This window comes from Pholcus phalangioides, unplaced genomic scaffold, assembly GCF_987345545.1.
Source record: "Pholcus phalangioides strain wild (caught in Gottingen) unplaced genomic scaffold, Ppha-v1.0 ptg000007l_1, whole genome shotgun sequence".
Classification (NCBI taxonomy): domain Eukaryota; kingdom Metazoa; phylum Arthropoda; class Arachnida; order Araneae; family Pholcidae; genus Pholcus; species Pholcus phalangioides.
In genome coordinates, this window is record NW_028301600.1 from 44574692 (window position 1) to 44718870 (window position 144179).

A 144179-nucleotide genomic window follows, 5' to 3' on the forward strand; every position below is an offset into this window, starting at 1 on the left:
AAAATTTGCCGCCCCATCGAACTTGCCGCCCTGGGCTGTAGCCCACTAAGCCTGCCCCCTGTAAATACGCCACGAGGTCTTCAACCTTTCAGACACGGCGGGCCAAATTGAAATTTTTCGCGAAGCCCGTGGGCCACCAACTCATGTAATTTAATGACATTTTAATAGAAGAAACCAATGGGGCCCCCGAGTTAAACAGGGAGAAAAATTAATTGAAGACTTATTTATTTTGAAATTATTTCTTTTATTAATTATCAAGAGTTTGATTAGTTCTGAAATATTTTTTTTCACGAATCTGAAAAAAGGTTTTGATTTATTATTGATTAAATTAAATGATTCTGAGATTAATTTTAATCTGAAATCACTTTAAATGATACTTTAATTATTTATTTCGGTAATTCTGAAATTATTTATTTCAAAAATTCAAAAATCATTTCATTCAGTAATTTTATTCAAGAATTATTACTTTCATTTATTGGTTAAACCTTGGCTTCAGAATGCACCAAAAAGAATTTCGACGCGGAAAAATTGATAACATTATCTGAACTTCTGATAAACAAAAGCGATTTTTCTCATGTTATGTTAGTTGTCCGTTCCGTTCTTTGCGAAAACGATAACAATACTCGATTGGTAAAGTTATCCATGATTCTAATAAGCGGCACCGACTCTATATTCAATTGCAACAGGCCTCACAATAAAATTCTGTCTATCTTACTTGAGAGCAGGCCCGTTGCCAGAAACTTCGTTCGGAGGGGGACGGGAACCACTTTCATTTCGGGGGGGGGGGGAACCAGTGATAGAACAATAGATTTGGCCACCCTTTTCCCTTTTATCGGTCATTTTCTCACATTTTGGGGGGGGGGGACGAAACTCCCCAGTGCCCCTCTTCCCCCGTCCTACGGCCTTGATTGAGAGAAAAGACTTTGTTGTGAGGGTACTAATCTCTATGCTTGTCCCATTAGACAAGGCTGAAAGTTTATATTTTCGTGATCTAAACGGCACATGTTCATCATAAAAAAAATTTAACTGAGATTTATGAAAAGTGCAATATTCAAAGTATGCAAATTAGCAGTATCTTCACCAATGTAAAGAAATTTAGTATTTCATAGTCATTCAGACAAAATAAAATCCAACTTACTTTTAAGGATGAAAAACTGATTTTCGTCTTTTTTCTCCCCCTAATATTAAGGAATGGTTTACTTTTTGTGTTTAATGACAGCAGCTTGATTGTTATCATTGAGATGTGAAAGAAAAAAAAATATTTGAAAAACAAAAAATACTGAAATTAGGCCTCGTCCCATAATTTCCCCCCATTTTCCTCATATTACTTTCAGCGATGAAAATAGGCCCCGGAACCTAGGGACTGAGGCAATTTGACCCCTCCCCCCCCTTTCTCCTATATTGCTTTCAGTGATTATCATAGGCACCGGAACCTAGGAGCTGAGGCACTTTGAGCCCCCAATAATTCTGAAAATACTGTACATTATAGTGCACCTTTACTCTCTTGCGTACGCGTTTGAGTTCCGTATATACTGGAGACCAGCAACTTCCAGCCCCCCCCCCCCCCCCCGCAATGTTTCCTTCATTTCGGCACTTCTGGCGATAATAATGGTTCACACAAGGGTATTTTTTGTGGGTTTTTTTCGATAACTTATCATGTAAAAGTTATACAGTTCATCAACATAAGCAATTTATGTTTAGTCCACATTGTGTGTGTTTGTACAGGGTCGTCTTAAGAGCATCATGGGCCCCCGGGCCAAGTGATTTTTCTGAGGCCCTACCTGTGAAATTTTCGAAAATTTCAACCGGTTCTAATTTCTCTGAGGCCTCCGGGCCGTGCTCGGGTGGGCCCATAGACTATAGATATAATTCTTACTATAGATATTATTCTTACTCTGTGGGTGGGCCCATGCGTTGAGACGGCACTGTGTGTGTGTGGAGATTTTATTACGATAAATAAAAAAATGATTTGGTTTCTGTGAAAATATCGGGAGAAAATGGAAAATATTTTTTATCAAATACAGGAATATTGCTTTTAATTTCTTGTATAATGGATGAGGGTTAATCATTCCGATAAAAAAGAAAATATGGGAAGAAAAATCTACTAAAAAAATAGTTTATTAAATGGTTGATAGATGGCAGCGCATAACGATATATTGCATATTGGAAGACTGAGAGGCCATCAGGGTTACTCATGGAGGAAAGAATCTCTAATGAGGATTAACTGAAAAATTTTCGAAAACTGAAAAAGGAGGACGTTTGAACGCGCACCCCTAGTGACGTCACTTATCTCAATTTTCACAATAGATGTCACCACTATTCTGACCCCCCAAAAATCCTGCAATGATTTTTCCCAACAGTAGTTTTTCAGAACCGTTAAGAAAAACAGAAACTAAAAATTCTGGGAATTTCGACGGTTATTGGTGAATGCGTGTGGGAAAAAATATACAAAAGCACTCATATCAATGAAGAAATATGTGTTTTCCCCAAGAAAAAAAAATTCCGGAAACCTTAAAAGGAGAACAAAAGGGTGAATTTTCTGAGACGTAGGAGGACGGATGGTAAACCCTATAGGGTTAACAGATTCGAAAACTGAGAAAGAAAGACAGACGCCTGCGCGCACCTTTAATAACTCCAATTTTCACTACAGATGGCACCACTATTCTGATCAATAAATCTACCACAACAATAATGTTTCTCAAATAACTAGGCTTACCAGACGTCCTCCTTTAGAAGAATATGTTACCCTTTTTGATGTCATTTCTCTAGCGTCCTCTTAAGTTTCAGAAAACTCTACCTTTTGTCCTCTATTTCAGTTTCCAGAATTATTTTTCTTTTTTCTTACTTTCATTCAAAGTGGAGTCTTTGAAACGTATACAGTGTCTATCTTTTCATTGAAATCAGTGTTTTGTAATTTTTTTTTCCTACACGCATTGACCACACAATAGCTGTCGAAATTCCCAAAATTTTTCTGTTTTCGCTTTTTTCACGGTTCCGTTTTAGTAAGGAACATTTGTTGTGGCGCCGGAAATTGGGGAATTGGGGAAAAATACGTTAAGGATGTCCGTGCAGGGGTTCTTCTTTCTAAGTTTTCGAACCCTACAACTAAACGCGTAAAACAAATTCTGGGAATTTCGACGGCTATTGGCCAATGTATTTTCAAAAAAGAAACGTAAAAACAAAAACACACATGTCGATGAAGAGATACATGTTTCAAACATGGGGGAAAAAAAGAAAAATAATTCCAGAAACACACATGAAAAGGAGGCATAGGAGGAGATTGACTTGGAAGTCTGCGGGAGGGGGGGGGGGCAAATTCATTATTGCTGGGGGGGGGGGGCACGATGACGATGATGTCAATTCATCTATACATATATACATTAGATCAGTCGACTCCATGTTTGACTCTGGGGGGGGGCAATGCACGCCCCCTCCCCCCCCGTATCTTGAAAGGAGGATAAAAAAAAGGACGATTACAGTATTTTGAAACGGAGGAAGACGCTTGAAATAACATCTAAAGGCTCAATTACATTGGGCGAGTTGACTAGCTACTCGCTTGCGGTTCTACTCTCGTTGCTACTAAAGTCGCCGTGTGATAACGTTGTCAAACAAACTCGCTAATATGAGTAAACTTGAAAGGTGGGCTACTTTTCTCACTACTCGACGGCGTTTTTGTTATCTCCCGGATGCAATATGGATGGGTGGCTACTTTTTTTTCCTCTCGCTTTGGCTCACAACAAAAGAGAATAATGACAATACATAAAAAGGAATTAAAAGAAAATGAGTTGGTCGCTCATCTAGAAAGCGATTTCACTAGTCCTGTGTAATTGAAATTCGCTGCGCTAGTTGAAACCGGTTTGCTCGCCAGCTAGTTTATCCGCCGGAAAGTAGCTAGTAAACTCGTCCAATGTAATTGATCCTTAAAAGGTGAGCGGATGGTAACCCTATCCTAAAGTTGGGCGTCTGGTAAACCTAATTCTATGGATCAGCTTGCCCCAGGATAAATATGACAATGGCAGTCCATAAAACAGCTTCCGAAGAAAAAACTGCAACATCCAATTTTAACAATACTATACTGTTTACTCACCAACTCTAATGCCGTATACTGAAGGGGAGGGGTGGTGTTACTTATTCCATTCAGAAACAAAGAAAACAGGAGAGATTCAATCACACCGAAAACTGATTCCTTGGCGCTATCTGTTGTGAAAATCGGGAAAAGTAACGTTGAAAGAGTGCTTGCGTAGTCGTCCTCCTTTCTCAGTGTTTCTGGTAACCCTAAATTATACAGACAAGCGGATAGACTTTAATAAATATGGTGACCATAAGTCCCATATTTCCCGGGACAGTTCCGGTTTTTTGTTTTTTTTCGCTGTCCTGACTTTTTTGCAAAACTGCTTCACTTTTTTATGTATTTTCGACGAAGCCAACTTGACTTTTTATTCTTCGTTTTGTTTTTCAAATCAACGATTGAAATTATCTTTCCAACTTAGAAATTACGTTACGATAATTACGACTAAAACAAGAATATTCATCTCCCACATTTGTCATGGTTTTTTTAATTCACTGCAATTTGAAGTGGAGCTTCATTTCCAGCGATTGGCGACTTTCCTGTGATTTTAGCATGAATTGGTGACTTTGCTTACTTTTGGCGATAATTGGCAATGTCCCGTATTTCCCCGTATTTCGACGAACAATTTTCCGTATTTTTCTCGAGCAAATATCGTCAGCCTATTAATAAGCTACTTTTTTTTCGTGTTTGTCGCGCGTGTGCACTACATGGATTATTACGACGTAAATTATATAGAACTGTTTGGGAGGATTTCCCCTTATAAACGGCAATGCGATTTCGCTTTTGTCATATAATTTATTTTTGTCATTCATCGCTCTTTTCCTATCGCGCAGGGGTGGGGACGAAGGGGTAATCATTTTTTTTCTTCAAAAATTGAGAGGAAAACTATTTTTTTCTCTCTCTCTGGCGGTTTTTGAAAAAAAAAATTCTCGCCGTATCGATATAATTTTTTTCTTGCATAGACATAAAAAACAGTGGCGTAGTCCTGGCTGAGCTGGGAGAGCGATTGCTCCCCCAATCAAAGTTTTACGAGTACCTACATTGGAGCCTATTCTCTTAAATGGCATTTTATCTACTAAAAAATTTAAAAAAGTAAATTATTATTTTTTCTGCCGCTATTGACTTGAAAGGATGAATACCCAAGTGAGAAAAATACAAAAAAAACTCCATTTACATGCTTTCTCTTGCAGTTTCAATATGACTGGGTTTGTGCTATTCATTTGATAGAAGACAGAGAAAAGTGTTGGGTCTTTTTTTGGGTCACTCTTTGGTCACTCACATGTTTCTGTACTCTTTTGGTTACTCCCATGCTCACACACTTTCTAAGTCACTCTCATGCTCACACACTTTCCAAGTCACTCTCATTCTCGCACAATCTCCAAGTCACTCTTTCGGCCATTCACATGCTCGCACACTGTTTTGATCACTCACATGCTTGTGCATTGTTTCAATCACTCACACGCTTGCACACTCTTTTGCTTACTCGCATGCTTGCAAACTCTCTAGGTCACTCACTCACCTAGTCTCTCGCTCTCTGTCTCTCTGTGCTGAGGCGAATCCGTGGTTACAAAATATAGCCGCCCTTCTCCGATTATGTAGTAATTCTTTTAGCCACTCATTCCTAAAATTTGCTGCTCCTTCGAACTCACCCTGGGCAGGGTCCACTTAGCCCCTGTATAAATTTTGAAAATAGCTATTAAGCTCTTCATCTGAAAGCATGGTCGGGGCAGCCCGCTCCCTTCCAAACGACAATTCTTCGCTTACATCTTTGTGAGGGTTTTTTGTCAACTGTTGATCGTTCAGAGTAGAGCTCCAAGAAACACCTTTCTTTGGCTCCTTAGTTCTGACAACCGAACGCTCATTCTGTTGTGAAATAGTCTCTTTACACGCGTTAAGTGATTAATTAGGTAACTAAATTTCAAGTTAACGATTGTTCAAAAAGGGTCCACGCTATAAGTGATTAAGTAGATGCTCATTGGATAATATTTATGGAGGCCTAGCATGTGCTGAGAGCCTGCTCAAAGAGGAAGGTGTTTTTTTTAAGCTCATAGAGCTCTCCTACCAATCATATACCTAATTCATAAGAAATTTGACACATTCACGGGAAAAATTGGTCAATGTGGGAAACTTCTTGGCGTTTGTAGGAAATTCTAAGGGCTCATTAAACTTAAAAATTATTTGAAATTTTATTTTTTAAATTTAATGCAGTGCTTTTCTTAGCGTTAAGTACTTGATTATGTATTTTTTACCAATAGATGACAGCAAATTCGTTTCGGATGAGGGAAATATTCCAAACCCGCGCTCAGTTTTAAATATATAATAAATCCTACAAAAACCAGCCTCCGATATTTTCGAATCTTAAATTTTTTTTCTACTCCTGGGAGCACGTCGACCAAATACTCCATAGCTTCCACTGTTTCCAACACCGATTTTAGCTTGTTTTTTAAGGTGGTTTTCATTTCTATAGTTCAACAAACATTCATGGCGAAGATATTCTTTCAATAAACTTGAAGGTTGTGTCCTCCCGTCACTTCGCCATCCTATATTTGCGCAGAATTCTAGCTATCGCTAAACGGAAGAAAACGATGGAGCAAAACAGGTTCACGTTAAAATCAAAATAAACCCCCGAAAGAGAGCAAAAAGAAACCCTCCAAGAGTGGCAGGACACGCCCACTGGCGCATGTGCATGGGTCTACTTAACGGGAAAAATAGAATCGCGTTTATTTACTAAATTACTTAACCCATTTGCATCATTCGAAAAAGTGGAAAATTGGCCCATATCACCAAAAATTTTTTTTTAAATATTTCAAAATTACTTACACTTTGATCACTATCGTCATTTTCAGAAGATATCGCAATAATAGGTCTACGTTTTGTAGGTCTAATTACTTCTTCACTACTATTTGAATCAAACTCCTCCATTTTTATCAATTTTTTATTATTGCTTTTACCCGGAAAAATACTTTAATCCATTTGCAATCATCACTTTCCACTAACTGCGTGCATAGGCGGAGATAGACTTGGAAGTCTGGGGGCATAGTCATTATTGCGGGGGGGGGGGGTACGATGATGATTATGTCAATTCATATATACATTAGATCAGTCGACTCCACCTTTGACGCCCTCCGTATTTCCGCCCATGACTGCGTGCATACGTACTATGGCTATGCGATCTAGTGTTTTGTTCTTATGCATGAAAAACTAGCTCGCATATATGCGCTTTGGTGATAATGGCCAGGAAATTTCCGCGCATATATGTGTTTATGATGCAAATGTTTTAATCACTTATCGCGTACCAACAAAATGGCGTGTAAACGGTCCTTATCGTCTCCATACATTTTAAAATACATGAAAACTTAAAATTTAGTTAACACTTAATCATTTAACGCGTGTAAACTGGTCTTAAGGTGCCTACTGAAAAAATTAAATACGATATGGAATCCTATTGTGGGAAGACCACCGAGCCTAGGAAGTAATGTCTAGAGAGATTTTAAAAAATACCAACCTAAAAAAGCTCCTAAAAATACCAACTTACCCATAGGCACCTCGGCTAGAATTACTAGCTTGCGTTAGGTCAGTGTCTAGAAAAAAGATGAAAAGCAACTCTGAGATTCTGAGCCCTAAAACAAACATAATGGAATTATAGAATCTGAACAAGTTGTTCCTTGAAGATGAGTAAAATGAAAAAAAAGAAAAGCTAAGCTATATAATAGGGCCAATAGCTCCTTAGACGAGGAGAATGGGGAGAGGAAATGACAGCAATCTATATTGTGTGATAATTAGAAAACAGCCTATGATAGATCGATACATTTCGTGTTTTTAAAAAAGTGACTCTCGGAATCGCCTTTTTTGCATATTGTATTTCATCTCAATCAACTGCTTGCCTCATACAGTTGAGCAGTGAGTCGGAGAAATTATTCCTGGAATAAGTCATGACCGATGCCTTTTTTAATCTTGTGACACCTACATCGGGGTGCTAAAAAAGGGCTCGAGCGGGTGAAAATTCTGTCTCGAGCTGCTATTGATCCCGTTGATTTATTAATGAAACCAAACATACTACTACTAAAAGAATGAAAAACAAACACAAGCTACTCTAGAAAGAGTAAGAGAATATACCTATTTAGGTGTAGTTATACAATACGATCTGAAATGGAATAGTTATTCTAATAATGTCTGTAATAAGATAAGAAAACAAATTGTAGCTTTATATACAGTAGATTAAGAAACATTATAAATCCGTAACTCCTTAAAGCAGTTTTCCATGCTTGGATCCAATTAAGAGTAAATTACGCTATTACAGTGTAAGGAAGTGCCTACCACGATAACATAAAGAACTTAATTAACACATATAATCGTGTAAAACGTAAGATAACGACATTCAATAATACAAATTTACTGAAACCAAAAATTTTAATACTTGACCTAAGGCAAATTTATGTGCATAAAATGATAATTTTCATGGCTAAAAACCATAATTTATTTCTTACAACTAACAAACAATAGAACTTCAAACAGATACAATTTCTTCTATTCGACTCCAAAAACAAATAAATACCTTGTTCATAAAAGTATTCATTTCCTATGTAACATTTGGGAAAAAAATTATATTCCTTCCATTTGTAACAAATTCGGAAAAGAATTATCTCAGACCTTATGATAAATAAACATCTCAAGAAAGAAATTTTAATATTTTCAAATGCTATAACGAATTTTGAAACGTTTATCGAGAATATAAATAGGTAATCAAGGCAAAATTTGAAATACCTTTAAAAGAAACTGAAATAAATCAAGAGAGATACAGAAATTTTTTATAAGCTCTAGGACGGACCAAGTGGGTCCCTAAGAGCTGCATAGTGTATGTATTGTTTTGTTGTCTTGTCTTTCATTTGTATTTCGTATTTCGCGGTACGATGTCTGCTCCCAACAGAGAGCTTTGAATCAGCTCCAGGGTAACCCTTACTACGCAAAGGCCAGTGATAGTAACTCGTGGGGAAAATTGGCCAAAATTTGTGCACGTGAGAAATTTCTCAGCATTTGTGGGAAATGTTGAGAGATTGAAATATACATCAAACAAAATAATTTTTTTTAAGAAATACATATAAATAAATGCAGTACAACAAAAGTACTGCATTTACGTACAAAAATACTTGACTACGTATTTTTCCCGACAGATGGCAGCACATTTTCGGAATACGACGGAAAAAATTTACTTGAAAATAAGTTGACCATATTTGCTCGAGGAAAATACGGGCATTGCCAATAATAGCTAAAAACGATGAAAAAAGTAAGCGAAGTCGTCAACTCACATGGTAAAATAACAGAAAAGTCGCAATCAGGGAAAATGAAGCGCCATTTCAAATCGCAGTGAATTAAAAAAAACATGACAAATGTGTAAGACGAATATTCTTGTTTGCAGTCGTAATTATTGTAATGTAATTACTGAGTTGGGAAGATAATTTTAATCTATGATTTTTGAAGAATGAAAGTCAAATTGACTTCGTTGAAAATACGAAAAAAACTGGGACATTTTGACAAAAAATGTCAGGACAACCAGAAAAACAGAATACCGGGACTGTCCCGGCAAATACGAGACGTATGGTCAATTTACTCGAAAAAGAAATTTTCGAGGAAAATTTAGCTCCACGAGATTAATTTCCCTTTCGGTGAAAATGGGGTTGCGCTTCGAAAAGTTTGCGCCCCATATATACATAAACAGAATGTGGGTGAGGGGCTGTAAAATTTGTTAGCCTACAAAACGGTGAAACCATATTTGCCTAGAGAACGAGGGACAAAGTGATTTAACAAACCAGTGAGCAAAAGCGTGACTTCGAGAGTGAGGTTCCAGGTCGGTGAGTGACCAAAAGAGTGCAAACATGGGATTGACCCAAAAAAAAGACTTGCAGAGCATGAAGGACCAGGTAAGTAACCAACCAAAAGAAAGACCCAGAGAACGAGAGACTAAAACAGTGACGTGGAGAGCTAGACAGTAGATATCAGGTTACTGGGTGACAAAAAGAGTGACCTAGTGAGTGAGGGACCAGGTCAGCGAGCGACAAAAAGAGTGACCTAGTGAGTGAGGGACCAGGTCAGCGAGCGACAAAAAGAGTGACCTAGTGAGTGAGGGACCAGGTCAGCGAGCGACAAAAAGAGTGACCTAGTGAATGAGGGACCAGGTCAGCGAGCGACAAAAAGAGTGACCTAGTGAGTGAGGGACCAGGTCAGCGAGCGACAAAAAGAGTGACCAAGTGAGTGAGTGACCAAGTGAGTGAGTGACCAATGACCAGGTCAGTGACTGACCAAAAGAGTCACCTGAAGTTCAAGGGACAAGGTCAGTGAGTGAGAAAAATAGTTGGCTAGAGAGCGAGGAACCGGACTAGTGAGTATGAACAAAAATGGAAAGAACAAAACCAGTTTAATTAATAAGAATTTCTATGTTTCTAAGTATTCGCTGAGCTATTCGAATTCTAAAACGGAGGAAAGTTGGGGCAACGCTTCTTTCCCTAGCCACCTCGTCCATTTCTCAGCCACCTCGTTGGGCATTTTACCTGTTGTGGCGTTGTATTTGTATTTGTATAATTTTCTCCGATTTTTGAATTCAGATATCTCAGCGAATATTGCACTTGAAAACGTGGAACTTTCTTTGTGTTGGCATCAGAAGAGACGGAGCTAATTTCTAATTTGGTTTTGGCAACACCTAATATAGCATAGCATATCTATAGCTGGTGTTGGTTTTTGGGCACAGGGTGTCCATATAAAAAGTTAATTTTTTTATTTCAATAACTATATAAAACCCCTTGGAACATAAATGACTTCGCACATTTACATTCCGCAAGAATGACTAAAGGCCCGTTTACACAAGGCAAGTGATTTAGTTGGTAACTAAATTTTAAGTTACCGATTGTTCAAAAAAATGTGGCCACACGATAAGTAGTAAGTAGATGCTCATTGGATAATTGGAGGCGAGCGCAGTTGGCGCATGCGCGCTACATTCGACTCGAATCAACGGAGGGAGAGAGACACACCTCGCGAGAGAATAATAGTAATGATTTTTTTATATATCTGGGGGGCATTCAAAGAGGTGTTTTTTTTTTCAAAGCTCATAGCTTCCGCAACAATGGATGAAGATGATCCGGTAGAACTAACGAATACTGTGATCAGAGCCATATTATATGTTTTTTCTTTTCTTTTTTTTTGAAAACTACATTTATTCACTTTCACTTATTATACAAGAGGGGAAAAAAAGAATACACAACATATATTATAGACTGACGTAAATATCGATTATGTGATATTTTAATCGAAGTTAAAGAGGAGATAAATTATTTATTATGTAAGCCGAAAAGATTATGGGAGAAGATTCTTGGCGTTTGTAGGAAATTCTAAGGGTTAAAGTTAAATAAAAAAAATTCATTAAAATATAAAAATTATTTGTTTTAATTTAATGCAGATGCATTTTAATACAGATGCTATCTTTGTTAAATATTTGATTATGTATTTTTACAATAGGTGGCAGCAAATTCCTTCTGGATGAGAGAAATATTCCCCGTCCAGTTTTTTTTAATATATAATAAATCTTCCACACCCGATATGTTTTTGAACCTTCAATTTTTTTTTTCAACTGGCAGTACGTCGACCGAATATTCCACAGCTTCTATTTCCAACATCGATTAATTTTTAGCTTTGTTTGTTAAGGTAGTTTTCATTTCTGTAGTTCAACAAACTTCCATGGCGAAGATATTTTTCAACAAATTTTAAGGTTGTGTCCTCTGACCACTTCATCATCCTATATTTCAGCGGAATTCTAGCGAAACGGTAGGAGAAGACGAAGCATGAACAGGTTCACGCTTGAGATCAAAATAAACCCCTCCGTGAGAGAGAAAAAAAGACCCCTCCAGAGAGAGCGGCAGGTCACGCCCACTGGCTCATGCGCATAACCGGAAAAAATAGAACAATTTTTATTTCACTTAACCACTAAATCACTGGCGCACTTGCCAACTAAAGCCGTGTAAACGGCCCTTATCGTCTGCATACATTGTATCGTACTTGGCAACTTAAAATTTAGTTATCAACTAAATCACTTGCCTCGTGTAAACGTGCCTTTGTATCTGTCTCCGTTATCTTGCTATTCCCATTTTGAAAACCGTCAAAGATTGTGGGACACTTCTGTATATTCAAGTATAATGCAAGCATTTAAAACACACGAGGGCACAAACCAATGGCAGGATCCGTCGAGAATTTTAATCGGTCCACGAAACAATTTTGAGAAAGTATTTCATTATTTCAAAATACACTTTAGGACGAGCGGTTAAAGATATGTATACATAAGCATACGAAGAATTTTCTCCAGGGGGGTTCATTTTTTTTCCTTCTGAGGGGGGGTTTACGTTTTTTCCTGCAAAATAACACTAAAATCTTGCGTACGCCAATGTATGTATAGAAATTATGTAATGCGTTACTGATTTTGTTGCTAGACTATGACCGAGCACGCAGAAACTATGCGCGATACATTCGAATTAGATTTATCAGTGTTTTTTATCTATATACCTAGACGTTATAGATCCCATATACTATATATGTAGACGTGCTATAGATATCGTAAAATACTTATACAAATACAAGGCGGCAACAGGCAAATGCCCAACGAGGTGGCTAAGAAAAAGATACCCATAACAAGTATGGATGTCATATATTACTAATAGTAAATAAAAGTTCATAAAAATTCTGGAATCCTGCATTTTCATCTAGAAAGAAATGATTCTGAATTTAAATCAATTACTGGAATTATTTATGGTGATGGAATTATTTTTTGTATTTACTCTGAATTTTCATGATTTTCATTTTCTGAATTTTCATGATTTTCATTTTCTGAATTTTCATGATTTTCATTTTCTCAATTTTCATGATTTTCATTTTCTGAATTTTCATGATTTTCATTTTCTCAATTTTTGATTCCCCTCTCAAACAGAATTCTCCCAATATAAAATGCGGTGCTGATGGAGCCCCGAAATGATCGAGACGCCTCTGACCCCGCTATTATTTTCGCACCGGGCCCTGAATGAATTAATCGAGTCTCCATAGAAACCTATGAGAAATTGCGTTTTGGGTAACGAGTTTGATTCGCAGAACGAATTACCTTCGTTAGTCGAGGTACAATGACTGTATATGACTTCCATTGTTTCATGGGCTTCCCCCCCCCCCCCCCCCAATATTATTCAGTTTTTTTATATTTATTTTTTTTCCCTCTGAATTTTTTTTTCACTCACCTTGTTTGGCAATTTGCCTGTTGGGGTTACTCATTTTGTATTTGTATATTGTATGTATGCATTGGTAAAATACTGCATGGAATATTTAGTTTTGATTGGGAGAAACAGATGGCAGCACTTGTAATTTGATTTGATATCGTTTTCGTCATAGCTAGAGATACGTAAAGTTCTTAAAATCGGAAATTTTGCATTTGTTCACAAAAAAAAAATTCGGATCAGGAATTTTCTTTTTGTTCACAAAAAAAATTGGACCAGAAATTTTCCTTTTGTTCACAAACAAAAGTTCTGATCAGAAATTTCAAAATTGTTCAGAAACGAAAAAAAAATTCAAAAACTTAAAATGCGCATTTTCAAATAAAAAATTTTGCATTCATTCAGCAGAGATCGTTTGTCTTTGCAAGGCATTCCTCTTCAGTCCTTCTAGACCAGTGTTTCCCAAAGTGGGCAATATCGCCCCCTGGTGGGCGATGGAATGTTCCAGGGGGGCGATAGAAGTTACGGATTTATCATAGGATCCTATGGGTTCGGTTGAGTTGGGGGGGGGGGGGATGAAAGAAAAAAAATTTCTGAAGAAGGGGACGATGGAACGAAAAGTTTGGGAAACTATGTTCTAGACGAACATTACGAAACTTGCACATAACGACGTTTGTATCACTAAATATAATCTCTTATACCGGTATTACCCTACAAAAGTTTGATAAAATCCCTTTTGTAAAACTTTAAAAATCCAGCCAATAAATCTCATAGGTTACATTCGAGCAAATGCAACCGATAATCTTACAGGGTGAATTTTTCAAGTTTTATAAAATAACTTTTAGAAAACTTTTATAGTGTAATCCCGGCCTAAACTCTTTCAGTCTGTCAATCAAGTTCCTCTTAGCGTAGGGTTAACAATTTAAAAAACTGAGAGAGGAGGACGCTTGTGCGTTCGCACTGTTGGTAACACCGCTTTTTCAAATTTCCACGATAGACAGCATCACTGTACTAACAAAAAACCACGCCACCAGAATATGCTTTCCCAAGTATAAAACAGAACCGCTAAAAAAGGCGATGTCGCTGTAGGAATTACCATCGAGTGTCGTTTGCACCCAATTTTCTTATTTCTGAATGGAAGAGGTAACACCCCCCCCCTCCCTCTCCACTTTAGTACACGGCAGTGGTTCTCAAACGGTGCTCCGCGGCCACTCGAGGGAAATAAAATGAATCAGTAAATCTTATAAATAAATGAAAAAAAACAAAAAAACGAGGAGCACGGGGGGCTCCGCCATAGAGATTATATACTAAAAAGGGCTCCGTCAGTCAAAAAATGTTGAGAAGTGCAAGGTACACGGCATTAGCTGTTGGTGAGCAAACATTGGTATTCTCAAAATCGATGTGGCAGTTTTCTTCTTCCAGAGCTGTTTTTCGGACTGTCTTTTTCATATTATCTTGGGCCGTGGTTAAAATAGCATCTGCACTGCTCGGAGGCAACTTGGGTTCTTGTACAGTATTCTGGGAATTCCGACAGCGAGTGGTCAAAGCGTGTAAAAATGGATGGGAGAAAAAAATAAGAGATATATGTGTTACAGGGTGATTAAAAAAAATTTCCCAAGAAAAAAAACAAAAATAATTCCGGAAACCTGAAAACAGGGGGAAAAAAAAGCGAATTTTCTAAAACGTAGGAGAAGGCTTGAAATGACATCAAAAATGAAGACGTCCGGTTACCCTATCTTAGGTCCCATGCTGATTTGTCTATTATCATCAGCTATACAAACTCCATCAGATATATTTATCAGTTTTTAGTATTTTTCTAATCCCTTGAAAAAAAACGTGACTTTTGTATGAAAACTAGTGAAAGTTCACATAATTCATAACATGCAAGTTTGATTTAGAGAAGTGAATCAAATTTTATATTGAGACTTTTGAAAGTTGATGATGTATAAATTCCGCAATGAAGAAAATTAGTCTGAAAAATCGGCGATAGAGGACGTTTTGGCATTGTCGGCTGGGCTATCTAAAGAACAACGACAGGCCTCTGGGTAAAGAAATGTTCTGAGGCTACTACCTATCTGAAAATGCCTGCCTACCAATGCACACGCTTGTGTCGAAAATCATGCGATGTAGTACCGAATTTCATTATCACGATGCCCCTACACCAGAGGTCTTCAACTTTTTACTAGACGCGAGCACTGCCTGTACTCATCATCAAAAGAAGAGCACCCTTACAGTTAGTTTGACATGCGAATGGGCATCAAATCAGAATGATTTCAATCCTTGAATGCAATGTGTGCAAGATGTTTAATTGGTATTGTTGATTAAGTGCTCGCAAACACGAAATCGGACACAAGCTTGGGGCACTCGGGGTGATTCAGGGAGCACCGTGGTGCTCGCGAACAACGGGTTGAAGAAGTTTGCCTTACACACTTGAGGCTCCCCGGCCGTGCTCAAGTGGAACTGGGTTTAGAGCGCTATGCCTGTCGGTCGGTTGTTTTATGACTCCAAAAAAAATTTCTTCTCGAAATGTATATTATTAAAATGGCTTCAATTTTGTTATAACGACCATGATTAGTCAATAAATTTCAGAAAAATCCGATTAATTTTTCCCCACAAAAATAAGAAAAAAATAAATTATCGTGATGGATCTTAATGAGAGAAAATAAGTAGACCATCAAAATACGAGATTTAATTATCAATTATCTTTTATTTCTTAAGCTATAACTTCTCATTAAACTACTTCGAGCGAAGAAATTAATAAGATAACAAAGATGAAATTGAAATTATTTAAAAAATATAGAGAGGATGGTGATGACATTTTAAGCAAAGCTTAATTTGTATGACTGGCTTTTTGTTTTCGTAATTAAAACGAAGCGTGAACTCTTGAACGTTTTCTTTTTAGACCAATAACTATAGAAGAGAGATGATCTGTAAATCTGAATTTTTTTAAGAGTTATTGATCGATGACATCTTGTAAATGGACTCATTGAAAGGAATGCGTTAAAATGCGGAAACGAGACATCAATTTGAAAAATTCTTTCTGTCACTGCAGAGTTAAAAAAAAATCCTTTAATGGGTTTTTAGAAATCAGATCGATCTCACTAATTTCGAAATTTTATAAAAATGTAATTCAGATTCTTTTAAATTCCGACATTGCCAAATAAATGTCAGATCGCGTCTTTGCTGAATTAATGTGGACAGAATTTTAGCGTTAATTAGTATACATTAAAATGTATACTAATTAACGCTAGGAGCTTGGACAATAAGAAACATTTTTTAGAAACTATGATAGCTGTGGAAGGCCTAGATCTTGTAGCCATTAAGAACGATCTTGAATCGTTCTTACACATTTCAGGATACGATATTTTTTTCAAAAATAGATCTGATATGAAAGGGGGGCGGAGTCTCGATTTACGTGAAATCATGTTTGAAGGCTAGATAGAGAGTGTAACGTACAGAGAAGTTATTTTGAAACTATATGGATTGAGCTTGTGAAAACAAAAAGTGCTGCAAGCTTATTATAGGAGTTTGTTATAACCCATCGAATCTGGATCCAAACTACATCTCCAAGCTTGATGAAGAAATTTCGTACATGTATAAACATAAGATGGTAATAATATATTAGGGGATTTTAACAATCGGGGCATCGATTGTGAGAAACTATCGGCTAGGGATCAGTATGAGAGAATTTTTTTTAAGTTGGTAAGTTGGTGCTCGATAATTTCTTGTATCAGCAGGTATCAGAAGCTACTAGAAGTACTGCTATTTTGGATTTGTTCTCAATATTTCCGAGAATTTAGTTGAACATGTTTCGGTAGGGGACGAGTTTTCTTCTATTAATCATCGTGTCATTGATTTTATCTGTAACTTTTCTTCGGGCAAGGTTGAGAGCAAAAGTATGGTTCCTTGTTTTCACAGAACCAACTTTGATCTTTTGAGGAAAAAGGACAGCGGTAATTTTCAAGGACCGGTTGGAATCAGTCGGGGTGGCAAGTCAATGGGAAGAATTTAGTTCGAAGCTGTCCTCTGTTTCGCACGATGTCATACCATTTCCTCAAAAAAAGCATGTTTGTACATCGCGTCCCCTATGGTTCACGGATAGCAAGCGTAACCTTTATCTTGAAAAAGAAAAGAGCATCCAGAAGCCCCGTTCACAGTGCAAATATTGCGGTAGCATTGGAAGTTCCAGCAACGACGACTTTTTCCTTCGTAAGGAAAGCAATGGAGAGCAGTCATTGGCGAAAATTCTTGAAGCGCTTTTTCTATTTCCCATGTGAACGGGGGGTAAAGAGTATAAAAGTGGATGAGGTGACCTGTCATTTTTTACTGATAAAAGAAGAGCGTAGAGGAAATCGATAAGGGATAGTACAAAAGAAGTTGAATCTAGGTTGGCACATAACATTGGCTCTGACCCAAAATCATTTTTAGATACGTCAATAATGGATGTGAGGGAACAGTTGGCCCCCCTCTCGATAGGAGGGACTAGGGTGGAGAACAATGTAGGCATGTGTAGTGCTTTCAATGACTTTTTCGTGTCGGTTTTTAATAGAGAAAAGATGTGCAATGTACTGGTGTTGCGTGGGGTAATAAAATCCTAAACGATGTTCAAGTGGAAGATGTGGAGGTCCCAAATCTTCTAAAAAATGCCCACCAGGGCATTTTTGCACAAATGCACACGATTTTCACAGCCATTGTTTGCTTAAATACAAGGTGTTTTACGAAGGGTATCTGAATGGAATAAACATTTTGCAGTTTATATATGCTAAAATTAGACTGAAATATAAATTTTACAAACAAAAAGAGAGAAATAGTTGATAATGTTTTCGCGGCCATCATTTGATGAAAATTGAACATCGGGTCTTCGAACCCGAACAAACAATTTTCATCAAAAAGAGAGAAATTCAGCAGCTTATTATAGTTTTATAAGTTTTCACATGTTTCAAAGATTTTATTATATATAATATATTTTTATATTTATAACATGAAGTATATTGAATGTTATATATTTATAATATGAAGTATATTGAATGCAAATATATTTCAAAATATTTGCACAGCTTTAAAAATTTAAACTTTAGAGATGAAAATAGGAAAACACATAATTTAGAGATTGAACTCTGAAATTAGAAAAAATCGGCTAAAAAAAAAGATTTTAGACAAATAAGAAAATACACTGAAATAAGAAACTAATTTTTCACAAAATTAGGAAAATAAATTTTTACATTTGAGAAATTGAATTAATTTTCAAATTAAAAAAAAATCAAATTTACCAGTTAGGAAAAAAAAAATTTCAAACAATTATAATGAAAGTATTTCTTATACTCGGTAAAAAAAAATTCACATGCCGTAAATATAAATACACTTCACATAAGAAAGAAATTAAATTCTCAAACTGTAAAAACTCAATTTTCATGTAATTAACAAAAAAATAAACAAAAATTCAAATACACGAACTTTTATCAAAATAAAAAAAGTATTTATCAAAAAAGAGCCAACAAAAAATTCACACGTCAACATAATGTACGATATCTGAACAATGCATCAGTAACATTTAAAATTCAAATATTCACGACAGTTGATATTTTCTTCCAGAAAACATATTGCTTGATATCACGTATTTAAAAGAAAAAAAAAAGTCAACAAAAAGATTCATAAATTTCTTCGAGAAACTATTTCTTCAATGAATAAGTAGTTTCTATTTTGAATAGCATTTAAATGATACACTCGTAATGTTTTTATTCACGACAGCAGCAATATTATAAAAGAAAACACTCCATCGAGAAATGAAACTGATATATATATATCGTGTAATGTTCCTTTCTCTCTCTCTTCCCATAAAGAAGAAAAAAAAAATCATCAGAAATACCCAGAAAAGAAAACATATACATTACAAATACCGAAAGTATTTTTTATACACGGTATAATGTCATCTAATCGCTTCCGCAATCGCATGGCATTTCTCTCCAAATGCAACATCCTGAAAGATAAAAGATCCCATTCCCTTTAAAAGCTTGTGGTATTTACCCGGTGGAATAGAGATGCAATGAAAGCACTAAACTTAAATGCGGTTAAAACGTTGTTTTCATGTATATATGCGCACGTTTTTGGCAAAACACATAAAAAAAAAAAACAAATAAAAAGAAAAGCAAGCAATAATCCATTCCTTTCAATATAATATCCATTTTTCTTTATTCATTGAATGAAATTGGAAAACGAATAAAGATACTGATTCATATTTTCAATGGAAAATTCAAGTAAGTTGTTTGCAACTCGTAATACAACATAGTTTAATTGAATTCTTTTTTTGATCTAATGATGATATTCAAAGATTAATTAAAAATAAACAAAAATGAGAGTTTTGTGAATAGCTTAAAAAAATTAAAGAAATGAAATTATAATTTAGAAAGCTTTTCAAAAATTAAAATTTTTGAATTTTGTTTTTTTTAAATGAATGATATTTATCTATGAAAAGAAAATTCGTAGAATTGAAATTTACTGAGACTGTATGCTCAATATGCTTTTAAAAAATGTTTACGGTATTTTTCGTTTAAAAAGGAATATGCCGTATTTACTCTCAATATAGGACGAAATATGATTTTAGGGATCAAAATAAGGAAAACTAGATTTATTAACCTTTTAATTGGCAAGTATTGAAATATCCAGAGGAGAAAAATTTCGAGGGGATATATATATTAAGCAAATGAGATACCCTGAATGTCATTTCATGACAAAAAAATTGTGTCAATATTTAAAAAAAACTATAATGTGAGGAATTTTAAGCAACACACTGTATTTTTTTAATTCGCATAAATAAGAATAATATGAAAATGTCATTTTTATTACTTGCTAACTTATTTTTCTATCATTGAAGAATACAGAGCAATATCTTTCCTCTACACATGACATTTCACTCATAAATGCAAAAGTCAAAGATCGTTCTTGCTTGGCTTCTCAAGAAATAGGAGATATATGTACCTTTGAGTGATTCTGCTGGTAATTATAGAAACTTCATGAACATCTCGCAACTAAAAATCGATTGTTTAGGTGTAAGCACCAATGCCGAAACGGGCTCAAAATGTAGAATGCGTTGCTTGAAAAACGTAAGAAAACCATGTTGCTTGAGAACAGCATTGCCAAATGAAGAGTAACTTTAACTCCTCTCTTATTTTGTTTATTTAGAGATAATAATAAAACAAATTTTTTTGGTCGAGACGAGGGGTATTATTATGTATGGGGTTTCTGAATAAATTTTCGTGGTGGGTGCTCAGAATGATATTACAAAATACTGTGCACGCTTAAGCACCCACTACGCCCCCGGCTCTGACGCCTTTCTTGGGATCCCTGTGTCTGGCCTCTTAATCAAATAAGGACCCCAAAAAATATTGAAATCTTTTACAAATTCTGAAAGTTATGTTTCTCATAAATTCTGTATTTTTATTGATTCTGGAACTAATTCTCTCATCAATTTTTGATTACTTTATAAATTAATTTTAAATTATTTTAGTCTCCAAGTCTGACTTCATTTTTTTCATTCACATTGAATATTCAATGTGGAATGAATTACCATTTTCAATGAATCCTGAATCATCATTTTCAATGATCTCTGAATTATCATTTTCAGTGATCTCTGAATTATCATTTTCAATGATTCCTGAATTATAATTTTCAATGATTCCTGAATCATTATTTTCAATGATTTCTGAATTATCATTTTCAATGATTTCTGAATTATCATTTTCAATGAATCCTGAAATATCATTTCAATCAGTCAAAATTATCATTAATTCCCATTTTTACTTGATTTTTTTGTCCTTTAGTAACATTTTATTGTTTAAATATTCGCTCACGCATATAGGACGACCTAGGTTTTTGAAGCAGTGAAAATTGAATACAAAACTTCGTCCTATACGCGAGTAAATATGATATTTTCAGCGATATAACCTCACACTACGGCGCATTGCATATACTTTTATACCGTCCAAAGTTTAGTCCCTTTTTTGAATTTTTCGGACTGACTCTTTAAGATGCATTTTCTGGCGTTGAAGTAGCTCTGGTCTAGTTTGAAAGCTGAGAGGCCCACGAAGAAAAGGAAGATTGAATAAAACGGCCTTATGGCCAAATAGAAGTTTCATGTTTGCCTTTAACGTTCAATAGGCATTCCTCTTCGATGATAACTGGTCGAAGTTTTAAAGTGGACGGAGACTTGAAAAATATCTTTTAAAGTCCATTTTGACAATAATACCTTGAATGTGAAACTACGTTCTCAGGAAAAAAAAAAATATATATATATATATAAATGTGCCGTATTTTTTTTCGCGCGTAATCCGGCATGCCGACAACATTGAAGGATATCAGTTTTTCGATTTGGTATGGTTTTGATATAGCCTACTGTATACTTTACGGCAAATGTGATAAAGTATGCATACTTATCATCGTTTTGGTAAGTTTGATAAATTTATCACATTTACCAGCAATTATGAATAATAACCAAATGCCATAACCAAATTTGGTAAATTTGATAAATACTTGAAATTTGTTGCGTTGCCTTTATCTGTGATTATGCATAATACCCCAACGTAATGGGCGAATTTTATAAATATGAAATAAATTCCAAATGAGAGTCTAGTATGCATGGTGAATATAGTCGGACCCCGATATAATGATAAATTTTACGATTGTACCCCGATATAATGATAAATTTTACGATTGTACCTCGATATAATGATAAATGTTACGATTGTACCCCGATATAATGGTAAATTTTACGATTGTACCACGATATAATGTAACCATATTTGTATGAATTATCACGTAGATTTATCATGTTTACCAATGACGCGACGCTTGGGTATTATGCATAATCGCCGGTAAAAATAATTAATTTAGGGAAATTTATCAAACTTGCCAAAATTATCGAAATACTTGAAATTTGTGTATATTACCTATTATGCATAATAACCAGATTTATCACATTTACTGTAACATACATGTATATTGCATGTTTTTGTGCAATATATATTACAAAAACTGTTATTATGGTTATGAAGATAATGATGTTGAGCGCAATAGCTTTCTGGCAGTCTTTTATGAAAGCCGTCCTGGGGTTAAAAAAAAACAATAGTAGCGAAAAAAATAAAGATTTGCTGACATTTATGTTTTTAAGGTATTTTTCCAGTATAAAAAACATCTTGAAAATTCCAAAAAAAACCGAATGTTCGAGTCTGAAAGAGTTAAGTCTTTAATAGACTTTGATATTACAAAGCTTTCGACAGCCGGCTGATGCGAATATAAATCAAGGAAGAAAGTTCAACTGTTCTCGAAGGGAATTGAACCCACGTTCTTTCACTTGCCGGGTGATCATCCTAGGCCACTAGACTACAAAAGCAACGAATCCTCTTCCCGTAGAGCTCGTGTGCGCTGTACGAGGCCCGTACACATACATGGATATCCAGACCTAACTCTGGCCTAAGCTCACATTGCTGACACTACCACCAGATGGCGACTTATCCGAATATGATGTCACTCTTCGACAAATGAGAGGATATGGGTTTGATTTCCCTCAATAACAGTTGAACTTTCTTCCTGAATTTATCTCCTCGCATCGGCCAGCTTCGAAAGCCACGTATTAATAGCGGAGAGGTATATCATCTTCGAACTTCGATGACAGCCAAAAACACACATTATGTAACTTTATGAAGTTGAACAAACGTCGAGACGATACTGAAAGATACAATTTGGCCCTTTAGCGAGTGCGTTGATAACTGTTAAAAGATTCGTTTATTGCTTTCTCTCAAATTATATGTAACAAGTCGCTACTTAAACATGAAGGGACATCTTATTATTTGTCGAGGCTTTTCTGTAATAGCGTAACCATCGGAATGAACTCAAGTGTCCTGTTTCAAGTATCAAAGTGATCGCGAACGGAATGCGTCTCTAATACTATTACAAGGAGTAGAAGTTGAGAATGCATTTTACGAAAACAACAGTAGGTTGAATTAGGACCTCTTCGTGACACATGTTAAACCTAGCGGTTGTTCCCCGAGGACCATCTTTGACCCTTTCGAGAGTTTCATTGAACTCCATAGGCTTACGCACATCGACAGACAATTTGATAGCCATCACATTTTTCTAAGGATTTCTAAGTAATGTTCAGTGTCATTTAGGTTTGGGGGGGGGGGTATGTGTACGGAAAACATCGGAAGAAAGAGTAGACGATAACCACTTTAGGCAGTACCTACCAAGGGCGTGGGGTACAAGTTGAGAGCCGAAAAGGAAAAAAAAAAAGCTATTTTGTTGTCGGGTCTTTTTAACAGATGACGTCGTCCATTATGATTCCCCTGCGGTGAGGACTCACGCGTCTGCCCGCTAAGGGAATAAAAATCATAGAGCAGAACAGATGCTGCCCTGGGGTTTTCAATGTTCGATGTGATACCATCGTTTTTGAAAGCAAAACTTAACTATCCACTCCAACTCCACTCAAAAGAGGATAATCTTCTCTCTTTTGGATGTTCCCTCTCCGACATAACAAATCCTTCTACCCATGCTCTATGATGTTCTCCCATTTCTGCCAAATAACCATTGTCCTCGGTAAATCAGTGAAAAAGGAGGGTAGAAAGCAGTGACGGTGGCTGTAAAGTGAATGTATGGAAGTGATGTTAAGGTACCAGTTAAGAGGAAAATTTGAAGCGATGATATGAAAGCGTTTTCCAGGAGAAGAGGGGATTATGAAGTCGACTCGGTAGTCACGTGCTAAAGCCGTTTGTTGAGCCCTGCTTCTGTTTAGTTTGAATGTTGTGTTTTCAAACCGCCCATTGACGTCAACCCCACACCTAATAATAGACGTGAAGTTTACTTCCCTCTCTTTCACTCACTCTATCTACTCTTTAACTTCCCCACCCAGCAAAGTGAGTATGTAGTCTACTACGATCAAATCTCATTGTTTCAGGTCTTTAAAGGATAAACTCAGACAATAGAAAAGACAGTGGAATTATATTGCATTCTTTCATATCCAAATACAGGAATCAACGGGTTAATAATATCTTTATCTCAGTAATTGATGAACAAATGGAAATTTCACTAACGCTAATTGATATGACTTGTAGCCTCAGACAATACTGCTAACTGATATATCTTTTAGATTTCATAGGACATATCGATCAAACGGGATCTAATCCGGCGTAATGTTGATTTTAAATGACCACTAAAATCCTTTGACTTAAGCTCCACATAATCCCTCTCCTTCAACACTTAATTATTGTCCAATAAATCACTCGGAAATAATTTGAAATTACCCAGTATATTATACGAGCATATTAAGTGTTCATAATATAAACTAGAAGCGCTGAATTCCATCGAGTTTAAAAAGATATTTTGCGTTGTTTTTTAATAACACTAAAAATTCTTTTGTGTGTATAATACACAGTATTTTTTTTTTTACTGAAAATGTACAAAATACTATTTTAATTTTTTTTTTGGCTATAGGTGGAGATTCATAGACAAATGTAAATTTTACAAATATAATGCTAATTGTTGTACACTCATATCCAAAAGTTAAGCATAATGCTCAAGCCACCACTCTGGACTGTATGTTCTGAGGAGTACGAAGGATAGAATTTTCGGTGGGGGCCCGCAAGATTTGGGAAGGAGAAGCACAAGAATCTCCTCTAAAGAAATTTTGAGTTACTAATCTTACTGAGTTACTTACAGATATTGATTAAGATGACATGCAAAGGTGTTTTCTTTTGATATTACTATTTTTTTACATTATTCAAAAATGTTTTTAATTTCGACGGTTTTGTTGGAGAGCACGTGCACCTCCCCCTCCCATATGCCCTCTTTGCGTACCCCTACGACCATGTCTCCACCAATTCTGACAGAAAATCACCAAATACAGTATATGTATGGTTTGTGTAGATCGTTAGTAGTTTCTAAAACTTTTTATTCATTGCTTCCTCACCCCCAGAAAAATTTTTTCTCTCATAGCCTCCCGACATTCTATTTATTATTTTCCCACCGAGGGTGATATTGTTCACTTTATTGAACACTGGTGAGTACTTTATTTGATGATTTTCCCAGTCAGAGTTGGTGTAGACGTGGTCATAGGGATACGCAAGGGGGCATGTAGGAATGGGTAGGGGCACGTACACTCCCACAAAACCATCAGAAATTGAAAACATTTTTGAATAATTTAAAATAAAATTTCAATATCAAAAGAAAACACCTTTGCATGTCATCTTAATAAATTTCTGAAAATTCAAAATGATTTTAAAAGATTAGAAACTCAAAATTCCTTTTGGGGAGATTCTCGTGCATCCCCTTCTCAAATCTTGTGTGCCTCCTCTGAAAATTCGATCCTGCTTACGCTTCAGAACGTATAGTCCAGTGTGGTGGTTTGTGCATCATGTTTAACAGGAGTGCATATTTTATATTTCATAGGACATATCAATCAAACGAGATCTAATCCGGCGTAATGTTTACTTTCAATAACCACTGAAATCCTTTGAATTTATCTCTACATAATCCTTATCCCTCAATGTCTAATTATTATCCAATAAATCGTTCGAAAAGAATTTAAAATCACCCCAGTATATTATACGGGTATATTAAGCTCCTAATATAAATTAGGAGCATTATTCTATCGAATTTGAAAGAATATTTTACGTTATTTAATGAATACTAAAAAAATTTTTGTGTATAAAATACACAATAATTTTTTTTTCAACCAAAAATTTCAAAAATAATTTTGTTTTAATTTTTCTTTTTGGCTCCAGGGAGAGAAACAACGGCTTATTTATTACAAAGTGTTATAAACAAATTACGAGGCTCAGATAATTATCGTTAAAATTGTTTCTCGGTGTATTTTGCATAAAAACAAGTAAAATGAAATGATCTGTGTAAATTAGCATACTAAAACGCAATTTCCTCGAGTGACTTACATACCGTTCTCCTCTTAAGGAAGCACCGTCAAAAACACCGTGTACTCTCATAAATTCCGCTCCCGTTTTTAATGTTTCCTAAATGGGCAGCACAGCGTGTCCTTTTTTATTATTATTAATATTATTATTATTATGAGTCTTTCATTCTATCTCTCTCAGTCTTCCATGTATACATACATCATTTGCATCTTTATTACAAGTAATGCAATGCAAACAAGAGAGGAAAATACAGAGCGTAGCCAGGCTGATAGTGGTGATGGTGTCACAACAGATGAGAGCCAAGATGAAAGTTATTGGAAGAGGAGTGAAAAGGAAATGGGAGCAAAAAAAAATATATATATATATATATTAAGTGCAGGTGAAGTTATGTGAGTTAGGACAAGGAGAAAGAGAGTTAAGAGAGAGAGAGAGAGAGAGAGCGAGAGGAGACGAAGTGATGAATGCGATGCGCCGAGGTAATTTTGAAATAATGAATTGATAACTCGCATCCTCGTCACTGCTTTTAAACGTTGTGTACACAGTTTAGTCTCCGTGTTCAGTTCCTGAAAAGATTAGAAGGCGGGCGTTTTGTGTTTACGACATTCATTTCGAAAATCTAATTCTTGTCGAGGGAACTAATTAGGCGGCCCTAATTGTGAGATAGGAAATCATTTCAATTTAGCAAAGCCTGATCAGCCCTGGAGGCAGGAAGCATCATTCCTCAAAACGAACACTCGTTAGCTATTTATTTATGGCCTCATTTGCATAGCCGGCGGAGTTTTCGCTACTCTTTCACTCTCTCTCTCTCTGTCTCTCTTTTACTCTCCTAAACCCTCTCTTTCTGTATCTAATGCTCTTGAACCAAGTACATCCACCTTCCCATCGTCCATCGTTCTGCTGATGAGCCTTGGTTGCTGTGTATGCAATCCTCCCTCGCTCTTCTTTTGCATCTCCTCGCTCTTCTATTCGGGCGAATGCTTTTTAATAGCGGTCGATCTTTCTTCGCAAAAATCATTTCCGAAGCTGCGAGTGTTGTTGATAGTAGAAATATGTTGTCGCGTGCAGCTATCACTTCATAAGCAAGACTTTGCTGCTACTGAGTATGGATGAATGAACGACGGTGGAGAGAGAGGTAGTTAAATAGATAGATAGACACAAGAAAGAAGGGTTCGGGAGTAGGAGGGTAATGCGCTTCAAAACCTTGTAATAATGTCATCAGACATTTCACGGGACGAAAGAGGATCAAATACTAACGGAAATCGGCAGGAGACACTATTAGAATTCACTAAACGAAAAATGACATCGTTGGCACAGGAGAACTCGATATTCTTTTTTTGACGTGAATAAGTCTTTTAAATCATCTCACGATACTGGGTTGCATTGGCAAAAAGTTGCGTAACGGAATAGTTTAAACGCTCATATCTCAGGAAGTATTCTGTTTTTGAGAGACATCTGCGGGTAGATCTCATTAACACAAATCTAATGATACCACTTTGCTTTCAATACGTCTTTCGGTCTAGACTATAGGACCACGGGCGGTTTTCGTAACTAAATTTTTTTACGCCATGTCTCGAAAGGCTCGAGACTCAAATAGAAGCCAATGGTGTCGTCTGTTAGACATTCTAAAGAAAAACCCGATGATACCAATGTATTATTAGTACCCATTATGGCAGTACCTACCACGCTCTGCTGTGGTGGTCGAGTGGTCATGGCGTCGGACTAGCATCGCGAGGACCCTGGTTCGAACTTCAACGTCGCCACAGTGATGGTCGGCTGAAATTGGTTTTCTGTGGTTCCCAATTTCGAGGAGCGAATGTGAGCCGATTTCCCCATTAAAATTTCTCGCCACAGAAAACAACAGGCCTACAATGGTATAAATATTCTTTACTCACTTCACTTCTGAAACATAGATGGCAGCACTTAAAATCAGACGCAACACTATGTACGCATTCAGACTGTTAGGTACAGATACACTCACACTTGTAGTAAATTGCTCAAGGCGATAGACCAACATTATGCTCGGTTTGAAAGAAAGTAGCTACCACGCGATTCAAGTCACAGAGTACGTATTCACGTCAAAACACGCTGCCGTGTGTATGACACAGCCTACTCCATTTTTTAACACCTTGCTTTCTTACTTTATTCTCATTAAAATTGTTTATCTCAGAATATCACGAACAGTGTACCAGTATTATATCGGTATACAGCAGTGTTTCCCAAAGTGGGCAATATCACCCCCGGTGGACGATGGAAAGGTCCAGAGGTGCGATAGAAACTACAGGTATAACATAGGATCCTATGTTATTCCTATTACATATCCTATGTTCGCAAATCATTATTCAATGACATATATGAATATTTTTAGTAAATGATTATTAATTGCGCATTATATATATATATATATATATATATGCGCAAGAATAAAATTTTATTTTTCATAATTTGACTGCTGTATATATAGTGCAATTTACATAAAAATTTCAGCTGAACGTCATGAAAATTTAGAAAGATATACGCGATATTGTGAGCTATAATTTTAAAACTCGCTGAAAGTAACTGAATAATAAGGGATTTTCCACAAATTGGTATACGATTATTTTCTGTTATTTCATTTTTGGTTTCAGTTTGTTTATATTGACATCATACACGCGTGCTATGCTAAATTACTTAGCATCAGATACGTGTCTTCACTCATTATCATAATGTTGTGGGCTTATTCTCGAAATAATCAAATAACAGAAAATAATCGTATACCAATTTGTGAAAAATCCCTTATTATTCAGTTACTTTCATCAAATTTTGAAATTACAGCTCACTATATCATGTATATCTTTCTGAATTTTCATGACATTCAGCTGGAACTTTAATATAAGTTGCACTATATATATGGTAATCAAATTATGAAAAATAAAATTTATATTTTTTGCTATTAATCATTCACTAAAAATACACATATCTCAGTGAATAATAATTTGCCACATTTCAAATTTCTATAGAGTATCTCTCATATGATATGCTTCCTGTTCTTTAAATTTCGTAAAAATTGGTTGGAAACGCGGCATGTTATAAACAAAAACCATTCGATGAAAATTAGATTTTTTATAGAAAACATATTTTCGTAAATATACTCATTTCGTTTACTATTCTCAACAAAATGCACAAAGATATTGGATAAAGTTAGTACAATATTTTTTAAAATTTGTTTGCAAGCCATTTTCAGCTTTTTTTGATACAGGGTTGATCAAAAACATTTTGTTTCTTGTTTAATTTTTTTGTTGGCCCACAAAAAATGCTCTAGTGACTAAATTTTCACTGGGAATTGTGAGCACAAGCATAGGGTTCACGTGACCGAAATTTCAGGACGGTTCACCTAGCTAGAAATTCAAGAAAATCAAAGCTTCCAAAAAAAACACACAAACTTTCGGAAATAAAGTGTAGTTCTCAGTAATCTTTCGTAAAATGATTATTTGTAATTTGTTTTTGTACTTTTCTTTTCGTACTGTTGCCACCTATTGCTGAGGCTATTTGCTTAAATCAATAAAGACCATTATTATTATTATTATAGTTCTCATTAATCACGCGCACTATGAAAGCAATAATTCAGCTTGAAAGCAACATTCAAAGACTCACATTCTTTATGCATACGAAACTTTTATTCATTTTTTTCTTCGTGTAAGTAATAGAACTAGTGCTCCATTTTTTTAAATGGAATATGATGAGAAATATAGCTGGTACTCTCGTATTATCTTTTTTGAAGACATCGTGTATACGAAACAGATAAAAATGATAATAAATTTTCTAGTAAGAGGTACTTCTGTGATTGCTGAAGCATTAAATCGAAATCTCAGAAGCGGTTTCTTTTTCCTCCTCGAAGTTTAGGAGTACTTTTATTCTTTTGATCATATCAAAGAAGTCAATTTTTAATGTACATATAAAAGAAAATCATTGGAATCCAATTCGAAATCTGTTTACGTAAAATACCCAATCTTAAGCAATTTTCTTGGGAAACCAGGGATAAAAGAAACAAACATACAAAAAAGTCCATCAAAGGCAAACTCTTCGTCGGTTATCTCTAGGGACTTGTTCGTATTCGAAAATTTTCAATTGTTCTCTTAAGGAGATTTCATTCTTCGAAAAATGCTTCAAACTGTATTTTGTATATATTTCTGTACTATGTATATAAAAAAAAATACATACATTTTTTTTCCTATTTCGTTGGAACTAGATTACGAAGAATCTCGTTTTCCCAGGCGAGGACAATAAAAATTTGGTGGTTTTTCCAAGAGATCTTCTCAAACTCTTTTTTTTTCTTTCTTTCTTTTCTGGTAAGTGGCGGTAAGTGCACTTGCGTTCAACGTCTTAAAAAAACCCAAACAATTTTTACCCAATTTTGTTCTTGCGAGCACTTAAAACCACAGAAAGAATTAAGAAGGGGGGGAAAAAAAAGAACCCCTTTAAACACAAAAATAATACTTTTAAATCTTCAATTTTTAAAGTTTCCCCCTTTAAGCTCCAATATGCTCGTTTGTATATTAGTACATTGTTTTCTTTTCCCCCAGCTTGCATTTCCATTGATATGTGATCGAAATTTATTCGAATGCTATTAAAAAAATTATGAGATTTGTGATGAGAGCCATTTTATTATATCTATGACTACGGTACACGTTTTTTTTTTTTACTCTGATTTTTCACAAGTGGTGTCATGGATGATGGTATTATTGCTCGATGGGACTATTCTGAAAATGCAATGAGCGAAAAAATAACGGGTATACGAAATACGGCAACATGATATTTAGTGAAACTTCGATACTCTGCTATCGTTGTATCGAGAGGTAGCAGTATCATCAGTCGAAATCAAATTTATGCTGTTGTTCCATTTGGGTTGGATTAGGTTTTGGTTTTATTGGCGCAAGGACCAATTAGGTCAAACTGCGAAAAAACAAATGACCAATTAAAATAAGATACAACTTGTTCCTGTCATGTCAAGAAATAAACAATTATTTTTTCTCAACGTAAACAATATGTAGATTGTAAAATACTATAATTTGTCATAAAAACCAATGGCTACAACTGTTTTGTGGCATCTCTTATGAATTGGAGTTATTAGTACCACCCACGCGATAAAATGCATTTATAAGCATTTATTCGCAACAAAAAAAAAATCATATTTCATTAGTTGAGTAATAAAATTCAGTTTAGTTGTTTAATACTTTAAACTTGTTTACCGCACAGCACCTTTGTGTACCACACAGAAAGTAGTTTTATGGCAACTTCGATAACACTCGGAAGGCAAAAAATGCCGCTGTTATTAAACACCCTTGGAAGACGGAAACTTATCAGGAATTTAAAAATATTTGTTGGGGATTTTTTAAGCGAAATATAAAAAATATTTTTGTAGTGGTTTTGAAATATTCTCAAAATTCTCAAAAAATATCATTACAGACGAGTTTATCGTAGTAAAGTATATCGTTACATTGAGAGGAGTTTAGCATTAAACTATAGAAAATCCCAAGCAAGAGTTGATCGTTATATCGAGTATCGTTGTAGCGAAGCTTTACTGTACTTGCAAAATATTGATATACAGAGTGTCCTGTAAGTCCTAATTCGGTCATTATCTTCCCAATATTTTATCGAAAAAGTATAGTACCAATTTAAAAAATGCTCAAAATGTGTTCAGAAATCATCCTGTGCATTTTCGAGAGTGAAAATACAGTGTATCACAGAATAAAAAAATCTAAATTTTATACGATTCCCCCTGTCCTCCAACTTCCAATTTCAAGTTATTGCCTTCTCTTTTGAGCACAAAAAAATCTCATGTATTGAACTACAATATTCCCTCACATATTTTAATTAAAAAATAAGAGAAAGAGTGGGAAAGAGCAACATAATGAGCCGTTAGTTTGTGCCATTCTTTCCCACTTTTTCTCCGATTTTTGAATTCAAATACCTGAGCAAGTATTGCAGTTAATAAACATGGGATTTTTTGTTAGGCTCAGAAGAGACGGGGCATCAACTTTCTAATTGGAATGAATTGTGACTGAAGCCAAACGTCGCAATGTTTGACAGTCGTAATTCCCTCCAACACATTTCAATGTTAAAATATTTCATTTATTTGACGCATAACCTTAATTAGTCGATGATTTCACTTCAACTCGAATCCCAAATGTCTACCCTTTACATACAGGAATTTTGATAGATTGTAAAAACACGTCGAGAGCTCTCAAATACTTTTTGTGATACATATTTTCACCAAAAAAAAAGCCATAAACTTCGGGATAATTGTTGACTGATCCAAAAAAAATGATTGAGCTGGTTATTGGTTATGTATTTTGCTGAGAATTCAACAGACACAACGAGTCCTTAAGAAACGGATTTCAATTGTTTGAAATGAGACTGTATCGCACACCTAGAAGAATAGTCACAACTCAAAACAATTCTAATTTTCAGGAGAAACAAATGCAAATACAACACCACAACAGGCAAAATGCCCAACGAGGTGGCTGAGAAAAAGATGCCCATAAAAATATGGATGTCATATATTTCCAAAAAATATATAGCAACCCAATTAAAAATGCAATTAACAAAAAAAACAAAAACAAATACTGTTCCACTGGCTAAGTTGTAATGTATTTTAAAGGAGCAGTGTGTGACATACCCCCCCTCCATCCACTATGAACTATTTTTGTAGTTGGATTTGTAGCACCTGTAGATAGCATTGTGACAGGCCATGCTTTTGTGATCTTAACGTGAAATTAACGATTTTTGAGTTGTGACTATTCTGCCAGGTATGAGATATGCTCATTCGGTTTTTTTTTGTTTGTTTTTTTTTCGATGTCTACGGCGTTATTCCTGGATGGTATGGAAGTGCATTGAAAGAATATAGGATGGTACAAATCTGCTAATAGGGAACATAATTACACACACACACGCACACTCGCACACACACCCTCGGTTCTTTCTTTTACAAAAGTTTTGAAGAACTTACTCAATGAAATATTTGCTTTTTTTGCTTAGGTATAAAAAAACAATTAACAAAACAAACGACGATAAGATATTTCAAGGAAGTTTAAAATTGCATTTTTGTTTTAAAATCTTGGAAAGAATAGCATGTAAGACTACTGAAGATTAAGCAACAGTGACATGTTATGTGAACTACGGTTTCTTGTTTAATGTTCAGGGTGTCCGGATAAAATGTCCCTAACTTCAAATAGCGATTAAAAGTCAGTAATGTTACGTAGGACGACGACGATATTAGAAAATTTTGTCCACCCAAATTTTTTCCTTCCACAAATTTTCTGAAAGCGTCATTACAAAATTTTTCAATTTATAAACTTTTTTCTTATCCTTTCCGATTTCTTGTAAAGTGCAGGAACTGATTAAAATAGGGACATTTGATCCAGATACCCTGTACCGTACATGTATTTATAGAGAGATTGATGGCTTTTTTCTCAGCCCAAGATATCAAGGAAACAGTTATTTTCCGGATATTATGTTGAGGTGAACTCGGAAAGAAAAGTCAGCATGCTTGCCCGGTATGCAAGAGGGCCTGGGTTCGGGTCCCGGTGGAGACGTGATGACTTTTCTTTCCAAGTTCACCTTAGCATAATATCCGAAAAACAACTGTTTCCTTGAATACATACCTTGTTTCATATTATTTAAAAGAAATTAAAATTTTTGGTTATTTCTTCTCATGTATGATTTTTATATAGGAAAATTTAAAATACAATCAAAACCATTGAATTATTGTAATATTTTCTAGGGAGGAAAGTCATTTTCAAGGATGTTTCAGTTGTGCGATTTTCCCCGTTTATACAAACGTCGTATAAACGAGGTTCCGTATATATATATACACGTGTCTACGAGATTTGGTCAAAAAGTATCCGACCATAATTTTTCGTGCACCAACTAATAAAGCTAGGGAAGCGTGGTCTGGTGCACGTATGTAAGCGATCCTGGTGCGCATGCTTGGATTTTTTTCCTGCCGGCAGACCGCCGATGAATGAAGAAGTGTAAGTGAGCGCCGTCGCATTTTCGTTTTTGACAAAATGGCAGGAAAAATCTGAACAACGCTACTGAATTAAATTCTGTGTGAACCTTGGTGATTCCTGAGTGGGAACAATCCGTAAGATTCAACAGACCTTCGGAGATGGAAAAATTGACACCACATCGATAAAGGGGTGGAACTACTGCTTCCAAGATTGGCCGAACACCGATGGAGAGTGAAGCAGGTTCTGGTAGGCCCTCAACATCCAGAAATGAGATCGTCATTGACCAAGTGGCCTCTGGTGATGCAGGAATCACGATCAGAGAATTTGCAGACTAGCGAACATTAGAATTGTATCCTTTAATTTCATTTTGACTGACGATTTGGTCTTCAGTAGATGCAATGTGACTCTCATGCTGACCGTCTTCTATGACCTTAGTGGCGTGGTTCATCACGTGTACGCACCGCACGGCACAACCATCACCAAGGATTACTACCAAGAGATTCTGCGTCGAAATTGGCAGCTCCATCACGATTAGTGCATTAGCGTTGTGTTCAAGTTTTTCCTGCCATTTTTTCAAAAACAAAAATTTTACACAGGTGCTTGCTTACACTTCCTCGCATCGGCAGTCTGTCGGCGACTGGCAGCTTCTGTAGGCAGGAAAAAATTCAAGCATGCGCAGTAAGATTGCCTACATACATGCACTGAACCATGCGCTGATCCAGATGAGTGTGATCGCCCCTCTCAAGAGCCAAATACATGTGGGAAAAATTTATCTGTCTCGTAAAATACGGGACGATTCAACGAACCTAATTATGCCTGCCTTCGGTACATTCGCAACTGATGATGTTTGTCTCGGCTTTATTCACAGCTGATGATGTCACACTCCACTCAATTAGAAGCTTAATTGCCTCTGCTGCTTCGGAGCTGGAGATATCTGCCTCGTCTTTATTCACAGCTAATGGTATCTGCCTCCTTTTCATTCGCAGCTGAAGATGTCTGCCTCCGCTTCATTTGTAGCTGGGGCTATCGTCTCGGCTTTATTTGCCGATGATGATGTCTACCTCGGCTCCATTAATATCTGAAAATATATGTCTAGTCTTTATTCGCAGGCAAGTTGTCTGCATCGGCTTATGCGTGGATTCAGAGCGGTAGATGAGGTAATCATCCGTCCCAGGAGCCAAAAATGAGGAGGGGGGGGGAATTGTCTGTCCCGTAAAATACGGGGCAATTCAACGACCATAAACAATAAATCGCCCCTTCTCACACATCACCCTAGATCTACATCTGCACCAAACCACGCTTCCCTAGCTTTATTGGTTCACGAGCGAAAAAATAAGCTCGGATACTTTTTGAATAAACCACGCATCTTCTTTGGCACCTGTCATATTTGTTAATTTTTCGTGAGGATACATAAGTTATAGTCTTAGTCAGAAAAGATTCTATTACTTTCCCCTTTCAGTGTTTAGAAGCAGTGATATTTTATAGAACAACAGGAACGAATTTGGTTTTTGTTGTAGAATCGCCGAGCGATGAAAACCGACACCCGTTGCTGAAGCAGCAACCGATGCTTTTAACTGCTTAATTGTAGGTTCCCTGGTAAATCGTCTCTTTCTCGCTCGTAAGCTTCGGCCTCTTGGGAAATCATCGGCCGAAGCGATGCCCCGTTTACCTTTACCCATCCATTCCCTATTGTTAAGCTCCTTACTACACATAATGATCACGTGCTCTTTTAAAGAGGGCTCTTAATTCCCGAACAAAAAAGATTGACAACTTGCGTTTTGTTCGTCATCTTCGACTCATTCACTTCAATCTCCTTTTCTGATTCATCCTCAGCTTGGGGTTAAAATCTGATGCACGATCAAATAAAACAAATTCATATTAGTTCCATGCATTCAAACTCGGTTATAACGAACCTCGGTTGCAACGACACCTCGGTTATAACCAGTGGCGTATTTACAGGGTATTATAGCTCAGGGCTGAAAATTTGAGAAATGATTGGACAAGAAAATCAGTAGAATATGGGAGAAGGGTGCTTCAATAACCAAGGCGGTTATACAACATTTGTATAACCCTCAAGGAATCCACCTCTACACAGACAGCTAGCTAGGGGCTAGGTCAGTGAGTGAGTAAGAAAGTGACCTAGCGAGTTTTCAAGCACGTGAGTGAACAATAAAGTGACTTGGAGCGTGAGCAAGTATGGTCATGAATGACCAAAAGGAATGGCCTACTGAGCGAGGGACCAGGTCAGTGAGTGACCTAGAGCATGTGCAAGCTTGTGAATGACCAAAAGAGTGGCCTGGAGAGTGTGCATCTTGTTAATGGCAAAAACAGCGACCTAGTGAATGCCCAAAAGAATTACCTGCACAGCGAGGGATCAGGTCAGTGAGTAGACTAGAGAGCGTGCAAGCATGTGAATGACCAAAAGAGTGACCTAGAGTGCGTACAAGCGTGTGAATGACCAAAAGAATGTTTTTGGTCATTCTTACAGTTTGATCATTCGACCTAGAGCAGGTGTGAAGGTGTAAATAATCAAAAGAGTGTCCCAACGAGGTACCATGTCAGTGAGTAACCAAAACAGTGACCCAGAGCGTCGTGTGCAAGCATGTGAGTGACCTAGAGCGTGCAAGCATATGAGTGACCAGGCGTGTGCAAGCATATGAATGACTAAAAGAGTGAATTAAAGAGTGTGTAAGCATGGGAGGGACCAAAAGAGTGACTCAGAAATGCAAATGCACTTGGAGGAGTGGAGAGAGGCCTAGCGGGTTATTAGCACAGGTTGGCGAATTCGGGGAAAGAGTATTCAAGAAATTAAACTAGAATGGGAGAAGGGCGGCAAAAAAAAAAAAAAAAAAAAAATTCGTGTAGCCCGCAGGCGGAAAAAACCATAAATGTACCTTTGGTTATAGCGACAATAATTGGTGGTCTGGGCTAATCCTCTTAGAGCAGCCATCTTCAACCGGTTGCTCGTGAGCACCAAGAGGGCTCAATTCTCATGCCAAATTTCGTATACGTGATCACTTGATCAGATCTTCAATTATATATCCTGTACAAATTGCATTCAAGAATTTAAGATACATATGTGAAAGTTGCCGTGAGGCATACCTGCTCAACTCATGACCCACGGGCCTAATGTGGGCCTCGGAGTAATATGTTTTGGCCCGTGTCCTCAAACCCTAATTTTGTGAAACTAAGCGGCACATTCACTTAAGCGGCAAGAGGTATATTTCCCGATTACTTAGGGACCCACGTCACAATTATAGATGACTTAAGGGACGTGTGGCACAGTTACAAATTACACAAGTGGTTGCGGCCTATCTACAGATCACTCAATTGTCCCGCGGCATACTTACAGACCATTTAAGTGACCCGCAGCCCATTTGCAGATCACTTAAGTGAACCCACATCACATCTACAGATCACTTAAGTGAGCCCACATCACATCTACAGATCACTTAAGTGAACCCACATCACATCTACAGATCACTTAAGTGAACCCACATCACATCTACAGATCACTTGGGTGGCCCATAACTCAGTTCCGGATCACTTTACAGATCACTTGGGTGGCCCACGATATAGTTCTAGATCATTTAACTGACCTGTGGCACATTCACATATCACTCAAGTGACTGTCGCGTACTTAAGTGGCATGCGGCACGTTGTCAAACCAGTGGAGTGGCCCGCACTCACCTAAAGGTTGAGCACCCTTGTCGTATGGGGTGTTCTTTGATGATAAGTATAAGCAGTGCCTCGAGAAAGATAGAAGACCCCCTGCTTTAGAGAATAATGTTAATGGACCTTGCTTATAACGTCGATGAAAACGCACGAACTCATATATGACGACACATTTTTCGTCGTTTTATGAGGTTTTTTATTCCTAACGGTGAGATAAAAATGATTTTGAAAATTTTTTGGGGCTTCGACGTGCTCCTAATCAGCATGACCCATAGACGAGACTCTATATTTTCTCGTATAATTTCACCCTTTCCAACTTTTCTCATTACAAAAATGTCCCGTTTTCCCCGGATTTTTCGGACGAAAAATTTACTTCAATTATTAATCTTTAATAGAGTCTGTGATGAAGGAATGAATGAGAGTATGAGACGAGTATTTTGCAAAATTTATAAATTGTATAAAAATAAATATGACCATAAATATTCAGGTCACTTATTTGCCATGTTGATTTTTTCCCCATGAAAACATTTTGAATCACTGCATATTTTCTAGTGCGGTATTTCTCACCAAGGGTTATTTCTTAGTCACATTTGGTGATTTTTCTGACAATTGGCGATAATTTTGACGAGAATTGGTGATATTTTGTATTCATGACCCCGATTTTTGGTTTTTTCTCGCTTATAGCCCCCCCCCCCCCCCAATCATAATGAAATAACGGGTTTTTGCACACTGTTGTTTTGATTGCATCTGAATACATTTTTTGTAAGGAAAAGGTCTCAAAAACTACCACCTCTCGGTTGTAACAACAAAAATTCACGGAATCTTCGATGTCGTTATAACCGAGTTTGACAGTTTGTATCATAATACAGAATACGTAAAAATGCTTTCAAGTGAAATTAATCATTGAATATTTTTATTAGGGCTGGTCCGATGAATCGATTAATTGGGTCAGTTAATCGATCAATTGTTAATCACAGTTAAAATTTTTAGTTGAATTATTCGATTCGATCAATTCAATTAAAATTTTTTTTAAAAGTTAAATTATCGATTAAATGTCTTTATCAGCATATATCGTCCCCTTTATGCCAGAGACACGTATGTGCAAATTTTCACTTTTGGGTTTATCAGCTACTTCACCAAACACCAACTCTGTCCCTACCGATATATTGCAATTTACTGCCAATAATGAGTTGGGTTAGAAATGAAGGTACCATCCATCGATGATTGCCTCGAGCTCGCTAGGGGAAAATATCGTATCTTCATTTTTCCCCCGGGTTTGAACCTGGGACCGTGACAGCAACCTTCATTGTGGGAGTTGAACATCTTACCACGACGCCACTCGGATTCGGTTTTATCAGCTGGTTGAATCACTTATTTTGCTATGTACGTTTTTACAGAAACGCAAATGCCGTATTGAAACAAATTTAAAGGAGAACAACTTCCATAGAGAGTAACATGGATAGAGTGAACATTCAAGCGTTTTCCAAATTCTAGAAATTTTCACATTCATGTTTCTGGCAAAGTGGGGACGATATTAAATAGCTTCAAGAGGGCGCGGCCTTTATTTCTCAATCATTTCTGTATTTCTTTACGTCCATTCAGTGGATAGATGCGTGAAATGCGTGATGCGTGCAGAATATATTTTTATAGCATCAATTGATATTATATAGTTACCAACACTATGCTTGCTATGAATGGATAGCATTTGAAAATATTCGATTAAAATTCTATTAATCGGTCGACATTTTTTGATTAACCAGTTCAAAATTTTAATCGATTCCCAGTCCTAATTTTTATTGAGGTCAAACGCAGCATATTTGAGCTACGCGTGACATGTGGAACTTTCTAAAGCGCGTCCGTCTTCAACTTGCTCTTTGTTATGGTATCAGACAGAAAACCTTTCACACAAAATGGATTTTTTTAACAATAAGAAATAGTCCTTTGTGGAGACACCATTCCCAATCTATAGGGGAAAAAATCCAAAGTATCAGAAATCATGACTCAATCTTTAGATCCAAATTGAAGAGTTTCGTAAATGTTTGAACTATAGCAAGATTATCTTAAGATAAAATTCCATTACGAGAGAATGATAGAGTTAGAAATGAAGTTACAATTGTGAAGCTCCGTGGTCACAATGATATCACGATTTCCTATTTCACTTCGATATTGATCGAATAAAGAAAATGATATTTTCTTTGCCTTACAATTCCCTCAGGAAATTGCTTTTTTTATACCTAAAATCTCTTTTTCATGGATAATAGGATAAAAACATTTTTTTTAATTCTCACATGAAATCAACGTGAAAATTCCTATGAGGTTAATTTCAATACAGTCGAACTCGATTAATACGAGTTTTTTTTTTATAATAATGCCCGTATGTGATGGATAAAAATCAGAAAATAAATAAGCAACGTCATGCTAATTGGAAACTTAAAACTGCGTTTGAAAATATATATTTCAGTAAAATATGTTTTTCAATTAGCATAAGCTAAAGAATCCCCATAGTTAAACATCAAGTAAATTAGGGCCCCTGCATAATATACCATGTAGAAATACAAGTGTTTTTTACTTCAAGAAAAATTCTAATCGGAAAGTCATTCGAGAAACGACAAACCTTGATGTTACATAAATATTCGTTCATGTTAAATGTTTATACTTCTTGCCTGTAGTAGAATTTCGAAATTGAGCTCGTGGACATCATCTGGCAGGAGGTGAACAGCCTTTGGTAAAATACAAAGATTTTTTACTGTTCTTCTGTTCTCATGTTAACTATACTATTACCGTAATGGCCTTTTACATATTTTGTGTGTATTCTTCTATACCAAGTGTAAGTACATCCATGCCTTATAAGGTTTTACGTAAATGAGAGAAATATAGTCCGCTGGCGTATAATCCACCTGTGTAAATTTCATTCATCAATAATGAAAGCTGAATACTCTATGGTCCAATATATATTTGAATATACGTGGCAAATACATGGTAAAAAACATATTCTGCCCATTTCTTTTCTTATTTTTTTTCAGAAAGAACATGTTTTAGCGTAATTTCAATACAACAAAATACATATACATAGATATAAGTACATGAATGAATGAACGCCAGAACTTTGCCACTGGACTTATCCCGTTGCCGAGATCTGTTCCAGACCATCTTCGTGGCAGAGTTTGGAACAAGATATAAGTACAGTATATGTACTTTTTTTTTTTAATGTAAAAACAATTGGTTCCTTGTTGGTGTCATGTTTTCAGAGATGCTGAAATTTTACGTGTTCAGAATAATAAATAATAATAATTTATAATAGCGTACCAAATTGACGGAATTGGAATGAAATTCAAGGCTATTCAACTTTGCTAAACAAGAATTTATCTCTTTATGGATAACATTAAATCAAGGAATACCGTATATTTTACTATTAGTTAAATATTTTAGCTAATAGAATTCACTCTAATTAATTAAATTACTGTGTTAATGTTTCAATTTGAAATATGCTAACAAAAGTAATTTAAATTGTTTGTAAAAAAACATTTGATTACGTTTTTATGAGGGTGAACCACAGAGGGGTTGAAGAGGTTACTTATCACGTTTCAGCCGAAAAAAACGTTGATTTTTCTACTCATACATCCATAATTCATCTATAAATTAAAAAAAAAGTGACATTGATTTTGAAAATTAACATTAATGTTGAAAATTTACATTAATTTTGAAAATATCCCTGTCTATTCCAACCTGTCTGAAAAAAATCTGCAGATAAGACTCAGTTGCATACAATATATAATCCGCACCAAGAAATTCTAATGTTTATTTACGTATAATCCGCGGATTATACGCAGGAAAATACGGTACAAGAAAAAAGTTTACTTGCCGGAATCCGAAAAATTTTACTCCTAATAATAAATTATTTATACACCGTGAAAAAGAGTTAAATTCGTAATATACATTTTACATAAATGAGAAACAAAAGATATTTTCAAAAATGCGAATATCATCAGTGATCTCATATTAAAAACGAGTTCTACTATACTACATAACAAATTAAAAATTATTGAAAACGAAACTAATGAAAAATTTTAAGGAATTTCACGTTTAAGGTATTTTCGAGGAAATGGAACGGGATTTCTTGTTCAAGGAAAAATCCCTTTGAAAAAAAAAAATAGAAAAAAAAAAGTGGAACGGAGTTTAAGAATTAAGAGTCTGGGATGAGAGAGAGACCCTGATGTGCCCCAGAGTGTGGTTTTTTTAGCAAAATCATCTTATATGCCAAGAAGCTAACTTTACCCTCCTTTTTACTTTTGTTCCATAGAAAGCATTAAGAACTCAAAGCCTTTCTCTTCATCTCTCCCTTTTCCTGTTTCTTTTTTCACGTTTTTTTTTTAGATTTCGACGTTTTTTCCCCCTCCCGTTCTTAGTTTTTTTCCTTACCTAAACGTTTCCTTCGCTGTCTTTTATATATATATGTGTGTGTGTGGTGATTTTTTTTCTTTCGTGTATACGTCTCTGTATATATACGATTCGTCGCGTGCTCTTTTGTATTTAGAGCAAAGAGCAACCGTACGAAGCAAAATGAATTTTTTAGAAACAAGGGAGACTGAAAAAAAAAAGCTCTCTGTGTGTGTTCAATGGAAGACGCGTAGGTATATACCGATGTATGTATGTAATCCGAAAAGGAACTCTCTCTTTCTCTCTACCCTATGGACGAGTATGTATGTACGTACGTACATAAAAGCCCAATCGATGATCACTGATAGCGGAGGGAACCCCACCCGGTCCTCGTTATAGGTCTCAAATAATTAAACGTAGGTCATGGTAGAATTAAGCGGCAGTTGTATTAAATGAAACTGTTACGCCTAAATGACTCAACGCCGCGATTCTAGCGAGTTTCCCGCTTCGGAATTTATCAATGATTCAGTGAAATGATTCCTTTTCTCTCTCTCTCCCTCTTTCGCAACCTGTTTCAGTTTTTACGCAGAAAATTGTATTGTGTTTTCAATTTTGTTGAATGCAGTGTTTGATACATTTTCGTGGTAATTGGGATTGATTGTTACCAGTAGATATATATATATATTTTTATCTCCGTAGATATATTTTTTATTATGTTTTATTTCTCCAGCAATCTTTCGAGTGAGGGTAAGGCCTCAACGTAAAATTCCTGAAATATTTAAATTTTGTCATATTAACGAAATTTCACAAATAAAATTACTCGTTTTAATAAAATGATTATTGTGAATAAAATTCAAAATGTTTAAATTAGTTGTAGTAAATTTATAATGCAAAAAAATGTCAATATCAGAGTGTGTATTTTATCTAGTGTTTTTTTACAGGAAGATTCGTGAGACCCCTTGAACTAAAGATGGAGAGAGACAATTACAGCATTATGGTTGTGCAAATGATTGATAATTTAGTTTTAATAGGATTGTATTTGAATTCTAGTTTGAAGATAAATAGATGTAGGTCTCAAACTGCTTCGAAAGGCTGAAAAGTTTTCAAATACAAATACAAATACAACGCCACAACAAGCAAAATGCCCAACGAGGTGGCTGAGAAAAAGATGCCCATAACAAATATGAATGTCATATATTTCAAAAATACAGCAACCAAATTAAAAACACAATCACAAAAATTATAAACAATATATACACATGATAAAATACTATACAATGCCCATAATGTATTTATGGTTGTCTTATTCTAAGTATGGATAGCTTCTCGATTTACCCCAACATGTTTATCGTATTTCTTTTTAAACATGTCAATTGTGTTACGATTTACTACCTCCGGGGGTACGCTATTTCATTTATTAACAACCCTATTAGAGAAAAATTCCCTGCGACACTATAACCTCGCATTGTCCCTTCCCAATCGATACTGATGTCGCCTTGTAAAAGCAGTCGATTGGCGGTCTACTAAAAGTTCATGGTCCATCTTATTCATCCCGTTGAAAATTTTGAACACTTCGATCATATCACTTCGACACCTGCGTTCATCCAATGTAAACATATTCGAAAAATGAAGTCTCTCTTCATAACTGTGCCAATAAGGAAACGCGTAGCTCTTCTCTGCATCCCGGACCCTCGTCAATGAGAATTCCCAAATCGGTGGCCCTAGTTGCATCCGGTATAGTGGCACCATTCAACTCGTAAGAGAACCATGGGCTGTTCGAACCAAAATGAGCAACCATGCACTTATCAACACTAAACGTCATGCTCCATTCATTTGCCCATGCTCAATCCTGTTTAAGTTGGCCTGCATCAACTCCCTATCGCTTTGATTCCCGATTACCCCCCATTAGCTTCACGTCATCTACGAATTTGCTAGCAATCCCATCGATACCCTGATCGAGTTTATCGACAAAAAGTGAAAAAAGTATGGGGCCAAGGACACTTCCTTGAGGAACTCCACTAGTGATGCCTGTCCAACCAGAGAATTCCCCGTTCACCATAACTCGTTGAGACCTATCTCTTAACCACGATTCTATCCAATTCAGCAAGTTGCCCCCAATCCCAATCTCATGTAAACGCTTCAAGAGTTTACCATGTTGGACCCGATCGAATTCCTTCTGGAAATCAAGGTAAACAACATCTACATTTTTGCGTGATCATAGAAGTAAAGTAAAAGAGGTTAATTACACATGACTTCCCCTTCCTGAACCCATGCTGATTTTTCTGACAATACATTATTCTCGTCTATCCACTTCACAAACTGCCTTTTGATGATAATTTCAAAAATTTTCGAGAGAGAGCTCGTCAAACTCACTGGACGATAATTGGACACAGCTTCTCTACTACCCTTCTTAAATATCGGAACAACATTAGCAAGTTTCCAATCCCTTGGGACGATACCCTCAGTAACACTGCTCCTATATAACTGTGCGACTGGCCCCAACAATTCATTAGCACATTCCCTGAGGACCCTGGGATAGATATCATCTGGTCCTGGTGCCTTGCTTGCACATACATTTTTAGAAGATTCAGGACCTCCACGTCTTCCACTTGAATATCGTTGAGGACTTTATTACCCCATGCAACACCCTTATATTGAATATCATTATCTCCATTAAAAACCGACGCTAAAAAGTCATTGAAAGCACTACACAATGTGTAGTACACATGTCTACATTGCTCTCTAACCTAGACCCTCCTATCGAGAGGGGGCCAACTGTACCCTTACATCCATTATTGACGTATCGAAAAAATGATTTTGGGTTATTTATATAATAAGACAGCCAATGTTATTTATATAATGAATGGGAAACAAAGAAAATTAAAAAAAAAAAAAGAGCTACGATATTAAGGGCCGTATTCACTGACATGGTTTAAAGTTTAAGCTTTAAACTATAGTCACCATTTTTGGATAGGAGATTGATACGAATTGGTTAAAAAGCTGAATTTAATCGATCTGTGAAGATATCCAACCAAAAATTGTGACTATAGTTTAAACTATTGCGATGAATGTTACCCTAAGGGTCCAAAAACTTTCTAAAAAAATGTCTACACTCTCACTGAAAAAATCTGTTCCAATAATCTATATGTATAAAAACGAATGTATGTCTGTTTGTCCTTTATGCAGTACTACACCATTCATCCGATCGCCATGAAACTTTGGGAAACTGTTGAGTACACTCCCGCGAAGGTTTCTGGCAGTTTTTTGTTTGTTTTTTTTTTTTAAATTTTTTTTTCGTTTCCTCCATTTCCTTGAATTTCCTTTCTTCTGAGATTGCAGCAACGCGCGACGGGTAAGCTAGTAGATTATAAATAACTGCATTATTAGCTACATTTATATTTTAAAGTATTTGAAAAAGAATCACCCGATTTGAAATGCGTACATTACGAAAAATATTGAACACATAGACACTTAAGATTAAAAACCGAGCATAACTCAGGTCTATCACCATCTATGGGCGATTTACTACCTAGTTAGTTGTGCCGGAAGTGTAACTGTGTGTGTACCTAACAGTCTGAGGGCATATGTAGTTTTGTGTTTGATTTTTTAGTACTGTCATCTATATTTCAGAAGTTAAGTGAGTGATCTGTTGTGATTTAATTACATTTGTACTGTTTGTAGGTCTGTTGCTCTCTGTGACGAGACTTTTTAAACGGAAGATCGGCTCGCATTTGCGCCTTGAAGCTTTGAACCATAAAAAACCAACTTCAGGCAACCACCACTGTGGCGACGGTCGGGTTCTAACCACGGACCTCGCGACGCGAGTCCGTCACTATGACCACTCCACCACCACAGCGGCTGAGTAAGCACCTAATTAAAGAAAGATTATGATTGAATCAATAGCTAAATCGCACATCAAAAAATACAATTGCATTGAAGATATGAATGTAATTCTCTCGATGCGCGCGTGACAATTTTTTTAATGATATTTTTTTAGTTTTGGAGTATGTTTTTAAAAATTTAGAAAAGGGACGAAAATAAAATGGAAGAAAAACGGGCGATGAGGCTCATTTCATATCCCTTTTCTGCTTCACGTTTTAAACAAACGCTTGATACAGTAATTATATATAGAAATACTCGAGGGGAAATATCGGAATACTAATAAATTAATTATTTAATTTATTATAAATTAGACGGATAAATTAATATATTTATGACATTTACCAACGATTATTTCTAATACTGTTATTTAACTGCAAAGCTCTATATCTAAAAATTGGCTGATAAATTGCCGCTTTGTTATTATATATTTTATTATATCATTTGTTGGACACGTAATTCTTCATACAAATAAATACATTTCCTTGAGAACTTTCTAGGAATGTTCATAATCAAGGTAACTAAATCGCGCATCAAACATTAATATAATGACATGACATGAAAGACATGATGTGATTCGCTCGATGTGTGACAATTTTTTTAATGATATTTTTTCTAGTTCTGAGAATTTTTTTTTTTTTAAATAAGAAAAGTATGAAAGGAAAAAGAAAGTAAAAGGGGCCGTGAGGTTAGTGTCATTTCCAATTTCTTCTCCGCGGTTGAAGCACAAACGTTTTAATACTGTAATTATAAAAACTCGAGGTTAAATATTGGAATAATAGTTTGAAAATAAATGAATATAGGCCTCAAACTGCTTCGAAAGACTTAGTGGATTTCACAACGATTGTGACTCAATATAATTTATGATACTTACCAACGAGCTTGTAATGCTGTTATTTAACCTAAAGATCTATGTCTAAAAACTGGCTGAAAATTACGTCTTTGTTAGTTATCATTTTGTAAACGAAATTCTTTTTATGTAGATAAATACGTTTCGTGGAAAATTTCTAGGAATGTTCATGATCTTTCAGGCTGTATGTGTAGCTATCTTGTATGAGGGCCGTATAAATATCTTGAAATAACATTTGCGACAACCGTATTTCGACACAATCAACGTATTCAAACTAATTCATCATGCTACATCAATTCTTAAATAAAAATATCCTTATGGCTCACAGTAATTGATTTTTAAATAGCGCTTTACTAAGTATGGGTGGTTTACACCCATGCATTGAGTAAGCGCCTAATCATATAGAAAGATTATGAGTGAATCAAAAACTGAATCGGGCATCAAACATTAATATAATGACATGAAAGGCATGAATGTAATTCGCTCGATGTGTGGCAATTTTTTTAATGATAGTTTTTTTAGTTTTTGAATATATATTTTTTTTAATATGTAAAAGTGATGGAAGGAAAAAGAAAGGAAAAAGGGCCGAGAGGCTCGTTTCATTTCCAATTTCTGCTTCGCGGTTGAAGCAAACGTTTAATACAGTAATTGGAAAAACTCGAGGTTAAATATCGGAATGAGATTATATTCCGAGCCTTTTGGTGGAACTGCCTGTGCTCCTTGCAGCGAAATTCCCTCGCCCGCTGATGTTTTATGAGCACTCCATTAGTCGTTATTAGAAGAGCTCGTCGCCTTGGCGGTGCGCCTGAAAGGGAGGGATTTCCACGGCGGCGGCTCCATTAAAGCACATTTAAGGGTTTTCTGCGTCCTCCATCAGCGGCGCGCCAGGACTAATGGCTAATCTGTCCCGAAACGGCCGCCGTGATTCCTCTTCCCACTAATAGTTGGTAATGGCCGGGAACCTCCGGTTCTCTTCTGGAAGAGCGCAACCAAATAGATAGAGCTCCGAGATACAACGGGATGAGGAAGATGGTGAAGGAGAAAGGTTTGTTCTCGAAGAGGGTATGTTACCTTCCCACCACCCCCATTCCTGCTAAAACTCCACAACCCCGTGCAACCCCTTCGTAAGTGGACACCGGTCGTGGCAAATAGGCCCGTAAATCGGAGGGCCGTAACTGGATCTCGAATAGACCACCTTTTGCGATCGAAGCCACTACTACTACTACAAATACTACTAGAAGAGAGATAGAGAGAGATAGAGATAGAAAGAGACGTAGATGGATGGAAGAGGAGCGTCGTAAACGGTTTCTACGGCGAACATCCAGTTTATTGAAGTCGGCGCTTCTGTGGATCTCTCTGAGACCAAATAGAATCAAGACCCAAGTAATAGAATTCGGAATGATGTAGGAGAAGCTCCACATTCCCCGAGTTACAGCAGCAGCAACAGTCTTTGAGAATTGGTAGGTGAGGTGGTTGCGGAGTGCGTGTCGTCAACGCTAGAGAGAGAGAGAAAGTAAGGAGTAAAAAATAAAAAAAAAAGACCCAAGGTAGTAAGTAGCAAGTAGAGTTATAAGCAAGCAGAGCAACAGCAGCAGTGGAACACCATTGCGGCTTTTGCGGCATCCGGTTTTACTCGGGGATTTCTCATTTTTTATCCGCGCTCCATTCATGTTTTAAAATTAAGGCCGAGTTAGAGAATCTACTTCTTGGGTTTGTCGGAAATTTCTTTCAATTACTGTCCGACGCCCCTCCGTCGTCATTGCAGAATGACGGCAAAGATATTTCCTCGAGGGAGATTCGAGTATCTTCGTTTCTTGACACGGAGGCTTTAAATCTAAGATTCCACTTCTTGATTGTGGGTCAAAAGAAAGAAACCTTCAAAGAAGGAATGAACGCAGAAAGAGAGAGAGAGAGAGAGAGCGAGAGATGCTCACATGCCGCGCATTAGTTGATGCATAATTTCACTCTGTCTCTCTCTCTCTGCGTATTCTTAATACATTAATATATTTCAGTTTCTCTGGGGGAAATGAAATACGATTACTTTTTTTTTTTTTGTCGCGGTAGAAGCAGTAGCCGGCTGAGCTCGTTGCGTGTAAATTATTTCCATTGATGATGCAGTAATTTTTCTAGCTCGTGGGTTTCCAACTGGTGCTCGTAACAGCTTTTTAGGGATTCCACATGATCAAACGCCACGGAAACCTTAAAAGTCTCAGAACCCGGAGATCTTTCAAAGAAGAAAACTTGCTTGTCACTAATACTAGCAAAATTGTTCTTAATTTTGAATTTTAACGAGATAATGTCTTTCAAAAAAAAACCAATCCAATTTGAATGAGAAACTTAGAAACAGTAACAATACTACATTTTTTCACATCAAATTTTCGAAGCAGAAGCTCTAGAAATTCATGAATGTCGTTTTTCGTTTCATCAGGAAATTATAAGTTGTAAAAACGATTCTTTTCTTTTTTTTTTTGAATAAATCTTTATCTACTAGAAGTGATTGTTCTTAAATTGCAGAGTTTAAGTGCGCTTTACGGGACACCATTCTTTGAGCACCATTCACGGCAACGACAGCAGTCTTTGAAAATTGATAGGTGAGGTGGTTCGTGTTGTCAAAACGCTAAATAAAGAAAGGAGTAAAAAAAAAGACCCAAGATAGTAAGTAGCAAGTAGAGTTATAAGCAAGCAAGAGAAACAGCAGCAGTGGAACACCAATGCGGCTTTCGCGGCATCTGTTTTAATCGGGGATTTTTCATTTTTTATCTGCTCTCCATTCATGTTTTAACCCTTTAAGCGGGCGGCAATTCGAAAACACTAAACCCCGATTCAGAAAATGCATACTTTTTTCAGTAAAACAAGCTTTCGTCAAATTTTCAGCAGGTGCAAACTAAGAGGTATATCGAAAAGTTTTCCATTGAGAAATCAACTTTACAAAATATCTGGGCTTGTCTCAATAAGAGGCTTTTATCGAGGCGAGATATCTCGTCATTGACGCTTAAATGGTTAAAATTAATGAATATAATTAGATAGAGAGAGAATCTACTTCTTGGGTTTGTCGGAAATTTCTTTCAATTAATGTCCGATGCTCCTCCGTCGTCATTGCAAAATGACGGCAAAGATATTTCCTCGAGGGAGATTCGAGTATCTTCGTTTCTTGACAACGGAGGCTTTAAATCTAAGATTCCACTTCTTGATTGTATGTCAAAAGAAAGAAAGAAACCCTCAAAGAAGGAGTGACCGCATAGAGAGAGAGAGAGGGTGAGAGATGCTCTCTCACATGCGGCGCGTTATTTGATGCATAATTTTCTCTCTCTCTTTGCGTATTCTCAATACATTAATATATTTCAGTTGCTCAGGGGGAAATAAAATACGATTACTTTATTTGTCGCGGCGGCAGCAGCAGCAGTAGCCAACCGAGCTCGTTGCGTGTAAATTATTTCCATTGATGGTGCAATAATTTCTTTAGAGCACACATGCTCAACCTATGACCCGCGGGCCAGATGAGACCAGCGGTCTCAAACACTTAATTTGGTGAAAATTAACTAAGTGGTATCTTATATACCAGATCTCCTAAATGACCCGCGGAACATTACCATATCACTCAAGTGGCCTGCGGTGCATTTGCATACCAATTAAGTGACCCGCGACACATTTACAGATCACTCAAGTGACTTGGGCACATTTACAGATCACTCAAGTGACTTGGGCACATTTAAAGATCACTTTAGTGACCTGGGGCACTGTTCCAGATCACTTAGTTGGTCCGCAACATAGTTGAGATCACTCAAGCAGCCCGCGACGACTTTACAGGTCACTTAGGTGATCGTGGAAAATTCTCACTTCAATTAAGTGGTCCGCGTCACATTTTCAGATCACTCAAGTGACCTGGGTACACTTAATCCCTTCGCGTACAAAGTTTTGGCAATAAATTTGGATGAGCTGTATTTAACGAATCAGCAATAAATCTGGTAACCTGTTCCTAACCTAACCGCACGAAAGGAAGAAGAAAAGGAAAGAGAGAAAAAAAATACGTAGAAAGGAAAAAAATATATAGGCTATATTATAGATAAGTAGATAAGAGAGTATACAGTATATTTCTCTTTTCACCCTCACCTTACGGGTTCTCTTGCATGTATATAGTAGAAAGATACATTTTATGTGAGTAAAAAATCACTAACAGGAGTATAGAAAGAACAAGGAGGAAAAGAAACAACTTCGGTTCATAAGGTTACAATAAATCTTTGCGATGATGAGGAGACTGGAAAGAAAACACAGAGAACTGGATTGAATTTATTCCACCGTCGTTTGGACGAAATATTGCGTCCGTGATTGTCTATGCATTGCTATGATTGATAATGCATTTGCCCACCCCGGCCTCAAGAAAAGGGTAGGTTCACATAAATACACATACATGAGAACTAGTTGAAATTCTCGAGAATTTGCTAAGTAGGGCCTCAGAAAAATCAGTTTGCCAATTGGCCCTTAAGACGGCCCTGGGTTAAAGACCACTTAAGTGACCTGGGGCGCAGTTTCAGAGAAATTAAGTGACCCGCGGTACTGTTACAGATCACTTAAGCAGCCAACGACGAATTTACAGATCACTTAACTGACCCGTGGTACAGTTCCAGATTACTTAAACAACCGCGGCAGTTCGAGTCCCGGCGGAGACCAGATGACTTTCCGAATTCACCTCAGCATAAAATTCAGAAAATATCTGTTTCCTTGATATATTGGGCTGAGAAAAACGTCTATGTATCTCTATCGTCCCACCTGGGGGTCATTTGTTGAAGTTAAGAGAAGCCACCAATGCCTCCTCTACTTCAGCACCTCACGTCATAGTGATTGAAATAAGGAAGGAAGGGTGGTGTTTCCCGTCATGTGGATGGTAGCATGTTTACCCTGAAATGCAAGAGGGCCCGGGTTCGAGTCCCGGCGACTTTTCTTTCCAGTTCACCTCAATGTAAAATCATTTTTCTATCACAGCGAGTGCAACTCCGGTCTATCATCATGGGCGATTTACTAGCGATTGAGTTGTGCCGGAAGTGTGAGTGTACCTAACAGTCTGAGTGCATATAAAGTATTGTGTGAATTTTTCGTGCAGCCATCTACATTTCAAATTGTGAATGAAGTGTAATGATTGAATATCTTTGCCGTTTTGTAGGCCTGTTGCTCTCTGTGGTGCGACTTTTTAATGGGGAGATCGGCTCGCATTCACGCCTTAAAGTTGGGAACCACACACAACCAACTTCAACCGACTACCAATGTGGCGGCGGTGGGGTTCAAACCCGTGTCCTCGCGATACAATTCCGTCGCTATGACCACTCGACCACCACATCGACCAGCATAAAATCCAGAAAATAATTGTTTCCTTGATTTTAAAATAAAAGTTTTTCGGTTCAGAGCACATACATGCTCAACGCATGGCACGCGGGTCAAATGTGGCCCTCTGAGTCATCTGAGATGACCAACAGCAAATTACAAAATACTCAAGTTCCCCACAAAACATTATCAAATTATTTTAATGGCTCGCGGCAAATTCCCAGATCATTCAAGCTGTCAACAGCACATATCCAAATCACTTGAGTGACCCGCGGAACACCTCCAGTTCACTCGAGTGGATCGTCGTGTATTTGCAGATCACTTAAGTGGCACGAGGTGCGCTTCCAGATCCCTTGAGCTGCTTTCAGCTTACTCAGAGCTCACTTAAGCGCAACACATTAACAGTTCACTTAAGCCCCAGCCCGCGGTCTTTTTATAGACAATGTAGTGGATCTTAGCATATTTCCAGCCCATTTAAGTTACTCGAAGTGCATTTCTAAATCACTTAAATGTTTTCCTACCATTTCCAGATAACTCGGGGAGGGGGGGGGGTGCGTAGCACATTTTCAGATCACTCAAGTGGCACGCGACACCTTTCCAAACCAGAAGTGTTTCGCACTCTTTAAAAGAATGGTTGAGCACCAACCATTCTTTGGTCTAGAGCACAGTTTCCCAAACTTTTGTTCCATCGCCCCCTTCTTCAGAAATTTTTCTCTCTCATCGCCCCCAATTCAAGTGAACCCATGTTAATCCTATAAGGATAACCCAGTTATCCTATGTTAAATCCGTAGGTTCTATCGCCCCCGGGTCATTCCATCGCCCACAAGGGGGCGATATTGCCGACTTTGGAAAACACTGTTTTTTTTACAGATTCATAAAGTTTCAAGTGACGGCTGAGCAATAGGCTGGGTGAAAGAAGTCATATTTTGGGGGCAGGAATTTTACTTTAATGAAATCTAATTCTTCACCCAATTATTCTTTCAACAACAACAATAAAAAAGCTTTGTGGCTGGCCGTAGACTTCTGGAATATGACACTTTTTTGGGGGATTTATCGGCTTGGTGTTCGTAAACCGAATATTTTTTTTGTTTTCCGCAAACCGAGCCATTCGTATTTCAAGGGTTGACAGTATGCGGTAATATCTAAGACAAGTAAATAACCAAACAGCTGAAATAAACTTATTTCGAAGGAAACGCTGCCATTGCAATTGCAATAAGTTAAGTATAGATATTGTTCATTACTTTCTCATCACATAAGTAGATCAGTCAGTTCTCCAAAAGCTATAGGCAGATAGTAAACTAAACATTATACACTTGCACACCAATCGTAAGGGGAAAGGAAATTCAAAATTCTTTCAGAATTTTCTACTAATACATGAGAAACCCTATACCAACATGTGAATCGAAAAACACTTGAAATTCTTTCAAAAAAGAACATACTATGTTTCAAATTCCGTATTTCTACGTTCTATAGTTGTGAAGCTACGAGGCTTCAATGGCTATTTATTCAAATACAGTGTATCGATATCAAAATTCTCAGGAAATCCTACTGATCTAACATGTGCAAAAAAAATGAAATTTCGAGGGGGAAAACCTAGAATGCTCTAAGATATCTACTATGGCTCTTCACGGGCCCCCCCCCCCCCGTAAATAGGTCCCAACGGAAGTAAGGTATCGTATCACGTCGAAACTGTTTTGATATCATCCTAAAACTCTGTGGGAACTGAGGAAATATGGCATCAAATTTGAGTAAATATTCTAAGTTTTGAATAAGTTATAGCATTTCAAAGCGTTTTTCGAGGAAAACCCCGAGATTCTCGCGTGTATTTTTTTCCCCCTTCTTATACTTATATATCATATATTTAAACCTAAAAAAATACTTTGTAAAGTCAAATTATTCACTGAATATCAAAAATTGGAGGATACAAAGAAAATTTGAAATACTAAACACTGAATTTCATGAGAATCAGGTAAATGTCAATCAAATGCTTTATTAGAATTCACCAGTTTAGGGGAACACACACACACAGGTTTCTTAGACATTCAAAAATGTTATTGCACTTAGAACATGCACACAATATAGGTTATTTTTTGTGAATTCGCGATATATAACTGATAGCAAAATATTGCAAGACAACTTCATACATCTGTAGAAGGACTCGGGAGACGTTTGTGAACACTACGTCCTCGAATCCTATATGGAACATCTTATTTTTCCCTCGTCGCTTTTATCTCACTAATGGAGAAATTATTGATGCATTAGGATTCTAAGTTCTCTGTCTATATTTATTTTAGTCTTTGCAATCTGTATTTTCCTTTCATTTGGTAACAAAGGTTAAATATCCTTGCTTTAATAGCGTTTTTTATATCTTCCAAATATATTGCTTTTATAGAATGGCGATCGTTGTCTGTCCCGAAACATGTCCGATAACGCAATATGTAGATATACAAGGTGTTCCAAAAGCAATTTAACAAAATTGTATGTTGTGTGCTAGATAGGTTTTTTTAACCTATTAATAGGTGTCATTTTTTTAAATTATTTTTTCCCCTTTGTTTCAGTTTCAATTTTTGTTATTTTTACTGACATTGCTACTTTTTCTTCATCAGTTCTATTGATTATTTTAATTTGAAATGACACATGAAATGCTTTTTTTTATTTATACATATATTTTGTATATTTTTAATCTATATATTGAACTTTATTTGGGTATGCATGTTTATTTTATTGTTTGTTACGTGTTCTCTCTCTCTCTCGGGGATTTTTTTTAAATTTATTAGTGCCATCTTTCATGCATTCCCTTTGCATATGTTCGTGTGTATTGCTGCTTTTTCCCTGCTGTTTCTATATAATTTTATTGATTGTTTGAATTGTGCACCTGTGAAGTTAGAGCCTACTGGCCTCTTGCACAGGTTTGTATATTAAATAAATAAATAATAAAACAAATTCAAGATGTCAGAAAACACTCCTGAAAAAGCATTTTTTGCAATGCGTGATCGAATGGCTAAAATTTGGGAAAAAACAGCATTAAATGCGGAAAAACTATTTTACCCGCATTTGATGTTGTCCTTTCCCAAATATTCCGTTTTTTGAATTTGGATACATCTGTGAATATTGCAATTGAAAACATGGAATTGTTTTTTGGCATCAGGAGAGGCAGAGCAACAACTTTCCAAGTGGAAGTTAGAGCACAGGGGGACCGTATAAAAATTTATATATTTTTTATTTTATTATACAATGCATTTTCACTCTCAAAACTGGTACAGGGTAATTTTTGAACGCCTCTTAAGCATTTTTTAAAGTATAATCATACCTCTACGACAGACGGTTGCTAAGATAAAGGCCGTGCTAGCACTTACAGGACAACCTGTATATATATATATACACATGGCACAAATGATGTTTAAAAATGGTGAGCGTGAGATTAAATGGAACTTCGCTACTTGACATCCCATTTTTGACTGATGTTGCATTTACGCAACACTTTACTTAAAAATTTTGTTCAATTAATTTTCATTCAAATTTTTGAATGAAATTAACATTTTTGGAATCTAAAAGATTCATTGAGTGCCGTAGTATTTAAAAAATTTTTTTTTACAAAGAAATTAAATTTTTTATGGCTTTTAAAAAATTTAATTTTTGGAAAGTTTATCCCGATTTTCAATCTGGAGTTTTTTCCCATGACCATAAGCAAAAATAATTTTTTTTTCAAATAGTAGAAAATATATTTTTTATTCTCAATATCATGACCATTGTTTATTTTAATTACATTAAATTAGTTGATTTATATAAATCAATATGTTTATTAGTTGTAAATTTACATTAATTACAACGATAAAAAAGATTAATTAATATCCAATTTTTGAAACTTCTCAAATATGTTTAAATAACCCGTTATTATGTATAAAAAAATTGGGAAATTTGGTCTTGAATTTGAGGAGCTGTCATAAACGTGTTACGTAGACATGTGTATCGATATTCTTAGGGTGTCGAGCTATCGACGTTCATTTTTCCTTTCTTCCATTAATTATAAATGTGTTATTTCAGTGCTCATTTCAAGTATTTTTAGTAACTTTTTGCCTGCCTATTTTCTCACCAGTTTTTTAGTGAGCCTAAACTTCTGAGCTCTACTTATTACAGTATTTTTCACTCACCGCTTCATATTCGACCATGTAAAAACACTCACGATGGTGTGCTCGATCGATCGAAAAAGTTTGTTACGTTAGTTTTGAGCACCCCACCCTTCCCTGTATATGTATACAGGGTGCAGAGATAACAGTTCGCACCGCATTTTACTGGTGAACTGTTGATCTTAAACGTATACTTCCAATTAGAAAAAGTATCCAAATAACGTGTGAACCTCAGATACGTCATTCATAACATTCATACTGCAAGAGGCTGCATAGTTAAAATATAAAAAAAATAACTTTTTACACAAGCACATCCTGTGCTCAAAAACACGGTTGGAAAGTTGTTGCCTTGTCTCTACTGAGGTCAAGAAAAAAATTCCGCGTTTCTAAGTGCAAATTTCACTGAGGAATTTGAATTCAAAAATCGAAGAAAGTTGGGGGAAAAAACAACATTAATGAGGAAGGAACATTTTCTTACTGTTTTTCCCCCAACTTTTCTCCGTTTTTTGAATTAAAATATCTCAGCGAATATTGCACTTAGAAATTAGGATTTTTTTGGTCTCAACAAATTTCCAATTAGGTTTTCTGGGCACAGAATGTCGATATAAAAATTTGAGTTTTTTATTTTAATAACTGTACAATACCTTGCAATATGAATGACGTATCTGAGGTCCACGCATTATTTGAATAGTTTTCTAATTGGAAGTATGAATCTAGAATCAACAGTTCGCCAACAAATTGCGGTGCAAGCTGTTAGCTATGCACCTTGTATATAAATGTATTTGTGTGTGTGTGATGGTATATATATGATACTACCCTACCCGAAACAATGTTTTCGCATTTTGTAAAGCAAAGCATGGAATAGAAAGAAGTTGCATATTTGAACGCGGGACGGTGTGTTTGCGGATGGGTGGAGCGACAACGTGTACGACGGTTGCGGGTCGCTGCGAAACGTCAGTTTATGTTGGACGCATGTCGGTCGTTTGTGCGTAATGCCGGGTGTCAGCCGACGTAGGGCGCGATCCCGCGAGATCCAAAACTCCTCGCCCGACGGCTCGATGCGGCGTGAAATTTCCTAATCTCTACTAGATCAACGCCTGATGAGATCTCGATGCAGTGGAAGCCGAGTGGTAACTGTATAATAGAAGAGTTTTCCTTCTCGAGGGTTTTCCTTCGCATACCAACCAACCCTTACTCACTTTTCCCTCCGAAGTGAACACAGTCGACGACGGACGGGTGGAAGGCGTCTTCCTTAAACTCGCGTTTCGCATTTTGGTGCAGTTAGGCGGAAAAGCAATCTCGTCCAGGCGCAGAAATACGTCCAGCCAAGGGAAGAGAGCGGAAGCGAGAGATAGAATCACGGCAAGAAAGATGGGACAAGAGAGAAAGACCTCGAATATATACAACATAGAGGAAGGGAGAAGACGAAAAATAAAGAGATGCCACAACACTGGAAAAGATGAGAGAGAAGGAGGGTGGCCCAGGAGAAACCTTATTCCCCATGGGAAAAGAGGAAGAACGGAAAGAGTAGGAGAAGTGGAGGGGGCCCCGTGCCCCACGTAGCCCCTCTCGACGAGTCTCCCGCCATCGCCCTTTCGTTCCGACACAAGCTTTTCGTGTGCAATACACCTGAAAGTTGGAGCGCTTTGAGGTTCTTGGCGAGGCCATCCCAGCAGAGGCAATACGCCCCAGCAACATTGGCGATAGATAGATGAAGAGACGACGAAGACGGCTAACCCCCGTTTTAGACCTTGCTGACAGGGCAAGGGCTGGCTGGGATGGACGGATGATCGGGTTGGCTTTGCAGCGGCTAAGAAAAGCGGGATGGTGAGGTTGACGCGTCGGGAGAGAAGGAGATTCCTGCATAATGGAATAGGGCGGCAAACGTGCTGAATCAAAATGCCTCTGTAAAGCCTCACTCCAAAGGCTAGGATCGTGCCAGAAAACCCGTTTCCGACGATGATGACATCGTTGCTTTGCACAGAAGGATGATTCTTTAGAAAAGACTTGGTTTTTGTGGGATGCAATCCCCCATACCAACCCTCCCCCCCCCCCCGTTTTTTTATATACACACATACATATATATTTATCTCTATCTATCCATCTCTTTTATTATGTTCTCTTCGGATCTAGTCCACAGAAAATCACGGTTCATATATCCCGTTCCTCTTTTTTATATATATATATATTTTAGATGTGGTTTCCAGTGTTTCACAGAAGACTGAAAGCAATTTTGTTACATCTTCACGAAAATGTATAGGTCTATTTTTTTTTTTCCTTTTCCGATGCTGCTCCCTTTCAAAGAATATGTTGAACTTACTGGAACTGTTCGTACTTACGCTGAATGGATAAAGCGAAAGATACTTCGCGTTACGCTATTCCATAATACTTTGTGTTAACTTGTAGAGAAATACGTCTCACGACTTGTATAGATTTTTTGTTATACACGTACTAGAAAAACAACAGAATAATTTATTGTTAATTTTCGTATAAACATAATTCCTCTTATATTATTTTGATGTTTAACCAATCGACAAAGTTCTGAGATATTCATATACATTCGTTATATACATTTCAAATTATATTTCATTATTAGTGATTGTTATTCAATGTAATTACAAAATTGGTTTTACCTAAACGTTATTATGATCTGAACACGACACTACCATTTATTACGAAACCAAAAGTTTGGATTGAGCTATTACAGGGGTGGCCAATAGATGGCTCGTGAAGTAATTTTGTGGGGTCCTCGACAAGGTAAAAGTAGCGTGTATTAAACTAAATTTATAATCATTATTTGAGCGATCGATTCCAACGGCAGATTTTCTGACTAACAAACTGATACAAATTACTTATTTCTAGTGACGAAAGTAATTTAATAATTAAATAATTAATTCATTTAAATAATGTTGTGGCTTATACGCCAAAGTGGCACCACTGGTACAGCCCGAGACACTGCAGCTGACCATTATGTTAGGCCACGAACAGAAAGATGTTGACCACCCATGAGCTGTTACACCCCCTTTCAGACCCGATTATTCATTTTTCGGAATTTTCCAAATGTTTCTGCATTTTTGATACTCAAAAAATGTATTAAAAACATAAATGTCAGCAAATCTTTATTTTTTACATTTTCATTTTTTCTGTAAAAAATAATTTATTTTAACAAGATAATTCATAAAACATAATTCAATTTTTTTTTCAGCCAAGATGATGCAGGGTATGTGGATGATATACCTTCACATGCATTTTTTTCCAGAATTTCATTTTTCTAAATTTTATGTCATAAATCACAATTTTCCCAGAGGCATTTTCTCCTGGAAGCCCTCTTAAAAATCACTGAAAGTTAAATTTTAAGTGCTGCCCTCTGATGAAAGCCCCCAAAGTTCACACCATACCTCTAAAATTTACACAATCCTTGAAGTTGGTTCTTAACTTCCTGAGGTCAAACGAAAAAAAAATTCTACAGTGAGAAAAAGCAACCCAAACATTTTTGGCCCCAGTGTCTGAAAGGGTTAACAGCTATTTTCGAGTATTTTCACAATTTTGTCCGCGTAGAGTTTAAGTGGTTTGCCTCCTATTTATCCAGGAAAATAGTTCATCCACGTGGCTCAGCAGCATTACGTGATTTTCATTAAAATAATTTAAATAGTAGCAAAATAAATGAAAGTAATATGAAATGACGTCTAATCAGTACGATGGATGTGGTGAGATATACCAGCCTGCCTCATGGAATTTGTTTTAAGTGACCAAAAGAACTGAATCTCTAAATTTTAAATGGTCAGTTTCTGATTTTCTTCGATATTTCCACCTTCATAACGTGCAATCACTGCAACATATCGTCTATTCTGATTCTCATCTTTTAGACTGAAATTCCTGTATTTTTTTGTTGGTTCTCGTATATAAATACAAATACAAGGCTACAGCAGGCGAAATGCCCAACGAGGTGGCTGATAAAAAGATTCCCATAACAAATATGAATGTTATATATTTCTAAAATACAGCAACCAAATTAAAAATGCAATTATAAAAACTGAAAACTATGCATACATGATAAAATATAATACAATGCCCATAAAAAATATTTATGGTTATCTTACTCTAAGTATAGATAGCTTTTCAATTTACCCCATAGTATAGCAACATCTCCATATGGAGTTAGACATCATAAATAAATAAATTAATTAATTAATAGACGTTTAAAAAAAACATTAATTAATTTTTAAAAAATATTAATTACACATAAAATTTCTAAAACTTTTTTTTTGTTTTTTAATAACTAATTGAACTTTCCCCGAATTCCTTGACAGAGTCAATTTCCTGTATAAATATTCAAAATATACCGATTATGACAAAAGCCAGACTAGACATCTCAGTAGACCAGTGTTTCTCAAAGTGTGCGTCGCAGCTCTTAGGAGAATCGTGAACCTTTGTCAGTGGCGTTGCGACGAGCTGAAAATATTTATGTGTGTGCCTATTTACGCTTTGAAATGGCTTTCTTATGAATGCACACAATATCTACTAAACTATCCAGGGGAAGATTCAGATGAACCATGAATAGGCCAAGAAAGTCGCGAGTGACAAAAGTTTGAGAACCACTGCAGTAAGTAACTTTAACTTTGACTTTCAACTTTCACGTGTTGCCACAAAATGTTAATATTAATGCGATAAAAGTACAGTTGAAGCACATGCACTTTATAGAAACTCCAGAACTCTCGGGAAAACCTAACATGACGTGTGATCCACGTTAAAATCAAGATTCCAACTCGTGACCTGTTGAATAGTAGTTTCAAATAACTAACTTTTTAACCTTCAAGGTGTCGTTTACCTTTAATATATTTTGAAGGAAATTTGTGTATTTCCCATTAGCTTTTACCCACAAATTTATATGGATTACAATAATGAATATGTATGCGTATATCTATAGAAAAATAGAAAAATGAATGGTGTGCAAAATTCTTTGCCAAAAAAGGAATGGTATCGGGAAAAGCTCGTAAGTGATGCCTCCCCTAAGGCGATCGTCATTCACAAAAAAAAAATGCTTTTAGGCACTTAAAGTGCAGTATTGTATACAAACATCATGGGCAAAGCGAGCGTGTATTTGAATTCAGTTTTCTATGGCAATCGTCAGTCCCTCCTGAGTGCGTATGAAAAAGAGAGAGCAGTATCCATGTACACATACACAAAAGGTTGGGGATGAAAAAAAAGTATAAAGAAAGCCAATTTTTGTTCTAAATGTTCGTTCAAGACTTCGTGTGGCCCACAGTTATTGTAACACACAACACCGAAATATCTTTCCACCCCTTATCTTCTTTTATCGTGCTGTCTATCACAAGAATGGTAAGATACTTTGAGGAAGACATCTCTATAAAAAGAGAGAGAGAGAACGTTTTTAGTACGCACAACTGCGTCGACACATCCTATCTATTTAAAACCATAAGAGTAAGTTGAAACCAACATGACTATACAATTCTTGCATGTAATATGCAGAAGTACTCCCTCTCTGTCCTCTTTTGGTATTGACGACATTTGACCCCCCTCATCTCCAGCGAAAAGCAGCTTATTGAGCTCGTCTCCATCAAGTTCCCCGTGATGATTCGTACGGGGGGTTTTGCTTGTGCATTAAACTCCCCCCACCATCCTATAAGTTTTGTTCTCTCCCTGTGTAAGCCTTCCATGCGACCCCCACCACCCATTCACCCCAGGAATATTCCGGATATTCCTGAAAATAGAGGGGAGTAGAAACATCAACCATTTCAGGTGCTCCCTTTAGAAGCGGCAAGAGATAGTAGTGTGTAGACTTATTATCGAGGCTCGGGCTCGGCGGGTTTCCCTTTTGGTAGGGCTAATGGGGGTCTTATGAGGTCAGGACCGGACAATACTGGAACTCATATCACGTGGGGATGAGAATGATTCCCATCTACCGCCGAAACTGAATGAAGTTGTTTGTAGGAACGGAGGGCGGGGAGAAAAGGTTGTATGTATCTTAATGGTTTTTACTCCTCGGGAAGAGTTGGTTCCATTGTCAAAGTATAGATGACATTTTATCGAGAAGAGTTTATAAATGGGTTTGCCGCTGTGTTTCCCCCACCCCCCTCTCGTACTCATTGTGAAAGCCATTCTCTCGTCTCTTTAAAAAAGGGGCGTTTTACACCATTGTATTGTCCCACAGAAGGGTAAATGGTGCATATAAGTGACATTTTTTTTCAATGTGTTTTCAAAACTTTTTCACTGAAGGGTTTTCATCTAATACATAACTGACATGAGAATTCTCTAAATACTATAGAAAACTCTGAAATCTTATTTAATGCTTAATCCCCACGACTGTGTAAGGTGAATTCAGGGGAAAAAACTTTCACGTTATAGCCCTTCATTTCATTTCATACCGTTAACAGCCCAAGCTCTATTAATGATTGTCAATTTTATCCATTGCCCCGGATGAGGGGCTGGGTGGTGTCGTGTTCTGTATTATGCATATTAAAATATGCATGTGTTACATACACAACAATAAAACACATTAAAAAAAGAAAAAAATTTACAAATACACAACAATGGGCCAAAAAGAAAAGAATCGAGCTGTCACACGACACTTGGCCATTTTGGCCCAGCTCTCAGATATCGCCGCCACGCGAACAGATGCCTCATTCGGCACGGTTGTACATACAACTTGTATGCTTCATTGGCTCAGTGTTCATGCTGCACAGCTTATGCCCTAGCTCGGGAAGGTAAACGTGTCATTCTCTCCACCGGGAATCGAACTCAGAACCTCTTTCATACGGGGCAACCGCACTGACCATTATACCACTGATAGACGCGATATAGCCCCTGTAAAATTGCGTTTGATCATTAGGGGAGAACGGGGCTTTTTGTCACGGGTAGTTTGTCACACGCCTAATTTCTCGGTGTATGGATGATGCCCATTGTCCATAATAGTACAGTTTGTTCATCTAGTTAAAGGAATTCTTTTTAGTATTCATCAGCTTCGGACACTTTCGTAAATTTATAAAAGTTTTTTCTGAATTTTAACTGTATTAGTAATTTTTCATTGTCTCAGTTTTTGTTTTATTTCAATTTCATGTCTTTATTAATCGATTTCATCGAGTATGTTTATTTTGTAAAGTAATATATATATAAGCTATTATTTTGCATAGTTACACACACAACTTCACACACACAAACTTCCTTGTTAACAAAAGAATTGTTGTCGGAATAACTTTTTTTTGGATAATGTGGATCTGGTGCTGGTTGTCTCCTGACGAAAAAATGGGTGGTTGTCTCATGTGACAACTTACCCCTAAGGGAATTTACAGTGTGGTAGTTTGCCTTCACTTTGTTGATTTTTTTCAATATGTATGAAAAATTAAAGAATATAGTACTGTATTATAGTGAATTCGTCAACTTTATTTCAATGTAGCCTGAGAAATTACAATTCTATATTCTGATATATGCCCTCAGCGTTGATTCGAGGAGCGACTCTGGGGGCAGAAAACCCAGATCTCTATATATTTTTAGACCCATTGAGTTTACTCATTAAAAATGTTGCATATGTATATTAATAAAGATTCTCAATAATTTGGAAGCTCTTATTTCACTCTGTGCGGTGCGGGACTTGCTGTACCCCCCCCCCTCCACTTTCTGTGTTAAGATGCCACTGTTTACAAATGACAATGCTTGTCACAATAGTCAAAATTACTGTTCAAAAGCGGCCATAAGTAAAATCCAAACAAATTGCAGCTCAATTACGTTATCAGCATTCATAATTCTCGAGTGTAACAAGCAAGGGAAGTAGGATACATAAAAGATATCTATATAAACCTAAGTAATCAATTATTTCAGCTTTTTCCCATTTTGATAGGCAGATTGAAAATAAAATGGAGTTGAACAAGAGAATTTATGCTCAATTTTATAAAGCTTATTTAGTTCCACCATTTTCAATGTTTTGTAATGAGTGAATACCTAATTAACGTTGTGTCACAACGTACCCCATGTTCCCCGTGGTCTGTGACAACTCTCCCCGTACATGGAGTTGGCTGAAGTTCGAACAATTGACGTGTGCAAGAGCTTTTTTGCAGATACAAAAAATCACTCTTTCTACGAAATATAAATTTTTAAAAATTTCAGTGGCTGTCACACTCGACAAGAAATTTTTAAAAATTTATATTTCGTAGAAAGAGTGATTTTTTGTATCTGCAAAAAAGCTCTAGCACACGCCAATTGTTCGAACTTGATGTAGATATATAAAACATTTGGATTGGTTTGAATTACATACCCGAAATTAATATTGAAATGTAAAAAGTGTGACAACCATCCCCAGTCTCCACCATAGTGGTCAGTTTTAGAATACACCATACATGCTCAACCCATGACCTGCGAGCCAAATGTGGCACTCGGCGTCATCTAATGTAGCCCGCGACCGCAGAAGTAATTTTGTAAAAAAAATATATAAATAATTATTTTTATATGCATTGTTTGGTTAAACAGTGGTTATCTCATATTGTTGTACAAAAATTTATAAGAAATTGAAAAATTATAAAAAATTCTATTCGATTTTGACCCGCGACCAATTAGCAAACCACGCAAGAGCCCCAAGAAAATTACTAAGTCGCTCAAGTGATCCGCGGCGCATTTTCAAATCACACGAAATCACTGATGGCATATTTCTTGATCCATTTAGCTGTCCTTGCGCATTTCAAGATTTTCAAGTGACCCACAGTACATTTCTAGACCACCTAAGGGACCCGCGGCACACTTCCAGGTCAGTCAAGTGACCTGCGATACGTTTTCAAACCAATGAAGTAACCCGTACTCTCAAAAAGGTTGAGCAGTCATGCAGGGCTGGAACTAGAGGGGAGCAAGGAGTCAACTGCTCCAGCAGTGAGAGGTGGCAAAATCGTGTTTTCCTCGAGCGGCAAAACAACACAAAAATCTTAGTTACAGCCCTGCACTCTTAGTAGGCCTATGCACAGTGTTTTACAAAGAGTGTTCGAAAGCAATAAAGTTCCAAAAATAAGAGTTAATTTCTAAAATTTAATTGAAATATTTAAAAAAATATCGAAGAGGAAAATTGGGCTATGATAGTTTCACACAGGTAAAATGATAATTAAGGGAAGTATAAATATTAAAATGTTTACTGCCTCCTCCCAATCAAAAACTGGAGTTAGTAAAAATTAATTCTTTCATTGAAAATTAAAAAAAAAAATTCACTCTATTAATTAGTTCTATTAATTGATATTTTTGGATGGAGAACATATAAAAATTTGATTTTCCTTATAATTCCTAATTTTAATATTATAGAAGAATAACTATAGTAATGCAGCAGATATCCATCTTTATGCTCTGGTGTGTAATTTTTGATTTCAATTTTAGAATTCGACTGAATTTCTATTCATTTTTAATAGGCTACTCTAAGTGAAACACCCCATGTATATCTTGTACGCATGCGAATGTATCTGTACCCATTTTTATGCATATTAGTCTTCATTTTGATTTATACTTTTCTTACCATGGTCGTATTATAGGCCCTACCCACGAGGGCTAATTAGACTCAACCATATAGTTTCTCGAGTTGATTTCGGACAGCTTTTCTTCCATGCCACTTAACGCATTTAAAAGAAACTCGGATGCCATACACCTAGAGCTGTATTAAACCGTGGTATGACATATTATATAGGCGGCCTCAGTCTCTCTTTCAGTCTTTTCTGCATATTAGGTTTTTTTTTACAGTAGGTAGGCCTATTACAAATACAAATGCCACAGCAGGCAAAAAGCCCAACGAGGTGGTTGAAAAGAGATGCCCATGAAGAATATGGATGTCAAATATGACCTAAATACAGCAACCCAAAATAAGAGCAATTATTACAAGAAAACAAATACACACTAAATTAAAACTAATTCAAACAAATGATTATGATAAAATAAAATAGCCTACATTGCCCATAAAAACTTATGGTTGTCTTATCTAAGTATGGATAGCTTCTCGATTTATCCCAATATGTTTATCGTATTTCTTTTGAATGTGTCCATTGTGTTTGAATGCACGACCCCTGATATAAGCTATTCCATTTATTCACAACCCTATCAAAGAAAAGCTCCCTGCAACACCACAACCTAGAATTGTCCCTTACCAATCGATACTGGTGTCCCCTTGTCGAAGCAGTCGATTGACGGTGTACAAATAACTCATTTTCCATTCTATTCATCCCGTTTAAAATTTTAAACACTTCAATCATATCCACCTTCTCCCGACACCTACAGTTTTCCGATGTAAACATACTTCATAGCGCAAGCTCTTTGGCTCGCGTTTGCTTCTGGGTGGCCTCGGGGGCTGGATGCCGGGTTGTGGCTCTTACGGGTGATCCTGCTTGGCCTGGATGCTGAATGATTTTTCCAGCATCGTCTACTCTCGCGAGTATCCGCTTACATCCCGCAAGGGACAGAGTAGGTATCATGTTTGGTGTTAGATAGCTCAAGTCCCATGTACCAACAAGAGCGTGCGTAGCTCATATCTGTATCCCCTCGACCAATTTCATGTCCCTTTGTAGGTATGGTCTCCAAAACCGTACAGCGTAGGCTACCTACTCCAGGCCAGGATTAACTAAGCCCCGAAAAAGAGGAAGAAAAATCATCTACCAAGCAGATTCAAAAATAAGTTTAACATTAGCCCTACTTTTAACATAAATTTACGTTACTGAAAATCTTATATAAAAATCATATTCTAATCAATTTCACATCTCTATCAGGTATATGAAAAATATTTAACTTCGGTTAAAATTATTAAATATATTAAAAAAATATTTCTAGTTTTAAAGCAGCCTATGCAAATTGATGTGTGAATGACTCTTGCAATTAAGTAATTATTGACTCGATTACAGCGTCAAAAACATCACGAGGTTTTTTCCTGTTACTTCTCATGGTATAAAATTAGATTACTCGGATGAATGCGAAAATGCTGTTCGAAATGAAGTTATAAAAGCCTTTTATGTCCACTAATGTCCTTACTAATAATCGCGTGTGAATAGCAGAACTAACTTTATAGAAAGGATTATTTAAGCATGGTCCACGGTTCGGTTGTAGCTAATTAGCTTTAATCCCGCGTTGAAAGGAACTTGGACTACATACACTTTATTTCCATTTCAAGGGTTTCCACTGTAGCTACTGTTAAAGACCGCGAATTTGTTAAATGCAAAGATTCTCTCTCCAAATGAAAGGAAGAAGCGAAGGATCCTATTTCTCGTTAATTATGGTTGTTGGGGATGTGAATGTGTATAATGCATCGCAGATCAGTAGCGACGATATATCATCTCATATCAACGCAAATCACGAGCTCTTTATTCGCGCGTATCTTAATTGCTGAATCGGCGACCCTCCTACACAGGGTTAATGAAACGTTTCGAGAGCGCAGGGCCTTGTCCAAAACGTAGAATCACTTTCGCTTTGATAGTCCACCATCCTCTTTTCCATCATATCCTCCATCTATCTTTCAATGTTCATCTCGACAAAACCTCCTTTACTCTCACTCTCCACTATTTCGACCAATCCCGCTCCACGACGGCGACAGGTGGGAGGGTTCTCGTTCGCTGCCACCAATCGTCGATCGCTCCGATGAAAGCCGCCGGACCAATGGTTGTACGTTGACGATACAACACAGAGCAATAGCTTTTTCTCAATGCCGGGCGCGAAAACTCTGACAACGGCTATCTCGGTCCATCTTGACTTTTGACCTCAAAAGCAAAACATCCGATTGAAAGAGCGTTTTGCATGGCATTTTCCAAGTCGTGACTCAGTTTCTTACACGCGTTCCTCATTAAATGGCCACGGACAAAGCATCCAGATCGCCGTCGCCGGATGGTTCCCTTTCGCCACTGACATCTTCGCCACAACCGTGTCCACCGTGTCAGGCTAAGAACCCTTTCTCTATAGTAAGCATTCTTAGCCGAAGCGATCCAAAAAGAAGATCACCGTTGCCGTCGGCACCTATCCAGGATGAACCTAGACTCGCACCCGGTCCGACAGTAGCACGTCTCTATCTGGACTCTCAGATACCAGTGTTGCGGCCACCGGCATTTCTTCCGGTAGGTTCCGTGGGTCACCTCGCCGGACATCTGTCCCGAAAGCCGACACCTTGGTTCCCATGGGCTCATGCCCATTCTCCGTCCAAGGACGGCGGTACAGGTGAGTGTATTTATTATTTTTTATTTTCTCTGAGTTACTTCAAAACTTTGGTCAGCAACACATTAATTATTTCGCGGGGAAAGGAGGGGCTCTCCAAGTAGAGAGTGGTTCTCGTTCTCTCAGTGGGCACACCAAACCGTACCGTTACGTGTCATTTGCTAAAAAATAAACACTTACTAATACAAGTTGTACAAAATATGCATAAAACTAGATGCTGTTTCACTTTACAACCGTAACTTTCATATCTTCCGCAAGCTCTTTACGAATTTCCTGAGCTTGCATGAAATTTTGGCTGAAGTTAAACTTTGAATTTATTTTTATAGGGTAAAATTCTATGCGATATTTAAACATATAACGTTACCCCCCCCCCCCCAAATGCACATAAAAAAGTCCTAATTTAAATTTGAATTATGTCCAACTGCTCGATGCTATTATTACGTGTGACCTAAATCTGATTGATTAGAAGTCATGCATACTTATATTAATACGTTTGCTATCAGCGTCATATGTAGGCCTATGGTATATAACGCTCCAATTTTCTTATATGAGCTCAACGTCATTAATATGTGACACAGTCTTTAACAGTTTAAGATAACTGTTTGCATCAAATTGTGTCGTAAACAGATTGTTCGAGTGTAAACTGATAAAGATAAAAATATGGTGTTGGTCTGAGGATAATTACATTTTTTTTGTCGAATTTCTAAAACGAATACACAAATACAGGACTATCCATTGAGTTATGTATTGAGAAATGTCTTATGAGAAAATAAATACAAATACAACGCCACAACAGAGAGGCAAAATGCCCAACGAGGTGGCTGAGAAAAAGATGCTCATAATAAATATGGATGTCATATATTTCAAAAATACAGCAACCCAATTAAAAATGCAATTACAAACAATATATATACATGACGAAATATTATACAATATAACTTGTATAACGCTTTTTTTCAATCAATTTCAATCTTTCAAATATAATTAATTTTTTTAATTAAATATGTCATATATGTGACATGCGGGCTACAAAAGAAATTTTAATCTATATCCCCGTGTCACATATGTGCGTCGGTTTGCAAAATTACTAATTTTACTTACTTATAATATTATAAATATCAATTGGTGTCATGTTAGAACAATAAAATATCTAGAATCTGTGGTCGATTTTCCGCTGAGACCTCGTAGCGAACGCATTAAACCGGAGGTTCTTAACCGCATGTGTTCCATAGACTTTTTGTACCGACGCGTGAAGTCTGCGGACCTCTGTGCCGATAAAGGGCCACAAATCCCTTAACAAAATAATATTGAATACGTAGCAATGTAAAAACAAAGATTTAACTACTTTCTCATCCAAGCTCACGGTCCCCTTTAAATCTCCTCAAGGATCCCTAGTTAAAATGCCCTATATTAAACATAGTCAAAAAGCATTATCGGAAATTGAAGGTAAAACAAGAAAAAGGGGAATTCCTTACATTCAAACTGATGTTTGTTTTTTGGCAATGCAATTAACATTGCGAGAAAAACATTACTTTGCATTAATGTTTCCTTAAGTGTTATTGCCCCTTGAGGGGTAGGAGCAGATCGCGAAAACGTAAAAGCTTACGTATCCAACATAGGATCGCATGGGTTGGTCTAGTAAGTCGGCAGGGGAGGAGGGGGAGCTGAAAACATTGTAGGGCTTATTGTTGACAACTGTTGACAAGGGGACGATAAGTTTGTAAGACTGCTCTACGTTGAAATTATAACTTGTCTATTTTCCAATATAAATTTATATAGTTCTCAAAGATCAAAATGTTTTTGACTTGCTTTCTGTTCTGTTTAATTACTATTAAAAAAAAAAAACTGATATATATATATAATTTACTAGTCGAGACGCTCGAATTTCTCTCAGTTTTTAAATTTCCAATAAGCCGTGAGTTCTTATATTCTTGAAAACGTTAGAAGATTTTATTTATAACATTATAACTTTTCGAGCGCAGAACGTCTTTAACAAAATATGATGGTGAAATTTATAAAACATTGCATTCTGCCATTGATTACAGTTATTTTTTGTATTGTCAAACGGTAATAGGTAATATCCGTTAGTTCATTCGACGTAATTCAGAAATATTCACAAGTAAAACACGCGACCGCAATTGTTATAGTTGTTATCAGCAGCGTCGGAGCCGGGGGGGAGGGGTGCACGAACACTCACAGTATTTTGCGCAGTTTCAATCATCGCCAGAATTAATTTACAAATATGAATTTCCTGCATAAGCTCAAACAGAGCAAACACGGATCTAAAACACTTCCGACGCTTATGATTATTATCATGGGGAAATCGTGGTCGGAAATTGAAAAGTTTTCACACTAAAACATTCATCGGATCACTTTTCAATATTATCACTATTACCAATGCATGCAGATTTTATTAAGTCCGTTTCGATATCCATGCCAAAGAAATGCAAGCACAAATTGTATGGTTCTAGAAATATATAGATATAGATTCTACTCAGGATTTTTTTAAATAAAAAATGACAAAAACTTTTTATCTGATTCTCATGCTAAAATATGTTTCGCAAGCGTAATTTTGTTATCTTAATGACTATACTATCTGACCTAACCGGCTGAGGATATCTTGGTTTCATTTCTGTATCAGCCTATCAAGTAAATTGGCTGCGGAAGTGAGCTTCAACTCGCTATTGGTGTTCATACGTGTTGTGAGAACAGTGACATCACAAAATTGCAAGAATATTCCTACTAAAGGGACGTGAAATTTATAACGAAATTATAACTTTTGAAAATATTAAAAAATGGTTGATAAGTTTAGTAATTAATGTCATTTAAGCGTATTTTGGCTATCGAACGCTCAAACTTTTACAGATGATTCGTAACTGATGTTGATATACCGAAATGCAAATAATAACATTTTAAAGTAAACGTGATCTTTACGTTTTCTTAATACTATATCGAGTTGTTAATTTGACACCAGTTGGAAATTTCGTTTTTCATCCAGATTTTAAATACACCATATGAATGCATTTTTTATATATATATAAGAAAGAAAATTATTATTTATTTTTCTCTTCTAAAAATAGAGTATAGAATCACCCATGCTTCGTTTTACATTTGAGGCGGAAGCAAACATACAGGGTGTTTCAAAAACAGATGGACTAATTTCTAAGAGGCGGTAGAATGCATTAAAATAGTCTGTCTTTACATGTGCGTAACACAATTATTTTGACATCATTAAGCAATTGTATGAAAAATGATAAAATTGTTTGCCTGTTGCAACAACTTGAAAACAAAAGCAACAGAATTACGATGATACCTCATGTTCTTTCTGCTAGTAAATTGGGCATTAGTTAAATCTCGACTGCTCCAGTTGGGTGGAGCAAAGATGGCGGAACCTTCAGGATTCAGGTCACTTGATCCACCTAGAATTTTTGTGACGCGTGCACTCACCGATTCATAAACACACATAGCAATGCCCGTATCCCCCTCCCCCCGCGTGTCTTATGAATTCCTTATATACGAAAAGTCTACTACGCAAACACCAACTCTGACCATATCGCTAGATTACAATTTACTGTCATTAACAAGTTGGGTTGAAAATGAAGGCGTTATCTATCGGTGGTCGCCTCAAGTTCTTTAGGGAAAATATCTTCTCTATATCCTCCCTCGGGTTTGAACCTGGGGCTGTGACCCGTGATGGTAACCTTCACGGTGATAGACGAGCATCTTACCACCACGCCACTCGGGTGGGCATACGAAATGTCTGTAAGACCAGACACGACCCGGACTCTGTTCCTTCCGGGATGTAAGCCCTTTACCCGTATGGGTTGGGTCGTGGAGATATGAATATGGGGATATATACGCGATATGTCTGACATCCCTTGTAGCCCTTCATTGTTTTACCTTATCGGAACCCCTGAGTTGGAAGGGGTGTCACTTGATTGTCGTGGAGCAACCCACATTCCGAAATTTTGAAATCATTGAATAATACGCAATTTAAATTCGGAAAAATATTAACATAATATGTTTCACGGGGTTGGGGCCCCAGGGGCCCCCACGTTTCTTTAACAATCTTCATACGGCAATATTTCAAAACAGGCACCTCTAGTTCTTAAGTTACTTGGTTTAATCTAAAAATATACCAACATTTACAGCAGTATCATGCATTTTTGCAATAGCAGTCAAAAGACTGTTACGGTAGTTTTAGTGTTAACAGATCGCGTAATCAATATGAGGAATTTATCGTTGTAAGTAGACATCCATGTCCGAACAGGTATTTGAACCCAGGCCTACACATCCGAAGACTAGCACACCAACAACTCAACCAGGTGACAAACTATTACACTTATCAATCCGCGATTAATAAAATGAAGATAATTTAAATGTCGGCATATATCTTCCGAATAAAAGGAACATTTAACGTTAATTATTCAACATCTTTCTAATTCGTCAATTAATAGTTCCCATGTATATGAACATGATTATATTGGTATTTATAAATTTATATATGACCTCATTCATTCGCATATTAATTGCATACTCATCACTTTCAATTGCATTCATGTTTTCTGGCATGAAAGTCTTCTAGAATTCTATAATCATTTTACATATTACAAAATTCCTTCTATAATTCATACTAATAAAATCTATTGATTCAAAATAAGCGACAAGACGATGAACATATGAGAATTCCCTCATAACTATAGACGGAGATAGACTTGGAAGTCTGGGGGGGGGGGCACGTTCATTATTGCAGGGGGGGGCGATGATGATGATGATGTCAATTCATATATACATATATACTTTAGATCAGTCGACTCCACCTTTGACGCTGGGGGGGACGATGCCCCCCACGCCATCCCCTCGTATCTCCGCCCATGCTCATAATAAAAAAGAGCTAATTTTGTTGAATTTTATATACGAACAAAACAGAATTATTCACCGATAAATTATTCGTAATTGTTAAAAAAATCTTGCAACATGTTTTTAATACAAATCGCGTTTATAGCGCAGAATGCCACAACACGTAGCAATGCATTTTTCAGAATAATTTTTTGTCCGTGAAATGTTATATATAAAACAGTATCTCAGATATTCTGTATCATACTTTACCAACTGAAATATCTCGATAACCAAATTCGATTGATTATCAATTTTTAATGGAACTTTTCTGAAATTTACTAAATAAGAAATAAAATTTTTGAAGTCAAATACATTTTTGTTTTGTTTAAATGTATTTTTTTTTCTTTTGCCATCAATTTTCGTTAATTTGTCAATTTAAAGAAAACGAAACCATTTGATATACAGTAATTCAATAATTCTATGGACGCGTGAATTCCTTTTACGTAATAATAAAAATTGAAATTCAATTCCTGCGATACGCATACCATTACTTTTTCGACATTGAGTGAGATTTTTTTTTTTTGAAAGTTCAAAAAAATATATGTTTCCCAAAAGAAAAATGAATGGTAATATTTTATTTATTTTCTCTAGCCGGGAGCATATGCAAATTTCACGCATATCGATGAAAAAAGAAGCCCCGACAATGATAATTGGAAGGATATATGTTAGAGGGTAAAGCGTGAAGAGAGATGAAATTAAGATGTATATTTGCAAGTGAGGGTTCGTTGGAAAGTGAATTAAGGGAAATGATTGCCGCACTCTGAATGTGCGTATAGAAAGAGGTTTCACCTATTTTTTATTTTTTTTATTTCCCCGACATCTTCGACGAGCTTAAGTACCACGAATTTCACGAGACATTGAGGTCGTAAACCACCTGTCATAGGATTCTGTGACGAGCAGTCGGTGAAGTTGTCCGCTTCGCTAAAAGTAATGAAACATTGAAACGTGGCGTTGATTAAAGGTTATAGCCTCGGGGGACGCAGCCGCCGTAATTTAAGGCATTTAATACACTTGAAATTATGATGGAAAGATCCCAAGAGTCCCATAACCATCACTTAAAGAAGCCGTGATTGGACGGCGGTTCTTTGGCTTCAACCCTCTGACGGCTTCAATTTTAACGGAATCGCGGTGGCTTTGCCAAGGCTTTGGCTTAATTTGTTTTCGAAACACGGGTCTCGCATTCAGCGCTAGATAGCTGTTTTGTGATTAACGGTAAGGAGTCTTTCCTGAAGATGGAGGCACCCCCTTCCCTCATATTTGACCAAATAGACTCACTCGGTGCATTCCTTTCGATCCTCTTAGGCGCATATCCATAAATTTTGTTCCCTCTCGAATTCTCCAATCAGGCTTCTTTATTCTTCTTAGAAGGAAGAACGTTATTCTGTTAACAAACCCTATGAAATATGAGTTGGGGAGACTAGTTTGAAAATATAACACCGTTCGAAGACATCGAGGTTTACTCCTTCAGGGGAAAAAGGAATGCATTCTTGCACTTTATGATTTACAGTTTGTGAAACAATAACCCGAATAGACGAGCGAAACTTCGAAGAAGATGATGAAACTTGATGTTAAAAGAGATTGCTGTTTCCCAACTCGCTGAGAAGAATTCCATCAGTACGTATATGTACGGAGAAAATAAATATTTTGTGCAAAGAAGCCATTTTAACATGGAAAACTATCGTAGTCTGAGAGTAGCCTAATCTTTTTTGTACGGAAGAGATCTCATTTGTCGTTGTAAAGAGACTATAATAACATATTCAGAACAATTTAAATGCTATCACATTAAATGACATTGTCAAATTTCGATTATGTGTAACATTTTCATCATTTTAGCTTACTGAATTGCACAAATTCCTTTAGACAAAAGCTAATTGACCACTTATCGCTATTTTTTGTCGAAAAAAATAGATGAAAATATTTTTTTCACATATTTTCGTAAGAAACTGAATAGTCTATGCTTATGCTATACACATTTCAGGACCATCATCATTCTAAACAGATTTTCGCATAAATTTAGCATATTCCCAGACAATTCTCTTTTACTTGATATAATCCAAAAAGTAGCATAAAATTGAAAAGCTTCCTGAATCACACTCGGGCATAAGCAAATCTAGTTACCAAAACACATATGCCACTTGTTATAATGAGCACTAAGAAATTAAAGTAAATTATTTTATGATATTAATTATAATAATAACTAGCGTAGGATGAGCTGACGCCAAACTTGTCAATTTTATAAAATTCGTGTAAAATGACGTTTCCCAATTTTAAATGTTAAACGACGTATAAAAAGATAGCAAGAAATACTATAAACTAATCGTCATTATTCACGGTTATAATATTACAAGTCATTTATAGTTCAGGACAAAATGTCATCAAGAGCCATAGATAAAAGTGACTCGCTTATTAATAATTAGATTTACATGCACATTTCGGACTGATAGTGTACTTCTTTATAATCCAAAGAAATTTTAAAAATACGCATTCAAAGTATCAAGCATCATCATCTTGTTGCTGCTGAAATCGACGCTCGTTATAACGCCCATGCGTTATCGCGATAATTCCATTATAACGACCGATACGATAAGTTACAATATTTTTTTCCGATTCATCCATGTTATTTTTCATTAAATATAACGACCTATGAAGACCTCAGTCCAGTACAACGGCGGAACTCAGATCTGTCCCTCCTCTTTTCTGCAAAGGAATGTACAAAATCCATATTTTTCATTTGCCAAAATTGTGTTCGATCTTGACCCTTGATATTGGAGAATTCGGTTCATAGATGAGCGCATGTAATTAGTTATTAAAAATTTAGTATCATTTTCATTATTTATTATTATTACTATGTGCATTTTCACTGCAACTTCTTACGTTGCAACAAAAAATTAACAATATAGTTTTTTTTTTCCATTCAGATATTGAGCTCTTAAGTAGCCAATGTTTTTCTCAAACCTTCGTTATAACGGCCTCCTAATATAACGTCCGTTTTCCGTGAACGTGGTCTGTACTAACTTATACATTCCAGATCGTCTCAAGCTGCCCCAATGCATCAATTTCCCCTTAACAATGACTTTTTAATTGGAGTTACACAGCCTCATAGAGAACAAGAAAGCTAGCGATTTACTCTCAGGTTGAAGAGAGGCCAAAGTACACACATCGTAGAGAGCCCACGTAAAAAAAAAAAGAAACTCTTTAGAAAAAATCAATTCTGAAAGATATTCAATGGATATTGATGATGAGCGGGCTCCTTCTCCATTGACGCTATCCTGCGTATTTGCATACTCAAATTTCCTTGCATCAAATTGTTCAGGTCTACACTTGTGCATTGACTTTATAATATGTAGTGGAAAGGTGGGTAAGAGTACGTAACTAGTGGATTTTTTAATCATATAAATGAAACTTAAAAGATGAATTTCCAAAAATTTCACGAAATATAGTTTATTAAATGAAGTATAAAATTACGAGAAATAAAACCTCTAGCCTTATAAACAAATAAGTTACAAATTTTCTAAAAAAAAAAGATGGCAAATGTGTGCGTACTCTTTTCTGCCTTGTCGGGTGAGAGTATACAAGGCTGGTGGCCAAGAGTACGCACCGAAAGATTTAACAGTAGTCGCAAACAAATATCCGTTCTCGTAACTTCATAAATAGAGCATTCCTCATGATCCCTCTCCTTTCATATTATACTCCGAATCCAATCTTCATCGTAGGAGTTTTGTTTTTATTTAAACAAAGCGCACACACAAGATACAAATACAAATATGTAATATACAAATGCACAAACACAAATTACTCAAAGGCACAAAATACACACATATAGGCTACTATATGTGACTCCGAGAGACTGTAAGGTCCTTTCAGCAGGCCTGCATGATTTTTGTTATTAATTTTTTTTCCTTCAGCAAGAGCTCTTTTATTTTTCAAAGAGATTCGCTACAGTATTTCGATAGAGTTTTGGCATTTCTTTCCCTGTGTTTTCAGGGCTTTTTCCATATGCATTTAACTCTTCTCTTCCTTTTAAGGTCTCGCCCTGCCTTCGCTTTCTTCGCTGCCAGATTTCATTTCATTTTAAGAGAGAAAGCTCGCATTGCGCTTATGAGCGTAGGCCTACTCTTAGCCGCCTGTTTATTGCTTTTCTAAATTGTTGATAGGCAGCAACAGCTTCGATTGGTGAGGGATAATTCTAGGTTGTGGTATCGCAAGGAGTTTTCCTGTAATAAGGTTGTGAATAAATGGTATACCTTACCTATGAGGGTCGTGAATTCTAACATAATTGACACGTTTAAAAGTAAATACGATAAACATATTGGAATAAATCGAGAAGCTATCGATACTTAGATGAGACAACCATATTTTTTATAGCCAGTATATTTATATATTTATCATAATTATTGGTTTTTTATTGCTCTTATTGGGTTGCTGTATTTTTAATATAGTTCAGATGCACAGGGTGCTCTGTAAGTGCTAGCAGGGCTTTTACTTTATCAACCGTCCGTCGTAGAGGTATGATTCCAATTTAAAAAATTCTTAACAGGTGTTTAAAAATTACCCTGTACCAGTGTTGAGAGTGAGAATACAGTGTGCAAATAACAACATCTAAAATAAAAACATCTAAATTTTTATACGGTCTCCTTTCCAACTTCCGATTAGAAAGTTTTTGTACTGTCTCTCCTGACGCCAACAAATAAAAATTCCACGTTTCTAAGTGCAATATTCACAGAGATATTCAAATTCGAAAAAGAGAGAAAAATTGGGAAAGAACAGCGTTAAATTCGGAAAACCCGATTTATCCGCTTTTAACGCTGTTCTTTCCCAAGTTTCCTCCATTTTTCGAATTTAAATATCCTTGTGAATATCACACTTAGAAACAAGGAATTCCTTTTGGTGACATCAAGAATGACAGGGCAACAACTTTGCAATCGGGTTCTTAATCACACGGGGACCGTCTAAAAATTTAGATTTTTTTATTTTGTGACACACTGTATTCAGTCAAAACTACAACAGGGTAATTTTTGAACGCCTGTTGAGCATTTGATAAATTGGAATCATACCTCTACGACGGACGGTAGATGAGATAAAGGCCCTGCTAGTATTTACAGGACACCCTGTATAATGGACATCTTTTTTCTGCCACTTCGTTGGGAATTTTGTCTGTTGTGGTTCTTGTATTTGTATTTATTTGTAAGATAGAGTTGAATTCTAGCGTTACCATATTGTTCGACATAAAAGGATCTGCATAATAACTTGTAACTTGAAATCTTCTATCAATCTTCTATCTACAGAAAAATTAAGATTCTTTTGCAGAAAAATTACATACTATAACATGACAAAAAGTCACATGTTACCTAAATAAATCGAAGACATGAAAGATGTCATCAATAAATAATGGCTTCTTGAGACACTTCCAAAAAAACGTGTTCACTTGGTCATAGTCTCACTTTTAATTGTGCTGTTGCTAACAGTAAAAAATTTGCATGCGTAGGCTAATCTTTTATAGCTATCCCCCTACTTGAAGACATTATTAAAATTCGAGCAGCAATAATTTAAAAACTTAAAAACATAAAAACTCACTTATCTAAGGATTATGTAGCATACTGGTACATAGAAATGATAAATGAACCTTTTATGTATGACAAAAACAGTCGTTTTCTTAGATTGTGATTTAAAAAAATGTATTGAATAAAATAAAAATAATGATTTATGGTAAGTTCAATTATCAGAAAGTGAGTAATTCCATTTTAAATTTGCGATTGATTGTTGGAGGCACTGTATTATTACCGTGCAAACGAATCGATTCGAACCTAGTTTATAAATACAATGAAAGAGAAAACGGAATTTCTTTCCCATTTACGTGAGTTGGTATCCGAACGTCAACAAGCCATACTCTCACCAAATATCATGAACATTTTCAAAGTCGAATGAATATTTGAAGAGAAAAGTTCGCAAATAAAAAGTAATAATGAGAATATTCTTGGATATAAATCCAATACGGAATTAAAGAGAGTATATAAAAAATAAATAAACAATATGGGATGTAAAATTATGGCCGATTAGTTGGGTGGATCGTTTGCAATTTTGCAATTCGAACTGAATTACCAGCTAGCGTTCTGTTAGAATTTATTTTATTTCTTTATGTGGTAATGTGAAATGTCTGTATGAAGCCTCCGGCAACATCCAACAAATCAATCAACATTCTTTCTAATTAGGGAGTAAAAGAGAAGAAGAGAATTTATGGTTTGCCGAATCTGGCGGAGAATCGCGCCATGCTATTTACTAAAAAACAACCTAAAAGGAAAAACAAATTCCAGCAATTGCTGTTGCCGACGGCTTGTCGGATGCCAAACTACACCGGTCCATGGTTTGAGTTGATGCCGCATACGTTGTTGGTGTTCTTGCGATAAATTTCAGGAGGACATACAACGGAGTCATCTATCAATTGGCTGTCATTGGCGAGCTTTGTTTGCGAAAACTCCTCTCTCCAGCGATCTCTTTTCATAAATTTTTTCTTGGTCTTATTATATCTTCTACAGATTTGGAATGTTTTCATAAAATTTTAATAGGGTGAGGCGCTTATAGATGGTTAGTTCCGTTTATTTCTTACTTGAATGCCTATTTAAAGTCAAGTAGCGTACAGTCATGTGCGTATTATATCGGCAAGATCTTTCTTTCCGAAATGAAAATAATCGTATTATCGTTAAGGAAGTTATAAAATTCATTTATTATAATGGATAATTTTTTTGTACGTTTACCAAATCTTTGCAGTTGTTAAAATAAAACATAAGATTTAAATTTTGTATTAGAATCTGTATGGAATACAGTAACACCCCCCCCCCCCGACTTACGCGATTTTCTGTGAAAAATTAACATTTCTGAAATTCAAGCACAATCACGGGATCATTGCTGAAATTGTAGAGATTATTCAGTGATAATCAAGTAAGAATTGTTTTATTCGATCAGACGCGATCATATGTAATGAAACTGCACTAAGTTTTGAAAGGCTACAGTAGCTATATAAAGATGAAAACTTTGCCTAGATTTAAAAATGGAATCTCGTATGTTATCTGTCATTTTCGACATAAAGTAAAAATTTCATTTCTGAAGTCCAACGTTATTTCCAGTCTTGGAAAAAAACCGTTTAATCTGATTCTCATTGTTGACAATTCACCTTGGCTGAAACTCATTTTTAACACAGAAAACTAATTTCTTTCGATAGACCAGGGCCCCAAAGCAGAATGTTTTACATTGTTCTGCAATGAGCCCAAAGGCTGATTCCCATCATGGGTTTTCTACATTTTTCTTAAAATTCCTGCAGTAGCATTGATTGTTCTGCGACGTATGACGTACGTCGAATTTTATTTCGGCATATTCTGCTTTGGGGGAGAGGGGGGAACCAAGGTATTGTTAAAATGTTCAAAGCTTTTAACACTTCATCTCATTCGTACATATTTTATGGGGAATACAGTTTTTTTTAACGAACCGGATTGCCGACACAAGGCAAGTTAAATTTTATGAAGTCATAAGAAAGTAACATAGTGGTACACCCATACAAAGAACGCGAAAAAGACGTGTTTTCCCCCTAAATTTTGGTCTCAATTAGCTAATATTCATATGTATTTGTATGCAAAACCATACCTCAACCGTGGTTATCGTCGGTCCCCCAATAGCGTAACTTAGGGGGATTTATTTATTTTGCTGAATCGAACTGAACTACTAACATCTCAACAAAGTATACTTCATTTCGTCAATTTTTAGACTGAAATCGAGTACGTACCCAGATACTCATCTATGATTCTTATAGCTGAATAATATCTTCCAACCAAACGTCAAAAATGTTATGAAATATAGAACAGTTCAATTTTATTCAGAAAAAATTGCCTCGAAAATATGAATCTCGTTTTGATGGTAATCTTGCGATTCAATATATTTTTCACCTAGAAATGCACATTTATATTTTTACGAGCGTTCGTTCTTTACTGAAAATGGTTATGTAGTATTTGAAGGGAAAGTTCTGGTTAGACCGAGCGTATCTTATGGGCCAAAGGAAAATAATGTCGAGGGCTTTTATGGAAAAAAAAAACCAGAACCAATGTCTGATGCAGTTGTAGAAAGAGAGAGAACATTTCTTCGGTGACGCGCATATGCAACGCTACAACGCTTTCGGAAATAGTAGCTTGCAGTACTTGCCGTCACTATTTGATTGCTGGCGATATATTCCGTTACCGCAAAAGCAAATCCGTAATATGCTCGTCCCAAAAGTAAAACGAATGTAGTTTACCGATGGTGTGGAGCAAAATATATGCATGTATATACGTGTGAGAGTGAGTATGCATACGTATGTATATAACCGACATTGGTTTTCCGTTCCCAATCCGGGCAATGCACATCAAATCTCCCGCAGCTACGAAATGAAATATCTACAAAACTCTATTGAAAAGTTTTGTGTGAATCTTGAATCCATCTTGATTTCTATAAGGGTAACCAAATGTTTAGGAGATCGTGTGTAACCTTAAACTTCACTCTCTTCCAGATTTTGCAGTTTCTTCTGCTCTTTCTTTTCTCTCTTTTTCTACTATACATACACATTTATGTATACCGAGATATATTTTTGTCACTGCCGCTTGCGACTCCCAAAAATATTCAAAATATACAAGACTAAAGGCAAAAAACATTCACCATTTTTTTAGAATTTTTGGACTTGGATAGTGTTAGAAATACACAATAAGACAACCACAAATATTTTTTATGGGCATTGTATGATATTTTATCATGTATATATAGATTTTAGTTTTTATGATTACATTTGTAATTGGGTTGCTGTATTTTTGAAACATGAGACATCTATATTTATATGGGAGGCATCTTTTTCTCAGCCACTTCGTTGGGCATTTTGCCTGTTGTGGCCCTGTATTTATATTTGAAGTGAATATTCAGTTTGAAGTGAACATGGAATTGTAATTGCGTAATCTAATCGTTTTCATCTTAATGGTGGATATTTCCCCCCAAAGAGTTTATTATATTTTTTTTTACCCTCTATGGTTCGGAAAAGTAGATGATTGCCTAATAATACTCAAAAAATCGTCAACGAATAAGGCAAATACCAGGAAATACTATATTTCCTGGTATTTATCTTATTCGTTGACTCACAAAACGTATTGAAAAACTTCTTGTTTCACAAACACGAATGTAAATGGGAACTGTTAACATATTTTAAATTGAAAAAATGCATCAACAAAGCAATTAAATTAATTAGAATGGTTTTTATAATTAGCTACAACGGCCAATTAATTGTAAAATATACAGTTGTCCTTTATTTTATTGTTATCTATAAACATTTCGCTTAGCAAAGTTGAATAGCCCGGTTATATTGAATTCTATTTCCAATTCCTTCAATTTGATGCGATTTTATAAATCTATGAACTCGTAAAATTTCTCAGCAGCTCCCAAAAAATCACAAGGAATGAACCCTTTCTAGGCATAATGTATTGTACATGTATAGCCATATTTTTTACTGAAATAACATGAAAGGATTTGCTTTCTAAAATACCAAAAAATTGGCAAAAGCAGTTAGTCTTTTCATGGACCAGGTTTTTTGACCATGTATATTACATGATACCATGTATATTCAAATATACACTAGACCATAGAAGTTTAATTCCTCAAAAAAACATTCAAATATTCCATTAACATCAAAATATTTTACTAAACCTTACAAAATCGCAAAGTTTTTATTTAATGGATCACAACACACAGAAAGTCTCGAAAATCAAACAGTTCAACACAATGTTCAGCAACTAATTAATTTTCCTCTACTATCTTCAAAATACTTGGAAAAAAATATGAATTCTATGTAACCATTGTATTTATTTTTATTGCATAAAAAAAGAAGATGCATTTTATGATTAAAGAAAAAGTTATATTCGAAATATTAAAAATACCCTATCTTTTTCCGTTTTTTTTAGTTTCCAATAAGATTTCGAATTCCACCGAGATTATTATATATGAAGAAAAAAATGAAATAACGTTTTGAATAAATGCGAATATACAGAGGAAATTTCATTTCAATGCTATTTTTTTTTCTTCTTCCTGAAAAACGGAAAAAGGACTTACTACTTACACTGATGCTTTTTAGGAGATTAAAAATCGAATCCATAATCTAACATTTTTGATCATTTCAACTTAAACATCGTTTTCAGCAATACTCCATTGCATTGGTGTGTATACGGGCGGGGTTTAAAAGCTCTCTCTCGCTCTTCCTTCTCTTTTCTAGGTATGGTTCTTGCTTATAAATCACGAGTATATGTATATACACATATATCTACGCATAGGTACGGTACAAACATACATCTATTCACCCAAAGGCAGGAGATTGTTATTTCGGCAGTCAGAGGGAAGAGAGATCTTCATCCCATCGAAGCGATGTTATCTCTCCAGTGAATCGGTGCCTCGTGAATCCTTGCTGATTATGTGCTCAAAAATAGAGCAGGTGGGATGAATGAATGAACAGTCCTATGTGGTATGGGACGAGGGAAGATGGGGCGCGTGGAGAAATGACCGAGTATTTTGAAAGCTCCCTTTTCCCCAGTACAGTCAGTATATACAGAACGAACCACTCAATCGGCAGCCCGTTTAAGTAATGATGACGACGACTAACTTTGGTGCTGCTTGGGAGGAGTATAAAAGCTTGGTTTTGCTTTGCGACGACCAGAATTGGGAGCGGGAAAACTTACCCGGTTATAGCTTAGGTTCCGGTGGTTTCCGTACTAGATCATTCCCTAGACATCCATCAGTAGGATTCGTACTTAAACCTCACACATCCCCTCTCTATCTCTTTAAATGTGTTGGTCTCCCATCTTTTCTTGAAATGATGATATCGGGTGGAATCGAAAGGATATAGAATTCAATTTTGCGATGTATAATGTCCCCGTTGACGGTTTGGTTATAGTAGTCTACGGCTATTACAATGAATGTTAATATGTGCTATATGGCTTTTATACAGGGTGATTCTAAATTCATGGGACAAACTTTAAGAGGTGATATAAAATTCCTAAACAAGCATATTTTTGGTCAGAATGTGTGGTCGGATCACAATAGCAAAGGCGATAGAGGGTGTTTTTAGAGAGTGCACAACAGCATTTCACCAAAAGTAAATATATTTTCTGACGGATTTGCTGCAGTAAGTGCAATGAACCATTCGAAGGTGCATGGTATTGTAATGCGGTCTCATGGTGCAACTTGGGTTACGCAAATTCTACCACAAGTCATTATACCGCTTGATCATTGTTTGGCGCTGCATAACCTTGATGGTCCTTTTACCAATAAAAAACAAACTCCAATCCGATCCGAAGGTGCATGTGCATCTTCGAATCACAGCAAATCCGTCGGAAAAATATTATATTTGTTTTTGGTGAAGTGCTGTTCTGCACTCTCTAAAAAGCCCCTCCACCGCCTTTGCTATTGCGAATCGATCGCATATTCCACGACCGAAAATGCTTGTTTAGGTATCTTATACCACTTCTTAAAGTTTCCCTGAATTCAAAATCACCCTGTATATAGATATCACTTTCTTTATGCGCTCTCACTTAACGTGATTCCGCTATAACGCGCATTTGAAAAGTTGATTTTAGAAATTGTAAAAAACCTGCGAAATTTGGCCCAGGGTTTGATATTTAAATGTGAAAAAAGTATGACAAACGCGCTCAAATCCAATTCACACATACACACACTGGATCTCACTAATCAACATCTTTTGACAACAATCGACAATACTATCAGAAGTTTGATCAATGAAAAAGATCCTAATGAAACAAGAATTTTCGCATTTGTGAGGAGGGATATTCATAATTCTCTGGAAATTCTCTTGTTGTTTTCATAAAGAGACGAAGATTACTGCTTCATCTCGACTAATTTTACTTAATCAAAAGTTTGGGTAAAGTTGTTGGTATTACTACTTTCCGTGTAGTAGGTCTATGCAATAGCGTGATAGACAAATCTATTTTCGGGAATGATGCATCTAACTGAATTTAATAAGTCAACTAATTAATTTTAATTTTTTGCGGTGAATAAATAATGATAATGCTGCCATTCTTTGTAACGATATTCTCTCCACAACGACATTTTTTCTCGCCCATAGAACAGGCCTGCTATATAGGGATTTCACTGTATGTACAATGCAACATAATATGAGCACCATAATATACCAATGCACATCCAAATTCAAAATGCAATTACACAATACAAAAAAAAATTAAATCAAGAAATAGCAAATGGTTATATACTCGGGTAGAAGTAAAAATATCAGCTTATATACAGTCAAAGGTAGCAGGTCTTATACAGGTGGGGCTCGAGAGAAATAAAAATGGTAAATTTGATTCTAAAACTGAAAAAAAAAACTTATCAACCCTTTCCTTTTTTGACAAGCATTGAAATATGCAAAGGGGAAAATTTTTGAACGATTATATATTAAGCAAATGGGGTACCTTGAATGCTATTACATGAAAAAAAAAATGTATTGTGAGTATTTGAAAAAATATGAAATGTTGCACTTCAAGGCAACACATTGTGTTTATATGTTATATGATTTACGTAGATTTGACTGGTATAAAAATTTCATTTATTGTTTGGCAACTTACTTTTCTATCTGTATTGAATGCACAGCAATATATCTCCTTCACACGTTGTATTTCCCTCTAAAATGCAATGATCAAAAATCGTTCTTGCTTGTAATTACAGAAACTTCATGAACAGCTCACAAGTAAAAATCGAATGAGATAGGCGGCTTTTCCTCAGCCCAATATATCAAGGAAACATATATTTCCTTGATTTCTATTCCGAGGAGAATTCGGAAAGAAAAGTCCTCTCATCTCCGCCGGGACTCGAATGCTCTTGCATTCCGGAGAATCATGCTACCATCTACACCACTGGAGACAGGGAAATGTCTGTTTCCTTGAAATATTGGAACGAGAAAAAAGCCATCTATATCTACCATCCCACCTGGGGGTAATTTGATGAAGTTAACAGAGGATAACTAATGCCTCTACTTTCAGCGCCTCACGCCACAGTGCGTAAAATAAGGAGGGCAGAGAGTCGTGTCTCCAGTGGTGTAGATGGTAGCATGCTTGAGAGCCTGGGTTCGAGTCCTGGCAGAGACAAGATGACTTTTCTTCTTGAGTTCATCTCAGCATTAAATCCAGAAAAAATATCAGTTTCCTTAAATCTATATATATAAAATTGATTTTCTGTCTGTCTGTCTGTGTGTGTGTATAAATGTTCTCTATACAAATCTACAATTTTAGATGGATCGTCGCCAAATTTTGCATATATACCAAATGGGGACACGACTTAAACGATAGGCTACTTTAAATTTTTGTCAGAGCAGGGTAAGTGCCCCAAATGGGCAAAAAACTGTAGGGCAACAATGGTTTTCGGGCCTCAACAATCACTTTCCGAACGTTTACTTTGGTTACTGTGGTTCCCCAGCAATGCGTTTCAGACGTGTATATGCCTTCACAATGGTTTGTCACTTCTTTAATCCTGTTAGTATATGTATATGTACGTATAATAGTTTATGCCTTTATAATGGTTTGCCAATACTTTCAATACTACACATACTACTATTCAATACTGCACATACTACTATTCAATACAATTCCATTTCAATACTCTCAGTAGTGAGGCTTTTTGAATTGACGTCATAATCATCATCAGCATCGCTTTGAGGGTTAGGAAAAGGGTCAGACTCATAGAAATCACTGTTAAAATTGCCGATTTTACTGTAGAAATGCTGAAATTTGGTGGGGTTTTCCGCCACATCAATAATTTTAAAAATTGTGTAGAATTCCCGATTTCTGAAATATTGTGTTTGCTTAGAGGTATACTAAGCCCAGGAGATTGAATATGAAGTAATTAGCCGGACCTACTTTTGAGTTGGGTATTCATGTAATAACATTGATTTCAACTTTTTATTTATATGTTCTCAAGCATGAAAAATTAATGTCTCCGTATTATCTTCTGATATTCAACTGCATCAATTCATACAGTTTAGGTTGTTTTAAAATTAATTATGGGCCCATAAAAAGTACATCGAAAAAATTCCACAGCTTTAATTAAGCATTTTTGAAAGCTGAAACAGGCAGATAATTAACTTGAAGTTTGGGGGGGGGGAATAGAAATGCATAGCGCCCCTTAAAAAAGGAAAGAAAAGTATATATTCATTTCTATGTTTCTTTAAATCTAGATTTGTTTATTTCATGAGTCGCACAGGAAGTCGCCATATTGGTTAACTTAGACACGGTTTGCATGTCCCTCAAAGAAAGAGGGAGATATCACGTGTTTCTAACAGCCTCATTGAAGAAAACCCGGGCAGCTCCGGGTATTATAGCTAGTATCATATATTTAGTAGTTACTTAGAAGCTTTAATGCCAAAATGAGCTCAAAATATACAATGCCTTTATTTGAAAACAATAAGAAACTCATCTTGCTTCAGAGCAACACTGCCAAATAAAGGATTAAAAATGGTCTTTAAAAGAAGAGAATTTGAGCTGTGGTATAATGAGACATTTTCATAAAATATTAATTCCAGTAACTATAAAATTAGAATTTGTTTTCAAACTCCGCACTTAATCATAAAAACGTCAACCAGCAAAATTTACGCTTTATTGTACTAAAAGAGAAATGTACCCCATGATATATTTTGATAAAAATTTATTGCGAGACCCCCGGTGATTGAATTTCTTGATTTTTGCCATTTTTTACGTGTTAAAACATAAATATTCAACGCCTGGCACTTGGGCATATGTGGCCCTCAAAAATCTTTGCTATGACCAGGTGATAACTAAAAAACCCCACACATCGCTACTTAATATTAAAAATTGATCAAATCAAAAAAGCTATGATGCTTTCAAGATTCACAAATATAAACGTTGTGCATCTGAACACTACATAAAGTGCTCATAAATCTGAATACGTCTCACAATGCTAAATTTCTCTAGTATGGCTTGATGGCCCACGGGATTCATGTAAATGTCTAATGTAGCCCGCAATGTCTGAAAGGTTGAATGAAGAGCAATGTGTAAAATAACTAAGTCTCAAAAATTGTCAGCTTCAAAAAGAGTAAATTTGTTTCAGCATTGAAGAAAAGTGCAAATTTTACTAAGTGACATTTTTGAAAAATTTTTAAATATATAAATTATAAAATTTTAATTTTTTATGAATTCACTCGGTAAAATCTTTCACGGCTCAATTTTTCTCTTCCTTCTGATATCTTTTGTGATATCTTATTTAAATTTTGAAAGCAATCATGTAATTTTAATTATTATTTTTTTGACACTTCACGAAACACCTGCCATAATGAAAGTGACAAGAAGAGCACCAAACTATTTTTTAAGTAATGATTCGGCAATACAAAAATGCTTTTAGACCAAGAAGTGCTTTCTAGATCATTGCAAGATATTCCTGATATAATCTCTATTAGTGCTCCAGATTGGTGCAAGAAAAAGAAGGTAGGCCCCTACATGTACTGCTTGCCAAAGTAAAATTCGCATACTCTAACACTTTGCTGGATCACCTTCAGTACAAATTGCATTCATATTTGTCATGACAATAAGTTTATGAGTCATGCAATATCTCGAAATGAATTTTCAGTTCTTCAAATATTAAGGTTCTACGAATAATCTTGTGTTACAAGGAAGGCAGAATTGAATGACTACTCTAATTCTTCTCTAACAAGTTCCATAAGCTTTCAAATGAATATATTGTAGGTCTGGATTTGGTGGTGGCCAATCCAAGTGTCCAAATGAAGCTTCGTGCTCCTTCAGTCAATATTTCAGTGAGTTTTATATTCTCAAAAAATGGCTCCAAATTTTTTCATGGCTGGTAATGAATTGCATCAATCGGCAAAAAACTGGTAATGTTTTATATATCATAATAATGGTACTAGTATGGTATAATTTATGGGTGTGGTAAATTCATGTTTTGCTGATGGTAGCGAGGAAACTTCACTTCTTACGAATGAAGTCAATCAAGAATGATTAAAATATGAAGGTACGTATTGATCCTTCTGTAGCTAAATCGAGAAGTTCATCAATATGAAATCAGTATATGCATCGAGCACCCTTGGGTGTTTTAGTGCTCGTGAACAACAGGTTGGAGATGTCTGTCCTAGAATGTATAGAAGAATAAAGTGTTGCGGTTACTCGTCGCTTGTATCATATCCGTTCGATGAATGGAAGTTACTACTATACACACGTGCTGTCTCAAAATTGCGTCTTCGAATTTTTATTGATGATAGATAACTTGTAAATGAACCATATCTACATAGGTAGGTGACCGGGATATCATCGGAAGTGCTGGAAGATACAATAAATACAGATATGATAGTGAAAAAAATTTATTACATCTAATGTAATAGCACAATATACAAGTTACATACAATAAATGGTGGCACAACAGATGTTCACAGTTAGGAAGTACCATTAGCAGTGATGCATGTCTCGCACTGACGTCGCATTGACTACCGGACACGGTGTAACAGAGATGGCAGCAGAGGTGCTAATGATTCTAGCCACGAAATCTATGTCAGAAGTGGCAGAGAGGTTCATCATTCGGTTTCCCACTAAAAGAAATCAATACCCGATAAAAACTCGGTGTATATAATCACGTGACTGGTCTACCACGATATTGAGCAGCACCACCTACCACTTTCGGGTAGCATACTTTCCTATGTGAATATAGTTCATTCATATGTTTTTAGTACTACCCTTCAAAGTTTATATTTATAATTTTAAGACACCCTGTAAATAAAATAAAAAACTTAACTCAAATATGCTACGTTTTGATGCTAATTTTTTTTTTCAACGCTCAAACATCTCGGGATATCTTAAATGATTAGGACCAAATTTTGCATGTACACAGCCTACTGTATGTCAAGAAGGATTCGATATGAACGATAGTTACTTTGAAACACAATCAGAAGTCGATAACACCCGAAATCATGTAAAAACTGTCCGACAATAATGATTAATCGCCTGCTGCTGATGCTGCGAGTGTGAGCGACCACACACGGCAAAAACACTTCCGCGAACACTAAACTTTCATTTATACAGTCAGACTCACTTATAACGAACACGGATATTACGCATTTTCACATGTAACGAAGTTTTTCATCTCCCGTGACTTTCGTATTGCTCCCACGTATGCCAAGCCAGTACGGATATAACGAAGTTCGTGTGTAACGATTATTTTCGCTGTTTTTCCGACTTTGTTATAAACAGATCCGACTACTACATATATATGACAACCATGGTCCCACAAGGACAAGGCTGCTAGAGCTTCAGCTCCGGAGACCCGAAACAAATTTCATAATTTTTGTATTTTTTACACTACGAATTTACTATGCAGGGGTCCGTAAAAGATTTCAGCCTAGGAGCCCGGATCTAAGATGTAGGTGTATGTTTTTAGTATCATGTCAATATTTCACAGAGAGAAAACACAGTGTTTTTGGGAATGTTCTATTTTATTGCCGTGATTTCAAAAGAACTTTTATTGCAACATTTCTTTGGCAAAACACATGGCAAAGTAAAGAATCAGAACTCTGCCACCAGACTTGGTCCGTTGTCGAGATCTTTCCCAGCATAAAAAAACATAAACTTACGAACAACGTTTCTTTCCGTGATTTATGCTCTTATTTCCTAACTTTCCTCCGATTGTTAAATTCAAATATCCCTGCGAATGTTGCACTTAGAAACGTAGAATTTTTTGTTGGCTTGAAGAGAGAGAGTGCAAGAACTCTCTAATTGGGTTTATGAGGACAGGGTGTCCGTATAAAAAGTTTTTTTTTTTAAATTTTAATTACTATACAACCCTTTGCAACATGAATGAAGTATCTGATTTCTACACGTTATTTGGATACTTTTCCTAATTGGAAGTAGGTCTCTAGGATCAACGGTACGCCAGTAAAATGCGGCAAGGGGAATTATGAAATCACCCGGTATGATTGCACGTCAATACAGTGCAACCTCTCAATAACGAACATCATACAGGAATTTTCGTCCGCAAACGTGGAGTGTCCGTTAATATGTAACGAAATACATTGAGACCCTGTTTCAGTCTTCAGACGTGTCCTTTAATGGGAAGTGCCCACTAATGGGAGAGTGTATGTTATGGAGTATTCTCCACTATATTTTGTCATACCATGCAGAGAAACAATACGTCCACGCGGGTAAAAATAATTAATGATTGCGTTGGTCTCAAAATGAGTAAGAAATAGGTATATAACAATCAAACAGCTGTTAATTTTTTGCCAGAAAGTGCCCCAGGAGAGGCACAGAAAAAAATCATGATTTACAGGGGCCATGGACGGAGAAGGGTTGAAAAATACTGGCTTTGTATTTAAAACATGTTGTTATATCATAGCTTAATTTTGTTCTCAACATGATACAGTGTGTATAGTTGCAGCAATAATTGTTTTTTTGGATACCATAGTACTTTTATTTGGCTACAAAGTTTTTTAAAACTTCAAATTTTGATTTTATAATGATATAAACACGAATTCTTCATGAATCGATCATATTTAAGGGTATTTAAGGTCACAAAGATACCATAAGGGTAGTTGTTTACAAACTTTGATCGGTAGAGCTTTCGATTAAACTGGTTGGTTTCCTGAAATTCATGATAGGTTAGCAATGAAATTCCTCAAAGGTACAGACTATATATACTCATTTGTGATCATTACGGTACGAAAATATTCATTCAGCGATTTAAAAAATATATACAGTGAAACCTCGATACAACAATACTCAATATAACGATAAATTATAGATGAAAGTATCGCGGGTGACTTAAATGATCAGGAAATGTGCCGTGGGCCACTTAAGTGAGGTAAGAATGTGCCGCGAGCCACTTAAGTGATTTGAACAGTGCCCCAGGTCACTTAAGGTGTCTGAAAATGTGCCGCTGGTCACTTAAAGGTATGTGTGCTGCTTAGTTCACTTTAAAAAGTTAATATTGAGGACACGGACCACATCAGATGATACCGAAGGCTACAATTGGCCCACGGGCCATGGGTTGAGCGTGTATGCTCTATAACAATATTTTTTTCTTGAACTGCAGAGTATCGTTATATCGAGGTTTCACTGCAAAATGTTAAAAACGATGTACAAATATAGCGTCATAAGTCATTCTAAGACTTTGAAAAGAAAAAACATATATTTTTTGAAATTTTTAGAAAAAGAAATAGAAACATAATATAGGCCTGTGTTCATCGTTGTATCTACTTGAAGAATATACAAACAAAACAGAAGAGATGGATGAAATTCTTTTACTGACGTATGATTTTTTTTTTTTGAGCCGAAATCGCAGAAGTAACATGAGATCAATATGGAATATAAGATAAACTAGAACTTGAATAAAAAACATAATAGGAGGAGGAAAATAATCCCTAGCGGATTTTTTTTTTCGTATTTGAGATGGAAAAAAGGAAAGAGAGGGAAAAACAACAATATCACTGAAATACAAGATTTTATGTCGTTCAATTCTTAAACGAGAAAACATTGCCATGCTCGTGCGACCCTTAAGAGATGCGTGTGTGTGTCATCCTCCTAATGTTGTACTCAGCCTACGTTATTCTTTTCTTAAAAACTTCCAATTCTTTAAAATAAAAGATGCCAGCTCTTGTAACTGGTTCAAAATGAATGTACCCATTTTTATATTGCGTCAAACTCAAAGGTCTCTCAAACACTCCAATTGACTCGAGGGAACATTTCTTATCAGAACACCGTTGTCGCTTCCCATGTACATGAAACACGTGTAAATCTCACTTTTCCCCCAACACATTTTATTCCGAATAAATTCTATAAATTTTTCCATTGTATGTGTGCGTGTAAATACTTCAGTTTATTTTCAAGTTGAGATAAATGTTCTTTTAATATTCGCAAAGCAGGCTGAGACTATAAAGTAATTTTTTGAATAGAATTCAGATTCCGTCGCATTGTTTTATAATGTTATTCATGATAGTTTGAATGTAAATATTTACTATACGAAGGTTTTTAACAGCTGGCTGATGCGAAGGTATATTTAGGAAAAGGAGAAAATCCAACGTCCTAGCGGGGAATCGAATACACATCCTCTCACTTGACGGTTGAGTGCCCTAGACCAGTGTTTCTCAACCACTGGCCCCTAATATCATTAATACCGGGCAGCGACTGATTAGCCGTTTCATTTTTCCTCATTCATTTTCCGTTGGTCGTGCGTTTGACCGTTCCTTCGAATCACAAAAATGAATAAAACCGGGCCGCGGACTTGAAAAGGTCTAGAACCATTGCCCTAGACCACTAGACTACAAAGGAAACGAATATCTCGATCTTTATTTGGATCTCGTGTGCACTGAACGGGACCGTACATGGACGGTAACATCTAATTCAGGCCGAAGCTCACACAGTATAATTAGTTTGATTTTCTCTCTTTCCTAAATATATCATCGCATCAGCCAGCTGTTAAAAACCTTCCTATGGATAGCGGAGAGTGATGCCATCTTCGAAAAGTCGCCATCTGTTGGCAGTTTCATCAATGATAAGATTTGGCCTGAATTAGGTCAGACCGTCCATGTACGGCCCCTTTCAGCGCACACGAGCTCCAAGGAAAGATCGAAATATTCGTTTCCTTTGTAGTGTAGTGGTCTAGGGCAATAGTTCTAGACCTTTTCAAGTCCGCGGCCCGGTTTTATTCATTTTTGTGATTCGAAGGAATGGTCAAACGCTTTCTTGACCCCCCCCCCCCCACCCTCCAACATAAAAGAGGAAAACATTTCACTTCATGTTTTTGCGTAGAAGTTTATATTACTGTATTTAAATGGGCTGTTTCAACTGACTTCCAGTGATCCGGATTAGCGTACGGTCAAACTTGGTTATAATGACATTGGAAACTTAAAAAAAATTGTCGTTGTAACCGACGTGTCGTTACAACCAAGGTTGACGTTAACTCATGGCGAGAAATGCAGGGCTACAGCAAGTCTGCAGTGATTTAAAATGTATTTCGTGGAAAAAAAGAATTGAACGCGGCCATGGCCGTCTAAACAGCAGCACAAGCCCCTTGGATAAATGATTTTTCTGGGGGCCTATATACTTGGCTAAAAATACCTGTTAACAAAGTTACGCACTCACTGCTGAAAATTTGACCAGATCTCATTTTCATGAGGCCCTTTCCTCACTTGCAGGGTGAGACCATACGTTAAGACGGCAGTGAAACATGACAATAATTCGAAATGATTATTCATATTTATAGTCATAATTATTATAATCTCTAATCCATAAATTATGCAAATTATAAGTAAGCTTATTCGAAAAGGTTTTTTTTTTTAATAAGAAAAGTCAAGAAGATCAAAATTACAAAATGTCTCGTATATGTGTCATATTATAACCCTAATTATAAATAACGAAAAAAAAGTGTCGTTATATCCGAGGTCATTACGTTTCCATTAACGTTATAATCAAGGTTCATTAACATTTCTCTCTATGGGAATTAGTCACGATCACCAATTATTGACGTTGTAACCAAGGTGTCGTTACAATCGAGGTCATTATTTATCGAGTTCAACTGTATAATATAATTCTAAATAATTTTTTTGATATTTACTCACCATTATTGAAATTGTAACGATTTCAAAGGAATCTTTTTTTTTTATGTTGGCCATTTTTTCGATAAAAAAACATTCTTAGCAAGGTGCACATTTGCAGATATCCAAAATAATATCTAATTATGCATAGGTATTTTGGCAACATCCCAAAAACATCTCTAATGACGAGTTTGCATTGACTTTGCACAACTTTGTACAGATCAAAAGTATCGAATACCAATATATTTTTTATATATACGATTGTAATACATTTTTGTCGATTTTCATGGAAATATGGACAAATAAAAAAATGAAATAAAAAAGCTTAAATATCATAACACAGTATTTTTATAAGCTTTAAAATTAAAAAATATAAATTATCAAGTGAATAAACAATTTTACTCACTTCTGGGGTATGATTTTATCATTAAGGTTTTATCGGTAAAGTTTCTTTCTCTATACATTTGAGGATTTATTTAAATATTGAAGTGTGTTCACTTTAATATCCTAATTTTTTTATTTACGCGATTATAATACATTTTTGTCGATTTTCATGGATATATGGATAATTAGAAAAAATAAAATAAATATCATAATACACAGTATTTTTATAAGGATTTAAATCCAAAAATATAAATATCGAGTGAATAATTTTATTTTGTTTCTGCATGATTATATTATTAAGGTTTTATCGCAAAGTTTCTTTCTTTATACATTTTAGGATTTATCTGAACACTCAAGTGTTCACTTTAATATCATCATTACTAACAACATTTTAAGGTAAGAAAAAAATGGATAAGTGAACGGTGTCATAAGGTTTTATTGAAAACATGTTAAGCCGTTTTCTTTCAACGAAGTATCGGTAATGAACAAGAGAGCAAAAAAAAAAAAGTTCAAAATGGAAGAGACTAATTGTTAAAACACTTCTTTTTCATTAAAGATGCGAAGCTCGTTTTAACGCAGGGTAACTTAATGGGAATCGTTTATAACCCTAATGGATAAAAACAATAAAAGGTCTTCTCCCATACATAAAAAAAAGATTGTCCGCCATTTTTACCCTGAGGTTGTATCCGCAAAGTTCCAACTTGGATTAAAAATTCACGCATCCACTCATTTACAACTAGGTTTTTATTTTTTGTTAAATTTTTCTAATTTGCTATTGGTTTTCGAGATGCTTCTTTGATGCCTTTGATAACGTGATTCTTTTTTATTTATGTATAAACATATTTAAATAGAGAGCTGAAGTGGTATATATAAGTAAATGTTTTGAATAAGTAAATAAAAATAAAAATCAATAATAATAATGATAAAACTCTCACATCGTTATCTCATAAACGATAGTATGTTATAAAGTAATATTTTGCGAATATATTTCGTGATATTATGATCAAGTTTTTCGATTGCAGACCATATTTTGAGGTAACTTATGATGAAAGGCATTAAAAAGTATTATTATTACTTTTTTTTTATGAAACACTCATACCCGGTTTTCGCTGATATTATACCTAACGGTAAGTAATGGGTGGTGCAGACATTTGTGTTGGTTTTAAGGGGAGTTTCGTGGTTTTAGCCACTAAGTTTTGGGATGAAAAATCGGTGGGTACGTGAATAGCGGAATTGTGTTAAGAAAATCTGACTTGATTTCAAATTTTAGATTTTTTTTTTTAAATTACTAACTGAAAACTGTCAAAACTTTTCAACTATTTTTTTTAAATTAAATTTTTATAAACATTCAGGTCGACATCGAAAAATATCCTTGTAAGTTAGTTTTTCTACAATGCAGGGGAAATCTCAGGCTGGAGTGACTTAGTTGATTTTAGGAACTGTTTTTTTATATTTATTAACTATATGCATTGCCTTTGTAATTTCCTGTTCTAACAAGTGGCCAAAACAAAAGTGATGCTTGTAAAATTGAGCGATCCCATAGTGAACGTGAATGGTTTAATAACTTCATCCATTGTTTTACCATTGCGATATATCTGAAGATACAAGTAAGATTGCATTCCGATTATATCTTGAAACCACAATGGTGATCGTACGTGAAAAAAAAATTGTGTTATTTCTCTGCATTTGTGTAAACCTGGTCTGCAGTGGAAATTTCTACGTATTATTTAGAAAGATCGAAAAAAAAAAGATATATATATATATATATAGATTACGCACTACACATATTAAATAAGTCTGTTTTCATATTTGTTAATGCGTACGATATAGCCCGATATTGAACAGTAACCGATATAAGTAATATGGCTGAACTCAAATCCTAACGAAGGCTGAAAATGCGTGTTTGTCATTTGGATTTATATTGTTGCATTTAAAATTTTTTATGCCATGATTCTCAAAATATCTTGGGACTTCGACAAACTTTGACAAGAGCGTCACACCGAAATGGTGATATCCAGAACCAGAATCAGAGGTTTAAAAGTTATTCCTGGCCCTATTTCGGGCAAGTCACCATAAGAACTGGAGTTTCTTGGGGAACCCATGTGAAGGGAAAGACAAGTGAGTAATGTATGTGTAAAAGTGAGTGCGTGTTTGAGTTGAGGAAAGGTTGTCAAGATCGGGAATTTAAGTTAAATGTGGTTTCTGGAATTCATTAAAATTTAATTTTAAGACTGGTAAAATGCCACCACTTCCTCAGATTATTAGTGCATTATTATTATTAGCTTTCGCTGTGAGAGAAGAAAGCCTGCGGGGCAACGTTTTGATCTCGCTGCTGCTCGTCTCCCATTGGCTGAGAAGTGGGAAATGGTCATATGGTGATATTTATGTGGTTTTAGTGAATGAATAGAAAGTACGAACTCGTATTATTCAAGGATTTGCTGCAAAAGGAGGTAGCCGCACTTTTAACAACTTTTACCAAACCGAATTAATTTTTAACATCAGTTTTCAAGTTGCGCCACCAAATTTTTTATCACTTATTTTTTCATTTCTTTCCCCTTCATTAGCCTCACACCTGAGCCAAAACTGACTATTAAAATTTGTTTTGATTAATTTGTGTTCATTGTATGTCAAAACGTACTTTAAAAAGAAAAAATAATAATTAATTCATTAATTTGGTCGTCATCTTTACTATGACCAGTGAGGTACACGTAAGTATACGTCAGGTCTTCGCTTGAAAAAAGAATCATTAAAAAAAACCATTTGAATCCATTCAAATCCGTTAAAAATGAGGTACGCATATGTGTGCTTCTCTTTTGGGGAGAGCGAAGAGGTTAGCATAGAAAAATATCTCTTGCATGTGGCTACAGATTGAATATTTTTATTTCGGAGCTATATATCTCCTTTTTCTTACCAAATTATGAACCCCTTTCCGAAAGACTTATTTGCATTAAAAACTAATACTGTTTTATAAATTCCTTTTTAAACTGGAAATACGAATTTAATACTTCTAAAATGTGAAATTACTGTTGCTTAATCTCTTGCTTATCGGTCACTTTGTTCGCTCTCAGTAATTCGTAAGAAACGTTTCATTCTGCCCAACGTATTTTACGGCAAGAGTGAGTTCCATCACATCCTCATACTTTGCAGCTTTTACTGATAAAGGCAGAGATGTATGCTGCCTGAAAGAAAGGAGCTATATATACTCCCGGACACGCCTCCATCTTCCTCCAGAGAAGAAAAAGATACCTAGCTGAAATATGTTAAGGATCACAGAAACTATATATATATATATATATATATATATATTTATTTATTTATTTATTTATATACGTAGCTCGGATCTACGTAATTCTTACAACAATCGAAAGAAGAATTTTTTATATTTGAATACGATAAATATTGTAACTCAAATCATCCGGAAAATGGATCTACCTCCTTTTTTGCAGCAAACCGTTATTGCCGGGAGTTCGTCGTGGGTATATGATCATTGAGAAATTTAACTGCTAATGTGAAAAATATTGAGAACCATTGGGGTTTATATATACAGGGTGCATAGTAAACACAGGGTATGGCATTTTACTGGCGAACCGTTGTACCTAGAAGCATACTTTCAATTAGATGAAGTATGCAAATAACGTGTAGTACTCAGATATGTCATTCGTGTTTCGGGGATATAGACCTACAGTTATTAAACTAAAAAAATAACTTTTTATACAGTCCGCTTGGCTCCAAAATCCAATTAGAACGTTGTTTTCCTATCTCTATTGATGCTAACAAAAAAAATCCATGTTTCTAAGTGTAATATTCACTGAGATATTCTCTAATTCGAAAAATGAAGGACAATTGTGAAAAAACAGTTCTAACTGAGGAAAAACTGTTTTACCCGCATTTGATGCTGTTTTCTTCTGGATTTACTCCGTTTTTCAAACTGAAATATCTCAGTGAATATTGCACTTAGAAACATGGAATTGCTTTTGCTGGCATCAGTAGAGACAGGGCAACAACTTTCTAATTGCATTTTAGGGCACATCGGGACTGTATAAAAAGTTTATTTTATTTTAATAACTATACAACTCCTTGAAACATGAATGACATATCTGAGGCCTACACGTTATTTGAAAACTTTTTCTAATTCGAAGTATACCTCTAGGATCAACGGTTCCCCGGTAAAATGCCTTACCTTGTGTTTGCTATGCAATCTGTATATATGAGATGTAAGATGAATAAATGTAGCTGGACCTACAGTGTGAAGTGAATTCCTGATTTGATAAATTTATGCTCAAACCTTGATATGATCCCGGTAGACTAACCGTGTTATTAAGTAGTGATCTTTGTCTATTGGCGTGTTATGATTTCTTTTGTTTTGGCCACATACTAGGGAAAGCGAAATATGCAGGGTGATTTCATAATTCCCCTTGCCGCATTTTACTGGTGAACCGTTGATTCTAGAGGCATACTTCCAATTAGAAAAAATATTCAAATATCGTGTAGAGCTCAGATATTCATTATGCAAGAGGGTTGTATAGTATAAATATAAATGTAAAAATACAAAAATTACCTTTTGTACATTCACCTTGTCCTCAAAAACCCAATTAGAAAATTGTTGCCCTTCCTCTGAGGAAAACAAAAAAAGTTGCACTTGTCCAAGTGAAATTTAAAAAGAATTATAAACGAGGGGGAAAAGCATTGTTTGTTAGTTTATGCTGTTCTTTCTCAATTTTTCTCAGTTTTTTGAATTCAAATATTTCTGTGAATATTGGACTTCGAAACGTGGAATTTTTATTATTGGCCTGAGGAGAGACGGCAAAAACTTTTTAATTGGGCTTTTGATGACAGGGTGTCGGTGTAAAAACTTAATTTTTGTATTTTGATAACTATGCAACTCTTGGAAATTCATGATCAGCAATTAATTAACCAAATAATCTTACTTCAGTTAAAAATGGGGAACTCTTGACAAATAGTGCATAAAATTGGCAAAAGATATCAAAATAGTTACCAAATTCAAAAAGCGGTGCAATGAAATTTAGTAAAATTATATAATCAATGTTAATAAATATAAATAATCAAAGAGTCTGTGGTATATTTCTACAAACAAAAAATGTTTTAAATATCGTGTTTCATCATTAAAAATGAGGTTAGGGCTTTACTCGATGGACCATCCAATTTTACTCAAGGTAAGTCTATTTTAGTTAGGAAAGAATCGAGGCATTTGATCAAAATACTCAAAACATTGGAAAGGGAAGTAAGTTTTAATTTATCTATTGTTTGATTTTTCTCATTGATTTAAATAAATTTACACTGAAATGATTTAAAATGATTTGGATGATTTAAATTAAATACACTTTGGTTCATTTGGACTTTTTATGATAGTGAAACTGAATCCAATCAATCAAAATTATAATCAATGAATAAAACAATGGGCAGAGTCAGAAAAAGAGAGGTTAATATTATATATATTTACAAATTTCGGAATTAATTCTTTGAACCCTGAAAACGCATCAAAAGTAGAGAATCGATGAATCTCCGAGTAGTGTCTCATATCGATAGTAGAACGTGTCACAGCGTTCCTGAGCGTAGTTGTTTCTGTCTAAGTTTATGCAATCTATCCAACAAATGGGTAGGCTAACAGGGCTCTAGCCTAGAGTATAGGGATTGAATTTAAAAAAAAATTACAATGTAATTTTACTGGAAAATCAGTGCAGAGGGCTGGCTAAAATTCCTGGTCTACCCGCTCGCTCTACAATGAAAGGTTCTTCTATTATTAGTGTCTTTCAAAGTGTTCGTCGCGGCGAGCCGGAGATATTGATTTGTGTGCCTATTTACGCTTTGAGGTAGTTTTTTTATAAGTGAAAATATCTACTGTAAACCAACGTTTCTTAATCTATAGTTCACGGACCAGAGGTGGTCCGCCGGCGGACTTGATGATTTAGTTCTATTTGAATAAAAAATTATTCAATTGTTTTAACTGATAGTAATGATATCCATATGGTTCAAATAAAAATTGCATATTCATACTTATTATGTTCACCATACCTCATCAAGGAAAATGTGAGAAATTGCGTTCCTAAATACGGGATATCACTAATTACAGCCAAAAAATTAAATTTTCGACTAATACGCTAATTACTGCTAAAATGGGTGAAGGGTGGGGAAATAAAGGACTGCTATAAATTGCAGTAAACAAAAATGTATTTGACGAAAAAAAACATTCAAACGACAGGTTGACCTCATTTCATTGAGAGAAATAAGGGGAACTGGGATCTCTTGAATAATTAGGTCATATATGGGATGTCGCCAATTGCCATCAAAAATGTTGTCAGGGTGTCCTCAAAAGTCCTCAAAATTCCCAATTATAGTTAAAATCGCTGAAAAAAAACCACTTTGAATTTGATAACCATGAATTGGGCAAGGCAGCCGTGAGTGACAAAAGTTTGAGAACCCCTGCTATATATATGTCTATAATCTAACGACGTAAAATATCATTGAAATTGAAGTTTCTCAAAATTTCAGAAGAAAAAAAAGCTCTTAACTATCTTAGAGAACACCCATCTAAATTTTTGAGTTTTGGTATTTCTTAAATTCCATCGAGATACAATCAATAAAAACACAAAGACAGTACGAAAACTCTACGGATAAATCTCAAACACGCTTACAATCATTAACGATAGTAATAAAATTAAAATCAAACAACTATATCCATCCCAGTTCATGTCCTTAAAAAATTACGATAATATATCACAAAATGGCGAAAATACAAGACACGTACTTTAGTGACGCTTCAAGACTACTTTTTATTTAATTCAATCGCAATTTTGCAAGCTAATTCACGAAATGGGGAGGGCTCATAGGAAACAAAACGCAATTAGTAACATCGATACATCTCCGAATGACTCACAAATACAAAAATGTATATAAAATCGTACATATAACATAAAGAAAGACAAGGAGTGTTTTTTTTAAAAGAAAGTGAGAGAGAAAAAGACAGATAAAGAGGTAAAGGGGGGGAAAAAATCCTAGAAAATGTCATCCAATTACAAGTTCCATTTTTGAGGTGCATCTACTCTATAATTCGATTATTTGCTCTCTTCTCTTTCTCTCTATATATACATATATATTTTTTATTTATATGAAGTTGGAAAAGAGGCGAAATTTGTAGTTTTAACAAGTTTTGTTTTGCATGCGCCCACGAAAGGTGTTTATCTTGAAGAGGGAGCGCGACCGAAATGAAAGCAATTTAAAGATTATCGCTACCATAATTCCAAATCTGTACCAGCTAATGGATTTTGACAGCAAAACTGATTTGAAGCGACCACCTAGTGTTCGAATTTTGAAGCGGCGTCAAGTACTTTGCCTGCTTTTTTTATTTATTTATTATTATTTTTTTTTTATCCTTTTGTGTGTCGGACATATTTTTTTACAAATACTTATGAATTCTTTACTAAACATTTTTTTGTTTGAAAGCCAGAAAACGACTGTTTTCTCAAAAACGAAAACGCAAAAATCTATGCGCTTTCAATAATCTCAATACTTTTTTTTTTTTATCCTTTACTTATTATTTTTTTCTCCTCTCAAACCCTTACCATCATAGTTACGGAAGTTAATCTGTTAACTCGATCATCATTATCTTTTAGAAAAGCGGCAAATGATGTGTCTCCGTCTTTTTGGAGTAAGAAAGAGAGAGAGAGAAACGTGCCTAAGAAAAATTCTACTTCGAATCAATTAGTTCTCACGCGTTTTGAAAGTTTTTCTTCATTAATTAATGAATGGGAAAATACTTTATCAGTATGTTTTTTTAGCTCTTGTGTTAATTGACTTTGGATGAGCGACAGTCTGGTACTAAGAAAATCTCAAAGTTAAGAATGTAACACAATTAACACTGTAAGGGCTGCTACCGGTGATTGAAGCTTCCTGATTTTTTTTTTCTGTTTCCCGCCTGTCTTTAGGTTTTGTATTAGTGCAGATGCTGAAATGTAATTATTTCTACTCATCTGTGTCAATAAATTACTTTAATGACGCAGCAACAAAAGCGTCTTAGTATTTCGTAAAAAAAAATCCTCAATTTACTAAAAATTGCTAAAAAAAAAATCCGTTGAGAATAAATTCGATTATATTTTTTACATGTATTTTGGTTTTTTTTTCTAATTTTTAGTGTCAGAGTTCAAAATACTCATTATTTCAAATATACCATAAAAGTGGGTCACTTGGGTACCGATTTTTGGGCATTTTTTGTATTATCTCCCTTATGAAATAATATATTTTACTAAAAGTTGGACCAGTAGAGAGAGAGAGAGAAAGGTTTTTCTCTACGTTATGCAAGGATAATTGTTTTGCAACTTATTATAATGGAGAAAAATGAATTCAAAGTCGTACCCAAGTGTCACTTCTTTAGGTGGGTGACTTATGAACACTACTCTATTACCTTGATATTTCGCCTTTCGAAGCGCATGTTCTGATCTGATCCCATTGAAAATAATTAAGGGCAAATAAAAAAAATGTAAATACATATAAATTTTGTTTTTACTACAAATATAAATCCAGGGAATTATTCTTTTTATGTCTATACCATGTAAATCTTCCTGATCGAAGATGCCTTTTTTGGTGTTAATCTTTTAAGTGTAACTTTTCTATAGGGCCTGAGTTTAATATTTTCTCATATGCTCGTGGTGTAAGTATGTTTGCCTGAAATGAATATAAAATACTGTCCTCACACACACCACAATTCTCAAACATTTCACTTTTCACATTAATACAACCATTAATTAACAAATTGATTTAATTAGATAATTTATCATCCACAGTTGAAATTTTTTCAGTTGAAAAATTTTCAGTTTGCCTATACCTACCAAATCAAACTTCTAACAAGACTGCACGACGTAAGCGCAAAGCTCTGTAAATAAAGTTTTGCAATATTTTCATGAAAGGGGTCATTCGAGTATTACGTCAGCATCGATGGGGGGTTCGGATTTGATGAGTTTTGATGACAAGGGTGGAGGGGGGTTTGAATGGTACTTACGTCGTCAACCACCCTTTATAAAAATATGAAATATTCTCACGATGGCATCTTACTCGGTGTGCCAAAAACAAGAAAAACCTTTCGCTAGTTTGTGGGCACCTGAACTAACATTCTCCCTATTAATAAGTCCTCTACAGAACCACTTTAGTGCTCTAAAACTGTGCCACGCGTCAATCACTGGATCTCTAAATGTGCCACGAACCGCTTAAGTGTTCTGGAACTGTGTCATGGGTCACTTAAGTGATCTATGTATGTGCCGCTTAGTTCATTTTCACAAAATTAGGTGTGAGGTGGCGGACTACATCAGGTAAACCCGAGGGCCACATTTGGTCTGCAGGCCATGGGTTCAGCATATATGGCTTAGAGGGTGGGTAGAAATGAATATCTTAAAAAAGAAATTTTGAGTTCTTAATCTTCAAATAGCATTGAAATTAACAGAAATTGATGATAGTAACATATTTTAACATTGATTATAATAACGTATTTTCTTCCGAAAATTCAAAATTTTTAAATATTTTTTGCATAAAAAATAAATTTTTGATTGTCTGTGGGCCCCCTACGTCCGATATGCGTTAGGAGGTAGAGGGCAGAGCTGACTAAATTTTGCTGCCCAGGAAGGGGGGTCAAACCTCAAAACACAGGTCATGATGAAAGTAGGTGGGATAGTTATGAGAGAGATTAGTGCGCAATTTTTAATCATGGAGGCTAATTCTTGTGGCTGAACCTAGAATGTCCTTTCTATTTCATTCACAGCGGCTATAGCGTCACTCACATAAAAAAATAGATCATGTACCGAACTTACCCCGCCAGTCACCAAGTCACCTCACTTTATGGTACATGCTCATAAAAGTAGTGGAATGTATTTATTTTTCAATTTTATTGCAATTTTGATGGGTCATTCTGAGAACTAACAAGCATTTAATGATAGATTAATCATAATAACCTAAAGAGTAGGCCTATAATTTAAGTGATATTATGGTTTTGAGAATCAAAAATTACTGCCAAAATGAATTCCAGAATTTAATGAGACAGAACGTGTTTCGTTAGCATTAAAATATAATTAACTTGTGTGCATTATGGATAAGGTACAAAAATGCATTGCAGTATAAATACACTTCAAGATTGCAATATGGACTCGTGGAATAAGCTCACATTCCGCCCTCATGACGATACTCGCTCAACGCTTTCGTATCGTGTTTTTCGATTGAATTTCGGTTTTCGTGGAAATATGTCTGCCTTTTATTTCCATGAAAAGTAGAATTTTCAGAAGGCGATAAAAACAATTCAGAATTTTATCATTTGCATACACCGCATTTCTTTCTATGAGAAATAAGTAAAAAACGCACGGGAGAAAGGAGATTGGGAAGGAGAAAGCGGAAGGGGAGAATCTTATACACATTCATGTGCGATTTCAACCTTTTAATGGCTTTTGAATGAGTTCTTAACCATTTCAAGTGCATAATATAAAACGTTGCAAAATAAAATCTAATCCTTACTTTCGCTTAATGTGGTTTCCTCTCGAGCCATGAATGTTTTTCCTTTAATGAATGGTCATGCGGCAGAATTTTCAGTACCTTTGTTAAAATACAAACGATTGCATGTTAATCTGTAACTCTTGGAAAATCTCAAACGCGCTCAACTGCTCCGCTTTCATGAAGTAGGGGATGGAGGGCACTGCGTTAGACTTCATTAGTGTTCCATTATTTGAGAGAGAAGAGAGCGCTTGCTTAAACCTTACTTAACGTTAAATGGTTTTCATTTCTTTCGAAATGCTTATGTGTCCTTTCCTGCGCTATGCTCTTTGCTGGCCTTACAAATGAGCCCAAAGTTACAGAAAATGAAGTAATCTTCCTCCCATTGTTTCCAAAAAGGCCAAAGAAAATCGTTGGCTTTTGAAAATAAATTGTTTTATTCTGCAATGTCTTCAAACCGTACAAAGCACTCGAGTTTTCACTTTTCTGCCAGAGAAACTTATTTGACTTGATTATTTGATCTCTTTTAGAATTTTATTTACCGCTCTTTTTTTTACTAAATCGTGGAAGGTTCATTATAACCGAAATGTTCTCATTACTAAATGCTATTTGAGCAAAATGCTTCTTAGTACGCATTTATTAATCGCGGGTTAAAAATGATTATGTCAACTCATATATAAACGTTGGTAATAGAGATTTGCTTTAGAATTTTTTTTATTCACGAAGAGATTTTGTTTATCAGTTTGTAACCTCTAAATGATATGTAGCACCGTTTTTTGAATTTTGCGTTTATTTCATTTATTTCGGACTAGGTCTTTGCCGGGGAAGTCGTTCACCTCCTGTGCCTGTTGGCAGCAACGATGACTTGGCCAATTCCGACAGCCGAGCATCTAGTCCCCTTTCTCCTGGAATGCCATCGACGGACCAGGATATCGACCAGCAGCAACAAGTGCAGTCTGTCGGTCCGACAGTATTAGGTCCAGGTAGTGGCGGTAACGATTCTTGCAGTGGTGGTGGAGGTAGCGGCAACGGTTGCAGCGTCGACGACAAGAAAGGTAAGAATAATCGCAGAAAGAAAAAGACCAGGACTGTATTTACCCGGAGTCAAGTGTTTCAGTTGGAGTCCACGTTCGACATGAAACGTTATCTCTCGAGTTCCGAAAGAGCTGGTTTGGCGGCTTCTTTGCACCTCACCGAAACGCAAGTTAAAATATGGTTTCAAAACCGCAGGAACAAATGGAAAAGGCAATTAGCAGCGGAACTAGAAGCCGCTAATATGGCGCATGCTCAACGGATGGTGCGTGTGCCAATACTTTATCACGATAGTGGAGGTTCGACAACTGGCGCTCCTACGGGAGACGCGACAGTTTCTCTCGCGACGTATTCATCACTGTACTATCACCACCCTTCATTTGCAAGTGGCCAAACCACGACAACTGTACGCGCACCTCTTCCGAGTCTTGTCTGAAAAGAAAATTCAATGTGAGACGAACACGGACATTATGTGAAATAAATTTCCGAGGCTGATCTCTTTGCCAAAGGTGTTTGAGATTCCTGTGTGAGACGCGAACATCACATCAACATTCCAGGATAGTTGTTGAAGTCCTGCTCTAGTCATAAATTGAAGAACTCGCAGCGTTAATAGGGACTTAAATTCGTTCGAGTACAATGGAACCTTCTGAAAGAATATGTATAACATTTTTCATATCATTTTGAATGATTCGGAGAAGAAACATCGCTTACATATAACAGCAACTGCCTCAACAGAACGAAATTTCTGGGATCACCTGATAAGTTTCCGATATTTTACGTTTCTATTTAAAGAGTGATGAATGAGGAGAAGAGCAAATACAAGGAGAGTCAATTATTTGCTAGGCACGAATAAATAAATTACAAAAACTAACTTTCTCGAGTGAAATGCAAAACCACTGACCGATGCTGTGCCTAATAACCCACATTAGAGGATTCTCTTTCAAAAATGACATTTGTGTTTCTTCCCAAAAGAGATGCTTGTATTTCTCATTTTGATCAGTTTTTCCTTTATATAGCCACCATAGTCCATATTTAAACCTAATTTTTGCGTCTGTAAGTATATTTCATGTTTCAAACAAATATTCAAAAAAGAATTATTCTGAAATACTTCAAAAATCGATATCGTTAAAATCTGGGTTAATGTGTTAGTGAATGAAGCACATTATGACGTCAAATGAAACTCAGTCCAAATGATGAATTACTTACTCATAAGCTCTCTTCACCCTATGTTTCTCGATGACAAATCTTTAAAAGCTAATCCTATAATTAACTGACCACTCTGTGACCAATCGATAGTGATGGTAATGCTTGGAATTGTTTATAGTATAGTTTCCGTTTTTCCAATAACATACAAACCGAGCTTTAAATCTTCGTAATCATGATTTATGTAATAAAAGAAAAAATATGTGACTTTTTTTTTCAGACGCAATGTTTTAACAAACATCTCACCAAATCGTAAATTTTCGTAAGTTGTAGGAAAAGTTACGTTGAGCTTCCGATCAAATACATGAACATTTGTATATTTCGCAAAAACCATCGGAGATCGCCGAACTTGAAAAAAAATATTGTGAACAAAAATACAGCGGAAAAAGAAAACTTTTTTGAAGGAAAATGAGAGATAAAAATGTGCCAAAAATATCATTTAGCTAAAATAAGAATTCCTTTTACCGAATTATAAACTGTATTTAATATGAGTTAGAACAAAACAAAAACGGATGAAGGACGTTGTTTCCAAATTACATTAAAGGTACGAAACGGCTCCGTTCTTCGATTGGACATGATTTTTTTGAAGCTGATTTAATTGAAAATTATGGTATAACTTCCCGATTTTTTTTTTTCAGTGCTAAAAGCCATGTCGTTATTTCAGTGACTCGTTAATCGGAAGTAACGCTATCAAATTTCGACTCGATTACCTCAAGAAAGATACGTCTAATCGAAAAAGATTCATTAAAACATTTTGTTATAGTAATTGAAAAAACAAAGTAAATCAGATTATCATAAAATAAAATAAGTAACAGTAAACTGTTTCTTCGTACTTGAAATCATTTTCAAGAAAAATAACGCAAGTTTATTTAAATTTTTGTGCAATGAGATGTCATGAAAACACGGATCACTTTGTATTTTTTAACGTAAAATGTGTAAAAAAATTGCGAGACTTCGAAAATACGTGGTAATTTTTATGCTGATTGCATTCAGTTTTACACGTTGGTGTAATCCCGTTGCAAATTTGGAGTGTGTCGATGTACATATACTTGAAAAGAAAAATAAATATTTGATTTTCTGTTGTTCATATATACCTGATACAAGTCTGATTAGTCAAGTCTGGTCTTATGAATTTTCAAAACTGCATTAATGAAAAATAATAATTAAAAGTTCTATTTTCCAGAATTTTTTTTTTATGGCGTTAGATTATGTTTCCGCTGTTTAATAATTTATATGGCATGATTGGAATTTATTTAAAAAGAAAATAGATGAGAGAGAGAGAGAGAGAGAGAGATGATGATGAGTGGCAGAAACATCTCATTCTTTGATTAACATAGAGAAATATACAAAAGATGAAAAGAATTATAATAGTTACTTTTTATTTTATTTATGTGTTTGATAATATATATGAAATAAATTTGAAGAAAGGGTGAATAGGTGGTATAGAGACTGTAACTATGTATGAAATAGTTACGCTCTTCGATTGAACATGCTTAAAATGCTTACAAATTTATGGTATCTGCAGTGCCGTCCTAACGCACGGGGCCCACCTGGGTACGGCCAAGGGGCCTCGAGAGAAGAGGGGCCCCCACAAAACTGAGAGATCTGGTGGAAATTTTCTAGAATTTACCAGGTAGAACCTCAGGAAATTCACTTCGCCCGGGGCCCATTATACTCTGAAGCAGCTCTGGGTGTCTGTTCCGATTTTTCATTGGTAAAAGCCATGACGCTATTGGTGACTCGCTACGTCCATCGGAAATAACATCATCTAATTTTATCGTGGTTATTTCAGGAAAGATACGGCTGATCGAAAACAAAAAACGAACAAGACACTTTCTTTTAGTTATTCAAAAATGAAATTACGTGATATATAAAATAATTAACAGTAAATGCAGGTTGGAAAAACTATTTTTTTTTTCAAATAATTTGTTTCCCAAAACGATTAATCGCATGTCTGGTGTTATAAATTTCTAAAACAACATTAAAAAAATTTAGTAACCAAAAATGCTATTCCAAAAATACTACAGGATGATTTTAAATTCATGGGGCAAACTTTAAGAGGTGATATAAGAAGCCTAAACAACCATTTTTTTATCACAGGATGTGCGGTCGAATCACAATAGCAAAGGGAATAGAGGGTGTTTTAAGAGAGTGCTCAATAGCACTTCACCAAAAGCAAATATATTTTTCCGACGGATTTGCTGCGATAACCATTCGAGGGTGCGTGGGCACCTTCGGATTGGATTGGAATTGGAAGAATTAACATTATTATTATTATCATTACTTTTCATTTTATTACTACTTTTCTTTTTTTTGATAATCAATGAATGAAATAAATTTGAAGAAGGGACAATAGAGGCAGTAAACCTACATAAAGACTATGCATTAAATAGTCCTCGTTCTTCGATTGGACAAGTTTTTTTAAAGTCTAACTGCGTTCTATAAATTTCAATTTGATTGAAAATTTATAGAACGGCGCAACACAATATCGCATAAAATAAAATAATTGACAAGATATAATATGTATATTTCAAAACTTTTTTTCCAATAATTGGTTTCACGAAACGATTAGTCAAATCTGGTAGGCCTATTATAAATTTCCTAAACCACATTAAAAAAAAAACGAATATGCCTAATCAAAAATTATATTACAGAAATATATTTAAAATAATTTATATATGATGAGATTGTCATTTATTTGAAAAAAAAAATAGATCGGTTCTTTATGCAAGATCATTTGATTCCCTGATTAGCATAGAGAAATATACAAAAGATGAAAAGAATTATTATCATCATTACTCTTTTTATTTTATTATTATATTTTTTGATAATCGATCAATAAAATAAATTTGAGAAAAGGGTAAAAGAGGCAGTATAGAGACACTATGTAGAGAGAGTATTCATTGATTACATTGTAACGCCATTGGCTCAGTTTCCCTTCGGATCCCAATCAAACAGAGCGGAAAATGAGACCGTAAGTGAAAAGCATTCGCCCTAAAATGTATTTACTCCTCTCGTCTTAGAAATTACCTGCTTTTTTTTTTTTTCTCTCCTATATATATATATATATTTATATATATAAATATTTTTTCTTCCTACCTCTCATCAACCAACACTTCCTTTAGCACAGAAATTCAATACGTCCAAAGAATAAGAGACGGAGAAAAAAATGATAAAAGTGATACAGAGGGATAGTTAAAGATCAAAATGCAGTACACGAATCGAGAGAAATAAGTAAAAAAAATATAAAAAAAAGAACGATGAAGGGGGAAAAAAAAGGAAGAAAGTTAAAAAAAAAAAAAAAATTGACTCAACTTTTTTTTTTATTTGAAAAAAAAAAAAAAAAAAAAAAAAAAAAACCTTTTGCGCATTGGTATAAAAGCCTATTAGTCGGATAAAACCCACGGGCTTTGTACCATTCGATTTCCTTTCCGAAGTCCCCTTTGTGAAGAAGTCGGAGAGAAAAATAAAATATATATATATATATATATAAAGAAAAGTCGGAGGAAGGGCCAAGAGTCGAGATGAAAAGATTGCGAAATGAAAGCCACGGGCGTCCGGGGGGCGTCGAGGGTAGGGCCTAACGTCGAAGCTCCTCCTCCATTCCATCCGCGCCATCGCATTCTTTCCCTCCTTTCTATATATATATATATACCTAAATTCCTTTTTTCTTTCTCATTTTTTTTTTTCTTCTTCTTCTTTCAGTCACAACCACCACCAACAAAGGTATACGTATGTATGTATGTTACATATATATAAAAGTCACGGAATAGAAAAGTTGCTCTCCGCCTACTTTGGTGTCTTCGGGCCTGACTCCAATCATAATGGCAGGTGACCGAGCGAGCGAGCGACCTAAACAGGAAAAAAAAAAAAGAAAAAGAGACAGAACAGAGGGAATGGGAAAAAAAGGTCGCCGTGCTGTTTGTTCTTGTGTGTGTTGTGTATGTCTGTCGCTCTCTTTCCAGCGGGCAAAAGACAGCTGCCCAAGAGGAAACAACAACAAAGCCTTTGGGGGAATAGATATGGGATGTTTGTTGCCCTTTTTTTTTTTTGGATTTATTCTATTTTTATTATTATTCTCTTCTTTTTTTTTTCACGTATACGACCAAGAATCTCGAGCAGAGAGAGATGGTGGATGAACTGTTATATCGTATGTCCGAATGGTTGGTACTATGATCGGAAATGTGTCCTCCACCCTGTCGAGGATCGTCCTCCGTCGTATATCCTGCTTCGGTTTTACGAAATGCCCTGCATGCATGGATGGTCCCATGAGATAAAGGACGGGGAATGTTGAGAAGTAAAAATAAAATACATACGAAAATCCGAAACAGATTTTTTTTTTTTTTTTACTGTATAGCTGACTCTGATTTCAAAGATATGATTTTTGCCTTGGAGTTTATCCTTAGTTCACTGAAAAGAATTTAGTTTTTTTTTTGAAGACACGAGTGAATCCCCTGCTACATTTCTTCACTTTCTTTATGCTTTATTTTAGTTTTTGCGTTTCGTTTTTTACCCCCCTCAACCTTAGGAGAGAGAGAAAAGGGATTTATTTCTATTTTACCTAAAGAATTTTTACGAGAGAATTCTACATGATACTTTTCCCCCCTCAAACCAAATGAACGGGGAAATGTTTTCTGTAAAAGATAGTAACGGTTAATTTATATTGGAATAGTCCGGAAATGTTTTCTTTTATTAAAGTGAAATCTGTCTTTATATTTACTGTCGAAAACCTTTTATTTTTATTATTCCCTTTGTTTAACATTTTGAACCAAGAATGTATCTTTGGATGATGGGTGAACTGTTATATCGTATGTCCAAACGATTGGTGCTATGATCGGAAATGCATCCTGCACCCTGTCGAGGACCGGCTTCCGTCGTATACGTCGCTTCGGTTTTACGAAATGTCCTGAATACAGGGGTGGTCCCATGAGATAGAAGATGGGGGGTGCTGAGAAGTAAAAATGAAAATTCATATGAAAATCTACACCACAGACTTTTTTTTTTTACTGTATAGCTGACTTTGATTTCAATTACACTCATGTCCATAAATTAAGGATAATTCAGAATCACACGGAAATCGAAATCTAAAGTAAAAATTTCACCTGCAGAATTATCACACACATCTTCAAGAATGAGATGCAAATTTCAGGAAGCCACCAGATGATGCCGATAGTACGTCACAATGACGAGAGTGTAAGAGGGGGTATATAAGGAATGGTGGCAAAGAAGTGAAATTGTTCACAAGAGTTCTGTAAGGCGCTCAGTGCCATAAGCGAATAGTTATGACACAGAGGACGCATGTGGATGATTTTTTACGTGGTAGAATTATCGGCCGCCTGGAATGTGGGCGTACTCAGATGGAAGTATCCGAGGAACTTGGAATTGCCCAAAGTGTCATCTCTAGGCTTTGGCAACGATTCCAAGATAACGGAAATGTCAGTAGACGTTACAGTACAGGTCGCCCCCGAGTTACAACGCCGAATGAAGACCGGTATTTGGCAGTAACTGCCAAAAGAAGCAGACGGAGTACAGCATCCGACCTGTCTCGTCAGCTATCTGCAGCCACGGGTACCACAGTTTCAAGGCAAACCGTGTACAGTCGTTTGGGAGATATTGGTCTATATGCTCGCAGGCCTGTCAGATGTGTTCCGCTCACGACAACTCACAGTCTCACAGAACATGCAATGTGGACATCGTCACAGTGGGCTTGTGTGATGTTTTCCGACGAGTCCAGGTTTAGCTTGCAGTCTGATTCACGTCGGACTTTCATATAAAGAACGCCAGGTACCCGTTACCACCAAGACAACATCATTGAATGACACCGTTATGGTGGTGCAGCATTGCTCGTTTGGGGTGGAATTATACTGGGTTCCAGAACAGATCTGCATGTTCAAACCGGAACCATGAAAGCCCAAATTTATCGGGACATCATTCTGGAACAACATGTACGTTTGTTTGAGGTGCCATGGGCGCCAAATTTGTGTTTATGGATGACAACGCCCGTCCTCACCGAGCAAACATCGTAAACGAATGCCTTGAATCTGAGGATATAACCCGTATGGAATGGCCAGCATTCTCACCTGACTTGAATCCGATACAGCATGTGTGGGACATGCTTGGCCGACGAGTTGCAGCCCGTCAACCACCTCCTACATGTGTACCGGAACTTCGGAGAGCATTGCTTGCTGAGTGGAGTGATCTTCCCCAAGATCAGATCGATAATTTGATACTCAGCATGCCTAGGCGTTGTACGGACTGTATTTCATCGCATGGGAGACATACAATGTATTAACCATCATACCAACCATGTAATAGTAAGTTTTTGTAAAGGAGATATTTTTTACAAGTGCTCCAGGGAGCAAAAATCGTAGTTTTTATAAATGGTATCATACATTCACCATCGTTTTTTGTCCTTTATCTTTTGTTTAATAAATGGGTTTTATGAATAAGTAACGTTTGTTTTGTTTCTGAACCTTTATTTGCCGGACCTGGCATTATCCTTAATTTATGGACATGAGTGTATATGATTTTTGCCCTGGAACTTATCTTTAGTTCACTGAAAAAAATTTAGTTTATCTTTTTTTGCAGACGAATGAATTGAAACCCCTGCTACATTTCTTAAAATTCTGTATGCTTTATTTTTTAGTTTAAAAAAAAAAAAATCATTTTTACCCCCTCCAACATTAAAAACAGAAGAGAAAGGGATTTACTTTCATTTTATCTAAAGAATTTTTACGAGGGAGAATTCTATCATATTTTTTCCCCAAAAGGAATGAACGTGGAATTTTATTATTTTTTTTTTGGAAAAAATAGTAATGGTTATTTCAGTGTTTCTGAAAGTGCGCGTCGCGGCTCCTAGCGGCGTCGCCAACCTTTGTCAGAGGCATCGCTGCGAGCTGAAGATATTGAGTTGTGTGGCTATTTATGCTTTGAATTGGTTCTTTTATATGAGAAAATATCTATCAAACTATTCTGGGGAGCCATATGAACCATAAATTGGTTGGCAAGGGAACCGTCCGTGATTGACAAAAGTTTCAGAACCACTGGGTTAATTTATATTGGAATAGTCCAAAAATGCTTCCAGTAAAATATTTGGTTTCATTAAAGTGAAATTAGTCTTTACTTTTACCTTATCGATAACCTTTTACTTTATTATTCTCTTTTTTAACGTATAAAACCAAGAATATCTCTCTGGATGGTGGATGAACTGTTATATATCGTGTGTGTCCGAGTGGTTGGTGCTATAATCGGAAATGCGTCCTCCACCCTGTAGAGAACCGGCCTCCTTCGTCCATCTTGCTTCGGTTTTACGAAATGCCCTGCATGCATAGATGGTCCTATGAAATAGATAACGGGGAATGCTGACAAGTAAAAAGAAATTTATATTTACAAATTTAAAAAACAGAAGTATTTTTTTTACTGTTTAACTGACTCTGATTTCAGAGATAGGATTTTTAGCCTTGGAGCTTATCCTTAGTTCACTGAAAAGAATTTATTTATTTTTTAAGACGAGTGAATCCCCTTGCCACATTTCTCCAACTTTTTTATGCTTTATTTCAGTTTTACATTGAGGGATATATTTAAATTTTATCTAAAGAATTTGTACGACGGAATTCTATCATGATGCTTTTTTACCCCAAAAAAAAAGAATGAACGTGAATTTATTTTTTTTTTTTGTAAAAATAGAGGTTAATTGTATTAAAATAGTCCGGAAATTTTTTCAGTAAAATTGTCGTTTTTATCAAAGTAAAATCCAATGTATCCTTCAGTTTTGGAAACACATGTGAATTATTTTATTTGCGTATACGTAATTAAAACAATTTCATTGTCTGTCTAATTAGCAAATTAAACTTCTAAATTATTTATATGTACAGGGTGTTGCCTTGAAGTGGCAACAAACTCAGAGGGGTGATATTAGTCATCAAGAAAAACAAAAATCACAATAGAACATGGTATCGCAAACCACGTTTAGTCGGTGAAAATTGCAAAAATACTTATGAAGGTGTGACGTCGAGTGGGACAATAAGGCCAATAAGTATAGAAAATATTTAACAGCAGGATTACAACACAGCCTGTGGTGTACAATAATAAGGCCGCATCGCCGCATGGCAGTCGAGTGGTTCGGGAACTAGCTTCTGACTGTGCAGGTCTGGGTTCGAATCCCGGTTCGGGCATGGATATTTACTAACACTGACAAATTCCCTGGACAGATCGTAAAGATCTCTTGGGAATACGTGATGATCACGTTATTATTTAAAAAAAAACAAAAAGTACAAAATCTGTAATCATTTCTCTTCGTCTAACATCTGTGTTGCACAGGCGGTATTATAATCATGCTGATAAGTAAATGGTTTTCGCACTTTTTTATTTTACTTTTTTGCACTTACTTATTTATTTCACTTTTTTGCACTTATTTATTTCACTTTTTTGCACTTATTTATTTCACTTTTTTGCACTTATTTATTTCACTTTTTTGCACTTATTTATTTCACTTTTTTGCACTTATTTATTTCACTTTTTTGCACTTATTTATTTCACTTTTTTGTACTCATTTTGTACTTATTATTGTACTTTATTTTGTACACCGCAGGCTGTGTTGTAATCAAATGCTGTCAAATAAATATTTTTCCTGTTTATTATTGGCCATTTTGTCCCACTCGGCGTCACACCCTTCATAAGTATTTTTGCGATTTTTACCGACTAAAAATGGTTAGCGATACTATGTTCTATGGCAATTTTTATTCCTCTTAATGCCTAATATCACCTCTCTGAGTTTGTCACCACTTCAAGGCAACACCCAGTATAAGTATCAATCTATATTCATAACAAAAAAAAACTATCATGGTAAAAATAGTCGTTTTTGTCAAATTGAAATAGTCCCCCCTTCATATTCACTATCGATAGCCTTTAGTTTCTGTGAAACATATAAATGATTTTATTTGCGTATTTGTAATTAAAACAATTCCAATATATATATATATATATATCTCTGTCGAATTACAAATTAAACCTGTATATAAATTTTTTATGTATAAGTAATAATCTAGATTCGAGACGTAACCAAAAAAAAATTAAATTATCATTTCCAAATTTAGTACAAATAGCCGTTTCTATCAAAATGAAAAGTCACTTCGCGAACTGGCCGGCTAATGTCTGAATTTCGGACATCGGCTGTTTCAATATTTAACGAAATTGGCCAATTCGTGACGGGGCAGGCCACTTCGCGAATTGGCCAATTTCGCGCTTTGGCAGTAACATATATATACTTTTAAGATAAATAATAATAAATAATCTTTTATATATTAAATGCTTGATGCACTTGAGAGTATCATCGTCAATCTATTTCAAAATGGTTTTTTTCTTTTTTATTCATAAAGATCTTCGTTTTGTGATCGTCGAAGAAAACGATCATGTTTCAGATCGGAAGATCTTTTTTCTTCAATATTTACAAATATGTAAGTATGTATTCAAAAAATAAACAGATAACAAATCATATTTTAATAACTAACTTTTTCTATACGAAAGTAACAAATCTTCTTGAAGTAACATAAAATCTCTCTTCTCTTTTTTTTTGTAACGATAAAAATATTTCCCTCAAAAAATAATTACAATTTATAAGCATTTATTTAAAGTTTAACATATTTGATGTAAATAAAATTTCATCTAAAAATTGCAAAAGTTAAGGATAAAACTTTATAATTGATTAAAAAATTGGAATTTTTTTAGTGGAAGGGGAAGTATAGCCATCATCTTATGTAGAATTTCATGATTAAAAATGTTTTATCTGGTTAACAAATATTATTTATAATATGGATTCATTAAATATATCCCGTATATAATGTTCAAATTCTAACAAAAATAATAGAAAAAATGTTTGATTGAAATTTTATCGCGTCTTCCCAATTATAAATTTAAAAATTGAAGTTTGAATTACGTATTATATATATTTTCTTATAAAAAATTGTTTCCATACATATTAAATTACATTGTGTCTTGAATTTAAGAAAATCATTTTTTTTTAAGAAATTTTTTTTCGAAGTAAATTAAACGAAATTCTTCGTGAATCCTAAGCAAATACGACAACAATTTGGTATCAGAGTTTTTAGGTATAAAAATTGCAAGTTGTATTACTATCTAATTGTTTCTTGACTCTCCAAAGTATTTTGTATAGAACTACTGTAAATAAAAAGTGAAAGTGTGAATGAAGTAAACATGGCGAAAAATTAATTAATTAATTAATTAGTGTACTAAGCAAGAAAAAAATGTGTACTAAACAAGAAAAAGTGGTAAATCGTCGTAATTTCTACAGAACTCGTCAGGATAAAGTCTTTGTGACGACGGTGTCTTGTATTTTTCACATTTACCATTATGTGATTATGTGACTAGTGAAAAAAGTTGCCATTTTTTTAGTGGAAGAAAGTATAAATACCATCCTATGCATAGTTTTACGATTGAAAATGTTTATCTAGTTAAAAAATAAAATTTATAACATTAATCCATTAGATATATCTCCTATTAATGTTCAGATTCTGATAAAAAGTGCGGTACTACAAAGTTTGAATTACGTATTAGTAAGTCTTTTCTCATAAAAAAATTGCTTCACATATTGAATTACATTTTGTCTTGATGTAAGAGAATCATTTAAAAAAAGAAATTTTTTTTCCAAGAAAACTAAACTAAATTCTCCGTGAATCCTAAGCAAATACGACAGCGATTCAGTCTTAAAGAGTATTTAGGTATAAAAATTGCAAGCTGTATTACTATCTAATTGTTTCTTGGCTCTCTGGAGTATTTATTTGTATAGAACTAAACAAAGAGTGAATGGAGCTTATATATAAAACGAGAATGGAGAATGAAGTAAACATGACAAAAAATAAATAAATAAAATGGTGTATTAAAACGTCGGAATTTCTAACGGAACTGCGTCTGCAACCTTAGCAACGGTCGAGATATAAAGAGCCTGTGACGACGGCGTCTTGTATTTGACGTTTACCATTATGTGATTATGGTACCAAGGGACCCAGAAACCAGTCGACGTCAACTTCACCAGATCCCATCTGTCAACAGACAACGGCTTACGCACTGCGAGTTGCTGAAATCGCTTTATCATTCCCCGGCACTTGAGCGGAATCATCTCTACAGCATTAGAACATAGGCCGATTTCCAGATGGGGTAGCTCGAAGGCGTCTTGTCTGTGTTTGTTGCATGCCTTCAAGCAAGCACGACCGAGAGAAAGACTTCTTGTCATTTCTTTCTCAATTCCATGAGATTCACGGCAACGCAATGCTTATGTGTATGTATGTATATATATTTTTTCCCCTCATGCATCTTCCAGATATACGTACCGTACATACACATGTGCCATTCGCGTTTTCCAAAGCGGAATCTTTGGAACATTTTCCAGCTCCAAAATTTCATTTCTCTTTGTTTTATATCTTTCCGATTACTTTGTTCCTCTATCTTTTGGGAATTGCGTCTGACGTCAGTCATTTTAAATTTTACAGCAGATTTTATCTTGTATATTTCGCATTGGGAAAACGTTTGACGGAGTGAGTGCAGTTATTTATACGATACTCGAGTACGAACATTGTTTAGAACCGTATAAATAGTATTGATGTATATATACTGTTAAATATATAGTGAGATAGATATTTCTAGAGAATAGGAGTAGAGTTATATAGGCAATGGGGTGCAAACTCCATGTTATATCTATGGGAGCCGGACCAGAAGCCGGCGGCCTTTCCCCCCACCCTTCAGCGCTGTGGATAGGGATATCACCGTTCGGGTCTATCTGGTCACGTCTGAAGTCGAGGGGGGGGGGGTCAACGTGAACTTTACCAGAGTTTCTTTTCGCAAAGGGTGTCTTATCTCTGGGTGCAGTGCGTTTGGTCGTGGCTGTTTGGATGCCAGACTATCGGCAGGATCATTACAATCGTTAGTTACGTCTTATTCATTTAATGTGTATTCTTTAGTAATAAATTTACGAATAATAAAATATAGATATAATCAATTAAGTCTTATTTATTTGCCGAGTCCAAGATCCTGCCCCGCTTATCTCTTGAGAGTTAATTTCACTTCATATGTTTCTAGTGAGTGTGGTGTCATACTTACTTCATCTTCTTTTATATACGAGAGTATTAGCCAGAAGAGCCACTCTATGTTACAGAGATGCCCGTGATCAACCTCCCCGGCCACGGCTAATTTAAATGTGACAGAGTGATCGACCGAGCAAACTCTCTTTGCATCTCATCCAGTTATTTTTTTTAAGATGGAAAAAAGGGTCCCCCTAAAAAAAGAACCACCAAGTGAAAGATTTGTTCACTGGGACGCCAAAAGCACCGGAAGAGTTATATGTAACACCGGAAAAGTTCTTTTCTTTTTCCTCCCGCCAACCCAGATGATGTAACAGAGGTAGAGTCAGAGATGTTGCAATGACCGTATGGCAATGTGCCGATCGAATTCTCCAAAAGAAACCACTCGTTATTGTGAGAACACAGGCTTGCTAAGGTGAATCGTTCGAAGCCGATGAAGGTCGCTGGCAATTTTTGTCAACATGTCGCCTGATACCTTTCGCAGTCTTTTATACACAGTTTATCGTCTGTATCTAATGCATCTTGCTACGGAGTCTCAGGAACTCAGTGTGGCAGGGACACCCTTCAATTCGTCTGACATCTCTCGCATTAATGTTTTGTTATGATTGCTGAAAAGAGGATGACTGTGGGTAGTTGGAGGTGTCAAACATTTCATGATTGCACTGCATATCTCTGTATTCATCAGAAGATTTGATCTCGTACGTGGGAGAGTGTCGATGTCCGTGAAAAGGAGTGATGTCTTCTTCACGAAATTATAATGGAAATCTACCATGAGCACCTTGTTCAGATCGAGGATTGTGAATCCAACGAATATGAAGCGATTGAGCACCATCCTGTTTTTTAAAGATTCCACCACAGAAAATTTTGAAGTTGTCGAATGCCGCGATGCAACCAACTTTTTCGCTCCCTTCTCGTGTGTGTTTTCCATATACACTATTTCTCATGAGCATGAATGAGCTTTTCTCGAACTCAATCTGCGCTGCCTTTCGCTTTTCTGCATTGATTTCAACGTATTTTTTTAGCCACTGGGTCTGTTTACACCACATACCGATGAACATGTTTCGATTTTATGTTTCTATAATTAGTCATATACTTACGCTTATAGCTTAAGTTGGGGGCGAGTTTCACCACCTTCTGGGGACGATTATAGTGGGACAAAATTTCCTTTTTTCGATGCACAGAGGTTCTACAGCCAGAGAGTAATCCGAGTGGGCGTCATGCAGATGATCAAGACAGTTCAGGTGCAACTCCACTATATATCCGAATTCTACGAGTATTTTTTCAGTATTGAATAGGGTCCTTTCAAAGAAAACGTCAACCGGGAGATTTTTCACTTGGAAAACAACCAACTACCACCAAATCCGAGATTGATTGAATTGCTTCCCATGCTTTTTTCAACTCTCTCACTGTCATTGACGAGATATCTCGCCTTCTTGGAACCCTTTTATTTTGGCGAGGACAAGCAAAGAAGACAAGCTCAAAGAAACATTTTCGTACCCTCTTTAATTTGCACATGCTGGAAATCGTGAGAATGCCTACTTCATAAAAAATAAGATACGACATTTCACAGGGATTTCTGCTATACCGATCAAAAGGGGTTATACAAAACTTCATACAATTCCAGTACGAAGTCTGAAGGAGAGAGAAAAAAATATCACATAAAAAAGAAAAACACGATAAAATTCATGTTGAATACATCAGATTCTTAAATTTCGTAAATCCAGTTTTAACACGATTCCACTGACCAAATTGTTTCTCATCCACCACGAAATTAGCCGTGTCCTCGTGTATTGTACAGGGTAAAAATTTGAGTCCGTTTCATCTCAAATAACTTGTGAGCCGATGGTTATAGAAAAACACTTTTAATTAAAAAAAAGTTTCCAAATGTCCATTCTAAGTATGTCATTTAGGGTCACTAAAGATCGTATACGTTACTGCCAAAGCCTGAAGTGTGGCCAATTTGCGACGGGGCCGGCCACTTCAAAAATTGGCCAAGAGTTTTGGTTAAAGTCCAAATTGCAAAAATGATTCGGACTTTGGCCGGATATTTCGCGAAGTGGCCGGAGATTCCTATGTGCTGATGTAAGACGGCCCGGTAGAAAACTTTTTTTTAAATCGCCAACGTGTGATACATGACTATATATGGCAGCTGTATTGGATTAGCTCCATGTGACGAGAGAAAAAAACTATAAAAATAATTATATATAAACATATAGTTTTTTCTGCTAAATTTTGGAGAAAAAAAAATGATTACCACATCGTGACTGCGGTTTGATTGGTTGCCATAACTAACGTGGGCATAGTTATCACGAAAACATACGCCAACTTGACGATAATCCCGAATCATGGCTTTTGTTATCTGACTTTGGCCAGAGATCACCGGCTACTTCACGAACTGGCCGGCCAATACGGCCAATGTCCGAATTTAGGACATTGGCCGCGTCAATATTTAACGAGATATTTTAATTCAAATTTTTTTATTGAAAATTAGAAAAAGAACAGTATATACAGTGTATCCAGTGCTTTTAAAGATTCGCAAAAAAACTGTCATAAAAAAACGTCGTGAGCGTGAAAAGGGTTTAAACAGGAAATATTAATGAGTATTAGTAAAAGTGTTGGGATAACGAAAATAAGTCGTACTAAACGGGAGAACATTACAAGTTAGAACGTTATAAGCGGGATCCACTGTATTCAAGGAAAGAGTGTTTTGCGCTTCACATGATTTTCTTTGCCTAATTTTTTCTACAAAATTTTTAAATTCAGATATCTCTGAGAATATTGCCTTTAGATAGTTATATAGAACCGCTCACAACCCGGGACTGATGCAAAGCAACTTACTTCAGTTACCAAACAGAATAATCATAAAATATTGCCTTTAGAAACATGGATTTTTTTTTCCCTTGAGCTCAGAAGAGACGACATAATTGGAATTTAACCTTTCTAGCGGTAAAGCAGAGAGAAATCACTAAAAAACCTCCTTCAAAATTCTTTATCTTTTTTAATGAAGAGTTGGCTTTCTTCCAATTTCCTTCAGGTGCAAACTAAGAAATGTTCCATTGCAAAATCAATTATAAAATGCTAGCAAAAATAACCGATACTGTTCGGGTTTTATCCTTATACTGGGAGCGTTTAAGAATTTACCAACAATTGTAAAGGAACAAACATCTCTGAAACGCATTGTTTAGTAACCATGATAACCAAATTAAACATTCCAAAAATGATTGTTGAGACCCTCAAACCATTGTTGCCCAGAAGTTTTTTGCCCATTTCGGCCTTCCGCACAGTTTTCACGAACTTTTAATGTTGACTATCGTTTGAGTTCGACCCTGTTTGGTATACATGCTGAATTTGGCGAAGATGGGTCTGAAATTGTAGATTTGTATAGAGAATATACGCACACACACAGAGACACGGAAAATCAATTTTATACAGTAGACTCTGACTATCCAGCCTAATTTTACGGAAGCGCAGACCGGATAACAAAAAAGCCAGATAGGCCAAAGGTCTATAAATACTCACTCATACCATTAAAAAACAACCCCTTTTTATTTCAAAACCCACTCTGATATTCATATATTCTGATCTCTAAGTACAGGCCAGTACATTATAAATGTTTATGTACTGTACTGTGTACGTTTTGAAAATTTAATTCAGGAAAAGGAAGTCCAAGTATAAAAATATTGTACACATTTCACACAATATAAATTTTTAATGTCCAATTTAATTGCAGGAAATATAAAATCATGTACTCTGTATAGTATGAATACGTACACACTTTTAAAAACAAAATGCAGCGAAATTTCGCTACAAAGATGCTCGATATAACGATAAACCCCTCTACAACGGTATTTTTTCAAATCTTGTTTGAAATCGCCTATAGCCACCGATGTAACGATATTCTTTATTAACTTAACCCCTCTATAAAGATATTTTTTGAGGAGATTTTTAAAGCGCAACGATATTTTTCAATAGTTCGCTCGTAACATACTTTGAAATATTTAAAAAATGCGATATATTTTTAGTTCTTCCGAGGACTAATCTATCCTACTGAAATCTAACAAGATCGGTATTTGGCACCACTTGATCACCGAAAGTGTTGATGAAGTTTACGGTATTGTTACTTTTTGTTTGATGCAACCAAAGTGTATTGTAATGAATCTCTTTACAGGGGCAATACATCCAACCGAACTTTGTATGAACTAATTATTCAAAATGTTTTTAGGAGAATAAATACAGTACTCAGAAGTGCATTTTTTGGTGGTACTAACAACGCTGATTTAGAAAAGATCCCAACAGAAGCATAAATTTGATGGCGCGTGATGGTAATGTTGGCTTTTATAACGATAGTCCCTCAGTATTTTTTCTTGGTACGCAGACCACCGTTATATCGAGGTTTCAATGTATCAATGTAGACTAAACTCTTACTATTAGTTTAATAGGTAATTAAACTTATCTCACTATTCATTGATAAATGATTTCACAAGTTGATTACACTTGGAATGCCTTGGCAAATTAAATTATTCCTCATTTTTATCACAGAAAATTATCATTGCTCCTTAACTAGGCCGGATAGTCGAGAGTCTGCTGTGTGTGTGTGTGTGTGTGTGTGTGTGTGTGTGTGTGTGTGTGTGTGTGTGTGTGTGTGTGTGAATTAACAATTAACAATATTAAGTTATTAACAATTAACAATATCAGAATTAACAATTCTGAAAAATGGGGCTTTTAAGGAGATGAGATATTTCGTCGATGCCGCTTAAAGGGTTAAAGATTAGGGAGACCGTATAGAAAGTTAAATTTTGTATCTCGATACACGTGCCAAGGGAAATTACACATTACATATACAGTCGAGTTCGGTTATAACATACCCCCAGGTGATTCGAGAAGTGTATGTTATAACCTAAGTATAATTTATAACCGAAGTTATAAGCGAGGTCTTGAAATTAGTTTGCGCAGCAACATCATATCGTATGCATGAAATGCATTATTGAGATTGTCGCGGACAAAATAAGCTTATGCAGCGCATAGTTGAAATGTAATATACTGTAATATGAATATAGTTTATTGATTGATATCTGAAGAGCTTTGAAAATTTATTAGAAAACAATATATACAACAACATGCACACATTTTTGGAAATGTTAATGATTTTTTTCCAGTTTATGCTACGGTTTTCCTTTGAAGTTGACAGTATTGTGCAATCTTTTCAAAAAAAACCCACTGATATTTATAAGTTTTATATATACACGTCACCTATCAATAATACACATGAATTAGCATAGCTTTTCAATAGTGAGTGAGATAATTTACAACAATTGTTCTTTTATTGATCCATAAAGTAATCATAAAGTAGCAAAAACAAGTAAAAATTTAATATTTCGAAAAACATATATGATGCAGTTTGCACAGAAAGACAGGATTTTGTTAAACGTCAAACATTTTATTGTCAAAATATTTACATTTATTACTGATAGGTAGCGCTAAAATTGACTTAAATAGTTAAATTATCTGTTGATGAGAAATGTAACTATTTTGACAATGCAATATATTTCACGTTTATTGGAAAAATGTAAGTATTTTTGTGAGAAAACGTTGGGATATCATCCGCATACAATGAATCTTGTACAAAAAAGTCTGTTCTGACAATATTTTTCCAGTTTTTTCTCAGTATGTTATATCCAAATTATTTTTTTGGTTAAGACCATTCTTTTAGTATGTTATATTCACATTTTATGTTTTAAGCAGGGTATGTTATAGCAGAGGTAAAAATATATAGGCGTCAATGAACCAAATTTTAAGGATTACACAATCGTATGTTATATCCACGGTATATGATAAATCCGGGGTGTGTTATAATAGTGTTACTCGACTGTACATCTAAAATTAGCGCCACGTTACTTGAATACTTTTTCTAATTTAAGATATGTTTCTATAGACAATTTATACAAGTTATTTGAGGTGAAACGGACTCAAGTTCCCACCCCGCATAAACACGCATGTGCCTATACTACCAGATTTAACATTGCATATCAACCAGCAAAGTAACAAACACCAACACGCCCTCTCTTCGTTCGTAGCACACAAAACAGTAGAATCTCCTCGTAGTTTTGAGCAATTTACATGATAATGATTCGTATGTTTCGAGAGCACCAGAAAACTGGGTTTTGTGTTCTGTGGTTTCCAGTTCAGCCGCGGTGGGGTTGATTGCTCCTTACCCACCAGGATGAGAGCGAATGAAAGAGAGAGACAGTGTGAATGGTGGGTTTGGGTTTTCCGAGAGAGAGAGAGAGAGACGCGCCACACATACACATACGAGCGCCACGTATCAGCGCTCCCGTTTAAAAGCACTTGACAAATGAGACCGTTGTTTGACATGACAGTTAATAAACACCTCAGGTCGGCCGTGAAGTCACTCTTTCCCGCCTTGGATTCTCCATTCCACCCCGTATGGTACAAACTGCGCCGCGTGGGGAGGGGATGATAGCCCTCTACGCGCTCGTTAGCCACCAGGCAGCTGGCGTCTCCAGAGAACCATCTACTAAGTTTCCACTCTATATCTACACTCCTCCCTCTGTTTTGTACTTTTCTGTACTTGCCTCTCACCACCTCATCATGATGGAGAGAGAGAGAGAGAGCGCGCGCGTGTGTGTTGTGGTGCGGTGGTAGAGTTCCAAATGGAAGTAGCTTCGTCAAAACCGCCGCGGGATTCGCCACACTTTCCGCTGCACGAGCGCGGCATGGCGCGCAGGCGCTTTCGCTTAATTGGATATCAATTATTAACGCGTTTATTTTATTAGCACTTCGTTTCCCTTGGCTTATACACTCCCTCTCTCCCTTTCTGTCTGTCTCTTTACCTCTTTCGACACTCAAAAGGTGTCTGTCTGAGCGAAAACTGTTGACAGGCTCTGTCTAGCGTATTTTTTTTTTTACTCGAATCAATCGGCGACAATACACAAATGAAACACCCTTTATATTCTAACAGTTCGTATCAAAACCCATGGCCCCACAAGGGGGAGACTCGCAGGGCTCCAATGTGGGGTCTGGAACAATTCATTTTTTTTTGAGGTTTTTTTCATTTTTCACACTATAAATTCACTGTATCCTCTTCACACCTGTGCCAAAACTGACGGTTAAAAAAAATGTTTTTTTGATTGATTTGTGTTTATTGTATGTTAAAATGCAATTTAAAAAGAAAAAAAAATTGATTAATTAATTAAAGTCGATATCTTTGCTAGGGATTTTTGAGTAAAGTACACCCCCCTTATATATAATGTGTACCTCGGGTCTTAACTTGAAAAAAGAATCACGAAAAGCCATTTAAAACCGTTAAAAATGAGCGTGCCTCTGGAGCGAAGAGAAAAGAGAGCAGGGGCGTACGCGGGATCAGCCTTTAACGAGGGCACAAGAATGTTCTTCTCTTAGAAATTTGGAGTTACCACACCCTTCAAAAAACATTTAAATTAACAGAAATTGTTTAAAATACTACATAAAAGGCATTTTCTTCTCGTATTTCAATCTTTTCACAGAAATATTATAATTTTTCTAATTTTTGGTTGGCTTGGGGAGGAGGCCGAGCTACCTATGCCATCCTCCCGCGTACACTACACCGCTGTACAGGGGACCATGAAAAATCCAGCTTGAGTCCCGTCAAAGATCCCATCCTAGACTAGATCCCCTTTAAGCGCCCGAGTGGCATAGAGGTAAGATGTTCGTCTTCCACTCTAAAGGTTACCGTCAAGATCCACTGGTTCGAATCCGGGCAAGAACATCAGAAACAAGTTCTTTAGCTCTCAAACCAGAGGCGGTCACCGGTAGATGTGGTGCCTTTATTTCTCACCCAACTGCACTGGTTGGAAATTTACGTATGGCGATTTATAACTGGAGTTGGTGTGCGGTAAAGTAGCCTGGAGAGGCACCGATGCAGGATGTGACGGGCATGATCAAAACCCATTAGTATGGAATTTTCAGAATACAGTCATACCCGACTTAACACCACCTCGATTTACGCGATTTCGGAGTTGCGCGTTTTTTCAGTGAAAAATATCTGGTTCTTGAGACAACCATAATTTTTTTATGGGCAGTAGCATATTTGTCATTTTATCATAATTACTCGTTTTTTATTGCCTTTATTGGGTTGCTGTATTTTTGATATGTAGTTTAGATGTAGTATATATTCGACATTCATATTTTTTATGGACATTTTTTTTCAGCCACCTCGTTGGGCATATCGTCTGTTGTTGCCTTTGTATTTGTATTTGAATTTTATGGGGTATTTTAATTATGATGTGATAATCAGAAAAAGAATAGGTCTATACAGTATATTGTCCATTCAAATCAGAATACTACATGTAACCAAACAGAGATGTTTTCCAAGGTGTTAAAAGTAGAAACTGTGTGGGAGAGGAAGCTCAAGATCTAAACTTCGCTAGTGATTTTGGAAATCAAATTGGGCCTTAGAACCATTTGGAAACATATCTTCCATTTTTGAAGAATTTTTCTCACCGCTTAATACGTTGAGTTCAAAATGATGCTTTTTAATATTTGCTTGTAATATTTATCACAGGTCACTCACCTGTGACTATAATTAATTTTGACACTCGTGGAAGTTTGTTTACTTTACTCTATGCAAAGAAACAAAAACCTAATAATAAAATATGACCATCTTTACCACAAGAAACTCATTCCTTTCGATAGACTAAAGCATTATCCAATACCGCGCTACAAGCGACATGCGTCTGTATATATTTTGGAGCAATTTTAAACTTTTAATAATAATTTTTTTTATGTACGAAAAACTGCATTTTTGGTAAAAAATGTTTTTTGGAAGACTAGTGTTTTTCGTAAACATTAGTCCCAATCAACTAATATTTAATGTATTTGTATGCGAAGTTGTACCCCGACTTACGCACTTATCGTCAGTCCCGCCTATTTCGTAACTGCGGCGTAATACTGTAATCAATATCGCAAAAATATGAATATCAAAAAATATTCGCGAATGTTTCAAAGATTTCGTTCTCAAAACGAAACCGACACGCAGCAACTTGGGATATCAAAACAACTTTGATTATTTGGAGCTGCTTCCTATATTTTCTTTCTAAAAATTATTTTATTTAATTTTTGGGGGGAAAAAACTGTAGTATACCCAACGAAAAAGTCATTGGAGTACTTTGCTAACTCTCACAACTTCTATCTTCATTACCTTTCAAATACTTAGAAAGCAAGTTCAGAGTATCTTTTCCTCTTTTCTGGGTTCGATAGATCGAAATGTTCTGTTTCTTTTGATCTTTAAAGATAAGAAAAGAAATATTATTTTAATAATGGATATTTTCCCTTATACTTAAAAGAAAGTTTTTCGAAAGTTTCCTCGTTGTTCAGTGATTCCCTTGTCTTTGTAAATCAAATTCAAGAGAATCTACGCTTATGATTCAAAATTTAAAAGTTTTTTTTTTTTTTTTGTAAAAAGTCTTTTGCATTCTCTTATAAAAACAGCAAAAAATCCAAATGATGAAATAACAAACTTCTTCAACTTTAGTACACCTTAAAATATTCTTAGTACAGTAGCAAATGTTTTTTGAATTTCTAGAAAAATACTTGATTAATCGTTCTGTAATTTCGGACATGTAAACATGATTCTTGAACTCACACTTTTCAATGAAGATTCAGTCAGGAGTGTGTTTAAGAAGCTGACAAAAAATTGAATGAGGAAAATTGATATTGCTCACACACTCACACATACAAATACAAACACAAACGCCACAGCAGGCAAATTGCCCAACGAAATGGCTGAAAAATGATGCCCATAAAAATATGGATGTCAAATATAACCAAAATACAGCAACCTAATTTATCACGAAAGGAAAACTAATATAAATGAAATAAATTAAATATGATAAAAATTGGAATCTTTAAAAGAGACGTATATGTGTATTTTCGGGAATGTAAGTGCTATTTTCACTGAAATGTGAAAGTTACAAATTATTTGCAGCTTTTTATGATACAGGGTTGATCATGAACATCTTTTCTTTTGTTTAATTTTTGTGAGACCCCTAAAAAAAATCGTGACTGAATCTACCTTGGAAAATGTGAGATCAACATTATGCTTACATGCCCGAAATTAATGAACGATTCGTCATGTTTTCTTCTAGAAATTCAAAAAAATGTCCCAACTCCAAAGTGAACGCTGACTTATGAATATACAGAATGTCCTATAAGTCCTTATTCGGCCTTTATCTCATCAACCCTTCGTCGTAAGGTATGGTTTTAATTTAATAAATGCTAAAAATTTGTTAAAATTCATTCTGTACCGGTTTCGAGAGTGAAAATACAGTGTATCCTAAAATAAAAAATCTAAGTTTTTATACGCTCCATCTATCCTCTAACTTCCAATTAAAAAATTATATATACTTCCTCTAGTCAAAGCATATCACACTATAACTGCCAAGAAAAAAACAGTTTTCGACTATAACTATCTGGGCATAATAATACAGGACGATCTCAAATGGAATTAGCACTGTGAAAAAAGTAAGTAAAAAAATTCGAGCTTTTGCAGCAATGAATGAAACGCCACAACTTCGCCACTGGACTTAAACCGTTGCCGAGATCTCTTCCAGCCCAGCTTCATGGCGGAACATTTTATTTTGGGTCAAAAAAAAAATACAAAATTTTTACAACATACAATTGTATTTTCCCCGCACAATTGGGTACTGTCGCGATTAACAAATTTTGTGGTGATTACAGACGAGATGGGGTTGAGAGTTGGAGAAAAGTTTCTGGGTTTCGTTAGACGGATGAATGTACGTACACATATTAGAATGGAGGTATATTTTAAAAGCAATGAAATGGAGGGCCATGTCATCTCATCTGTTATCTTACACTTGTCATATTATATACACAGGATACAAAAAAACAAACAAAATGAGAATCTTATTGTGAAATGTAAAATATCCATCGGAGTGAGTTATCTCGCTTAACACCTGATTGGTGAGCAAATGGGTTTGATAACTTGCGGACTAAAAGCCAGCATCAGTTTTATTGGGTTGAGTTCACTCGCTCCGGTGGATTTGATGAAAATATACAAAATAGAAATATTGTGTGGGGAAATATATACAATTAGAGAATCTCGCTTAGCACCTTATTCGGTGAGCAACACGAATACGACAATATGAGTACGCACGTGTGTTGTGGACATGAAATGCATGAAGAACTTGAATAGAGGAAAGAGAAATACACATACCTTCATATACATATATGTAACTGCCAGACCGAGTCGCCCCGCTCTAAACCTATTTTGGTGAGCAATGTGGGATTAGTTTAAATGAGAAATTGTCTGGAGAGAGCTTTAGCTAAGGATTAGCTTCGGTCTTGTTGACTCGCTCTTTCTGGTTATATTTACAAAAAAAAAAAAAATTAATATATATACAAAATAAAAACTACATGTAATGGTTGATTATGAAACCATTCGTGTCCTCCCGTCTAGCACCTCCGCTTGAAGAGCTGAATGGAACTTTGAACTTTTAAATGTATTTTTGCAGCAGTGTATTACAGACTTAAAAATACAATATATAGATGAAGATTTTTTAAATATATATTTTATGCATGGATGGGTAACTCAATTGTAACATATGGAATCTGTGATTGGGGAGAAGCATACTATACTAACATAAATAAATTAGATAATATATACAATAAAATCAGATTCGCAATAAAAACTAATCCCTCTAACCAGAACAAAACTGAGTACCACGCATAATCCATAAGACAAAACTATACAGGGTGTTCTGTTAATGGACCGACAAACTGAGAGGATTGTTCGTAGGCATCAAAAGGAACAAAAACTGCAATGGAACATGATGTCGCAAACCACGTTGAGAGGGTGAAAATCGCGAAAAACGCATGCAGGCTCTGAGTCAAGAGGAGACGAAAGGTGGATATCAGTTGATCGCTGAATTCGTTCGAGGGTTCACTCACCATATCTGATGTAAGCAACGTCGTGAAACGCATGCTCAGGGGTAGGATCACGCCCTGCGGACGACGTAAATTAGCGCTATTGCTGTAGTAAGCACGTGTAGTAGTTAGTCGTCTGTTTCAATGAGAATCGTGATGGCTGACTACACGAACGAGGAATACGCTGATACGCATCTGATTTACAAATACAAATACAAATACAAATACAACGCCACAACAGGCAAATTGCCCAACGAGGTGGCTGACTTAAGAACATCATGGATCCCCGAGCTCCTACCTACTACTGCTACACCACACATGCACCCCCCCCCCCGCGGAACCCCCCAACGAATCGGTACATGCGGGGATGTGCGTGTACGTGTAGTGCAACCTGACGTAAAGTTTGTTTCTGTGTAATGCTTGTTATGTGTAGTGCTGTCATCTGCCCCCAGTTTTACTAACTATGAATGAAGTGTTATGGTTGAATGATTTACCGTTGTAGGACTGTTGCTCTCTGTGGCGAGACTTTTTAACGGGGAGATCGGCTCGCATTTGCGCCTTGAAGTTGGGAACCACAGAAAACCAACTTCAGCCGACCACCACTGTGGGGTTCGAACCCGGATCCTCGCATCACGAGTCCGGCACTATAACCACTCGACCACCACAGCGGCAGGTGGTCGAGCAGATGACAATGGACGCTTAGCACAGCTGATGTACCAACAGCAATATCCGATGAGGAGTTGTCCGCACCATACTACTTTCTCCACGATCGCTCGACTACTACGGGAAAAGGGGACCTTCCACTCAGCATCGTCGGATCTGAATCCGTGTGACTTTTTCCTATGGGGTCACCTTAAATCACTCGTTTATGCGATGTCTGTGGACACACCGGAGGATCTCATAGCGAGGATTGTCGTCACGGCGGCAGACATCAAAAGCATACCTGGTATCTTCGAGCGCGTCCGGGAATCGTTTTTACGTCGTTGTAGACTGTGCAATGACGTCAGCGGCCGCCACTTCCAACAAATCTTATAATAATTAATCAAATAAATCTTTTTGTAGTTATTATTGTACTTTTTGTCGTTCCAGCGTGACGTCGAAACCTGCATGCGTTTTTCGCGATTTTCATCCTCTCAACGTGGTTTGCGACACCATGTTCCATTGCAATTTTTGTGCCTCTTGATGTGTAATAACAACCCTCAGAGTTTGTCGGTCCATTAACACAATAATAAAATTTGTTATAGAAAATGAAGAATGGTTAATAAAGAATCAAAATAGATCATTAACTAGATTAAGTATTGAATATCAAGTGCCAAAAACAAATAAAACTCTATTCAAAAAAAGTTTTAGTTACAATGCTTCAAAAATATTAAATCAATATCAAGCTGATATTCATACTAATAAGATATTAAATTTTAATATTTTTGGTTTCGCGAAGAGTATTGTTTTCGAAACACTAATACACAATAGAAATATTTGTATTGTAAAAGATTTTTTTTCCACTTTTACAATACACGTTTCATTTTTGGAGATAGAGATATTTATCAAAAATATGTATATTTTCAGCAATTTGCGATATTTTTTTTGTGACAAAAATTTAATCATTGTGCGTGTGTACACGTGTGTATAAATGATTACTGTTTATGATAATAGAAGATAATGAAGGTTGCTTTGATTGAAAAAATAGAAATTTGATATTATAAATTATTTTTGACCTTCTGGAAGGGCAAGCAGTCCCTTGAGGGTCACAAAGTGGTTGTATGTCCATGTCCAATTTTGTTTAGCTTTGTTTGTTTTTTGTGTATTTTTGTCCTGACATCTGTCCGTCTTTTGTAAATTTTGACGTGTTCTGTCCAATTAAAAAAAAAGTTGTTGCCCTGTCTGTCTTGAGACAAACGAAAAAATTTCCCTGTTTCTAAGTGCAACATTCGCTGCGATATTTGAATTCTAAAAATCAGAGAAAAGTTGGGAGAGAACAGCGTAAATGAGGGAAAGAATCATTATTCATTAGTTTATGCTGCTACATCCTAATCTTTCTCAGATTTTTTTTTAAATATCGTAGTGAATATTACACTGAAAAAAGGTTGAACATTCTTTTGACCTCAGGAGAGAAAGGACAACTTTCCAATTGGAAGTTAGAGGATAGAAGGACCGTATAAAAATGTCAATTGCTTTGACACACCGTATTTTCACTTTCCAAACTGGTACAGAGTGATTTCTGAGCGCATTTTGAGTATTTTTTAAAATACAACCACATACCTTTACGACGAACAGTTGATGAGATAAAGGAAAAATTAGGACTTACAGGACACCCCGTATAGCGCATCCGTAGTATATTAATATGAATATTTTAAAATATATGAAATCCATTACGGTATGATAGCCTTTTTCAAAAGAATAGAAATATGTGTAGAGAAAAATTTGCAAAATCACGAACGGAAATGAAAACGTTGCGTATCGATCGATCGATACGCACTTTAAAATCTGCATAGTTTCATACCTCACTTGTTATAGTAGAAATAGAAGATTTCAAAGGAACTATTTTTTTACCTTTTTCTTCCAATAATAAAAAGGCATGGAAGTTCTCTTATACAGCGTATGCATGTTTTTCTTAAAGTCAAAACCACTTTGTTCAGTGAGGAAACTGTTTCATAGAAGGAAGGAATGAAAGTGAAAGAAATGTATACTTGACATTTTATACCATGGCAAGGAAAAAGCGTATTTTCCACAACGCAGTGTTTCTCAACCTTTCTGAAAACAAGGACCAGCAAAATGTCTGAAACAATTTGACGGACTACTTCTGTCCCGTATTACGGGACATTCCTGAAATTTTTGTTGTTTCGATTTTTTTATGCATTTGTCTCAAGTTTTTTCTAACATACTTACTTGAATTTGTAATTTGCTAATGTTGTAAATACACAGTTTTCATAATATAAATTATATTATGATAAATAAATATGGCAAAAATTATAAATACAGTATTCTTTTCACATATTCGTCTCATTTAACATTTGTCCTCAATTTTTTTTTTTTTTTTTGGAATTTTTATTACGATTGGTGAGTGTGCCTGCTTCTGACAATGTTTTTGATGACGATGTCCCGTATTTTATGGATTATTATTTAAAATCCCAGTTTTTACCGTATTCTATTTTTCTCAATGAAAAATGGTCATCAGATAATTTGAATGTTTTTTGCGAAATACATTTTTTAGCAGCCCTTTATTTCCACACCCTTCAACAATTTTAGCAGCAATTAGTAATTTGCATTTAAAGCAATAAATTGCGATTTTTGACAAAATTTAGTGATATCCCTTATTTAGGATCGCAATTTCCTGCATTCACGTCGAGGATGTATGGTGAACCTAAGTATGAAGGTATAACTTTATTTGAACCCACGTGGATATTACTAATATCCATTACAATGTATGAATGATTTTATCAAGTCTGTCTGAGATCTATATCATCATCGTGGACCATAGGTTGAGAAAAGCTGCTCCAACGATTTCTACGCTTCGTGTCATAAGAAAATTCCTCGTACCCTCTTTGGAAACTAAATGATTATTAATACAAGTCTCTCAGGTCCTCCCTTACCAGACGCAGGGCCCGGTGCAAAAATAATAGCGACGCCGAGTGCGCCCTTTATCTCGATTTTATACATTTTGTCGAGAAGATGAATTCACATCCATTATTTCGAAACGTGCAGGAATACTGAGATATATCCACACAAAAAATTTGAAACACGCAATTAGATACAGGGTGAGCAAAAAGTCCGTAGAAACTTTAAAAATTCATAAAAACCGGAAAAATTACCGAAATAAAAAATGGTTTGCAGGGTCAAGTTGGTCATAATGGTTTGTAGGGTTAGCATCGCTAGGTCACGGGAATTTTTTTAAGACGGGAAAAATAACTCGAAAAACAGCCGATAGGTGGCACTGGTACGAGCGCCTTCGGTGGAAATATGCAAAGAGACGATTATAAGAACTTGCGCTCCTAATCCACAAGCAGTTCACCGTTGTAAACAGTGTTTATGTAAACTGCTGCACTCTGCCGTTGCTGGATTTGTGACTAGCCTGCAATGCGTTATTCCCTGTGGTGGTGGTCATCTGGAACACATACTACTGTAATAAACGATTTAGAGGCATTCTGTTCGTTATTTGGGTATCTTTTCTTTGACTTGCGTACGTCAGCACCCCCTATCGGCTGTTTTTTAGTTATTTTTTCCCTATCTTAAAGAAATTCCCGTGACCTAGCGATGCTAACCCTGCAAACCGTTTTTTATTTCGGTTGTTTTCCGGTTTTTATGAATTTTTAAACTTTCTACGGACTTTTTGCCCACCCTGTAGAAATTAACACAAAAACTCATAGAAATTCAAGACCGAAAGTAATTTTAAACTAATGGGAGGAAAAAATTACTGAAACTAATGAACGTTTTAGACTTGATGAATTAAAAATAAATGAAAGAAATAATTCCAGAATGAATGAAAATTCAGAATTAACGGTAGAAAAAAATTCAGAATTAATGAAAATTCAGAATAATTCAAAAAATAATTTCAGAATTGCCAAAAGCTCCCAATAATTTACAGTGAGTGTGGGGCCTAGTGCGACTGCACCTGTTGCACACCCCTAAGGGCAGCTTCGCAGTCTCTGCGGGTGAAAAGTTTTTGTTTTTCAGTCTTCCACGTACAATATTATAATTCCAATAGCTGTTACCAGCGCGGCTTCTCTCGCGTGGATTTGATAATCTGTAAATTACTCGGCGATGATCCCCCCCCCCCCATATAACACATTTACATCCTTCATGACTCCTCTTGGTGGTTGAATTTTAATCTCGTCTCAGTGGGTATCTATATTACTAATTCTGAACATTACAATCTTCTGAATTACAGCTTCAGTAGTTTCGGCTCGGCCATGATTGCCCCATATAATCTTTGAACCACCTTATGACACCCCCCCCCCCCTAGAGGTTCAAATTTATAAAGTCCCTTCTTCGTCACTCTCTTACACTACAAAATAAAAATACTGACCAAATTTAATATTTATAGCCTCAATGGTATTTGCTCGGCCTGTTTTTTTATATATCAAGTTTAGACCCCCTCTAGGGGAGGAATTAAAAAAACCATTTTGGTGAGTTTTTGCATCATGAAATGTAACTACTAACCAGATTTCATATTTATAACTTCAGCGGTTTCGGATCGGCGTGATTTCTCTATCTTACCTTCGAATCCACTTATGACCCCCCCCCCCCTTCCCCCCCCGTAGACTATGACTGTGTCCTGACAGTTAAGGTAAAAGATAATAAAAAACCTTTGTTGGACATACGCCGCAAACAGCAAAATGCAATCGCCAACCACAGCAGAAGTCAAGAAAATTTGTACTTCGCGGGAATTTTAAAGGAAGACGCTTGGTGGGGGAGAAAAATCTCCCGTTTCGTCATTATTCTATGGCCTTTGTATTGAAAGCCATAAATTATTGCTTCCCCGAAGCCCGAGGACGATGCCTGGACCCAGTCATAGTGGGATGCTAGCTTTAGGGTCGAATTTAAAAAAACCCTTCTTAGTGAGTGATAAAATTAATGAGAAAATTACATATTTATAAGAGTTCAGTGGCTTCGGCTAGGCGCGTTTGAATCATTGAATAAGCCAGTCTCAGGACAACACACACATGTCATTTGAATATATATAGATCCTTCAAATAATTTAATTCAATCATTACTAACAAATACTGAAGAAAGAAACAAAAAACTAGATTATCGCAATTTTTAATGTCAAGACACTATAAGAAATCCACGAACTTCACCTCAAGAAACAATACTTTAAAGACCGATATAAATAATGATATCACAAGGAGTTATTATCGTATCCCTTAATATAATAAATTTTTAGGAAAATCACCAAAACTTGATATTTCTATATATATATATTCATAATTTATATATATACATATAAAAAAAGCCAATAAAATTTCTATTGTGTGAAATGAAAAGAGCGTTTCATTATTACTCAGTATCGTCCATGCATATTTCTGAACTTTAATGAGTTTTATTTAATTTTTTTTTTCGGAAGAAACCAATGCAGAAAGAGCGAGAGACGATGGAAAAATTAAAGGTAAAATCTAAAATTTAACAAAAATAAAAAAATTGCCTGAATTAAATATGCGGCTTTCCCGCAATATTCTGAAATTTTTAAAAGCATTGAATTTTTAAGGCGTTTTGCGGTTATGCATTAAGTTTTCTCTCGTCTATTCATGGTCATGGTATTTTTATTTTGTTATTTTACTGGAAAATAGCTTTTTGTTTTTTTTCCTTTTGTTTTTCATTCCGGGAAAGAAATTGAGCGGAGGAAATAATTGAACTGTCAAGAAACGAGAAAAATTCCTGTCCTTCTCTCTCCCTCTCAATTTTTTTTCTTAATATTAAAATGAAGACCTTAATTCTCCGCAAACTTTGAATGCAAGCTGCCATTCCGCACGACAAAATTCTCAAGTTTAATTATTGTTCGTCTCTATTCTCCTTTTATACATATGCATATATCTCTTATTTTTTTAACAACCTGCTGTCTTTAATTTTCCAATTTCGTTGGAAACTTTCTAATTTATTTTTTTTTATACCAGATCAATATTTATTCAGATTTCATAAAACACAAAAAAAATATATTTTTTTTTAAATTTTCTAGAATAATTTAAGTTTTAAAAATATTTTCCATCTCTTTAGTTATTCGATTTTTCTAATGAATGATTTACTATAATGCTATTGTTTCCGCAAAATTTCAAGGATTAGTCGCTTAAAACGTAATAATAACAGTAGTTTTAAGTTTTGCAGGGTAAAAATAAGATAATTTTATCGATAATTAACATTATAAAAGCGTTTGTAGTGTTATTGTACTTCTTATGTAAGACTAAGATACGGGAGTGCTAAAGACGGCTTTACACTATAAAAGTTTGGTAAACGTTCTTTTACGAAATTTAAAAAATGCAACCGATAAGCGTATCGGTTACATTGGAGAGAATGAAACTAGGCTTATTGGTTGTTTCTTTCAAGTTTTGTAAAAGATGTTTTATTAAACTTTTATATTATAATCCCGGCCTTGCGGTCATACACCCAGAAAAATTACGTTTCATAATGCCTTTTTAGTGCATCCATGGTGGAATAAGGATGAATGAGCAGATATATATTTATAATTTCCCTAAATTTATCACTTTTACCGGCGATTATGCGTAATACTCAAGCGTCGCATCGTTGGAAAACATGATGAATCGTACTATATGGTATACTGTACATGATAATTCATACATGTATTGTATCATTATATTGGGGTACGATCGTAAAATTTGTTATTATTATATCGGGGTCCGACTATATTCATCGCACATACTAGACTTATTTGGAACTTTTTTCATATTTATCAAATTCACCACAAATACACTAGGATATTATGGAAATCACAAATAAAGACGATAAAATTTACCAGTGACAGGGCTTCGTTGGTGGTGAGAGGGGAGGCAAATGCCGCATTACCTTCCATGTGGTTAGATTTACATAAGGCCTATGGCTGGATGATGAGAAAAATAGGCAATTGGATTAATTTTCCGATTATGTTGAAAAATGTCCAATTTTTTCATGTTTTTATAGATCAATATTTATTCAAATTCCATAAAAAAAATAATTTCTGGAATAATTTAAGTTTTAAAATTTCTCTTTTGTGATGCGATTTTTCTAATGAATGACTAACAATAATACTATTGTTTCCGCAAAATTTCGACGATCACTCACTTACAGCGTAATAATAATAATAATAATAGTTTTAAGTTTTGTGGAATAAAAATGAATAATTTTGTTAAAAATTAGCATTATAAAAGCGTTTGTAGCGTTAGTGTTCTCCTTATATAATGCTAGGTAAGATACGGAAGTTAAGTCATATTAGGTATTTCTTACGGTCATACACTCGGAAAAATTACGTCTCGTAATGCTTTTTTTAGTGCATTCATGGCGTAATAAGTATGAATGAGGGTGTGGATATATATTTATATGTATATAGTATAGGCGTTCATACACACATATTGGAGGAAATACATTCACCACCCGCCTTTGGAATTAGGCGCGCATTCTGCTTCGTTGGAGGTGAGAAGGGAGGTAAATGCTGCATTACCTCTGAATGATCCATGTGGTTAGATTTATATTACTGCTGGATGATGCACAAAATAGGGAACTGTATGTGTATGTCTCGGCTTACTCTCCTCGTCATCATCACATCATCATGTTTACAGATTCTAAATTCGCCGAGTACGTTCTCTCTGCAAAAGGAGTGGCGATGCGTATCCGAACAATGACGCAACTCACGTAGGCATCGGGTTTCCATTAGCTCTTGTGTGTCGTCCCCATCTTTTACCCATCGTATTTTCAAAGGTTGGGTTCGAACTGCTGTAAAGAGAGATAGATGTTCTTTCATCTCCCATCCGGTTTCCCGAGCTCATCTCTCCACCAGACATCCTATAATCACCGTCGTTATAAGGAAAATCGCTCGTCAAAGTCGTCCACAATCATACAAGTCTCTACTACAATATCTAGATGTTAGACGTTGTTATAGAGAATAGATATTTCGTATTAAATGGAATCTGAACGGAAGATCGTAAATGGATTATCGTTCGATGAAATGGTGTAATTTTTATATTACAGAAATTATCCTTGATACATAATCCTATTTCGAAAAAAAAAGTACAGTAAAACCTCGATATAACATACAGGTATATCTCGCTTTACGCGGTCTCACTTCACGTGATTTCGCTATAACGCGATTTTGGAAAGTTGATTTTAGAAATTGTAACCTGTGAAATTTGGCATGAAGTTTGATGTTAATCCTCAAAATGGGCTTGTAAATTAAAGGTATGACGTAGTTAAAATGACAAAAACCCTTTGAATTTCATTATTTAGATAAGACAAATGTGACAAAACGCTCAAATCTAATTTATCTCACTAATCAACATCTTTTGATAACATTGACAATTCTATCAAAATTTTAACCAAAGAAAAAGATTCTAATGAAACTGGAATTTTCGTATATGTGAGAAATATTCAGAATTGTCTGGCTATTCTTCCCGTGCTGAAATTTTCATAAAGAGACGAAAAATGCTGCTTATCACGTGAATCTCAACTGTTTCATTGAGAAAAAGTTATCCGAGAGCCAGTTTTCATACCAGGCTCTTCAAAAAAGAATGAATATCCACACTCAATAGAATCAATCAGAAATCGTAAAGATAGAATGTAAAAAAATATTAGTTAAATTCATTATAATATAGCCTAAATTCGAGAGATTTATTTCAAAGTTTGAATAACCAATTCATTCAAAAAAGTTATTTTACTGCTGGAAATAAAAGTTGGGTTTATTCCTTTTTTTATCTTTCTAAAGTAAACTTCCTATCCCTATATTACCCATGTTAAATTTAACTTACTGAATGCGACTTCGCCTTACGTGATCATTTAGCAGAACCAATTAATCGCATAAAGATAGGGATGCCTTTACTATGAGGACAAAGAAGAAATATGATTATAGAGAGGTTACCGTTATATCGAGAGATAGCATTATCATCAGTCACCGCCAAATTAAAGCTGTTGTTGACATTTCTTCTAAATACCACCTTAAAATGCATTCACGAGTGTTTATTCACAACAAGAAATTGTAATTGATGAGTTTATGAATAATATTTAGCGAGTTGTTACACCCTGTCAAGTAGTTTAACTGCACAACACTCTTGTGTATTACATAGAAAGTAGCTTCACTGCAACTTCATTAACACTTTTAAAAAGTAGAATAGTGCAAAATACCGAGATGCTATTTGATCCTCGAAAGAACAAAAATGGGTGAGGAATCTGAAAATATATTGAAGGTGCTTTTGAGCGAAATACACAGAGAATATCGTTGTGGCAGTTTCACAATTTCCTAAAAATTATCGTTGTAGCGGACTTACCGTTATATATTGAGTATCGTTGCAGCGAGATTTCACTGTATTTTAGACTTCCCCTATTCTCTAACTTTCAATTAAAAAGTTGTTGCCTTGTCTCTTTTGAGCCCAACAAAAAACGTCTCATGTTTCCAAGTGAAATATTTCCAAGGAAAATCGATCGTCAAAGTCGGCCACAATCATAGAAGTCTGCTAAAATATCTATATGTTAGACGTTATTACAAATACAAACAGAAAGGGCACAACAGGCAAATTGCCCAACGAGGTGTCTGAAAAAAGATGCCCATAAGTAATATGGATGTCAAATATAACAAAAATAGAACAACTCAATATAAAAGCATATATCACGAAAGAAAAAACTAATAAGTAATACTATATAATACACTGATCATAAAAAAGATTATGGTTGTCTTAAATTTAAGTATAGACAGCTTCTCGATTTATCCCAATATGTTTGTCATACTTCTTTTTAAACGTATCAATTGTGTTAGAATTTACGACTCCTGGAGGTAAGCTATTCAAAATAAGTTATTAAGAAGCAAGTTATTATAGAGAATAGATATTTCGTATTACAAATGCAATGTGAACGGAAGATAGAAAAGGTCGTAAATGGATTATCGTTTGATAAAACGGTGTAATTTTGGTACATAAATCCCATTTGGAGAAAAAATAGTAAACTACAGTAAAACCTCTATATCCAGCCTAATTGGGACCGGTTTAGAGAATATTGGTTTATCGAGGAAGATTGAAACCACTGTGAAATTAATTATGTGTATAGGTATTAGCATTATTAAACCGTATTAGCTCAAATAACTCACGAATCATTGTTATATAAACATGCTTTTAATTGGAAAAAGCATTCAAATAACGTGTCAGTTTTGCCATTTTTTACTGGGGGCTGTATATGTACCGAGATACAAAATTTAATTTTATACGTGGTCCCTTTATCCTCTCGTTTCCAATTAAAATGTTATTACCTCCTCTGAGCCCAACAAAAATATTCCATGTTTCCAAGGAAAATCGCTCGTCAAAGCCATATCCGCTATCATATTCTCTGCTACAATATCTAGATGTTAGACGTTATTATAGAGAATAGATATTTCATATACCATGCAATCTGAAGGGAAGATTGAAAAAGACGGTAAATGGATTATCGTTCGATGAAACGGTGTAGTTTTGGTGTACAAAAGAATCATCTAATCATATTAGCTCAAATCATCATACATAATTCAATTTCGAAAAATGAAATAAATTATAATAAAACCCCTCTCTTATCTCCGGCCTGATTGGCACCGCTTTAGAGAAAATTTAGTTTATCGAGAGAAGATTGTGTGTGGGATTAGTGTAAAATTAATTAAGTATACAGGGTTAAAACTTGAGTCCCTATTAGCTCGAATAACTCACGAACCGTTGGTCATATAAACAAACTTGTAATCAAGAAAAAAGTATGCAAATAACGTGTTCATATTAGATTTTTCATTTGTTACTGGGGCCGTATAGGTGTCGAGATACAATTTTTTTTGTGCTGTTCCCTTATTCTCTAATTTTCAATTAAAAATTTTTTTGCCCTGTCTCTTCTGAGCCCAAAAAAAAAAAAATTTCCATATTTCCAAGGAAAATCGCTCGTCAAACTCGTCCATAATCATACAACTCTCTACTATAACATCTATATGTTAGACGTTATTATAGAGAATAGATATATTTCATATTAAATGCAATCTGAACGAAAGATCGAAATAGATCGTAAATGGATTATCTTTCGAGGAAATGGTGTAATTTTCGAACATAATCCCATTAGAAAAAAAAGTTAATTATAGTGAAATCTCTTTTATCCAGCCTAATTGGGACCGGTCTAGTGCTATCATTGGCTACCGGTATTATTCGTTTATCGAGGAAGATTGAAATTAGTGTGAAATTAATTACGTATAGGGGTATTAGCATTATTAATCCGTATTAGCTCAAATAACTCACGAATCTGTGGTTAT

General features: G+C 35.7%; 1 protein-coding gene across 1 annotated transcript; it reads left to right on the forward strand.

The window, feature by feature from the left end:
• The first annotated feature begins 68113 nt into the window (after positions 1-68113).
• On the forward strand, positions 68114-109243 carry LOC149085346 (uncharacterized). The gene is made up of 2 exons (XM_089233947.1): positions 68114-68602; positions 106787-109243. Exons 1-2 carry the CDS (start codon positions 68239-68241, stop codon positions 107440-107442), a joined length of 1020 nt encoding a protein of 339 aa, XP_089090073.1. The 5' UTR covers positions 68114-68238; the 3' UTR covers positions 107443-109243.
• Positions 109244-144179: the final 34936 nt, after the last annotated feature.

What these genes read in the sequence shown, in the direction of transcription:
- LOC149085346 (XM_089233947.1), top strand. Translation starts at nt 68,239, where the DNA reads ATGGCCACGGACAAAGCATCCAGATCGCCGTCGCCGGATGGTTCCCTT. An exon ending in GTCCAAGGACGGCGGTACAG is followed by an intron (nt 68,603 to 106,786) that starts GTGAGTGTATTT and finishes ATTTCGGACTAG; the next exon opens with GTCTTTGCCGGGGAAGTCGT.